The sequence below is a fragment of the Callospermophilus lateralis genome, unplaced genomic scaffold, assembly GCF_048772815.1.
Source record: "Callospermophilus lateralis isolate mCalLat2 unplaced genomic scaffold, mCalLat2.hap1 Scaffold_105, whole genome shotgun sequence".
Classification (NCBI taxonomy): domain Eukaryota; kingdom Metazoa; phylum Chordata; class Mammalia; order Rodentia; family Sciuridae; genus Callospermophilus; species Callospermophilus lateralis.
The window spans coordinates 883,443-1,023,870 of record NW_027510702.1 but is presented as its reverse complement, the minus strand read 5'-3'; the positions used below and the strand labels follow the sequence as shown (position 1 = coordinate 1,023,870).

The window sequence follows — 140,428 nt, the reverse complement described above, 5'->3', positions numbered from 1 at the left end:
TTTGTCCTTGGGATCATCCTGCTTAATCCTCGAAAGTCACTGGAATTATAGGTGTGTACCACCATGGCTGGCAGATATTAGCAATCTTACGAATAATACTTTTGATCTTTGTTTTATAACAATCTATGATTATTTTGTACAAAAAATTATACAGTATATTTTGGGATGTATAATAGGTAGAAAATCAGTAGTTGCACAAAGGATACAAGAAAAGGATACAGTCTATAATAAGATTTTTATTTTGTATTTAGTAATATCATATAATACTGATTTTAATTGAAATGATAATATAGAAATTGTAATCCTCATAGTAACCAGTAAAAATAAAATGCAGTGTCATTGAAATACAAATAATTATTTGTTTAAAAATATTGATGAACCCACTACTCCTAATGGTCGAAAATAAGAAATAACTCAGATTTTCTTGAATGTTGAAATAAAAAAAAATATAGTGCACATATAAAATACAAGAGCAGTCATCAATACAAATGAAGACATTACTTAAGCACACATGCTTGTTGACTCTCACAGGTACTGTACAGATCAGAAGTTGTATTTAAATTATATTGCATGATGTCAGGCAAAATAAAATTATGGTTAAATATCCACTATAGTAACATCCTTCTGGGAACACAAAGTTGCATGAATAAGAAAATATTTTTTTGGAATGATGTAAATATTTTCTGCTTAAAAACAGTGAAAGATTTATCATTCTATTTTTCAAAACTGTATAATTAATATCTATGGATTCAAGACCAGTACATATGACTTCACAACAAAAAAAATATAAGGAGGGGGGGGCTGGTCTATTTAGGAAATAAGTACAAGCATAGAAAAACTTAAAATGGCATGTAATAAGCAGGTATTAATTCTGGGTAACAGATATAATATTCACTTTATTTATATACATTTTACATTTATGTAATAAAACATTTTCATCTAGTTATTAAGAACCTCTTTGCTCTTTAGGATCATAGATGAAGAAAATGATTTAGTCTGTCTTGAGCAAGCCTGATTCAAAATGTGTTTACTTTTGTAAAATATCTGAATCTTCATATACATTTTTGTGTGTTTGTATACATGCATAATACTTCAATGGAAATTTTTTAAAGTTATGTCTGTGAAATTATTCAGTATATCAGAATACTAGCACAGAATACTAACAACTATTTTTTATTTTATTCAAATTTCAAATTGATTCACTTTAGATTTTTATATTTTATTATTCTCGGGCATTTCTCCATGTTCTAACACTTGAAGTTCTCCATGTTCTAACACGTGAAGTCGTATGTATGTGTGTGTGTGTGTGTGTGTGTGTGTGTGTGTGTATTTACTTATTTATTTTGTAGTGAAGTTGTATTCAGCAACAATTTGGAAAATATAATATTTTATTCATTTATTTTTCTTCTGAGTACAGGGGATGGAATTAAATATCACTTTACCATTGAGCTTTATATATATATATAATTTTGATATGGCACCTTACTATGTTGCCAATCCTGTCATTGTACTTGCAATCCAGCTTTATAAGATTCCTTCATTGCAAGAAATACTGGCATGAACCACAACAAATTACTTAACACATTTTCTGTAATAATATTTTCCAATTAAATTTTTTTAAATTGATATGGTTCATGAACAAGGCACTTAGAACTGTGTCCTGTATCTTGTGTATTCTAAATAATTTTTAACTGTATTGAGTGGACAAAAGTGACTATCATAGATCAATGTCTGAAAAGGACATCAATAATACAATGCAGGGGCTCTAGTTTGAATTAACTGCCCTATAAAATTTCATGTACTAAAGGCTTGGTCCCCAGGGTGTTGTATTTAGTGGAAGCTTTACAAGGTAAAGCATAGTGGGAATCATTTAGTTCATTGTAGAGTATGTACTTGAAAGGTATTTTTTTTTTTTAGTTTTCTGTTTCCATGTGCTCCTGCCATAATGTACTCACTCACCTCAAACATAAAGCTGTAATACCAAATACACTTATCATTTATCAAGAAGAATCTCCAAAACTTTTACTCAAAATAAAGATTTTTCTTTAATGTGATTATCACAGGTATTTTTCATAGTTAGAAAAACCTGACTGACAAATTGGGTGAGTCTGAAAGGCCAAAGTCATGAGCATATATCTTATGTGTCTTTGCAACTCATTCAACAAAATATGTTAATTTAAAGCACTAGCTTTTAGTTTTGCTACAAATAATAATTCCTTTCAAATTTTTCAAAAACACTGATGACTGAGTTCATATCCAGGGATATGGATTCCATTGTTTTAATGCAATTTGGTTTTTGAAAATTAAAGAGCACTTTAAGTGACAGTACACTTTAGCCAGAACTAAGAACCATTGTTTCACAATTGAAAATGCATTAGCTCTGTGTGGTTTCCATGTATGCTGTGTTGATTTGTCCACTTCAGCCTTTCATGTGGGGGTTTATAAAAAACAAATTTGTCCATGTTAAAAAAATAAAAGAATGATTTTCTTGTATCCTCAAGTGTTTAGTCAAACTGTTGGTGAAAAAAAATATGTTTTCTCAGTAGACCTGTCTTGTTCTCTTGCTTTCATATCAAGAAATTCTTTCATTAGAACAATGTCTAGGTTTAATCTATGTTAAAACTCATAAGTAAACTAGAAGGAATAAAGAAAAAGAATGAACTCAGTTGCAGACATAGTGTGTGTTATTCACATTTTTACTATTATCTCATGATGAGAAATAAAAATGGATAATTTGACTTTCATTTTCAAAACATAGCCCAAATCTGTTTACCCAAATTATTCCCTATTTAGAAAATAAAACAAAAGAAAACAAAAATAAAGAATGAAATATTTGAGTGTTCTCTTGAAAATGTTTGAATACTAAAAATGTAGTAAGGGATATGAAGCTAAAAAAATTTTTGCTTCTCTAGCAGAGAAGTTCCTGAATTCCTAAAAAAGTTGCAGTGTGTGTGTGTGTGTGTGTGTGTGTGTGTGTGTGTTGTGTGGTGTTAGAGACTGAACCCAGGGTCTTGTGAATTCAAGGCAAGCACTCTACCAATTGAACTAAATCAACAGCCTTAGAAAAGTTGCATAGTTACTTTGGCCTAGAAAAATCTTTGAGTTAATGAGGCAGGCAATTGTGATTCTGAGTTCAAAACCTTACGAGCCTCTTAGTACCTGTGGTATTGTACAATTTTATTAATTTAGAATAGGAATACAATTGTGTTCTAAAAGAAAAGGAAAATAAAAAGGTATGAAATGCAAAAACATCTCCAGTTTCATATCCTTTCCTGCATCAAGGCCCTTGACAATATTTTTTATAGCTGTCTTTTTCAACAGGCAGAATCTGTTTGTCAAGATGTAAATAAAATTGGTTATTACATTAGAGCCAGTAGAAGACAGACAATATGGAAGTTTACTGGTATGGTGCCTAGACTTAAGTGTCTTAAATTCTTCCTGTTATTATCTTTTTAAACCTCACCATCTCAAGAAGGAGAAGTTCATATTAGGCTTATGAAGGAGAAGAAGCTATATAAATGAGAGTGAAAAGATCACAGAGGACAGCTATTTCTCTTCAAGGCACAGGGTAACAAAGTCAAATAAGAGATCATGTGCTTGAAAAAATCCTGGTGAATTCAGAATAGCTCAGATTAACACAGCCTAATTGGTCTTACTCACAAAATGTTCATTTGAATCATGAATTAGTTTGCAGGTTGTTTGTAATACTTTATAGCTCATCAACAAAATGCATTCAATACAAACAGGAAACCAGAATTTAAAACATGCTGATTTCAAGTAAACTGAATAGAATTAGGCATGCATGAAGCACTCAATTCATTTTTTTAACTTGATATTTTGCTCTCAGCTTATTAAAAGTTACATGAAAGGGAATGCATGGATGGTTTTAATGCCACTGAACACTATACAGTAAAAAGTGCAGAAAGCCATTAATATCCCTGGTGACAACTCTCAGACAAGTTGAAGATGGAAAACAGTCCTATGTTAACATAGTCAAGTTAAGTCTTGGCTCTCAATTTTTTTTATCTACACATATGAAAACTCATTAAAAATTCAAGAAAAAGTCACCACCTTATTCATACTGATCACAAGCCCAAAATATAAGCTCTATTAATTTATACATTTCTTCTCATTTTTCCAACTTTTGAACATTTCATTTTGGATGACCTTGAAAGTGTCCAGTTTGCAAACTATGGTATTTCTCATTTGAAGAAAGAATAAAACAAAGATAGCAAAAGACACAAGGAAGATACAATATTTTTTACTTGGACAGGAATAAAAATGTTATATTTTTATTATTATAACACAAGATTAATTTCAAAGGGTTAGCAAAGCCACACTCTCTCTAGAGGTTCTAGGAAAAAATTCATTCTAGCTCCTGGTGACTTCTAGAATTTTTTGACTTGTTGTCAAAAATGTTTATGGAACATGATAATATCCCAACAGATATCAAGAAAAGCAAATAACACTAGCATAATTGAGAGTCAAGGATCAGAGAAGAAGAAGGTGGAAGAATAGGCAAACTAAAAAGAGCAGAAAAAAAAATAGTACTGAAGAAGGAGAATCGATCTGAGAAGAAACAAGAAACTACTTAAGATGTATAAGATGCAGGGATAAATAGGTTGCTCTCAGTTGAAAAAAAAAGAAAATATTGTGAAAGCATAATACTTATTCCAGTGGGCTCATATTTAGAAATTCCTATAAACCAGGAGTTAATGGTCCAATCAAACAAGTGTGCCACATACCTGGCTCCCTGCTCTTACAGCTCTACAAGAAATTCCACAATTTTTTTCCTCTCAAGTTTTTTAAATTTTTTTTCCTCCAGCCACTGCTCATCCAACTTATATCTGCTGTTGCTCCTTGCTCCACTTCCTGACCTATTCCCTCTGATCTCCCCGAGCTTGTCTTTAGTAATGCTTACCCATTCTTGTTTTTCTTCAACCCATCCCACCAAATTGTATTCTCTGGTAACCTCTCATAAAATCACTATTAATGCCCCAACCCCTTTTTATTCTGGTTTCTGTATCACCCTTAGATTTTCTGTAGTAACAAAGCATCAAGAATGATTATCAGATTTGGTTTTCTACACAATGAGCTACCTTTTTTGTATAATTCAATAAATATATGGTCACAATTATTATTTTTTGTTTGTTTTTTGTTTCATTTTCAAAAATAATAGTTCTTTAAAAGAACTAGTTGTACAAAACTAATGTGTTGCCTTAGTGAGACCCGATGGTATAGTGAAAGGAAGAGTACCTGTAGGTATTATCTGTAGCATAATTAATGTTCTATTTATTGATATAAATATTAGTTCCATTGTATTTTACCTTTTAATAATTCATTATAGTTTTTATGCTGGTTCATTATTTGAGTTGGTTAATAATATTGAATTCATTAAATAAAAGGTAAGTGGGGAAGAGCAGAAAAGATTTAGAAAAATACCAGAACATACATTGGGATGTTGGTTATATTAATTATGTTGATTATTGAGCTGGTGTTATGGATGTGTTCAAATGTCAAAAGATAATACATAAACCTTAAATATGTTTGGTAATCATATCAATAACACTGAAAAATGTGTAATGTGTCTAGGTTGAGGTTAAAAATAAATCACACATATAAATAATAAATTTAAAAGAAAACAGAATTCATTCACTAAATATCTGTCTCAATATTTTGATAAAGGAAATGATTATAAAAAGGCAAGTAGAGAAAAAATACACAGAAAATGAGCAACATTTAAAATAATAACAATGAACATACCATTGAAAGTATCAGGAATGACAGGTGTTTCATATAGACAATAAATAAATTGAAAGAGTTCTGGTAAATTTTACAAGTAAACATTGCATACTATTTATATTTTGTGATTCAACATGTATGGTTATATATAATGATGCCTAAATTAATGATGGGGATACATTCTAAAAAATGCATCATAAGTATATTCTTTTATTTAGCAAAAGATACAGGTTATTGACACATTACTTGATGGCATAAACCCCTACATACCTAGATTATATTGTAACCATCAGTGCAATGAATTCTAGTACCGATATAAAATATTATGCCATATATAACTATAAGATTTAACATTATAGCAATCTGTATAGACCTCTAATGAGATAAAAAAATTCTCCTTTGGAAATAAAGAGAGAATACTTAAAAAAACACACAGCCATTTGGACAATGAAATATAAAAACTGCATTGAAATATATTACAATGGCTGGGGATGTGGCTCAAGTGGTAGTGCACTTGCCTGGCATGCGTGCGGCCCGGGTTTGATCCTCAGCACCACATACAAAACAAAGATGTTCTGTCCGCCAAAAAATAAAAAATAAATATTAAAATTCTCTCTCTCTCTCTCTCTCTCTCTCTCTCTCTCTCTCTCTCTCTCTCTCCTCTCTCTCTCTCTCTTTTTTTAAAAAAAGAAATTTAATACAAAAATTGATATATTTTCCACAAAATCTATTGGGACAATACTGTATTTTTGTGACAAATATGTCATTATAAATTTTCCTGATATGAGCTACTTAGAATGAAAAAGCAGAATTGCAAGATCAAGGTAAGTAATGGCATATATGCACAAATATCTGTATATACATACATATATATGTTTATATATAAATATATATATTCTTAGTTATACATATCTATATAATTATATAGATATTTATATATATATATGATGCATATAATAAATGTATATATACATACATATATTTAAAGGCATATATATATGCCTTTAAATATATATATATAAGCTGGGATATTGTTTATTTGGTAGAGTGCTTGCCACAAATGCACTAAGCCTTGGATTCAATCCCCAGCACCAAATAATAATAATCATAATAATAATAATAATAATAATAATAATAATAAAGAAGTTTGCTGAAGCAAGAGGCTCTCAGTTTTAAACCCAATCTTAGCAACTTTTCCAGGCCATAAGCAGCTTTGTGAGTCATTGTCTCAAAATTTAAAAAGTAAACAGACCAGAGGATGTTGCACAGTTGGAAGCATCCCAGAGTACATAACCTGATGTCACAGAAGTAAATGAAAAATGAAATTTAAAAAAAAAGAGACTCCAAAAAAGAGAAGTCAAGAGTCAGGGGTGGCAGCATATGCCTATACTTTCAATACTCAAGAAGCTGAGAAAGTAGAATCACAAATTCAAAGGAAGCCAAAATAATTTAGCAAGGCCCTAAGCAAGTTACTGAGACCCTGTCTATATATATATATATCTCAGTGATGGTTAAGTGCCTCTGGTTTCATCTCCAGTACCAAATACCAAAACAATAACAACATCAACACAAAAGACAAACAAACAAAAAGAGAAAAAAGTACTTAAAAAGTCACTTCATAAATGAAACATAAGTGCTCACTAATTATAAAATAGCTCAATAGTGTTAGAAATTAGAGAAATGGAAAAATAAAATCGCACCTGTGAGACAAAATTAAATAGTATCTAGGAAACATATAGAGCAAATAAATTCTTATGAACTGAAGATGGAGTTAAAATTGTTATTTCTTTGAATAAAATAGCTATTAAAAAAACATGATCATGCAGAACTTAGTGACATATGACTGTAATCCCAACAGCTCTGGAGGCTGAGACAGGGGGATCAGGAATTCAAAGCCAGCCTAAACAATTTAGTCAAATACTAAGCAACTCCTGAGACCTTGTCTCTAAATAAAATACAAAATAGGACAGAGAATGTTGCTCAGTGGTTCAGTGTCCCTGAGTTAAATTTTGTATACCAAAAAAAAAAAAAAAAATACTCATTCCCCAGCAAAACCATATGCTTATAAAATCATCACACATGTGTACCATGGTAACATGTGAGGATACGGCAGCTTTTGTACAAACAGATAAAACCTAGAGCATGGATATAAAACAAAGTATATTGGGAAAGACATAAGTAGTAAAGACTGGAGAAAATTATTTCCTAAACCCATTTTCATCACACTGTATCTATTTGGAAAAATATTCTGAAACACCAGAGTTTTAGTATAAATCATTTACATGTGATATTTTACATGCATCTATATTTTTAAAATAAATATTTAGAATTTGAGAAAATAAAAATATACAAAAGAACATAAAAGACTCAATTATGCACATCATATGTATACAATAAAACTGATTATTACCAATCTGTAAAATTCCCATGATATCTATTTTTTTTTCAAAATACCAGCATATTTTAGTTATAACTGAAGAGGGGCCAGAGCAAAAATTCTAAAATTTATCTGAAATGTTACATGTATATATTTGAAATTAGCCTCTAAAAATTTGAATTAAAAAAATAAAATTATTGCAAACAGCCACCCCACCCGCCTGGTTCTTAGCCACGCGGCTGCAGCCACCCGGCTTTACAAGCGGCCCCCGGTGGCCCCGCTTGGCGAGAAGGGTCCCCGCCCGGCCGGCAGACAGCTCCCGCCATTCCCCTCTGGCTCTGCTAAGATAACAATGCAAAGATACAGCGCTACGGATTCTGCAGGCTCCCGCCAGCTGTGCAAATACTGTACTCAGAGCTGAATTCTGGACTTGAGATGGGGAAGGAAGCCATCCAATTCGGTTCTCCACATCGGTCAGACCACAGAGGAAGCCAGCGGCCACCATCTTGGAGAGCTGACGTCATTATCTCTGTTTTTTTTTTTTTTTTGACTGATCACAGCTCTTTCAGCTATAGATCAGCGGGGAAAACTTAAGGGCCCCTCCCAGCTCTCCTGTGAGCACAATAGCCAGACCAAGGGCGGCACGGGAGCCGGCGGCAGCCGCGGCTGCGGCGAGGGAGCCGGCGGCAGCCGGGGCAGCAGAACGGGAGCCGGCCGGAACCGGCGGGAGCCGCAGCAACGGTGCGGGAGCCGGTGGGAGCCGCGGCGGCGCTGGCACAGGAGCCGGCAGGAACCGAGCGGCACGGGACTCCCAGCTACCGCTCCCACCAGTGCTGACAACTGAGGTCTCTTGCACCGACTCGCCTTGGCGTGGGACTCACGGCTACCGCTCCCACCAGTGCTGACAACTGAGGTCTCTTGCATCAAATACGGGGGCGTGGCTACCAGAAGGTAAGCAAATTTGCTGGGGGTTCTCAGCCCCAAGCTCTACAAACTTAGGGCCTGAGGGAGGCAAACAAGGAGAGTGTGCCCAGGCACTAATGAAACAGCTGCTCCACGCATGTGCAAGGTAGGCGGAACTGTGACCACCGACAAAACAGGCCCAGTGGACTGCCAGACACATCGCTCAGATTGGGGGAGGGGCAGAGCCGCCGGGCGCCTGCAAGTTACACAGACCTGCGAATCACCAGCAGATCAGGCCCAGCAACCGCGGAGCGGCAGAGCCACCCCCCGGCCTGCAAGGTAGTCGCACTTGCCACACACCAGCAGGTCAGGCCCAACAAACTGCGGAGGGGCACAGCTGCCCCACGATCCTGCTAGGTAGGCAGTACCCTGACCACCAACAGAACAGGCTCAGAGGACGGCCAGACACATCGCCCGCCCCGGTTGGGGGAGGGGCAGAGCCGCCAGGCGCCTGCAAGGTAGGCAAACCTGCGTTTCACCAGCATATCAGGCCCAGCAACCCGCGGAGCAGCAGAGCCACCCCCGGGCCTGCAAGGCAGGCGCACTTGCCACCCACCGGCAGGTTAGGCCCAGCAACTCTCGGAGGGACACAGCTGCTCCACGCACGTGCAAGGTAGGCGGAACCGTGACCACTGACAAAACAGGCCCAGTGGCCCGCCAGATACATCGCCCCGGTTGGGGGAGGGGCAGAGCCGCCACCAGCACCTTTTAGGTAGACAGACCTGCAACCGACAGACAGAACAGGCCTAGTGGCCAGCGGAGGGACAAAGCCGCTGCTCACGCCTGCAAGATAGGCGGACATGTGACCACCGAAAGAACAGGCCCATCGAAAGTACAGGCACAGCGGCCTCCCGGCGTGATAGACACATTGCCTCAATTGGAGGAGGGGCAGAACCACCGCCAAAGCCTGCGAGGGAGACTTTGCAGCTATACAAGAGCAATATAAATATATAGGGGGAAAAATCAATAACACAACAGTTTCACCAAGCAGAAAGAAACGTGATCAATATGAAAAGACAAGGAAAGAAAGGACCACAAGCAATGCAGGTCAACTCAACTTTAGAAGAGGTAATATCTGCAGCAGATGGAATGTCAGATAAAGAATTCAGGATATACATGCTTCAGATGATCTGGAGTCTCAAGGAAGACATTAGACAGCAAAATCAGACAATGAAAGACCACTTCGACCACTTTGACAATCAATTACATAAACAAATCCAAGAAGCAAAAGATCAATTATACAGGGAGATAGAGGTTATAAAAAACAAACAAACAGAAATCCTGGAAATGCAGGAAACAATAAACCAACTTAAAAACTCAATTGAGAATACTACCAGCAGAGTAGAATACTTAGAAGATAGAACATCAGACAATGAAGACAAAGTATTTCAACTGGAGAAGAACATAGACAGCTCAGCAAAGCTGTTAAGAAACCATGAGCAGAACATTCAAGAAATATGGGATAACATAAAGAGACCAAACTTAAGAGTCATTGGGATACAGGAAGGTACTGAGGTCCAAACCAAAGGAATGAGCAATCTATTCAAAGAAATAATACGAGAAAACTTCCCAGACTTGAAGAATGAGACAGAATCCCAAATCCTAGAAGCCTACAGGACGCCGAATGTGCAAAATCATAAGAGATCCACACCTAGACACATTATAATGAAGATGCCCAACATACAGAATAAGGAGAGAATTTTAAAAGCTACAAGAGAAAGGAAGCAGATTACATTTAGGGGTAAACCAATCAGGATAACAGCTGATCTTTCAACACAGACTCTCAAAGCTAGAAGATCCTGGAATAACATATTTCAAACACTGAAAGAAAATGGGTTCCAACCAAGAATCGTGTATCCCACGAAATTAAGCTTCAGGATGGAAGATGAAATTAAAACCTTCCATGATAAACAAAAGTTAAAAGAATTTGCAGCTAGAAAACCATCTCTTCAAAACATCCTCGGCAAAATATTACAGGAAGAGGAAATGGAAAATATCAATGAAAACCAACAGCGGGAGGTAGTACAGTAAAGGGGGGGGAATAATCAAAGAGGAAAACAAACCATGTTTAGTAACATAAATAAACAAATATGGCTGGAAGAACAACCCATATCTCAATAATAACCCTAAATGTTAATGGCTTAAACTCACCAATTAAGAGACACAGGCTAGTAGAATGGATCACAAAACAAGACCCAACAATATGCTGCCTTCAGGAGACGCATTTGTTAGGAAAAGACATACATAGACTGAAGGTGAAAGGTTGGGAAAAATCATATCACTCATATGGACTTCGGAAACAAGCAGGAGTGTCCATACTCATATCAAATAAAATAGATTTCAAGCCAAAGTTAATCAAAAGGGATGAAGAGGGACACTACATACTTCTCAAGGGAACCATACACCAACAAGACATAACAATTATAAATATATATGCCCCAAACAATGGTGCAGCTATGTTCATCAAACAAACTCTTCTCAAGTTCAAGAGTCTAATAGACCACCATACAATAATCATGGGAGACTTCAACACACCTCTCTCACCACTGGACAGATCTTCCAAACAAAAGTTGAATAAGGAAACTATAGAGCTCAATAACACAATTAATAACCTAGACTTAATTGACATATATAGAATATACCACCCAACATCAAGCAGTTACACTTTTTTCTCAGCAGCACATGGATCCTTCTCAAAAATAGATCATATATTATGTCACAGGGCAACTCTTAGACAATACAAAGGAGTAGAGATAATACCATGTATCTTATCTGACCATAATGGAATGCAATTGAAAATTAACGATAAAAGAAGTAAGGAAAAATCATGCATCACTTGGAGAATGAACAATAGGTTACTGAATGATCAATGGGTTATAGAAGACATCAAGGAGAAAATTAAAAAATTCTTAGAGATAAATGAAAACACAGACACAACATATCGGAATCTATGGGACACATTGAAAGCAGTTCTAAGAGGAAAATTTATTGCTTGGAGTTCATTCCTTAGAAAAAGAAAAAAACAACAAATAAATGATCTAATACTTCAACTCAAAATCCTAGAAAAAGAAGAGCAAAACAACAGCAAAAGAAGTAGAAGACAAGAAATAATTAAAATCAGAGCTGAAATTAATGAAATCGAAATGAAAGAAACAATTGAAAAAATTGACAAAACTAAAAGTTGGTTCTTTGAAAAAATAAATAAAATCGACAGACCCTTAGCCACGCTAATGAAGAGAAGAAGAGAGAGAACTCAAATTACCAGCATACGGGATGAAAAAGGCAATATCACAACAGACACTTCAGAAATACAGAAGATTATCAGAAACTATTTTGAATCCTTATACTCCAATAAAATAGAAGATAGTGAAGGCATCGATAAATTTCTTAAGTCATATGATTTGCCCAGATTGAGTCAGGAGGATATTGACAACCTAAACAGACCAATATCAATTGAGGAAATAGAAGATACCATCAAAACATTACCAACTAAGAAAAGCCCAGGACCGGATGGGTATACAGCAGAGTTTTACAAAACCTTTAAAGAGGAACTAATACCAATACTTTTCAAGCTATTTCAGGAAATAGAAAAAGACGGAGAACTTCCAAATTCATTCTATGAGGCCAACATCACCCTGATTCCTAAACCAGACAAAGACACTTCAAAGAAAGAAAACTACAGACCAATATCTCTAATGAACCTAGATGCAAAAATCCTCAATAAACTTCTGGCGAACCAGATACAAAAACATATCAAAAAAAATTGTGCACCATGATCAGGTAGGATTTATCCCTGGGATGCAAGGCTGGTTCAATATACGGAAATCAATAAATGTTATTCACCACATCAATAGGCTTAAAAATAAGAACCATATGATCATCTCGATAGATGCGGAAAAAGCATTCGACAAAGTACAGCATCCCTTTATGTTCAAAACTCTAGAAAAAATAGGGATAACAGGAACATACCTCAATATTGTAAAAGCAATCTATGCCAAGCCTCAGGCTAGCATCATTCTGAATGGAGAAAAACTGAAGGCATTCCCTCTAAAATCTGGAACAAGACAGGGATGCCCTCTCTCACCACTTCTGTTCAACATAGTTCTCGAATCACTGGCCAGAGCAATTAGACAGACGAAAGAAATTAAAGGCATAAAAATAGGAAAAGAAGAACTCAAATTATCACTATTTGCAGATGACATGATTCTATACCTAGCAGACCCAAAAGGGTCTACAAAGAAACTGTTAGAGCTAATAAATGAATTCAGCAAAGTGGCAGGCTATAAAATCAACACGCATAAATCAAAGGCATTCCTGTATATCAGCGACAAATCCTCTGAAATGGAAATGAGGACAACCACCCCATTCACAATATCCTCAAAAAAAATAAAATACTTGGGAATCAACCTAACAAAAGAGGTGAAAGACTTATACAATGAAAACTACAGAACCCTAAAGAGAGAAATAGAGGAAGATCTTAGAAGATGGAAAAATATACCCTGTTCATGGATAGGTAGAAGTAACATCATCAAAATGGCGATATTACCAAAAGTTCTCTATAGGTTTAATGCAATGCCAATCAAAATCCCAACAGCATTTCTTATAGAAATAGAGAAAGCAATCATGAAATTCATATGGAAAAATAAAAGACCCAGAATAGCAAAAACAATGCTAAGCAGGAAGTGTGAATCAGGCGGTATAGCTATACCAGACTTCAAACTATACTACAGAGCAATAGTAACAAAAACAGCATGGTACTGGTACCAAAACAGGAGGGTGGACCAATGGTACAGAATAGAGGACACAGAAACCAATCCACAAAACTACAACTATCTTATATTCGATAAAGGGGCTAAAAGCATGCAATGGAAGAAGGATAGCATCTTCAACAAATGGTGTTGGGAAAACTGGAAATCCATTTGCAACAAAATGAAACTGAATCCCTTTCTCTCGCCATGCACAAAAGTTAACTCAAAGTGGATCAAGGAACTTGATATCAAATCAGAGACATGGCGTCTGATAGAAGAAAAAGTTGGCTATGATCTACATACTGTGGGGTCGGGCTCCAAATTCCTCAATAGGACACCCATAGCACAACAGTTAATAACTAGAATCAACAAATGGGACTTACTCAAACTAAAAAGTTTTTTCTCAGCAAAAGAAACAATAAGAGAGGTAAATAGGGAGCCTACGTCCTGGGAACAAATCTTTACTCCTCACACTTCAGACAGAGCCCTAATATCCAGAATATACAAAGAACTAAAAAAATTAGACAATGAGATAATGAATAACCCAATCAACAAATGGGCCAAGGACCTGAACAGAAATTTCTCAGAGGAGGACATACAATCAATCAACAAGTATATGAAAAAATGCTCACCATCTCTAGCAGTCAGAGAAATGCAAATCAAAACCACCCTAAGATACCATCTCACTCCAGTAAGATTGCAGCCATTAGGAAGTCAGACAGCAACAAGTGCTGGCGAGGATGTGGGGAAAAGGGTACTCTTGTACATTGCTGGTGGGACTGCAAATTGGTGCGGCCAATTTGGAAAGCAGTATGGAGATTTCTTGGAAAGCTCGGAATGGAACCACCATTTGATCCAGCTATTCCCCTACTCGGTCTATTCCCTAAAGACCTAAAAAGAGCACACTATAGGGACACTGCTACATCCATGTTCATAGCAGCACAATTCACAATAGCAAGACTGTGGAACCAACCTAGATGCCCTTCAATAGACGAATGGATAAAAAAATGTGGCATTTATACACAATGGAGTATTACTCTGCATTAAGAAATGACAAAATCATAGAATTTGGAGGGAAATGGATGGTATTAGAGCAGATTATGCTAAGTGAAGCTAGCCAATCCCTTAAAAACAAATGCCAAATGTCTTCTTTGATATAAGGAGAGTAACTAAGAACAGAGTAGGGACAAAGAGCATGAGAAGAAGATTAACATTAAACAGGGATGAGAGGTGGGAGGGAAAGGGAGAGAGAAGGGAAATTGCATGTAAATGGAAGGAGACCCTCAGGGGTATACAAAATTACATACAAGAGGAAGTGAGGGGAAAGGAGGAAAAATATAAGGGGGAGAAATGAATTACAGTAGAGGGGGTAGAGAGAGAAGAGGGGAGGGGAGGGGGGAGGGGGGATAGTAGAGGATAGGAAAGGCAGCAGAATACAACAGACACCAGAATGGCAATATGTAAATCAATGGTTGTGCAACTGATGTGATTCTGCAATCTGTATGTGGGGTAAAAATGGGAGCGCATATCCCACTTGAATCAAAGTGTGAAATATGATATATCAAGAACTATGTAATGTTTTGAATAACCTACAATAAAAATTAATTAAAAAAAATAAAATTATTTTGCAAAAATAAAAACCAAGAAATTATAACTCAAAGTACATGTATAGGTGCATTAATATTCATGTAAAAATTTTATGCATTTTCATAGCAATTGAAAGGCCTACATAAATAAGCACATCACAAACAACATTTCGTGTGAATGGATGATAGAGCCAAATCTAAAGGAAAATTGACTTGGAGGCACAATTCACTTGCATAATGTGTTTATAAAATCTGCAAGGCACTGGGTCAAATCTCAGCACAACAATAAAAGGCATATCTTACCTGAGGGTGATATTAGGAATATAGGAAAATAGGAGGCTCTTGACTATCCCTCCAATGTATTGAATATATTGATATATTTTTCTTAGAAAAAGTAAAAAATAATGAGTTGAGAGATATGTATAATACTCAGAACTGGGAAAATGCCTGCCAAAAGATGATTAAGAAACCCTAGGGTAGACTTGGGTCTTATTCCAGCATTAGGCAATGTGCCACATAATTGGGAAAAAATGCCCAATCACCAGTGTCTTCCTGAGAAAAGGAAGATTGAAATATATATATCATCCTAACTCTAAAAATATTTATATAGATTATATCTTAGTCTGTGCTGAAGAAAAATCTACACATTCATAAGTAACAAGTACACACAAAAAAGTGATGGTTGTTTATGTTCATGCAAGTTCATCCATGGCTTCAACCCCTCAGATAGGGAGAGATAAGCTAAAGATCAGCTGGCATGAAATATGCCTAAAAAGATTTGCTAGGGTATTCTTCTAACTAATGTTGGTGACAGTTGAGGTACTCCATAGCCTGCATCAGAGTTACAAATGATAAAAATATATAGGACAAATTATACTCTTTATTGGTGTTTAGCACAGTGAGGTTCAATCTCTAGCCTCCCTCATAAAAATTACACAACTGCCAATTTTCCCTGGAACAAAAATTTTTCTCTACTATGTGTCTCATCGCAAATATGTTTCATTCAGTGGAAGAAAATAATTGACTCACATATAGCAAAATATTTAGAAATATAAAGAAAGAAGGCTTAAGAGGAGGAACCCAAGTTCAAAATTCTTCTAGGCCAAGTGTAGTTGCACCCGCCTGTAATCCCAGTAAATCTGAGGCTCAGAAAGGAGGATCATGAGTTAAAAGATATCCTCAGTAAAAGTGAGGTGCTGAGCAATTCACTGACATTCTGTCTATAAATAATATACAAAATTAGGGGATGGGGCAGTATCTCAGCTGTAGAGTGCTCACTTAGCACATGTCAGGCACTTTGTTAGATCCTCAGCACCACATAAAAATAAATACATAAAATAAAGGTACTGTGTCCAACTACAACTAAAAAAATACAAACTTTTGCTGGATATGTGGTTCAGTAGCCATGTGCCCTTGAGTTCAATACCCAATACCAAAAACAAAACAAAACAAAAAACAGAAAATGTTCTAAACCCTCAAGCTCTGGGAATAAAGTTTATTAAGCATTTGCAAATGTCCTCAGGATCACAATTCAGTGGTTTTCCTTTTGTGTGCAAATGTCTCCATGGGCTGCTACACTCATGAGCAGTAGTTCAAAAAAGGGATTAAAAAGCACATGTCTGATAATTCCCAGAAAATAATTAGAGCACACTCTCTGTGGCTACTTGAGTAACTGAACTCTCCAATTTTTCTATCAGGGATTTAGTGCACAAGTCAAAATGTGGACTCTTGTTTAATGAGCAGAGCTTTTAGAATAGTTTAGTCAATAATCTCAAAGATTACAAAGAGTCAAGAATCTATAGATATGGAAAAAAATGTGTTTACACTGTTGGTGAAAATGTATGTTTAGTAAAGTAATTTTTAAAAATAGTACAAAGAAAGAACAATTAAAAAAAGAATGAACATATAATACAGCAAAATTAATTCCGTTTATAAATTTAAGGAATAAGAATCAGTGTCAAAAAACTACTACATGCCCATTTTCTGTGTAACCATATTGTCAATAGTCAAGGAAAAAGAAATAAATTTTTCTATGTCTGTGGAAAACAAAGAGAGAACAGGAACAAGCACTGTTACAAAGAGTCAATGATTTTTCTCATTTTTTTCTCATATAAAATGTTCCAAACAAGAATAAAAAGTCATAAACAGTGCCATCTCGTGCTGGAGAAACAAAGTTACAAAATACTGTGTGTATTTGAAGTATGAGAAATAAATCATTATGTTTTTGAGAAATAAAGTTGGCATTTTGAATGTGGACAAAGATATGAAAATATAGGAACACATTCTAAGACCTCAGGGGAAAACATTTTTTAAAAAAGAGTATAGCATTCTGAATTTGAGGTCCTGCTTCTCAAGCATCTAGAAAGCTCAGAGGAAAATTCAATTTAGTCTTGTATATATCAGCACTACTTTTATGCAGAAAATCACTCATGGATTTGGGATTCTCCCCTGATGATCATGCCAAACATCATAACACAATCTGGGAAGATGCCAGCCTGACAGCACAAACCTGTCCACATAGGCTTCTGTCCATGACTGGAGACACCATGAATAGATAGGACAGAATGTCAAGCATTCCAGCTAGTAACAAAATTTATACCAATATAAGCCATCACACTCAAGTTTTCAGTCACAATTTTTGTTTTCAAATCTAAAGCATTCATCCAACTAATTTTTTAAGAACCACATCACAGATGATCAACTCTTACATAAGTAATAAAAGAGTCACCCTCCAATGATTTAATTGAGCATTAAAAACATATAATGTAGTCTCCAACCAGAAGCTGGATGTGCAGCTCAGTGGTACAGTGTGTGCCTAGCATGGACCAGGCCCTTGCACCATAAATAAACAAATAAATAAATAAATAAAAGTCCCAATCACTTTGTTGGCTCTCACTCTTTTTCCTATATTTTTACAAATTCCTCATATTTGTATTTATGATTACATTGAAAATATCCTCATAAAATACAATTTTACCACATGGTAGGTATGAAGAGAAAAAAACAGAATTAAGACTGCAAAAGACCCAAGAAAATTTAATCACCCTTTTCTTGATAAAGTCCAAAGTTCAAAGATTTTGATGGTAACCTTAGAAGACACACATATCTACAAGCTAGAAAAGTAGAAAATGTTACCCTAATCTTGACCGAGTCACATTCACTCAATGCCACAGATGATAGAAAAAGAAGCCAACAAAAGGTGAAAAAAATCTAAAACAGTAAGCTCTGGGAGTAAAACTTGCTGATCATATGCAAATTTCCCCTAGATCACAAACCACTGGTTTGTGATATCAGCCAATCTCAAAAATTTAAAAAAAGAGTTGTCAGAAAAATTGTCTCAGTAGAAAAGCTATTTTCATACAAATTACTGTTCTTAGTTTCCAATAATAAAAATGTATCCCCATTCAATTCATAAAAAATAGTTTTTTTACAGCAGAACTTACCAGAATTAACTCTCAGCAAAGAAAGCATCTCAGTATGCAGCATGAAGGGAATAATTCCTAAAAGAACAGCACATAGTTCACATCACAGAGGCTCTGGTATTAATAGAAGAATCACAATTCACTTATATATAATCAGAATTTAAAATCAGCCTGATCAAGTTGTTGCTGACACTCAAAATGTCAGTGAATCGTGACTTTCAGTAGCTTCGTTCAATGCTTTAGTAACTATCATTTAATACTGACCACAAAATCATGATGGGAATTTTATCCAAAACAACTTGCTTTACATTGATAAATTGTATTAAATTTAAGTTGCAATGAAATATAAGTTTCTACTTCTCTACTTGTTGGAATAAAATAATTAGAAATTTTACAATTACAATTATGCATAAACTTAAGTACAAGATTTTCAGTGTCAGTTACTGTGTATGGACTCATATACAAGTGATGGATGGATCATGCTACATTTAAAGGCTCTAAGAAAGAATAATTCTTCATATTTTCTCAAATATGATGGCTTCTGATATTCCTTAGCATGTGGCCACAAATGTTTCTATTCTGTGTTGATGGAGCCATCAAAGCAAAAATGACAGAGAAGTCCCTCTCATATAAAAGCTCATGAGCTGTCTTCAAAAGCAACAGGATCTAGGACCAATATAAAAGGATATTAAGGACCCTACAATAAGCTTGTTTTTCCAAACATTATTTGAAATATTGATAAAAATCATTGCACAGAAGAAGTGAGGTCAGTCTTTGCAGAACAGAACAGACAGTAAAACAGCCACAAAAGTGACTTGGGGACACGATATTAAAGGATATAACAGATAGAATCCTGAAAAAAAATTAGAGAGCACCAAATGCACATAATTATAAAATCTTCATAAACCAAGGATGTAGGTTCATCTGAGAGAATCAAATTCAGATAAAGAACACAGGACTGAGGCACATACAGAGGGATTTAGCTGTGTTTTTTTTTTTTTTTACTAAAATTTGTTAATATTTTATACAACTGCAGAGTGCTGAATCACCCCAATTTCTACTTTTTTATCTTCTAAATATTATCACAACCTTTCATCTACAATGCATGTGGCATACTGAATTTATCCTCACACTTCTGCAATTCAAATTTATCTTTTTTCTATATAAATGTATATTTATGGGCACATACTTTTGCCCACATTCCCAAGATTATACTCTGGAAATTTGTCTGATATCACCTCCCTGAAATGCATTTTTGTAATTTAGATCAATAAATTTAAATATTCCAGTCTGTATATTTGGGAAAAATAGGACATTGCAATCACCTATCGATTTTACTAATTATGCACTACTATTAAAGACAAATCTTAATGCCTCCAGAAAATTAATTCTCATTTACCTGCTCATACATGGTGCTTTAGAGAGTCTCAAAACCTACCCTGGTAATTTGACTCAACCTCACCACTGAAGCTTCTAGATTACATTCCAGGTTGGACACTGGTGCTATACTTTCACTGGAAGTGATTCTTTGGTCATGGCTATTGTCCTTTCACTGCCTCCTACATGCTTGGAAATATGCAAATTGAATGGAATGTTTAGAATCATAATTTTCAACACATTTAGCATAGATCTATGCTATAACAGGTTACACCCACGCTCTTTAAGCAAAGAATAAGACACTTCACCAAGCCCTACACACACACATAATAATAATAATAATAATAATAATAATAATAATAATAAATAATCCCCAGGAAGGAAAAGAGTAATCATTCATTAAATTGACTTTAAAAAATATTTTAGTTAGTCATACATAACTTTAATAAAAAACAGTGATAAAAATGCAATTTCAATTTCTACACTTGTGTCTGATTACTTTAAAGACAACATAAAATGCTGGCTGCAGGGCTGGGTTTGTGGCTCAGTCATAGATGACCTGCCTAGCACATATGAGGCACTAGGTTGTATCCTTAGCACCACATAAATAAATAAATAAATAGTTTTAAAAAACTTGGGTGCAGTGCAGTATGCCTGTAATCCCAGTGGCTTGAGAGTCAGAGGCAGGAGGATCACAAGTTGAAAGCCATGCTTAGCAACTTAGTGAGGTTCTAAGAAATTCATCCAACCCTAGCTCTAAATAAAATTATTCATAAAGGGCTTGAGATGTGGCAAATCATTACTGGGTTTGATGATGTGTGATACCAAAAATTCAATCAATGAATAAATACAAATCAGAGAGAGATAAAGAAAGAGAGAGCATAAAACAACAGAGAAATTAAACAGCATCACTATTAGTGACACTGTCAATGTCAAGGATGTAAACAATTTAAAAGCAGTAGTGGACAAGTGTATGGAAAACTTATCTAGGTTTATTAACTTATGCTTTGGACAGTTACTCTCCTGCTCTTGAACATATAAATGGAAAACAAAAGTCCTATTTTGAGATATGTATGACACTAAACATGCATTTCTATATAGCTTTTTGTTGACAAGGATGTCCACTTTTTGCAGGAATGAGTTAAGCCCAGATGACAGATTCTTGAGCTGTTTGAAATGATGTGTTTTTATCAAATCTTTATAAACCAAGATTAAACACATAAACTAATGTTATAGAAGTTAACATTCAGTATATATAATACACACACACACACACACACACACACACACACACACCACAATAACAGTAAAGCAAAAGTGAATAAAAAAATGGAACAAATAAAAAATAAAAAAAAAACAGATGAAAGGGTACAAAGATTTTATGTGACTAGAATTTTCAAATGTTGATTGTGACCACACAAATTTGTAAAACTACTTGGAAATGGTTTTATACTACCTAGTGAAAAATACTCTGTGAATTATCAATTCCACACCAAGGTGGGAAGAAAAAAACACATAACCCATTCACCTTACTCTTTCTCTTGGGAACTGTGCCAGAGTTACCTTCTTCTTTCTCCCCTACCTTATTTCTCCCCCCAAAGAAACTACCCCTTACACTCATGCTACCATTGATCCACCATTAGACTTTTTTTTAATTTTTTTTAGAAATTTATTGGTTGCTCAAAACATTACATTGATCTTGACACATCATACATCATACATTTGTTTTAAATAAGGTATGAATTCTTATTATTCCCCCATGTACAGATTGCAGAATCACCTTGATTATACAGTCACGTTTATACATACTGCCAAACAAATGTCTGTTGTATTCTGCTACCCTTCCTATACCCTTCCTATCCCCCCTCCCTTTCCCTCCCCTCCCCTCCCTCTACCCCAACCACCACAAGAGCCTGTCCAGTGACACCTCAGCAGCATCCTCACATAGAAAATGAGAGCAGAAAGCATGCCTGCCATCCAGTAGGACGAGAGTGCCATGGATCTATGAGAGGCTTCAGGCTGAGTGGCCTGCAGCAGGAGGCCAGAGGCATCTTGGTGCTGGTTACTAAGTCCTTTTCCTACTGGTAAATGGGTCCTGGGAGAGTGTGGCCATGGTCTTGGACTGTGGCCCATGCCATCTGAGACCCACAGTCCATCCTGAGCTGTGTGCCTCCTTATTTCCTTGGGCTTCATGCACAGCACTTAATCCCAAGCAGTTCTTAAGTGTCAGGGGACATTGGAAACAGTGAGTGGGAGAAGGTGCTTGGCAGCTTTGAGGATCTCTGAGTCCTGGTCACAGGCTTCCTTAATAGTCCCTACCCATGGCACCCAGGGACCACTGTACTCACCCACTGGGAAATTTAGAGTTCTTTCCACCTGTGCACATTATTAAAAAACCACCAGGATTCAGAAAAAGGGACAGCAGAGTCAGGGAGAGACTTGTGAGGGTCTCCAGTGGACGTCATCTCTCCTGCCCGAGGTTTCTCAGGAAATGCCAAGAACCATTAGACTTTTTAAATCTGAACTCTTGAGCTGGTCATGCTTTCCCTCTTTCCTTCACAGCACGTTTTTTTCCTACCCCTATCTATTCCACCATTACTTTTTCATGAATACTCACTACTACATACTCAGCATCCACCAATCTCACATCCTGACCCATCCCTGTTCTGCCTTGTCCATGGATCATTTTAAGATCCCCTCCACTCAGATATCAATAGTCCAGAGTAAAGTCAGTTTAGGGTGTAATATATGCAGGTTTTTAGAAGTCATTTACATAACAATAAGCCTATAAAAAGTGGGAAGTATTTAAAGCTGAGGTTAAAATAAAATCTACAGAATGCACTGTTAAACTGAAGTGTCTAAAATTCATTAATCTCAATAATTTGGAAAAGAAATTATATAAAAAGGAGAGTAAAAAAAGAACATAATATATAAAAGTGACAAATTTGAAGACACACAAAGTGTATATATCCAGAGTGTCATATATTGCTGCTTTCAAAAGACAAATTAGTTTGAAACAAATGTGGTTGATGTGAGATATAGTAATCATTTATTAATTATATATAATGGTAATATATATGTATATGTAAAAAATGCATTTCATATAATTATACATTGCAAGAAATGAACTCTACAGTGATTTTTTTTTAATTTTGCTGAAAACAGTATAAATACCTACATTTAGGTTTTTTTATTACCAAATGTTCAGGATACATTTTATACTTTATAAAGTTTATCACTGAACAACAGACCTTTTTTTTCAGTTTTTAAAAGGAGTAGTATTTAATTTTTAATTATTTTTAAATTATATATGACAGCAGAATGCATTACAATTCTTATTGCACATATAGAGCATAATTTTTCATCTCTCTGGTTTTATAAAAACTATATTCACATCAGTTCACTTCTTTATACATGTACTTTGGATAATAATGTCCATCATATTCCACCATCATTTCTAACCCCATGAAACCTCCCATCTCCTCCCAACTTCCGACAGGTCATTTTCATACACATTGTTGTATGTTATGAAGTTATAGAAAAGAGTATATACCTTATAATAATATGAACAAATAAATTTTTGCAACTAAGACATAGCTTAATAATAATACTAATAATACTACTACTACTAATAATAATAATAAACAACTTGCCATTTAGACAACAATAAAGTATATATCTGGCACTACTGTGTGGAAATAGAAAAATTATAGCTTTTCCAAAAACAAAACAAAAGCAAAAACAAAAACAAAAAAACCCCACAAAGCGGTATTTGTGGGGGAAAATGGTATTCTATGCTTTCTTAATATCAAGTATAAATTACTTTTAGAAGTAATATATATTTCAATATAAAAATAAAATAGAAGAAGGTGCCATGGCACACACCTCTAATCCCATTGGATTGGGAGGCTAAGACAAGATAATTTTGAGTTTAAAATCAGCCTCAGAAACTTAGCAAGGCCCTAAGCAACTATGTGTGACCTAGTCTCTGTGTGTCCCTGATTTAAATTTCCAGTAAGAAATTACGACAACAACAAAAACAATACATAGTATTGATGAGGACACAAAACAAATTCTCATGAACTAAAGATGGAGTAGAAATTGCTGTTATTTATTTGTGAAAACTGTTTATACATATATCTAAACATATATTTGTATGTTTTCACAGTATGTACATATATATGTGTATGTACATGTAAATGTATACATGTTTAAACGAATAAGTTTTTTTTTCTTATTCATAGTCATAAGCAGAATAAATACCCATCAAAGATCCTTCTAATCTGCAGAACCTGTAAATAGTTATGTGATAATGCAAGCAGACATATTGTTTGAAATAGAATTAAAGTTGTTCTTAAGCATATTTTTATATTTTGAGGTAGAGATGATGTGGTGATTATCTGAGGGGTGACTATCTGATTTAGTAATATGGAAGAGAGTCACAGAAGAGTAAGTTGCAAAGTGACACAATATGTGAGTCTACTGGCCATTGCAGACTTATCTTTTAGTGATTCAAAAGGAACACAATCCTGTCAACACCTCAAATTTACCCCACTAAGACCCATTTTAAATGTCTCACCTTTAAAGCATCCAAATAATAAATATGCATTTTTACCGAATTTGTGTTATTCTATTTAACATCAATAGACAAATAATGCACAAATAAATTTAATCCTGTTGAAATGTATGCAAATATACACTTGGGTAAAATAAAATTTTGAATATGTAGATTATATAAATATAAATAAATACAAAATACTTGATCACCATTCTGCTAAATGAAACAAAAAAGATGTTTAACATCTTCAAAGGGAATAGGAATACTGCACTAAAGTTTAAATAAGTGAGTTAAATTGGGTAAAATCTATAGAGCTCCTAAATATAAGTTTTTTGATATAAGTTTTTGGATATTTTCTATTATTCTTTTTGGGGAGAATTATATAACTTCCAACTGTGATAAGATGATAACTTGATGTTAAGATAATGCTCAAAAAGAATTAGCACTTACAAGCATGATGATTTTTATCATAAATGAGGGAATGAGAAGAAAAGGGGGGGTAAAAAACAAAGAATTCCAGAAAGACTGAAAGAGACAATGGGTTCTGGAACCATCTGTCAGAATACAAATAGTTGCTTCTATGGCAGCAGCAGTTTAAATCAAGGGAATCAGGCATTTGGATGATTCACTGCTGCATCAGCTCCTGTCATTTGCATTTTACTTTTGCTCATTGCCTTTATTAGGTAAAGACACTGAAAATCATGTAATTTATGCAAAGCAATTATCAAGAGAAAAATACAAAAGCTGCACATAATATTTTAGAGACCAGTAAACGACAAAGACAAAAATATACAAATATAACAACATTTTAATTTTGGCATATTTTGGAATTAAAATTTTAGAAATAATAAAAAGTGAATATGAGATTTGCAACATAGAATTGGATTGCTTTAATAACTGACTTCCTTTAAATTAACATAATATGAAATATGCTTTAAAAATGATCAAACTTTATGTCAATTATCAGCTCATTTTCTTCCATATTCATTTTTCCTCATTATACTTTCATAAGTTGATCTTTATGCTATGGGTCACATAAGCCAGTAAATACTTCTTGTTGAGCATCTTTCTGTGCCTATCTGACAAGCTCATCTCTAGAATCATCATGATTTCAAAGATAGGCTTCTTATAGGAAGAGCTTATTTAAAAATTACTGCACTAATGTGAAAGATTAGTAAGTGTTAAGTAATGATAGGTAGAAAAAAGAAAAAGATGACTAGACAATGAGATGTACAGACACTGAATACAAAAGTAAAAATTGAGTGGCCAAGAGACAGCCAAATAGATGAATACAATATTATATGGTATTCTAAAATTAAAAATATAATCAAATGAATTAGGGAAAAATATGCACCCTACATCAGTATACAACTTCTCTATCTATAAAATGATCCACAGTGTTGTTTTTTAATAGTATGTAGTCGTTATGCATTTGAAAATATATTCTAAATTATCTCATTTAATTTACATATCCATTTAAGTGATATTCCCTATCTTTTAACTTATGTTTCAATATTTGTTTCATACTAACTACTCCGGCACATTTTCTTTCTTGGATCCCAAAACCTAGATTTGTTCCAATACTTTTGATGGCAAAGACTGGTCTGAATTGCAAGTATCTTATCAATATGGGATATAGTACCTATGTGTATATATATATATATAGTATATATACTATATCCCATATTTATATATAATAAACATATTACTCATAATATAACTTCAAATATAGAGGATGCCACCTCTGTGACCATCAGGCCTGATCCCCAAAAGTCTAGTAAATCATATATTACCAGACTATGCCAGATATGCACAATTTTAGGAAGAGTAACCAAAGACATCTATGTATGCTTCATTTTTTGTCTATATGGTCTTGATATAAACTTACTTATACTAGAGAACAAGCTGTTTTCCAGACTTAAGACACAAAGAAATATGCATTTGTAAAATTAAAAATGAGTGCTATGTTATATAGGATGAGTGTTTTTAATGAAAAATTCTAAAATCTAAAAGGGATTTAGATCATTTTAGACTTCATATTTTTACATTAGGAATTCTCAACTAGTAAAGTCTGAAAGTATTCCAACTTGTGAAATACTTTGATAACATCATGTCCAATAAAGGATACTCTGTGTATCTTTCAGCAAACTGTTTATGCATCCTTAAATATCCATAGCAATCCAGTCTGTGATGTCCTCTTGCAGTAGCTTCCCAGAAGAGATAACAAGGTGAGTTAATTCATTTACTTTTTTAGAAATAAATGAGCACATGTTAATTAATCTCAGCATTTACAATAAGCTATATTAAGATAAAGAAATGGAAAAGCACATGCATAAGTCTATACATATATAACAGAAAAATGACCATAGTGACCAGAACAAGAACATTAAACTCACAGTAACTATTGATGATTTTATAACTCTCATCACAAAAGATAAAGATCTTTAGATTTTAGTAATCAATAATTTGCATTTTGTTTACAATAGACATAAACTTATGGTGACACAGAAAATTTGAAAATAATTCTTTAAAGGGGACAGGCAAAAGTATACACAATAAAGGCAAAAGAATCATATTGACAATATTAATATCAGACAAGGAAAATTCAAGGGAAAAATTAAGTGGAGCAAATGCTTGTTTATTACAATGTTAAAAAAAAAAACGGTTTGTTGAAAAGGCTAAGACGTGCCTTGGGGCATATCTGGAGGTCAAATGCTGCCATCAAAGTGTAATTATCTGTTGTGCACTCGCTAGAGGAAACTTAAGAAGTTATTTTATGACATTCTAAATACTGAGCAAACGTCAAAACCTCTATGTAGAGGCTGTTAGAAATATAGGGAAGAACTAAAATTTTTATTAGAATCTGTTTCATATTTTCTAGTCAGCTATAAATATATTCAGAAAAAAACAAAATAAAATAATTAATGGGTAAAATAGTTACTTCACTGTATAAACAAATGAGTTACACAAATTTGCCAACATTATTTCCTAATAAGATACAATGGGGGCCTTCTCATTCAAAATATTCTGACAATCTTTTACTGGAGATGTTCTGACCCTAAGGCAATCAAAAATAAGCCCCAAAACTAATATTTTTACTTTCCTTCAAAAATTATTTTAACATTTCCATGTAATCATTAATGTATATACATAGAAGCAAATATGTATACACATGCATATGTATATATGCAAAGGCAGGCATATACAAATATTTATGTATATATGTTATACACATACATATATATTATTTTTGAGTTGTAATTTTATTTATTTATTTTTATTGATTTAAAAAATACATGACAGCAGAATGCATTACAATTCTTATTACACATATACAGCACAAATTTTCATATCTGTGGTTGCATATAAAGTATGTTGACACCAATTTGTGTCTTTATACATGTACTTTTGATAATGATGTCTATCACATTCCACCTACCTTACTAATCCCCTGCCACCTCTCTTTCCTTATACCTCTTCTGCCCTAACTAGAATTGATATATATTAACCATATATTGTATGTACACAAAATAAATACAAATGCCAAAATCTTCAAATTTGTAATTACTACATCCATTCATTCTAAGAGGAAAAGCAATTAGCCTCTCAGGAACATAATATAGATGCTTAAAGGATGCAATTGCCCAATTACTATGACATTCTACTGACATTTTAGATTCTTTTATTTTGCATTTTGGGGATGTTAAATACCATTTCTTTTAGAATGACACAATTATCTCCTACAAGCAAATAGTATGCTATCCCAAGACCTAAATGTAAATCCTTAAATTTGTAAAAATAGAGTCAAGCAAACATATAGTCTTTTAAAATATGAAAAATAACTTGTTGGCCTCATGGAAAAAGATAAAACAAAGTAATTTATTCCATTACAGTAACATTATGATTGATGCATCCTGTGTTTTTCTAAGGCTGCAAAATCTCTTGGACTCCAATATAAGCAATATTCTACCTAGTCATTTGTCTTTTCCAGTTACACCCCTGAGTGAAAGTGAAGTTCTTCAGTCTACCTCACAATATTCATTTCCTTTCCACTGAACTGGGGGTTCAGTAATATTCCTGAAATTTTACTTAAGAGTTCATCAAAATAACAAAATTTCATTTCAGCATAATTTTCTGAGTTAAGCCAAAACCATATTATTATTTAATGAGAGTTCACTGTATCATAAATTCACTAAATCCATTTTCTCAATTATTCCTGCCACAGAATTTTTCAAGTGGCTATATGTTCTAGAGTAAAGATTTTTGTAAAAGATCATTAAAATATTAACTAACTGCTTAAGTTGTTTTTATAAGTCCAAAATTTAGGATTAAAAACCAAATTAGTGTTTTCTGTTTGTTTAAATCAAGCTAGAAATGTTCACCTTTCCTCTTCTTCCTACTTTCAGCAAATTTGAAAAAGTTTTTCTTTTGGAGACCTAAAACATATCAGAAGCAGAAGTGTTATGTCTAGACATTAGTGCTATTTCTTTCCTTTAGGATGATTTTGAAAATCCTTCTCTAAATCACACCAATATGGGGTTGATCAGATACCAAAAGAACCCTGAGCCCCAAACCAGTGGATTAGAATTTCCAAATTATGTCCTGAAAAGTAGATATCTCCTATTATCTAGTATTTTATACATTTCATAAGATGCCTTGAAATCGGTCCACTGGAATAGTGATAACTGTGATATAGGGTTATATTCAGTCATTTTAGACATGGGCCAGAACCATTCTCTGATTTAGAGTCCATAAATCAACTTGGATTAACAGTTCCTAATTCTTGCCCTTATTTTTTCCTTACATTCCAGTGTACAGGGATTCTAACACAATGTATTGTGACAGTATCATTGTTATTATGGGTCCACACCAGTGGCATGCATGATAGTCAGTTTACCTGTTTTTGAGGTTCCCTGCCATATGTCAAGTAGTCCTGTGAAAGAGGGCATATCTGTCACTTCTTATGGTTTATAAGATCTTTGCTTCTCACTACCTATAGACCCTTATGATTAATGTCATATTTTTCTCTGAACCATGGGGAAATATCATGATCTGTAGGTTGGACTTTGGCATGCCAGTTGAGGAAAGAGTATTTCCTGCAGAAATAGGAGTGGTGCATAAATGTCAGAGTTGTGGTCAGTATTGAAAAAGATTACATTCTAGAAGGCAGCATTTATTGCCTAAAGAATTGAAGAATGTGTTGTCCTCTACTTTTAAAAATTCCAATTATTAATATAGCATTGCATTAAAAATAAACCATTGTTCACACTTTTCTTCATATTGCAGGCAATATTTGCACTTGCACACTTCACAACTACAGCCAAGTAAGGTCATTTGGGAGTGTCATTGCAAGCCAGGAGTTTTGGTGACTTAATGTATCGTGATGCAGCATGATATTAGTAATGACATATAACTACCCAAAATGTACTTACATAAGTAGGAACATTTTTTTTGCTTCAATACAAACTAGTTTCAAAGAAGTGTTTTTGTGATTAATAATAGCGCTGTGATCATTACTCTAATAAGAGAGATGAAATTAGACAGGAATTATAAAATTGACACATGAATTTGTGATTAACAATAGTGCTGACATTATTTCTTATAATGAGAGATGTGGAATTAGCTAGGAATTGTGAATGCAACTACAACACACAGAAGGAATGGGTTTCTGGGCCCAGGATCAGGAAGAATTGGTATTGTGGCACTTTAACTGATCAGACTAAAACAATTATCTCTTCTGGACCTATTATTCTAAATCTTCATTGAGAAATCATATCCCTCACAGAATTTTATAAATTCTCATATTTTTTTAAAGAGAGAGAGAGAGAGAGAGAGAGAGAGAGAGAGAGAGAGAGAATTTTTTTAATATTTATTTTTTAGTTTTCGGCAGACACAACATCTTTGTTTGTATGTGGTGCTGAGGATTGAACCCAGGCCACACGCATGCCAGGCTAGCGTGCTACCGCTTGAGCCACATCCCCAGCCCTAAATTCTCATATTTTATTGAAATTGTTTATATCAGCTGAGGAGACATGAAAAATTCTTTGCCAAAGGTGATGCATGCCTTACTGGAAGCTTTTTCCCAGGGTGTTTATTAGTTCTATAGCCTCCTCTGTCTTGTGGCTCACATATTTGCTCCTCCATGAATACTACTCGTAACTGTAGTTATTTACTCTTTTGTACACAAATCAGTGTTACTTAAGTGACAAAATTGTTGCAAAGTTCATTTATGTTATACTTTAGTCTATGGGTTGAAAACCACTCAGACATATTTTTTATCACTAATATTCTGAAGATGATTTAATGTATAAGCTACCCTTTAAGAATCCTTCCCTTTAAGACCCTGTCAAGGTCTCTGTTTTATGCCTGTTACCTTGTACCTTGGCCAGAAAAACAAACAAACTAACTAACTAACTAACCAACTAACTAAGCAGCACATATATTGTTTTGCAATTGCCTGGGATATATTATAAAATGAAAGTTTCAAGTTTTAAAGTCACACTATTCTCCACCTATGTTCTGAATCAATAAAGAGATAAAATAAGACAGATAAAAATAACCATTTCATAGGCCTTACTGGCATAAATCATTGTTCCTAGTTTAAAAGTTACTAACTTTTACCTCAGAATTAGAAAAAAAAAATATTGATCCAGTCTCTGGTAAATAACTGTGGACAATCATCCAAAATGGCAGAATGTCTTGCATGACATTACACAGCATGTCTGTGCCCTGAAGGCAAGCTGTGTTCCAAGCATAAAAAGCATAAGGATGAATTACACATATTTAGCAACATAATACACTTCATCCCTCAGGCACCTCATGCTTTCCCTTGTTGAGGAAGACCAGTGAGTGTAAGGAGGGGTCGGCAGTAAAACTATGTGATATACCTTTGAGGGATTTCACAATTTCCATTCACAGAATAACAAATATTTTATTAGAAAAACTAATAACTAAGGTCATATATACTCAAAAGTGATAAAAGCATACACATCTTTCTTTTTCCACAGCAAAAGGGTAAAGTACTTCAATAATTATTTGAAGTTTCCTTTTAGGGCAAATTCCATCTGGGATAGCTCCATCATATATGTATGTGAAGTTGTAAAATGAGAGAATATATGTTGAAAAACATTCTAAAACTGATGGACAAATAATTTTATTGTGATAAAAGAAGGTCTCAATCAGAAAATTTTGAGGAATAAAAAAATGTGAAATATTACTTTAAATTTCACACTAAAAATAAAGATGTGTTCATAAAGTATGCAGAAACATATGCCAGGAAAGAAAAAAATAAATGTGATTGAGGAAGGGAGAAGAAGAAGAAGAAGAAAAGTTAAATTATAGGTACTGTCATTCAAAAAATACTTGTATTGACTGATTCATCTACCATAAACCTATAAATATTACATCAAATTTAATGTCTGCATCTTGTAGAGCTATGTGAAAAACTAATTAATAGACTATAGGAAGTCTTAAAACAGAAAACTTACAAATATATCACCAGCCAGTTCTAAACAATTAAATCTCCCAGAAACCCTAAAATGCAGGTAAAGTTTTATCAACTATGATCAAATCTGCAAAGAGGAAAAAAAGGACTTAGTCAAAATAATGCATTTTTCTGAATGCCTGTGTACTTTCTATCAAAACTTGCTAGTGAAAACAATCATCAACATTGTAATTGTGACTCAACAAAGAATAATTACCTATAAAATACATTAAATAGTTTTGTTCTCCTGGAAATTCTTTTCTGTTCCAGGCAAGTTATTTTTTCATCATGGATTGAGAATTTTACTGAATATTTTTGCAAGCTTTGCAATCCTAACAGTACTATTGAAATAAATCATTGTGCATTGGAGTATGATCTGTTGATTCCTTTACAATAATTCCAAGTCTAATATTCTTATGGTTGCATTACAGGATATAATTCTACAAGAATACACAGTGCAATGCTGTCATCAAATGAAACACAAAATGATTGATCATGAATCATTGATATTGGTTAAGAAGTTATAATTCATTTTTTACTTTTCTACATAGAATTTAAAAAATACAATATCATACATCAGAGAAAACACAACAGCTGAGAAGTCCTACACTGGAAAATTACATCATCAAATGAAAATATGTGATATCTGTATGATTATAATATTACCATAATGAAGAGGTTGCCCAGTTGCTTATATTTCTCAGTTCTGGTCACTTAATTGATATTTTGAACATATCCTGAATGCAGAACATTATGTAATTATTTTAATTAAATATAAATTAACACTGGTTGATATTGCCATAGAAAGACATTGCATGTATAAACTCAAACTGCATTTAAAAAATTCTTCTAGCATATTCATCTAAGTGAGATTTCTTTGAGAGAATAAACATTAAATAAAATATTGTGGCTTGTTAAATACAGACAAATTAGACATAAAATACAATTACAGGTGTTCTTCCTTGCAAAATAAATTTAGAAAATTCTCAGGAGACCTAGCCAATCTTTACTTTTTATATTACTAATTGTAAGAAATATTAATAATTTTAGAACACAAGTAAAACCTATTTTAGACATGCAGTTATACTCTTTTATAAAATTCTTTCAGTACATTGATAAATATACATTGATGATTTCTCCTAGTTCTTGTTATTTTGTTATTCTTAATCTTAAATAACAATTTCTATTTTATTACACAGAACAATTGATACTTGACTTGTAAAAATAACTGTACCACTACTCCTTCTTTGGGGCATGAAGTTAACTATGTAGATCTGTCCTAACATGAAACTCTTTTGACTTATCTCCTTTCACTTTATGTTTTCAAATGTCTACTCTTACTTCTGAGCAAGATGGGTGGAGGAGGAAAGATCATAAGATAACACACCTACTCTCTAAACCATTCTTATTCTTATAAAAAAGACAATTTTTTAGAACTTTTACAAGTCATCTACATTCCCTTCAAGGTTAATAGGGAAGGCAGATCATAAAAAGGCTGGACCACCTACCTCCAACCCTATCGCTATGACTTATATCCTCCTATATCCATCCCTTGCTCTTCTGCCATTTTATAGAAACCACTTTACCAAAACTTCCTGCCAAAAATGCTATATGGGTTTTTATCTTGTTTTTGTTTCTCTCATTGACATACAACATAATATTCAAAGTGTTTTCTTTCTAAGTCTTTACCATTCATAGAATCTTTTTATTTCCTTCCATTGGACTAGTTAAAAAGTTAAGGAAGACTTTATTGAAGACTATTTTAGTAGGGAAGACAGTCTGAACTCAATTCTATTGAACCAAAAGAAGGGAGAGTGTTAAGTGTCAAGGTAACCCAGCACCTAAAGTACTAGAAAGCACTCAGGGTAAGGGAGATTAGTCAATGGAATTAGACCATTTTTACTTGCTAGTTGATGTTTTTCTGAGTTAAGACTCCTCTACCATAGTCACTAGAAAACAATATATATATATATATATTTTTTACGCTCTGCACAGGTTCACTTTATTGAGTGGAAGGCTTACAGGTCCACTGGCCCCTCCCTCCCCACGGGGACACTTATTCCTTCCAATGCAAGCAGGCATCTATAAGCAATTCTGAGTCACTGTCCCCGACAGGCACAAAGGGTAGGTGCTTCCAAAGGATCCCTTGTCTGTAGCAGCAGATGGTGTCTTATGCAACAGTGGCAGAAAGCAGGACTCGCAGTTTCTCAGACACTGGGGTCTTCCTTGCTCCTGAAGAGGGGCAGTACTCGTTGTAGATGAGCTTGAAGAGGAAGAGGTGGAAGAGGGTGATGAAGGAGGCCACGCTGAACCAGAAGAGGAAGGGCAGCCCTGGGTCCTGCTGGGCCATGTGCTCATTGAGGGCCAGAATGGCCTTGAGGTGCAGCGTGTGCCGCAGGTCCTGCAGGTGTGTGAGGTCAGTGGAGATGAGGAGCAGCGGCCTGATGGGCTATGTTACCATGACTGAGAAGGTGTGGCTCCCGCAGGCCGAGGTCAGCTCCACTGGGTTGTCCAGGCAGCGCGCCTCATAGGCGAAGATCTTGACGGGCTGGCTGCGGGACTTCACAGACACGTGCAGGTAGGGCTTGCCCTCGGCGTCGGTCAGGTCGATGTGATAGTTCTTGTAGCGGATGCCGTGCTGTTGTGCAGCACGTCCGGGTCACCCTGGAACTGCAGGTGGTTCTCCATGAACTGCAGCCCCCCCAAAGCTGAGCATCATGCCCTGAAGGATGCCCTGAGCGCCCACCTTCATCAGGCCCTTGCAGCCTGCTTCTGGGGGATCAGCCTCCACAGGTCAGAGTGCTGCAGGATCTGCTGCACCAAGGACAGCTGGGCGGGCCACAGGTTCTTGGTGTGCATGGTGGTGTGGTTGCTGAAGCAGTGGTCTTCATAGTTGAGTTTGGCTTCCAGCTGGTCTCGATTCTGTGGCTCAAGGAGGGACTGAGCAGAGGGGCTGGCGAACAGGAGAGCATGTATTAGAGTCTCAGGTGCAGGGTCAAGCCTGATGGCCTGTGGGCGTCTGGTGATCTTCATTTCCACCACTGGGCAAAACAGCTGCACCCAGAGGCGCTGGTAGTCCGGAAGCAGCTCAACGGCGGGCATCTCGAAGAGCTCCAGCATCTCCTTCGGGGCCAAGTCCTGGAGTGCCTTCAGCTCCTTAGCGGCTTTGCTTTTGAGAATTTAGGGGTTGATGGGGTCTGAGACATACACCACCCAGAGGACCATCTCACCCAATTGCGTCTTGGGAGCCACCTGGAGCTGGTTTACTAGCTTTTTGGCAGCCACCACTACCAGGTGCCCCTGCTGAGAGGGCATTGATGTGGATCTGCCCGAGTAGAGGAGGAACTGATGATCTCCGACCTTCTCCAGGATGCTGGTGAAGGCTTTCAGAACCTTCCTGCAGTGAGCCCCATAGTCTGCAGCGCGGCCACGTGCTGCGTTGGGTTGTTGAGCTGAATGCACTGCAGATAGACGTGGAGTCTGCCCCGTGAGACAGAAAGTCCTCCTGCAGCAACACACAGTCACAGCCAGACCCCTCGGCAAGACAGGAGGCTGAGGCCTACATTTGCCTCTAGTGTTTAAGTGACAGTTGTTTGCATTTTAAAAAGCATATTAATACCTGCAAAATTCATGGGTGGCTAGTGCAAGTACCAAACCAAAGAGAATGACACAGCTTACTGTTGTGTCAGATATACCTGTGGTTGAAAAGAGCAGGATGACCCCATTTTTTGTGAAATGCACATATTTTTTCCATTACGTATGCATAGGGAAATAAGTCATTTGCCAGAAGCAATAGTTACTTCCAAATTGTGGAATTACTGTGGTCAAACATCCTTAGTCTTCTGTTATAGCATGGGTCACAGATGCCCTTTTGGTTTTACAGAATTCTTTTCCCTATCTGGCAGTATGCCTCTTGAAAACAAAGCATCTGCTTGTCAAACAAGTTAGATTTTTCAATTGACCTGTGAACATTTGTCTCACCTGCTCTAAAAGGCAAGCAAGCCTACCTTTGGCTACTTTCTCCTAGTTCCCTGTGCCTTTGGGAATAAATCCTGAGCTGTACTTTGTATTGCCCCCATTTCTTCTCACTTGCACTGAGAAGAAAAGGGTATTTTTTTTATTCTACTTAACTGTACATGGCAATGCATTTTGACAAATCATACATAAATGGAGTATACTTTCCCATTCGTCTGGTTGTACATAATGCAGAGTTCTACAGGCCATGTAAACATATATGCACATAGGGTGGTAATAGCCAATTCATTCTATTATTATTACCCCCATACCCCCTACCCGCTTTTAACTTCCCTCTAATTCAAAGTATCTGTTCTTCCCTACCCACCCTCCTCCTCGAATTGGGAATTAGTATCTGCATGTCAGAGAAAACATTGGCCTTTGGTTTGGGGGAATTGGCTTATTTGACTTAGCATAATATTCTCCAGTTCCATCCATTTACTGGCAAGTGCCATGATTTCATTCTTCTACCAATGTGTATATACCAAAATTTCTTTATCCATTCATCTGTTGAAGGGCACCTAGGTGACATGCTGTGACATGCTGATTTTATTTAATATGCTGATTTTAATATGCTGGGTGTAAAATGAGAAGTGGGATAGCTGAGTCAAATAGTGGTTCCATTCCAAGTTTTTCTGAGCAATCTCCATACTGTTTTCCAGAGTGGTTGTTCCAATTTGCAGTCCCGTCAGCAAAGTTTGAGTGTGCCTTTAAAAGGTGCATTTTCGTCTAGGCACAGTAATAGTAACCCCAATGCTGGTAAAACAACTTTTTTTGGAAGTTTAGAAAACCTTCCTTTCCTTAGATGGCTCTCAGAGTAACAGCACCTCCCATTGGTTGTGTGCTTCTATATATCACCCCCTAGATTACACACAGGTCCAAGTCCAGTTCTGTGGCTTGAATAATAAGACTAGTATTCAACTGGGGACAATCTGTTTCTTTTAGAAATTATATTTCTTGTTACAAATTTGAAAAGTGTTTCTGAACCACTGTCATTTTCTGTCCATGTTGATGTTCATGAGGTATATCCTGTATCCAGCGGAGAAAGCAATAGAATTAATTTAATGCTTTGAGCCAAGCTAATATCTGTCAGTACTTCTAAATACTCTTCTTTGCAAACTCCTCCAAGCCTGGTCTTGCATTTCCTTATCTCCAACAGTACCTCATACTGTGTATCAACCAAAGGAGTGCCTAAAATATGTGTGTTGTTCCTCCTGTTCAACCTACAGTCTTCATTTCCTTCATTTCTTTCTTCCTTCCTCTCCCTCCCTTTCTTTCTTTGTTGCCAGTACTGGGGGTTGAATCCAAGGGTATTCTACAACCTACATTCTCAACCCTCGTAATTTTGAGACAGAGTCTTACACTAAGTTGTCCAGGCTGGCCTCAAACATGTATCCTCCTCCCTCTGCCTCCTGAATCACTGAGATTACAGGTTTGTGCTGCAATGCCCAGCATTTACAGGCTTTTTATTTTGTCACACCATCCTTTTTTTTTTAATCTCCACTCATCCACATTCAGCCATATTTTTTAATATATTTTATCTGATAAGATATCTTAATGTGGTAAACAAAACCGCTAAACATAGTAAAATAAGGATGATACCTGCCAGGCCAGTATCACATAGCTTTTAAGACTATGAGATCACACAGAGGAAATCTCTTGTCCCTGTGAGCACTGGATAAAGGTAATAGGACAGGTCTACAGTCTCTTATCCAAAACTCCTGTGACCAAAAATTTTATAGAGAAGAATTTTTTTAAAATAACGACAGCAAGATGTCTGAAATAGAACCCTATGGTCAAACACGCTTAGGTCCACACTAAAATATATTTATACAAATTTCAGATCAGACTTTGATGTCAAACATAGGCAACAACCCAAGAAGGCAACTTGGTTTTCAGAGCCCTGTGTATTTTCATAATTGCAAACTTTTAGTAGCTGTTTTAGTCAGCTTTCTATTGCTGTGATCAAAATACCTAATAACGATTTACAGGAGGAAAAGCTTATTTGGGGTTCATGCTTTCAGAGGTGCAATTCATGGTCAGCTGACTCCATTGTTCTGGGCCAGAGAGAGGCAGAAGAGCGAAAGTTGCTCAGTTCATGGCCATCAGAAGCAGAGACAGAGCAAGGAGCCAGGGACAAAATATATTCCCCAAGAGCAATGCCCCAATGACCTACTTCCTCTAGCCATGCCCCATCTGCCTACAGCTACCACCCAGTAGTCCATTCAAATTATCAATCCATTTTATTGACTAAATCCACATATTTACAGCTCTCATAATCTCATCATTTCACCTCTGAACATTTACTTGCATTGTCACATGAGCTGTCTGTTTTGGAACAGCTCATACCCAAACCATAAAAGTAGCCTCCAGATTTCTGCTAGCATTCAGTTGGCAATTTCTTGGAACTGTCTTTACTTTCTATGTGAGTGACAAAGATGCAAAGAAACTAGCAGGTGTGCTTTGACATGTACAGCAGCTACAACAGAATCTTGCACTCTCTGACCCTTCTGCAGGGCCAACAGGAATCCTGTAAACAGCCTGTGAAGTCAAGATGTGGCCCTCTGGAGCCCCATAGCAGTCCTTTCATTGTATAGAAGAGAAAAATCTAAGGCCTAAAATGGAAAAAAAAAAACAGCCTTGTCCAAGGTTCAATAACCTTAGACTCAGCTTCTTGGACACTCAAATCCCCCTATCGTTTTCCTTCCCAGCACTTAATAGTTTACATGTATTCATGGCTAGGGACATGTGCTCAGCCCTTGCCTAATAAGTACCTATGGCAAGGGAACGGGGTACCATTAGCAGCTCTGTCACTGTGGCTATGCAATTCAGTCTTCATCCTAAAATGGCAGCTCTCTTGAGTCATTTGGCTAGATGAGCTGTGGAAAGTCATTTCCTCAAAAGGAACATGTTCTAGTTAGAGAAGGATAATTACAGAGATAAAAAATGGCAAAGGTCTACATTATTAAGTGGTCGTTGTTACAAGCACTGCGCTGAACACGTGTATCTAAACCAATCTTCACAACAGTGTTTCCAAATGAGGAAAACTGAGCTATGAGGAGAAGTTGAAAAATTCTTTCCAGTGATCTGAATTTTGTTCACCTATTTTCCTAAGTCTTTGTGTTCACATAAGTGTATTGTAGGATAGAAAACCTGCTGCTTGCAATCAAACCACTCTCCTAGCTCTTTCCCCACAAGTCTGAGTCCTAGAGAAAGGAAATTCCCTGATAGTGAAGATGCATTCAACTGTATGACCAAAATGAATTTAACATAATATTCAATGATGACCAAGCTGAAGAACTTTTAAATGTTTAAAATAGATCATTTGATTTATTTTTAAACATTGTAAATGCTCTGATTTTTTTAAAGATAGAATATTGTTTATATTTTTTTCAGGCACATTTGTATGTTTTACTTTGTTTCCAGCCATTACAATAAAATCCATTTAATTAAATGAATAAAGTGAAAAAAATGGGTGCAGGGGAAGAGAAACATAAATCAGTATGCTCTGAGAACAGGAGGGATGTGAACCTCGCTCTATTGAGATATAAGAGGAATGGAGTGTAAGACAGGCTGGACTCCAGGCACTGAACTTCAGTTACAGAAACTACTACTCAGGCCAAAATTAAGGATCTGCAGTGCTGTATGTCTTCAAAGGACACCTCAGGGTCCATTGCTATGGAGTTCAACAGTGACTACGATGGAATGAAGACAACAAAGTCCCTCTTGTATTTTCCAGGGACCAGACTATTTCCCTGGATCTTGTATAACTTCAGGGAAGGACTGAATTTGAACCCCCTGTTAGGTGGCCCACATTGGGGACTCAGATTTAATTTGATTTATAAAAAACAAAATTTAATTTGATTTATAACAAAAATTTATGACTTTTTTTTCATAAACATTACATTTCCCTGCTTGTTTTAAGAAGCTTCATCATCACTTAAAAACAACAACAACAACAAAAACAGACTTCATTGTCACCTGTTTCTACCTCAGAAAATAATTTAAATCCTTTTTGTCTTCTGTGCTTTCACGACTACACTTTAGGACCTCTCACTTGGAAAGCAGCCTTTTCTATCTGGGACACTTAGTTCCAGTCCTGCCCTTCCATGCTCCCCAGCCCCACCCAGCAGCACAGGGCATTCCTGGTGATTCTGTTACAATGCAGATCTGATCTGGAACAGTTCCTCAACTTAGTCACACAGGTAGCCAGAGAGCCAAATCTTCCTGGCAGATTTTTTGTTGTTGTTGTTGTTTTATTTCAATTCCTTTGAACAGATGTGCAACCATAAATCCTACCACTCACTCACTATTGTATTTATTGACTGCACTCATTTGGATCCACACTTCTGCCTGCCCCTGTGAGGCATTTAACCTTGCCAATCTCTGACTTCAGTGTACAACCCAAATACTGTGTCTGGTTTAATCTTTCTAAAATGCAAGTGAGGATCTGTTTCTTTCTTGCTGTGCTCAAAAAAATGTAGCTTTTAATCAAATACTGTTTAGAATTTTCATTAAGCAAATATTTATAGTGTATCAGCATGCTAAGCACTGTTCTAGGTGTTGGGGGTAACTCAAAGAACAACCAGACTCAAATCTCTGCCTTCATAAAGCTTAAATTTGGTTAGAGACAAGTGCTATGGAGATAATGCAAGGGATGGAGGAGAACAGGGATTGTGGCAAAAGAAGGTTGCCATTTCACTTGGGGTGTGTGTGTGTGTGTGTGTGTGTGTGTGTGTGTGTGTGTGATGAAACCCAGGCCAAGGGCAACTGTTTTTCTGCCAGTGCTGGGGATGGAACTTGGTCTCATGAATGCTAGGCAAGTGTTCTACACTAAGCTAAACTTACCAGGCTGGTCAGGGAAGACCCGCAGCAAGGAGAGCGTGCACCCTAAAGATACCAAGGGAGGATGCATTCCAGACAGGGAAAAGAAGGTAGTGGAGGCCTCAGAAAATTGGTCTGTCTCCTCCAAAACCTTCTCAAGTTTTAGTTTTGCTTCAGAATTTATCCCAAATGCCATTTCCATAGGAAAGAATGAAATTCTCCCATATGTTCTTAGATATATCTCAGATACATGTTCATGATTTTTGCATCATTTGTAAACACCATCCTCAAAAATATTCACTGAAAAAATAAATAAGGATAAGCTAAAATAAGACATTCTTAAATAAATCCTACTATTGAATTGTTTTAACATAGGAATGTAATCTGGAATGTACTCTAAGGAAAGGGTTTTGGACTCAAAGTCCGGATTTAAATTTCTCGGGTGAAGCTGAACAAATCTCTTAACCTTGTTTAATCCCTCTGTATTTCAGTAAACTAGAGTAAGGACCAAGTACCACAAAAAGCATGTTTCAGGGCTAACCCAGTGAAAGAACATAGTTGGCCCTCCTTCCCTCTAAGCAAACTATTTATGCCCTAAGGACAACTATTGTCACAAGAGGGCGCCATTAAAACATCTGGAAAGGAATGGCTGCCTTCTCCGATTCAACCAATTGCCAGTTTATGCTTAAGCTTTACATCTATGGGGTATGAACACTAAATGAATGGCGTCTGATAAGCATGTAGCAGTGAAGAGCTTGGTACCATTAAGCCTACTAAAGGTGCACTAGAAGAATTAAGAATCTGGCATGATTTGTGAAGAACAAAGATGTATGAAGTCAGTGAAGTCAGACTGATGAGGTTTGAGTTTCACAACCACAAAGACAACTGTACCTCCCTGAACTTTATCTATGAAATGTGGTTGTGACTTAATGGATGGATGGACAAATGGATAAACTTCCCACTCACGCCCTCCCAAACTATGGGTACTTGGCAACTGCCCACCTCTGGTGGGTACATAACATTACCAGCTCTGTTCTGCTCTTCTCAGCAGTGCTTTGTCTAGTGTTCCCCCATAAATTGCTTTACAAGAAACCAGCAAAGGCTAAATGGAAAAAAATGTATCTTTAACAAATTAGAAACAAAAGCCAAACTAGATTTTAAAAGTTGATTGAAATGCATGCCTTTAGAACAATCTCTTCAACAAAAGTGAGTATATCCACATGCAAAAGCATGAAGTATGGCCCCTACTTGACACCACATACAAAACTTAAAATGTGTCCAAGACCTAAACATAAGACCTAAAGTTACAAAAATCTTAGAACAAAACATGAAAAGCTTCATGACACAGGGTTTAACAATGATTTCTTGGTTACGCTACCAAAAGCACAAACAAGTAAAAGTAGATAAAATGGACTACATCAAAATCTGTGCATCAAAGAATATAATCAACAGTGAAAAGGCAACTTATGGAATGGGAGGCGCTTGCAAATAATATACCTGATTAGGGGTTTAATTGTAGAATATTTATAGATCTACTACTCAACAAAGAATCAGTCTGATCAAAAAATAGGAAAAGGCTTTGAATAGACATCTCTTCAAAGAAGATATATAAATATCAACAAACATATCAAAAGATGATCAACATCACTAATCCTCTGGGAAATGCAACCAAAATCATTATGAGATTATCATCTCACACCCATAAGGATCAGTACTGTCTAAAAAGCAGGAAGTAACAAGTGTTAAAATGTGGAGAAGTCAGAACCCTATGCAATTGGTGAGAATGCAAAATGGTTGTTTCTCAAAGAAATAAAAATAAAATTACTACATGATCCAGCAATTCCAGTTCTAGGAACATATCCAAAAGAACTGAAAGCGGGATCTTGAAAAGATTTTTGAAGACCCACGTTCATAGAAATATTATTCACAATAGCCAAAAGGTAACACAACCCAAGTATCCATCAACAGGTAAACAAAATATGGAATATACATACAATGGAATATTATTCAGCTTTAAAAGAGAAGGAAAATTTGACGTGTGCTTTGTGGATAACTACTAAGTACACTATACTAAGGGAAACAAACCAGTCACAAAAAATACTGTTAAATGAGTTCACGTACATATGGTACAGAGTGGTCAAATTCAGAGAAATAGTGTTAGTTATCAAGTCTGGGGGAAGGAGAAAATGGGAAGTTTTTGTTTAATGGATATAGTTTCAGTTTAGCAAGTGAAAAAATTCTGGAGACTAGTTGCACAACAATGTGCATAATACTTAACATTGGTGAATTACAAACTTGAAGTGGTTAAGATAGTTTTTCAATTGCTTTTATGTGCTCCTCCTTCTGACAGGCCTTAATGTACGTCTGCTCTTTTGAGTCCACCTGTGCCAAAATGATTCTCCTTGCAGAGCATTGTAGAGAATCAGATGTGACTGTGTTACTATTACTGTCCTTGATGGAGTCTGCCTGCAAACGGGATATTTTGTCAAGGTATAGATAGGTAACAGCGGACATGCCTGCTCGCAAAGGAGAGGCTCCTTCAAGGTTTAGATAAGGTAACAGCGGACATGCTTGAAAACGAGATGTTTGCTGTCCTTGGGAGGACTTGCCTGCAAACGGGATGTTCTGCCAAGTGGGCTAGGAGGGCGCTGAGAAAATTTTTATTATCTGTTCTTAACAAAGAGCAGAGCTCAACATACTCCAGGCCAAAAGTAGATTAGCCATGAGAAGCGGGTCACTTCTGATTAGAAAGTAAAACTTCTGTATGCTATGTTTAATTAGCTGAAAGACCTGATTTATTGATGTTGGAAGGCTGCCTTCTGTGTTCACAATACTATAAAAAGATTGCTTGTACACAATAAAGGACTTTTTTTCTGCTCCTGCTTTGCTTGCTATGCTTCTTCTTCTTCTTTCTTTTCCCATGCTGACCTGCAAGTGAATTACTGCTACATTTGGCGTAGTCGGCAGGATCCAGCACCGAAAGGGTAAGCACCCCGGGTTAATAAAACGAAAGGGGGACTTTCGGGATTAAAAAATATATTGAAAGGTATCGCCCCAAGTTGAAAGAAACTTTAGGGGGACTTTCAGAACTAACAAATATCGAAAGGTTTCGCCCCAAGTTGAAAGAAACTTTAGGGCGACTCTCAGAACTAACAAATATCGAAAGGTATCGCCCCAGGTTGAAAGAAACTTTAGGGGGACTTTCAGAACTAACAAATATCGAAAGGTATCGCCCCAGGTTGAAAAAAACTTTAGGGGGACTTTCAGAACTAACAAATATCGAAAGGTATCGCCCCAGGTTGAAAGAAACTTTAGGGGGACTTTCAGAACTAACAAATATCGAAAGGTATCGCCCCAAGTTGAAAGAAACTTTAGGGGGACTTTCAGAACTAACAAATATCGAAAGGTATCGCCCCAAGTTGAAAGAAACTTTAGGGGGACTTTCAGAACTAACAAATATCGAAAGGTATCGCCCCAAGTTGAAAAAAACTTTAGGGGGACTTTCAGAACTAACATGGAAAACTCCCAGTCCTTAAAGGAACAATATGTGGAGTTACTACAGGGATTATTATATTCCATAGGTGTGAAAACATCTCATAAGAGACTCAAGGAGTTATTTAAAATTATAAAATGTCATTGTCACTGGTTCCAGTATCAAACTAAGGTCCAGTTAAATTTAGGGGAATGAAAATTGGTTCAGAAAGAGCTCTGTAAACAACATCAGGCTGGAAATGTTATTTCTTTAAAGATTTGGACATTGTGTAACGCTATTACTCAGGCATTACAATTATTAGAGAGCAATAATAAAAAGGGTTCTCTATGTGAAAGTCAAGTTTATACATCAAAATCTGATAATAAGGTTAATAAAACGGAACCCAAGAAAGATATTTGTGATACTATAGATGACTCTCCTAAATCAGATCTGGGTGATAAGGAAGATTTAAAAGGTTCAGATAGTGACTCCAATATGAAAGAAATTATGGAGGTCTTTGTGGATAAAATGAAATTAAAAACAAAGGTCTTTTCTTAAACCTACTACTCCTTCTAATGCTTCTCTCTTTCCAACGACAGAGTATAGAATTGATAAGGGTAGACAACAACAATGTTTTTCATTTCCTCTTACTATGATACATGATGATGATGATCTTGCAGCTCCTTCTGGTTGTTTTGTTGATCCACCACAACAAAACCTTCAAAATCCCCCAATGATTGATGTTCACTATACTGCAGTGGAATACAAGTTTATATAGGATTTAAAAGCTACAGCCTTTCAATATGGCCCTCAGTCTCCTTTTGTGTTAGTTATGTTAGAATATTTGGGAACTTCTAAATTACTTATTCCTTTGGATTGGGAGACATTAGCCAAAACAGTTTTGGAGGGATCTCAGAGGTTACAATTGAGAAGTTGATGGGAAGATGAGGCACAAAAACAAGCTGGAGAGAATGAAGCTCAAAATCCCCCAGGACCTATGGAGGATAAGTTTATGAGGGAGGGTAATTACCGTGCCTATAGAGAGCAGGCTCAATATACAGATCCAGATCTTCAACAAGTTTGACAGGTTTTCTTAAGAGCTTAGAGATGTGTGATACCCACTGGTCAGGCACAACCTTCCTTTACTAAAACTATACAAGGGGCTACTGAACCTTACACTGATTTTCTTGCAAGACCGTGTACTTTTGTAATGAGGGCAATGAGTCAAGATCAAATAACAAAGGTATTATTGGAAACATTAGCATTTGAAAATGCAAATCCTGAATGTAAGCATATTTTGGGGCCATTAAAAGGGCAAAACACTTCATTGAGTAAATATGTGAAAGCTTGTGCTGGAATGGGAGGAATTGAACATCAAAGTTTCTGCTTTTGCTGCAGCCATGGCTGGAGCCCTTAAACCCAATAAATCAGGAACTTGTTTCAATTGTGGAAAAGCAGGTCATTTTAAAAGGGATTGTAAAAAAAAATTATTAATTAATTAATTAAATAAATACATAAATAAATCAATTTTATGATACTTTCTAATTACCGGCCGATTATTTTTTCTAGGACTCTTGCTTTTTCCTAGATTCTGTATTTTTTGAGCTCATAATTTTGATCCTACAGACCTCAGTTAATGTTTTTCTGATCAGTTCTATTTTTGATCAACTGTGGAATATTTAAACAGTACAATGGAAATTTCACCTAAAACAGCTACAAGGCCTTTATTGTGTTATGTGTGCACCTTTGTATTATATGTTGTATGTCTATTTGTGCGTATGTCCATATATCATGTACATGATATAAAGATTGATATATATGTAAAGAGCGCTCATAAAATATTTTTAATTCACTGATTTTAATGGTTCAATTTAAACTGGGTAAACAGATAAAAAATAAGATGTCTTTAACATGTTAATGACTGATGTGCTTTGGTTCTAGGACTTTTCTTCTTCAACAACAACAACAACAACAAAATGGCTAACACTGTTCATTATACTTGTCTAATGTTTTGATAAAATTAGTAAATTAATTAGATATAAGATTACTTGTTTATGAGTACTTTTGTTAAATATATGATTGATTTACAAGGTTAATATGCTAAATGTTAAATATACCATTAAATGCTTTTAACTCCTTAAATTACATTAAATTACATTATTAATAATTTTTTAAGTTGGTAAATAATATAAATAAATAAATAAATAAATAAGTAAATAAATGGTTCTTTATCATCCCTAATATTTAGACACTATATTTTCATAATATAAACAAATGTGATTAATTGTGTACTACAAATAACAAAATATCTCTTATTAAAATAAAATAATTTACATAATTCAAAAATTTACAAGGATCATTTCAAAGTGTAAATAAAGAAGGGGTTAACAAAAAAAAATTAATAGGTTCTAGGTATGGATTTAATAAAAAAAATGTGTTTCTAAAAGTGAGTAAATAAAAGGATTTAAACAAGTGATAAGGAAGGACTATGTATGTTCCCTATATAGTTTTAAGTAAGTGATAAAAAAGGTCTGTGTACATTGGCTATATATATAAATTTTTGAACAAATAATCTTAAAAAAATTAAAGATTATACAAATATTGTTAAGCAACAACTGTTATTTTGCAATATTCTAATATGTTATTTCTTTCAAAGCTAAACTTAATTAATATAAAAACATCAATAGTAATTATGGTACTATTACTCTTCTTTGTATATAAATGTGTTCATATTTTCCAGGTATATAAGTCATTAAGATAAAAGTTTAAAATAAAAAAAAAATTATATCAAGCTGTTGTTCTCCAAAAGGTTGCATGGTAATTTTAGGCTTAAAAAAATAACATATTGGAGATGTATTTATATCATTTAATGTTCTATAACTGGGCCTATTATCAATAAGATATATAAAGTTTTATGTTACTTTTTACACTGAGATACAATTTAAATGTATTTTTTTAAGTTAATGAGAGCCTTATCTACATAAAGGTTAATATTATACAACACAAAAACATTTTTCTATTTTTCTAAAAAAAGGCTAAAAGCTTTCAGCCTTTCTTTATTTCATGTTTTAGATGTGTTATCATATTGTGTTAGTTTTTACTCAAATAAACTTAAACAATTTTTTATATAAAATTTATAATATAATAATAAAAAAAAACAAAAATAAACTTTAAAACTACAACACTTTACTTAAAATTTATAAAGAGCCCTACTTACCTAAAATAAGACTCTATGTCCTATCTGAGTACATGTATAAATAACAACAAAAAAGTAGGCCAAATTTCAGTATATTTTACTCATATTAGAACACATTCTAAACTGCCAGGACCATAAAAATAAATAAATAAATAAAAATATTGATCAACTATTATTCCCCTTACAAAAGGCTCATCTAGAACATGCTTTACATCATACAAACACTAAAGGACTTTATAAAAAATACAAAATAACTGTTCATATGTGCTCCTTTTAATATTCCTTACTGTCCTCCTGGTGTTAATCCAAGGGGACTCCATCCTAATGCCCTTTGACAAATGGATGTTGTTATAATTCAGCCATTTGGAAGACTAAGATATGTACATCATACTATTGATACTCATACTCATTTTCAATGGGCCACAGCATTATCTTCAAAAAAAAGCCAATGCAGTCATTTCTCATTTATTATCTTGTTTTGCTATCATGGGAATTCCTAGAGAAATTAAAACTGACAATGCACCTGCATATACATCACAAAAATTACATTCATTTTTACAAAAGTATGACATTACACATACATTTGACATTTCTTACTATAGTCAGGGTCAAGCTATTATAGAAAGGGCTAATCGTACGTTAAGAATATATTTATTAAAAATAAAAAGGGGGGATATGGCTATGGCTTATTCACCTCAAAATATAATTCATAAAACTTTATTAACTTTAATTTTTTTAAATGTCTAGTCAGCTTCCAAGGTTCCTGCAGCTCAGCAACATTTCTCAACATTTAAATCTCAGCCATTATTTCTAAAATCGGAAATACCTATATGGTACAGGGATGATAATAAAGAATGGATTTCTGGGTTGTTGCACCACATGGGAAGGGGGTTTGCTCTTATTTCTACAGGTAAAACACCTTTCTGGGTACCTTCAAGACTTATCAAATTACAGAATGATCGACCCATTTGTCAGACAATTTCAGGATCTGGCAGAGAACTGAATGCAGAGAACTCCTATGATGGCAACAAAAACAGCAGACCCCCAACATGGGCACTGATAAAAAAGTTGACTCAAGAAGCTGAAAAAACCCTTCAAAAGGCAAATCAGCCTTTAAATCCTGTTAATCTTTTTTTAGCTCTGCTTGCCATTATTAATTGCCAGGTAAGTATAGTTTCTGCTCATTCTTTTGCTTATTGGGCCTATGTTCCTAACCCTCCTTTGGTGCGCAGTGTTTCCTGGGGAGAACCTGAAGTTCGTGTGTGTACTAATAATGCTAATTTTTTCCCCGCTCCTATATGTGGGGGAATTGAAGATATTCCATTCCATAAAAATTTGTATAATATTTCAAATATAACTGTAGCTGTTGAAGGAGTCCCATTGTGCATAGGGGCTCATTCTTTCTGTTTGCCTCTTATAGCACATAATGACACTCATTCCTATAATACTTGGGGAGTTAATTATCGTAGTTATTCTACTGCTGTTTTTACTGTCATGATATCTTCCCGAGGATTTAATACCTCTGATGTATATGTTAATCAATCATCCCTATCATCTAAAGAATGCTTTGTCAGAGCTCATCTTCCTTTATGTTCAGCTAAATATTTTGAAACCTTTTTAACTCATTTAGAGTGGGAAAAATGCCATGATCATCACCCTAAAACAGTAGTCAAATATCAAAATATCACTATAGTTGATTGGAGTCCTGATCATTCTGAATTTATAGAAAGTTGGTCAAATCGTACTTTAAGATGGCATCGACATAATGGGACAATAAATGCTTGGGGTAATGAGACAATTAAAATGCAACATTATGCTTTGGTCCCTCCAATGTTACAGCATATAAAGTTTTCCAATATTCAAGGAGATATATGGAAATTATGGGCAGTATCTGGGAAACTCACTGTATGGACTGAAAAATTCATGTTAGATGTGTCCCGTTCCTCTCCTATTGAAGTACATCTACATAATAATCTGACTTATTTTGCTTCTATGTGTGTTAAATTCCCTTATTCTCTTATGATTGGAAACTGGGAATGAAATGTAACTTGGGGAACAATATCATATATAGACTGTTATCTTACTCAATGTGTATATAAAACTAATTGGGAATTAATAGAAATTAATAATTATTCTTTAGTTATTGTTAAAGCTCGCACAGAATTGTGGCTGCCTGTTAATTTGACTTGTCCTTGGTCTGATTCATTGTCTGTTACCCATTTGTACAATGCTTTTCAAGTTTTGTTACATCGCTCTCGACGATTAAGAGAAATAGTTATAGCTTCAATCTTTGCAGTTGCTTCTGTAACTGCCACTGCTGCAGTAGCTGGCATTGCTTTACATCAAGGCATTCAAACTGCGAATTTCGTGAAAACATGGTATCAAGATGCTCATTTATTGTGTCAACAACAAAAGGACTTAGACTCTCAATTGGCTACAGATGTGATCAATTTACAACATAATGTTTCCTGGCTTGGCGATCAAGTGACTATCTTGGCTACCAGAAGTGTACTGAAGTGTGACTGGAATTCTTCTCGTATTTGTGTGACTCCTGTGCCATATAATACCAGTGATTCCTGGAAAACTGTTAAAAGACGGTTAAATGGACATCAAAATTTAACTTTAGAAATTATAAATTTAGAAAAAACTATTATGGACACCTTTAGTAAGACATTACCTGAATTAACAGGATCTGACATTTTACAAAAATTGTCTTCAAGTATTGCTAATTTAAATCCTTTCAGTCATTTTTCTACCTTGTTGTCAGCTTCTTTAGTTAACACTGTAATAATTCTTGTTTTGTGTTTTGTTTTGTACATAGTCTTCCAACGCTGAAAAAAGCGAAGGCAACTGAAACATGAAACCTCTCTTTTCGCTTCTGATATGGCTCTTTTACAAAACCAAAAGGAGGGAGATGTAGAGAATCAGATGTGACTGTGTTACTATTACTGTCCTTGATGGAGTCTGCCTGCAAACGGGATATTCTGTCAAGGTATAGATAGGTAACAGCGGACATGCCTGCTCGCAAAGGAGACATGCTTGAAAACGAGATGTTTGCTGTCCTTGGGAGGACTTGCCTGCAAACGGGATGTTCTGCCAAGTGGGCTAGGAGGGCGCTGAGAAAATTTTTATTATCTGTTCTTAACAAAGAGCAGAGCTCAACATACTCCAGGCCAAAAGTAGATTAGCCATGAGAAGCGGGTCACTTCTGATTAGAAAGTAAAACTTCTGTATGCTATGTTTAATTAGCTGAAAGACCTGATTTATTGATGTTGGAAGGCTGCCTTCTTTGTTCACAATACTGTAAAAAGATTGCTTGTACACAATAAAGGACTTTTTTTCTGCTGCTGCTTTGCTTGCTATGCTTCTTCTTCTTCTTTCTTTTCCCATGCTGACCTGCAAGTGAATTACTGCTACAGAGCATATTTTATTTGAGTTATTAATTAATAAAGCTGCTCAGAGGCTAAGAAACCTGATTATGTAAATGAAATATCCTGAAAGCAGGTTATCATTTCTTCAAATTCACCACAGTTATGTCAAAGACACTGGATATTTAATAATATGTACTATTTTTCAAAGCATTAGTAGGGGGAAAATTATTTTTCCTGTTTCTTGTCTCAATCAACTAACTGGATGCTATCCTCTTAAATATGAGTAGACTTCTGGCTCTTGATTATCCTCTGTACACATTTAGAAAGAAATCTTAATACATGTTTTCAGGAAAAAGTATTTATTTGACACCATTACAAAAATATTTAGGTACATAATTTTCATGTTTATGTCACCTGATTTACATAACTCAATCCTCAGTACCTTTTAAAAACACTAAGTAAATCAGTCAATAGAATCTATATTGAAAAAATATTATGAAAGGCTAACATTTGTAGACAAAAATCAGTTGATCATCGCATGAGAAAGAAAATATTTGCGAACAAAATAATTTCTAAAAACAGTTTTCTGAAACAATAAATCTAGCCAGTAGATTTCTTTTTAAAAAGTATTTTTAATTATAAACAAAGCTAAAAAACAAAACACACAAACAATAACATCAAAACAAACACCAAAGCATCCTGACACTAAAAACTGGAAGACGGGTTTAGAAAACAGAGGTACGAGCGCCAGAAACACACATATGCCAACAGCTCATGCCTGGGAGCAGAGGCAGCACAGAGTCAGGGGCATTCATTCTGAGAAGGGAAGGAATTCGGTCTGGCCCGTAGAGTTAAGTGACAAACTGAGGAAGTTTTAACTAAATTACCATTATGAAATGTAATGATCTTCCTCTGATATAGAAAATAGGTTTCCTTTTTTGAAATTTACCATCATAATATGAAAGTAACTGCTTCACACAATGGTTACAATTATATCAAGCAGCTATTTAAAAAAAAAGACAGTGAACAGAAATAGGTAACTAAACATTCCAAGGTCAGGAAATACATTGTCTAGGCCTCTTTCATTTAAGGAGCACAAATTAAGAACCTTGTTTTGCCTACAATCCCACCATGAAATAGGGACAGTAGCCACATTTTCTATGTGCCTAATAGGTACTAGACATTGCATTAAGTTATTTCATATTTATTATTTCATTTATTATAAATATTTTTCTTCAGGGAGGGAAAAATCAATTACAGCCTTTTTCATTAGGAGGATAAACAGTACTACATAATTATGGGGAAGCAAGAACATTAGCAGCTGAGGCGGAAGAACCCAGGCTATGCACAGAATTCTCAAAGTTGTGTCTTATCTCAAATTTAGAAGACTGATTTGAGTTACAAAAGACCTCTCAGATTAAAAAGCTGCTTTCCTCTATGGGAAGGGCACCATAGTACAGTGACCTGGTAACTGTGCATGCAGCTCTAGTTCACAAATCATTGACTGCTTTTATCTGTTTCCCCTCTCAATTTGGGTCCAGGCCACCACCTTCAGCTAAAGAATTGTATTCTCCTTGACAGCAAGACCCAAGTCCTATACATCCATTCCCCCACGCTTAGCAAAATGCTTGATATACAACAGCTGTTCATCAAATATTCACCCACTGAACAAGCCCATGATAAAAAAAAAAAAAAAGCAAAGGCAGTCCCAAAGCCCTAGGTACTCTTCCAAGCCAATCAAATGTGAAATTCCATTATTTGGGTGAAGAACCTACCTCAGCTTTATTGACTGAAATCTCCCATGGATTTCTGATATGATAGGATTACAGAAAATTTGCCAATGCATTTTTTTTAATCTAAATGCAAGTTGGATGTTACAAACGACTAACTCATAGTTGACAGCCACATGCAGCACTTAAAATTAAGTGACATGGTAGCACTGTGCAGTCTAGACAACCAGGATTATTCTAATCTATGTCAAATTTACTACAAGCAGATTGGCCAGAGGATTTTGCCTTCATTAATTCAAGGAGAGGAGCCATTAGCTCCTTTCAGAATTCTCAAAATAGTTCATCTGTCTTAGTGGGCAACCTAAGGATTTAACTCTATACTGCCTCTTTTCCTTTCAGATGGGAGTTAATAGATCAAAGCATTTTTGCCCATCAACCTTGGAGCAAAATCCAGACATTCTGAGAGACACCAGATTATTGAGCAAATGTCTACACTGTATTATACCAGAAAACCACAAGCTCCAAAAAGTGACCAGCCACTCTATTCAATCTCAAATTTATCATGTCACTCTCTCTTATCTTGAAATGGTGGCAATAGCTGAAGGAGGCCTCTCAGAATCAGAACACAGAGCAGAAGCTGTAAGATGCTGTACCTGCTCCTGTCAGTCAGAATGTTCAACACAGACAGGGGCTCTGAGGTATAGTGCATTCCGTGAGCTCTACCTATTCATGATTTTCTCAAATTAACCTGGAAGAGAGACAGACTTCTAAGGAAACTTGATCCTCAAGAAGCGGTTCAATCCCTGGATGAGTTCTAGTCTTGACATATCCAAAGGGCTTTCTAATAACAAAGTTACCTCCTTCATGTGGCTGACAGAAGAAAGAGAATTATTCAAATTATCTCTAGCTAAGCTATTGCATCCAAGCAAAACTAGGCAGTTACAGGCAACATTCATAGCCTAAACTACACATTAACTGAGATCAGCCTGGAGGTTGAATACCCTGTCACTCTCCCTAATTTGCAAAGTCCATTTCTTTCTGACACAAAATTCAGTCAAGCACTTGCCTCTTTGAAAGAATTCAACCTAACTCAGTTGGCATCCCTGTTTCCTTAGGGAAAGGCAGTTAATCAAATGGAGCATGGTTCAATAGAAAAAAATGTGGAGTTTGATTTATAAACAAGTCACCTATTTTCTCTGATTCCTGTTTGTCTAATTAGTAAAATAGAGATAAATAAGACACAATATTCTTTTACTAGAATTTTTTTAGTTCAGATGATCCTGGAAAAAAGTGAGCCTATGTTCTGGGTTTAATGAAATTTTACAAATAGAAAAAAATCAAAATTTTCCTAATTTCCTGTTGAGACACCAAAATACTAATAGTTTTAGGTCAACAGAGCCCAGTAGTTTCCAAATTCAAACGGAAACTAGTGTGTACAGTAGGGCAAAGGTACCAGCTTCTGGTACAGACTGCACAACCAGCCTGAAAAACACACTCATCTCCAGTCAATGGATGTCTCTGAGCCAAGCCATGGAACTGTGTTTAACACTTCCCCAAGAGGCAATTCAGGCAATGTCCCTTCACAGGCCCTGCCCCAGGATGCAGCACTGGACTTGAGAGAAGCTGGCAAGCTCATTAAGTGAAGCAGCAGACACAGCATCTAGGTGGGTATGTCCCAAGGAGAGGTACGATCATGCCATTTAAAAAGGAAGGAACGCTGACACTGCCAAAGAAAGGTCCAGCCCTGACAATACAAAAATCCCAACCAGCTTTTCCTCTCAAATCAATCATTCACAAATGTGGGACCTCATCATACTGATCTGAGAAGTAAAAAGAGAAACCAAACCCAGAGGCGGCAGGCATAGGGAAAGAGGTGGTGATCACCTTGCCCATCTGCCATCCTTGTAGACAAGGGGTCAGTTTACAAAATGCAGCTTTTCACCTCAATGTCACTCTGCAGCATTTGGACTCACACTGTGGGGATAGGTAGGGCAGGTGTTTTAACCCCACTTACACATCTGCAGTTTCTGAGAGCTGAAACAAGTTACTCATAGTCCCAAAATCTTCCGAATGATCTAAGAACTAAATTCTCCATCTTACCCTTTAGTCACTATGGCAGGAAGGAGATCTTCCAATTACTTCCCCAAACGGTCTCCAGCACTTAGCACAATGCCTGACACATACACTCAGTACATTGTAGTTGGATGAATGAATGAGTCAAATAGATGAATAAAGAGTACAGTGCCTACTCCCTCCATCCCTTCATTATCTCCGTTCTACATAACAGAGAGGGAACAATATTTTTAAGGAATCACTCTGCTCATCCCATCATTTCTCAGGAAAGTGAACATGGAAAGCAATACATTCCAAAACACCATGTATTTTTTTTAGTACCAAAGTTGCTATCTTTGGCAAATGTGATATTTATGAAGACAATGCAATCAATAAGAAAATTCAAAGAAATTTCAGATTGGCCGCATTTCTGGCAAAAGAAAGATCAAACTACTCCAGACACAGCAATGATTTGAATGATAAGGCTCCAGTAGGAGCACATTATATATGCAGCTCTCAGGGACCCCTGGATATCAAACTATGGAATAAAATATTTTCAAAACACTGATGTTTCACTGTCAGAACAGAAGAAAAATAAATTAAAAATCCCAGTACATTTTCCAGTTTGATATAAATTAATTCAAACAATATATTTAAAATAGAGTCAATTATAAGTTTCTCTCATAAAATTTCAAAAGGCAGCAATCAATCCTTAGATTGTACAAGTGCAAAAGGAATGGCATTTTCTTGTAATCATCTTGGCATCTGCCAGAGTTCTGAGTTGATCAGAAACTTGGGCACATGCAGTTGGAGCAGTCCTCTGGTCACACTGCTCCTTTCCCCTTCATGTCCAGCTTGTTACTGGCCTCTGACTGTTTGCTCAGCTGCTCCTCAGTGAAAGTGATGTACGAGTACACCAGGCTCCCAGCAATACTGCAAAATAGAAAACCACCATGAGGCAAGGAGGAAGGGGAAAAAAGATGAAGGAAAGAATATTTATAACAGCAAAATAAAAAAAAAAAACGATAAAAAATAAGTGTTCCACAGTGGGAAATTACATAAATTCATATAATTAAACACTATGCTATTAAAATTACCTAAAATAAAAACAGGCAATGACATCTTAAGTGAGAAAGAATTCTATAAAACATCGATCCTATTTTATTTCAATGAGCATGAATATATGCACAATCTGCATCAGAGCAGAAAGTCTGGAAGTAACACATCAAGAATAGTGGTGATGGGGGATCCAACATGGCGGCGGGCGGAGAGGCAATGCTTTCAATACACCCCCAGTGATGGGGTCATAAAGATGCATAGATAACGCTTGGATTCTACCAACGGAGAATCTCCTAGCAAAATTCTACTGAAGAGAGACTGGCTGGGAGCTACTAGGATTTTTTGAAGTTTCAGTGTGACCCAGATGAGCAAAACCCTGCCACGAGATGCGGAGGTCCAGATCCACCAGCTGCAGTCCACATGCTGCGGGCGCGGCTGCCGGTCCGTCCGCCCGCCCGCAGCCAAAGTGACTGGGTCCCGCTAGCCTCCGAGAGGCAGCTTGGCAGGAAGAAGTCTCTAGCCAAGACTTCATGAAGTAGCGAGCCAGGATCTGAGGCCAACTGGGACGGACCAGTCCCACCCCTCCCTTCGGACACCCCGGCAAGGAGCCTGGGGCCCGCCATAGCAGAGAGGTGACATCATTGAAATTCGGCCGATGGAATTCCTTCCCAGCAGAATCCACTTAAGCAGGTGTGTGACTCCCTCCCCATTCTGATACAAGCAGCCAGGAAACTTCATTGACCTCTTAGGGGTCGTGTCCGCAGGGAAGCAGAGGGGATCCCCGACACCCAGCCCCCCATATCACCAGCGGTGACTCCCAAGGTCTTAGCCGCCAGTTTACCACAGCACTGGGGCTTAAAAGGGACACGCGGTGGGATTGCAAGTGTAACTAGATCTCTGGGGAGTCACTTCTGGGGAACAGGACCTGGCTGGCTGGCTGACAGGAGGAAGGGGGGTAAGGGCCGGAGAAGTGAAACGGCTCTAGACTGACAAGTCTGAGAGACTCCCAGGAGACGCCTTACAGGGATTGCTATCGGCAGGTAGAGAGCAGAAGCTCCGCTCAGAGGGCACAGCTCTGCCTACTGGAAGAGAAGAAAGTGGATCTCTAAGACTTCAATTTTTTTTTCGTTGTTGTTGCTGCTGTTATTTTTTTCTTCTTCTTCTTCTCTCTCTGTTCCTTTCTCCCCTTTTCCTTCTCTCTTTCTTTCCCATTTCAAGTTTTATTGTTCTTTTTATTCTCCTCTAATCTATCTATCTCTCTATCCTTATTTCTTTTTAAGAGCACCTTCATTCCCCTACCCCCCAACTTTCATCCCAAGCATTACATCTTTCATTTCGTGTAATTGTCTAAATGAACATAGGTGAATGTCTCGAGGCTCTCTATAAGACTCCTAAATACCTAGCTACTACCAACACCCTGATCCAATTGCTGGGTAGTATCCAACTTCAGTGGAGCAATCTTCTAAAGTAACCAAGACATACTAACCATCATACCACCATAGCACCTAACCTAAACATATAGTCCTAAGAACAAATAACAAATCACTATATGCATACAGAACCTAGAAGCCTTTTATGAATTGAATGAATCAGCTTTAAAGTACAACAAAGCCCAACATTTCTAGGCATAATCTCCCACCACAAAGGAGAGACAACAGAGATATACAAAGCCAAAACAAATGTATAGGAGAAAGCAGTTACAAAGCAGTCAAACAGAGCTGGAAAGTAACGTGAACAACATGAGAAAACAAGGAAAAATAGGATTACAAACAATGCAGGACAACTTAAATATACAGGAGGACCTAGAAGAATCAGAATCATGGACAGGGAAAGAAATCAAGGCATACCTAACTCAGATGGAACGGAATATTAGAGAAGACATGAGACAGCAAGTCCAAGCAATGAAAGTATATTTTGAAAAGGAACTAAACACACAAATTCAATCTGCAAAGAACGAGCTTTACCAGGAGATAGAGATTTAAAAAACAAACAAACAGTAGTCCTAGAAATGCAAGAAACCATAAACCAGATTAAAAGTGCTAACGAGAATATTACAAATAGACTAGATCAAGTAGAAGTCAGAACATCAGATAATGAAGACAAAGTTTATCAACTTGAAAAGAATATAGTCAACACAGAAAAGATGCTTAAATCTCACGAGCAATCTATCCAAGAGATATGGGATCTCATCAAAAAACCAAATTTGAGAGTCATTGGGATAGAAGAAGGCACAGAGGTTCAGACCAAAGGAATGGATAACTTATTAAATGAAATAATCCTAGAAAACTTCCCAGAGATGAAAGATGGAATGGATTGCCAAATCCTGGAAGCTTACAGGACCCCAAACATCCAAAACCATAATAGACCAACTCCAAGACACATAATCATGAAGATAGCTAACATACAGGACAAGGAGAGAATATTAAAAGCTACGAGAGAAAGGAGGCAGATTACATTCAGGGGTAAACCAATTAGGTTAACGACTGATTTTTCCTCACAGACTTTGAAAGCGAGAAGATCCTGGAGCAACGTATTTCTAACTCTGAAAAATAATGGATTCCAACCAAGAATACTGTATAGAGCAAAACAAAACTAAGCTTCAGATTTGACAATGAAATTAAAATATTTCACAATAAACAAACCTAAAAGAATTCGCAGCCAGAAAACCAGCACTGCAAAGCATTTTGAGCAAAATACTACAAGAAGAGGAATTGAAAATTAGCGCCCAAAACTAACAGTGGGAGGTATCTCAGTAAAGGGGGAGAAAAATAACCAAAGAGGGAAAACTAGCCAAACTAAAATAAATAAATAAATAAACATGACTGGAAGTACAAACCATATTTCAATTGTAACCTTAAATGTTAATGGCTTAAATTCACCAATCAAGAGACATAGGCTAGTAACCTGAATTAAAAAAAAAATCCAACAATATGCTGCCTTCAGGAGACTCATATGATAGGAAAAGACATACACAGGCTGAAGGTGAAAGGTTGGGAAAAATCATACCACTCACATGGCCCGTGGAAACAAGCAGGAGTGGCCATACTCATATCAAATAAAATCAACTTCAAACCTAAGGTAATCAAAAGGGATAAAGAAGGACACTATATACGGTTAAAAGGAACCATCCACCATCAAGACATAACAATTATCAATTTGTATGCACCAAACAATGGTGCTGCAACGTTCATAAAACAAACTCTCCTCAAGTTCAAGAGTCAAATAGACCACACCACAATAATTATGGGGAACTTCAACACACCGCTCTCGCCATTGGACAGATACTCTAGACAAAAGCTGAACAAAGAAACTATAAAACTCAATAACGCAATCAATAACCTAGACTTAACCGACATATATAGAATATATCAACCATCATCAAGTGGATACACATTCTTCTCAGCAGCACATGGATCCTAATCAAAGCTAGACCATATATTATGCCATAGGGCGACTCTCAGTAAATATAAAGGTGTGGAGATAATACCATGCACCATATCTGACCATAATGGAATGAAACTAGAAATCAATGATAAAAGAAGAAAGGAAAAATCCTGCATCACCTGGAAAATGAACAATATGTTACTGAATGATCAATGGGTTACAGAAGATATAAAGGAGGAAATCAAAAAATTCTTAGAGATAAATGACAATACAGACACAACATACCGGAATCTATGGGACACAATGAAAGCAGTTTTAAGAGGGAAATTCATTTCCTGGAGTTCATTCCTCAAAAAAAGAAAAAAAAAACAACAAATAAATGAACTCACACTACATCTTAAAACCCTAGAAAAGGAAGAGCAAAACAACAGCATATGTAGTAGAAGACAAGAAATAATTAAAATCAGAGCGGAAATCAACGAAATTGAAACAAACAAACAAAAAAAAAAACATTGAAAAAATTGATAAAACTAAAAGTTGGTTCTTTGAAAAAATAAATAAGATCAACAGACCCTTAGCCATGCTAACGAAGAGAAGAAGAGAGAGAACTCAAATTACTAACATACGGGATGAAAAAGGCAATATCACAACAGACACTACAGAAATACAGAAGATAATTAGAAAGTATTTTGAAACTCTATATTCCAATAAAATAGAAGATAGTGAAGATATCGATAAATTTCTTAAGTCATATGATCTGCCCAGATTGAGTCAGGAAGACACACACAATTTAAACAGACCAATAACAAAGGAAGAAATAGAAGAGGCCATCAAAAGACTACCAACCAAGAAAAGCCCTGGACTGGATGGGTATACAGCAGAGTTTTACAAAACCTTCAAAGAAGAATTAATACCAATACTTTTCAAGCTATTTCAAGAAATAGAAAAAGAAGGAGCTCTTCCAAATTCATTCTATGAGGCCAACATCACCCTGATCCTGAAACCAGACAAAGACATTTCAAAGAAAGAAAACTACAGACCAATATCTCTAATGAACTTAGATGCAAAAATTCTCAATAAAATCCTGGCGAATCGAATACAAAAGCATATCAAAAAAAATTGTGCACCATGATCAAATAGGATTCATCCCTGGGATGCAAGGCTGGTTCAATATACGGAAATCAATAAATGTTATTCACCACATCAATAGACTTAAAGATAAGAACCATATGATCATCTCAATCGATGCAGAAAAAGCATTCAACAAAGTACCGCATCCTTTATGTTCAAAACACTAGAAAAACTAGGGATAACAGGAACTTACCTCAACATTGTAAAAGCTATATATGCTAAGCCTCAGGCTAGCATCATTCTAAATGGAGAAAAACTGAAGGCATTCCCTCTAAAATCTGGAACAAGACAGGGATGCCCTCTCTCACCACTTCTATTCAATTTACTTCTTGAAATACTAGCCAGAGCAATTAGACAGACAAAAGAAATTAAAGGCATAAAAATAGGAATAGAAGAACTTAAATTATCGCTATTTGTGGATGACATTATAATATATTTAACAGACCCAGAAGGTCTACAAAGAAACTGCTAGAGTTAATAAATGAATCCAACAAAGTGGCAGGATATTAATTCAACACGCATAAATCAAAGGCATTCCTGTATATCAGCAACAAATCCTCTGAAATGGAAATGAGGACAACCACTCCATTCACAATATCCTCAAAAAAAATAAAATACTTGGGAATCAACCTAACAAAAGAGGTGAAAGATTTATACAATGAAAACTACAGAACCCTATGTGAGAGATAGAAGAAGATCTTAGAAGATGGAAAAATGTACCCTGTTCATGGATAGGCAGGACTAACATCATCAAAATGGCGATATTACTCAAAGTTCTCTATAGGTTTAATGCGATGCCAATCAAAATCCCAACAGCATTTCTTGTAGAAATAGATAAAGCAATCATGAAATTCATATGGAATAACAAAAAACCCAGAATAGCAAAAGCAATTCTAAGCAGGAAGTGTGAATCTGGAGGTATAGCGATACCAGAGTTCAAACTGTACTACAAAGCAATAGTAACAGAAACAGCATGGTACTGGTACCAAAACAGGCAGGTGGATCAATGGTACAGAATAGAGGACACAGAAACCAATCCACAAAATTACAACTTTCTTATATTTGATAAAGGGGCTAAAAACATGCAATGGAGGAAGGATAGCATCTTCAACAAATGGTGCTGGGAAAATTGGAAATCCATATGCAACAAAATGAAACTGAATCCCTTTCTCTTGCCATGCACAAAAGTTAACTCAAAATGGATCAAAGAGCTTGACATCAAATCAGAGACCCTGCACCTGATAGAAGAAAAAGTTGGCTCTGATCTACATATTGTGGGGTCGGGCTCCAAATTCCTTAATAGGACGCCAATAGCCCAAGAGTTAATAACAAGAATAAACAAATGGAACTTACTTAAACTAAAAAGTTTTTTCTCAGCAAGAGAAACAATAAGAGAAGTAAATAGGGAGCCTACATCCTGGGAACAAATCTTTACTCCTCACACTTCAGATAGAGCCCTAATTTCCAGAATATATAAAGAACTCAAAAAAATTAAACAACAAGATAACAAATAACCCAATCAACAAATGGGCCAAGGACCTGCACAGACACTTCTCAGAGGAGGACATACAATCAATCAATAAGTACATGAAAAAATGCTCACTGTCTCTAGCAGTCAGAGAAATGCAAATCAAAACCACCCTAAGATACCATCTCACGCCAGTAAGATTGGCAGCCATTATGAAGTCAAACAACAACAAGTGCTGGCGAGGATGTGGGGAAAAGGGTACACTTGTACATTGCTGGTGGGACTGCAAATTTGTGTGGCCAATATGGAAAGCAGTATGGAGATTCCTGGGAAAGCTGAGAATGGAACCACCATTTGCCCCAGCTATCGTCCTCCTTAGACTATTCCCTGAGGACCTTAAAAGAGCATACTATAGGGATACTGCCACATCAATGATCATAGCAGCACAATTAACAATAGCTAGACTGTGGAACCAACCTAGATGCCCTTCAATAGATGAATGGATAAAAAAATGTGGCATCTATACACAATGGAGTATTATGCAGCACTAAAAATGACAAAATCATGGAATTTGCAGGGAAATGGATGGCATTAGAGCAGATTTTGCTAAGTGAAGCTAGCCAATCCTTAAAAAACAAATGCCAAATGTCTTCTTTGATTTAAGGAGAGCAACTAAGAACTGAGCAGGGGGGAAGAGCATGAGGAAAAGATTAAAATTAAACCGAGATGAGTGGTGGGAGGGTAAGGAAAAGAGAAGGGAAATTGCATGGAAACGGAAGGAAACCCTCCTCGGTATACGAAATCACATACAAGAGATTGTGAGGGGAAAGGGGGGGCAGGGAGAGAACTGAACAACAACAGATGAGGTAGAGAGGGAAGATGGGAGGGGAGGGTAGGGGGGATAGTAGGGGATAGGAAAGGCAGCAGAATACAACAGTCACTAATATGGCATTATGTAAACATTGTGAATGTGTAACTGATGTGATTCTGCAATTTGTATTTGGGGTAAAAATGAAAGTTCATAACTCACTTGAATCAAATGTATGAAAGATGAAAAAAAAATGAAAAAAAAAGAATAGTGGTTACATCTGGATGGTGAAATTAGAGTGATTTTTCTTTTTTTCCTGCTAAAACAATTTCACAGTAGCAAACTTATCACCTTAGCCCTTAGCCTGTGACAGTTCCTGGTACACTGGTCTGTCCATCAGAAGGGTTTATTCTTTGATTCATCTAACCTAGGGCCTTGCATATGCTAGGCAAATACTCTATCACTGAGCTATACCCCCCACTCCAGGTTCACTCTTTGAGGACAGTAATTATTCTATAATTTTTCTGTGAGGACCTCAAATCCACTCAGGATCTATAACCTCCTATACCAATCACTAAGCTAAAAGCTAGCAGAAAGAGCCCAAAGATCAGCATTTCCAGCCTGCCCTGTCCTGCTCTTCAATGTTACCCAGGGCTCTATTGGATCTCCAGCCAGCTGGGTGTCTGGGCTGGGATCTGCTTTCAGATTTTTCTGCCATGGGTTTGGCCCTCATCTTCTGCCTGACCACAAGGCTCATAAACATGCTACTGATTTGAAAATTATTCTCTTTTCCTCTGAGCTTTGACATCCCAGCCCCAGGTCAGCTACTCACAGTGAGAGAGCCTGTCTCCTGCTCCCATAGGAAGGAAATGAGGCACTGGCATTTTACTGCACATGTTTACATAAAACTATCCATTCTCTGAAAAACGTCAACCAGTCATACACAAAGTTTTCTCCAAGCCATCCTTCCCAATCAGTTTCTCACTGTTTCTCATCTGAGCCTAACAGCACACAATAATAAATCAAATTGTTACTAATTATTAAAGTCTATTATGTGTCACACATTTTACATTCATTCCCTGCTGTTTCAATATTCCTCCAAGGTATAATATCCCTGCAAAGTACCTATTATATAGATGAGGAAACTGAATCCTAGAGTCATAAGAAGCTTGCTCAGCATCACAAACCATCTAATGATGGACCAGAATAAAGCCCAGGTCAATCCTTCTCCACTGCAGTCGCTGCCTACTTGATGGCTCCTATCCATTACTATTGCACTTACTTGTTCTTAATTGTCCTCATCATCCTGTAAACTTCTCACGGCCTTATTCCTTAAGCTCTACAGAATTTCTTACACAGGGCCTGGCACTTTGAAGTGACACAGTAAGTAATTGCTGAACTGAATGTCCTTTATCAGTCAAAAACTGGCCTGGTGGGCCCAATCCTGAGAGTGCCAGTGTTCACAGCGCTTCCTCTTTTCCTTCATATGGTAACTTTTTTTTTCCATTTTATTGTTTCCAAATTTGATCTAACTCTTCTGAAAACCATTTGTTTTTCTAGTGTATCAAGTTGATGATTTGCCTGGCAGCTGGGCTGGGACTCAAGGAGATGGCTTACTGAAGTTTTTACCACTAAAGGTAAATATTCTTGGAGGGCCATACTGGTATCCACATGACAGTCAATTCTCCATTGCCTCCAAACAAAGAAGAAGGGCTGCTCCTTTATTCCTTCATTCCTTCCCACAATAACCTAAAAATAATACTCTGTTATTTTTTCCTTTCAAGACAATCTTTGATGTTCATATTGAGCCCAATTCACCTGACTAAAAACACTGGGAAATACAGAGCAGAAGAAGACAAAAGAATGTCCTGAAATTTATTCCAGCCCAGTCCTATTCATGCTCCCACACCCTATTCTAGTAGCATAGTCAGTATAATGAGAAAAAAAAACGTGGACTCTAGGGTTAGGTCTTAGTTCAAATCCTACTAGCTCTGGGACCCTGGAAAAATTAATCTGAGATTCCATTCCTGTATTAATCTAGTAAGAAAATGCTATTATCTATCTAGGCTAGTCTGAGTATTAAATAGGATTAAACCCATAAAGAATCTAAACCTACTTCTGACACAGTAAGCAATCAGGAAATAGCATCTTCTTATCTTCTTTTTCTCCCACCTTCCCTGCCAGCCCTAACACAGACCAGAGAGGAAATGTATTGTTAACAAAAGATAGTTCATCCCAGCGGCTCCCAGTGGCTCGGGAGGCAGAGGTAGGAATATCATGAGTTCCCTAGCCCCAGAAACTTAGCCAGGCACTTAGCAATTAAGTGAGATCCTATCTTTAAATAAAATTTTTAAAAGTGCTGGGGATGTGGCTCAGAGGTTAAGCTTCCCTGGGTTCAATTCTCACTACCAAAAAAAAAAAAAAAAAAAAAGATAGTCCATTCAAGCTCTTATTAAACAAATAAATGGCCGGGGCATGTCGCTCAGTGGTAGAGTGTGTCTGGCACATGCAAGGACCTGATCTCCAGCACGGTGGGAGGTGTGTGTGTATAGTACAGGGAAGCACAACTATAAACTAAACTAGATGGCTTACAAGGAAATTTGCTTAGCATAATTCTAGAGGCTAGAAAAAACCAACATCAAGGCAAATTCTGTATTGGTGAGGAACATCTTCCTGGGTCAGATGGTGCCTTCTTACCTTGTCCTTGAATATAGGAAGTGGAGTGGGTCTTTAAGGAATCTCATTTAAGAGAGCTCCAACTCCATAACCCAATCACCCCAAGGCTTCACTCCTAATACCATCACCTTGAGAGTTACAACTTAAACATGAATTTTGAAGGAACACAAACATTCAGTCCATATCAAGGAGACTTGGCAAGATGCAAAAGGAGAGTCACATTGTGCCATATAGTTATTCAAATAACCAGAGCAAAATCAAAGCACAGAGCCTACTGGTCCTAACTCTGAAGCTCAAAGAACAAAGAACTGTTGTCTATTCAATTTTCACAAATTCCAAGTTGAGGCAACAACAATAGATTTTTTTTTTTTTTAGTGCCAGGAATTTAACCGAGGGGTGCTTAACCACTGAGCCACATCCCCAGCTCTAATTTTTTTGAGACAGGGTCTCACTTAAATTGCTGAAGCTGGCTTTGAACTTGCAATCCTACTGTCTCTGCCTCCCAAAAGCACTGGGAGTGTGCCACTATGCCCGCAACAAAAGATTTTTTATTTCATCTTTATTCCTGACTTGATTATTACCAAATATTTACATTTACAGAAACATAAATTCATGAATCACTTGAAGAGGACTAAATACTCATCAATAAGTACATTATGTGTCAAGCAGCAATGAATTAATATTTTGCAACGGAATTTTAAACTGCTCTCCAGTAGCACTGGGGAGAAAGAGATGGAAGAAGAGGCAAAAGAAGATAGGGAAAAACCTAGATATTAGGTGGGGTGGGAACCTGTATCTGAATTGCTACCAAAGTCTAAATTACAATCTTCTACTATTACCAATTCATTTTTTATTGGATCCTTAAATATTCACTTCATGTTGAGAACTATCAGTAGAATTTGTATGTTAGACCTTCTTAAATATTCATTAAATTAAAAAACACTCAGAACTGATCAACAAGATTTTTAAAAAATGCATGTTAAAAATAAGGTACAATCACTACAAATCTTTTTTGAAATCCAAGCCATTTTCCACCTGCATAATATTCAAACCACAGACCTACCAAGCTGCTGTGGCAGAAACAGCTGGGAGATGCTTGGAAGAAAAAAGACAAAGCTACAATTTCCTATAAACAGGGGTCCAGTCAGAACACTGTGAGTTTGACTGCATAGTGCCGAGTTGTCTTTATCTGTTCTGAATCTATTAAATATGATGACTCTACATCATTTATTCTAATCTACTTCTGATCTTTCAAAGCAATGCAAACAGCCTACCTCTTCTAGACTGAGTCATGAAAATACTAGCTTTCAATAGTTAAGATGTCTGTTATACAAATAATGTATAGTAAAAATGTCTTCAATGGACCGACCCCATAGCCAGATAACAAGACTCCTGAAGTCCAAGCTTGTCTTCATCTCATCTTAACCACTAACATGCTTGTTAACGTGTCTAGGCAGATGGCTCTGCCTCCTAGATTAAGCCTTGCCTTCTACATATAAAACATGCCAAGCCACATCAAAACCTAGGAACCAAAAGGTTTGATTCCCGCTATTTTTAAGAAACACAGTTTCTGCCATATAAATGAAACTGGGTGTCTAGAAATCACATTCCTACAGTGACAGGGATCCCATCTCAATGTCCATACAGCACTGTGAGGAGCCCCTTCCTATCTTCCTTCTCATCAGCTAAACAAATCAGAGCTGCTTTGTTGCACTCTTCTATCACCATTCAGAGCTTTCAAAACTGAACAGAAACAGAAGAGACACAAAAGTTGAGTAAAAAGCATCTAACTATGGACTCTGCTTCTATAAAGCTGTAACATTCTGCAAATTATTTAACTCTTCAGAGCCTTACTTCCTTCATCTGTGAAATGAAGATTATAATAACACTCTTGTAGGCCAGGTACAGTGAGCATGCCTGTAATCCCAGCAGCTCAGGAGACTGAAGGCAGGAGAATTCAAAGCCAGCCTCAGCAACTTGGCGAAGCCCTAAGCAACTTAGCGAGAACAAAAATAAGAAATAAAAGGGGCTGGAGATGCAACTCAGTGTTTAAGTGCCTCTGGGGTCAATCCCTAGTACCAAAAAATTAAAAAAAAAAAAATAAAAATAAAAAACATCTTTGTAGGACTAACATCAAATTGTTAATATAATTATTAATAGAATTAGTATTTTACTTACTATATAATATGCAATTAATCAGTTAATACATAATTAATGCATTAAATTTTACACTTAAATTATATATGGGACAATAAATCATTTCAAAAGGCATACAGTAGCCATCCAACAGGGATAAAAGACAAATGCTAGGCCTGGTGCAGTGGCGCACACCTTTTAATCCCAGCAGCTTGGGAGGCTGAGGCAGGAAGATCGCAAGTTCAAAAACTGCCTCAGCCACAGTGAGGCGCTAAGCAACTCAGTGAGACCCTGTCTCTAAATAAAATACAAAATAGGAGTATGGATGTGGTCAAGTGCCCCTGAGTTCAATACCCGGTTCCCACCCCGCCACACACACAAAAAATGTCAAATGCCAACATATATCAGGGGCCAACACTACCAAAGGTCAAAAAGAAGATAGAAGTTCTGATATCTGCTGCTTCTCTGTACAGCTTGGCACTCACCCACTCACAACATCAGGGAGGAGTCCCAGTATAACAGGGGCTTCCTCTTTTGGGCCATCCTGACAAGGCCTTAACTGTACTACAAACAGCCAAGCCTCAACCATCTATTATCCACAGTTTATTATAAATAACTCTCAGAATGTCTTCCTATATAGGAGCTCATTCTTCCTGTTAGGAGACATTTGTGGTCTCTCATACTTGGGTGCCAATCTACTTTTACAAAAATTACCTTTTGGAAACCAGTCTCAGTCAAGCCACACTGGTATGCCTACTGCCCACCCTACCCCACACCTGCTTTTCCAGCTCCATGCTTTTTTTTGTTCAGCCAGTATTTAAAATGGAATACCCATTCTTCTCTTTCCATATCTCTTAATCCTGCCTTCTCATCAAATATCCTTTCTTCTATGACATTTTCCAAGCAGCTTCGTATGATTTTATTTTCTGAGACCACACAATCTGTATTACTGATGCCAGCTATTTTGTGACATTTAATGTGATGATAGTTATGAAAGTTCTTTGGAGAGATTGTACAAAAAGTGGTTACTGCTGTCAATGGCACATAAGTGCTTAATGTTACCATAAATGCAGTATGATCCCTATATAAATGAAAGTTATTGCCAATTAACATAATTATTCCACATTTCTCCTACTCCTTCAGGGTAATCTCAACATAGTGGCTAAAACTAAGTCAGATCATATCAGTTGTTCAAACTTCTCCAACATCTATCTATCAAAAATCATTTTGTAATGACTAAAAAGGTCTGCCCTAATCTACTAGTCTAACGCATGGTTCTCATGGTCCCATCTCCTTTTACTCATTCCACGCCAGCCACATTAGTCTCCTTGTTTCTAGAATATTCCAGGAACATTCCCACTTCAGGTTCTTTCACTTACTCTTCCATCCAGAATCAGCATGGTTCATTACCTCAACTCCTTTAGATCTTTACATGAAATCTAGTTTTCTCAGTAGGTGCTCCCCACTCCCAAAAATTTCCTTAACCCACTTCCTTTCTTTATTTTTCTTTATTATTATTTATCTCCAACTAACCAAACATATATTTCACTCATTTATCTTTATTTTGTCTCCACCTTTAGAAGGAAAAATTTTAATTTGTTTTTAGTGTAGTGCTATTCTCATTACCTAAAAGAATGTCTGGTTGTGTGGGAGGCATCTACCAAGCATGTGCTGATAAACAGTGGGTTCCTGAGTAGATTACAAACTCCCAAAACAACATTCATCTTTGGTTTTTCCATGCACTAAGCAATCACTTCCTTTAACATATGTACAGAATGGGTTCACAGCTGACTTTTACCCTGCCTGCCAAGGGAGAGAGAAAAGAGCAGTAGTAAGGCAGGAGGTAAGCAAGACTTCAGAAATGTCTGAAATCCAGTTTTGGGTCTTTATAAACCCTCATCTTGTGTCCCCTCTGCTTCTTACTATAGTAGCTCCATGACCTCAGGCAAGTTATTACACCTCTTTGAGCCCCAGTTTCATTCTGATGTGAAGTAGGGGATGAGTTCATGAAATTAAAAGGGGGCTGTCATATACCAGGTGCTCAACAAACAGTAATAACTCCCTGTTGTCTTCCCAGGTGCCTAGTAATATCATTTCTATACTAAAATAACTGTTGATCTTTGCACAAACTTTAAAAATAAAAGTGCTTTAATTACAGAAGTCTGGCTATAATAGGAACCATTCCATCTGCCTAGGAGTTTTTGAAGTTTGCCCAGGAATAAATTTTTTAAAAGCCAAAAAGTTTTGCAAAACCTGTTGTGATGTTTCACAGCCCTTGACAAGGATATTATTTTCTTTATTAACTGGTAAGAGTCAGGTGAATGCTCTCTTTCAGATCAGAACTCTATTAAGGTTCTATGTGTATACACAAATTCGTGGAAGACTGCACTACAGAAAAGTCAAGGAAAGAAATATGTCTGAATACTTGTTTCCTATCAATTCCTTCTGTTTGGGTGTTTTGGAAGAAGTTTTCTTAGACTTTCAGGAACAGTCCTTTTTTTGCTCTTTAGACATCTTGAGACAAAAGTATTTCCATTATTTTCTTCCTTGCTTCTGTGTTCTTCTTTCTTTACTCTCAAAAACCCATAAATATGGGTGAAAGACCCACATCAGAACTACAAGAATACATGCTATGTGTTTTCCACATGTAGACAAACTTCCTTCAAATTCTTGAATCTCTTACAAAAGAACCTCAGACCTCCTGACCACCTAACACACCTCCCTCAGAATATCCTGGGGACTCACTCAAAGAAGCTGAGTGGCAGAACTAAGAAAGACAAGTCTAGCTCAAGCCCCACATTTTAGAGATGGGAAAACTGACATTATGAAAACTGAATCATAGAGAGGTAGTGGCAGTATGAGCAACAAAGCACAAGATTTTTTTTTTTGCTACATTTCAGTTCAACTCTATTCTGTTATGAACTTTAACATTAACTAAGGAGTTAGCTTTCCTCCCTATCACCTACTCAAAAGTACAAGGTCTTCCAGTGAGAAGACTGGTTAAGTGTTACATCAGCAGCAACTAACTGATGACACAAAACAAATCCTTTTCTATTTCCAAATGAGCAAGACACTGAGGAAAGAAGAACTTATGAAGAAGCTCTTCAGGAAAAGGCAGAAACCAGAACAAACTATAAGGATGGAATTATTCAAGAAGAGAAGCAACCTAGCACTAAGAAGCCACAGAGACTTCTAAAGAAATAGGCAAAAGAGTCCAAAATGAGAACGCTAAGCTCAGTAGCTAGACCAAAGTCCTGGGAAGCAACTCTACAGCTGTATTCTGAGCTGCACCATGTCCCATCCAGAGACTGTGTAGACAGTAAATTGGTTTTTGTTACTCAAAAGGTACCTGGTTTAAGAGCACATAAACTAATGTGGTTCACATTATGAAGGGATATGAAAATAATATTAATTCATTCATCTATGTACTATTTACTAACAATATTGAGGTTAACAATGAAGACTCAGAAGACTCATGGACAAATCTCTTAACAGCTGGGTAATATAGGGTAAATTTCCTAGTTTCTCTGTGAAATGGAAGTTACAGTACCTATCTCACAGGGCCATTGACAAATTGGGACTTTATCTACATTCTGTAATTTTGTTTGTCAAAAAAGACTGTTAATGAAAAGCCCCAAACTGGGAAAAAAATCTTTGCAAATCATATATTTGATAAAGGATTTGTAACTACAATATACATAGAATTCTAAAAACTTAAGAAGAAAAAATATATACCAAATTTTGGAAATGGGGAAAATATCATTTTACCAAAGAATATATACAAACTGCAAATTAGCACATGAAATGATACTCAGCAACATCAGTCATTAGGGAAATAATTAAAATCATAAAGAGATACCTTTACAGGCCTATTATAATTGTTAAAATTAAAAGACTGAACAACAACAACAAAACCCTTCGGATAATCTCAAAGGTCAAGAGATGGAGCAGCTGGGACTCTAATACATTGCTGGAGGCTGTGCAAAATGGCCCTGCCACTTGGAAAACAGTTTGGGAATTTCTTATAAAGTTAAACATATTTACACTACAACCCTGAAATTTTGCTCCTAAGCATTTATCCCATTAAAATTAAAACTTATATACACACCTTTCTAAGTAAATGTCTATAGCAACTAACATATAATAGCTAAAAACTGCAAACAGCCCAATGTCTTTCAAATGTTGGAAGGATACAGTAGAATTTCCATTCAATAGGACAGTACTCAGCAATAAAAATGATACATGCAAAAACATAGATGGAGGGCTGGAGCAGTAGCCCAGTGGTAAAGTGCTGGGCTCACACATTTGGGACCCTGGGTTCTATCCTCAGCACCACATAAAAATAAATAAATAAAAATAAAGTTATTGTGCCCATCTACAACTTAAAAAGAAAAAAAAAGAAAACTTGTGTGCAGTACACTAGCTAAAAGAGCAATACATGTGAAAGAGTAGCTTAGGAGTTCAAAAGCCAGCATCAGCAAAAGCTAGGCTCTAAGCAATTCAGTGTGACCATGTCTCTAAATAAAAACAAAAAACAGGACTGGGGATGTGGCTCAGTAGCCAAACATCCCTGAGTTCAATCTCTGGTATTTAAAATTTAAAAAAAAAAGCTACAAACATCATTTACATAACATTGTGGAAATCATACAGACAGAAAACACCTTCACTGGGATCTCAGGGGAGTGGGAGGGGCTAAATGAAAAAGGGCAAGAGGAGATATTAGAGGGCAATAGATTGTTTTGTTTCTTGATTGTGGTGGTGGTTATAGGAGTGTATACATTTGTCAAAACCCAGTACAGTACACTTTTGCTATATTTAATCATACATTATAGCTCAGATCAGGAAAAAAAAAAACACCACCACAACTACCCATAACAAAAACCCTCCCTAAATCACAGAATCAACATTGGATTAAGCCTGAAAAGATACTAAGCCTCCTATCTCTAGCACCTGAATCATACCAGAGAGGGCTTTTCAAAAACTTTTCTTAAAACAGCAAAAATACTAGGAAGAATGCAGGGGAGCAAGATATGTCCAAGTGTAATCATAGGTTATTTTAAGAATACAGTTCTATTAGTGATTTTCTTCAAAGCACAGTCTGTCAAGTATTAACTGACATCATTTTCAAACAAAGAGAAATCTAATAAGTAGCTCCTGTAAATATGGGATTTGTTTGTTTATGTTGGGCACTGAAGATTGAGCCCTGGGGCACTTAACCACTGAACCACATCCACAGCTCCTTTTTGGGGGGATGAGAGGGATAGGGTCTCACTAAATTACAGAGGCTGGCTTTGAACTTGCAATTCTCCTGTCTCAGCCTCCTGAGTTGTTGAGATTACAAGTGTGCCCCACTATGCCTGGCTGTTAAGTTTGGTTTATATATTATATATTTAAAAATATCTACAATCTCTGATTCTGCTTACTGACTAGTGGAAGAAAACTAAAAGAAAGGTAGGCAATGAAGTCATAATTTTCATTTTGAAGAGAAAAAGTGGGGATATATAAGATAATATACTTTCCTTGCCAAAAGCTAATGAACACATTATAATGGAAATATTTAAATAGGAGTCAGGATACCTAAATTAAAATCCCAACTCTGCAAAGAATTTGAGTCCTAATTGGCTGAATAAAGCATATTATATATCTCCCTAGCCTTGTAATAAAATGGGGGGATTAAAGAGAAATATGAAACTTTAAAATTTATTACAAATGAAATGTGAAAGCAATTAGAAATTACTAAAAATGTCAAGAATACCATCGACATCATTGTCATATAGTCTAATAAAATGGTACCACTTAAAAAACTTGAACCAAGACTATATAATTAACCAGAACTACCTGTTACAATAACTCCACTAGAACAATTTTCAAGATGTTCCTTTTGATACATATTAGAAGATTCATGTTATAATATTTCAACACATTAGATACCTAGGAGGTTTTCTTTAAATAACCTGAAATGTGAAAAAAGATAACCTAACTTTTATTTATTTACTTCTTTATTTTATAGCTTTATTGAGATATGATTAATACATTAAAAAACTATATTATTTATTTATTTAATAGTTTTACAGAGGTGTGAGTGATACGTAAACGCCTACATCTTTCAATTATTTATTTTGTAGCTTTATATATATAAAACTTACATACATTTAATGAATACAAATTTATGGTATACATACACCTCTGATACTATCACCAAAATCAAGGTAGTGAACATCTCCATCAGTTCTAAAAGTGCCCTGTGTCCCTTTGCCTTTTTATTTTCTTTTTGTAGTAAGAATACTGAACATGAGATCTTCCCTCTTAATAAAATTTTAAGTGTCCAACACTACATTAATATAGGTGCTACAATGTCAATACATATCTATGATTTATATATTGTGATAACTTCATACCCACTGAACATCTCCTCCTCATTCTCCCTCCTCCCTTTTCCTGACAACCATCATCCTATTTTCTGTTTCTGTAAAAACAGTCAAACAAGTGGAGTCATGCATTATTTGTCCTTCCATGACTGACTTATTTCACTGAGTATGATGTCTTTCAGGTCCATCCAGGATAATGGAAATGATAGGATTTTCTTGGTTTAAGGCTGAATACTATTTCATTTCACATTTTTAAAATCTATGTATCAGTGAAAATTTGGGTTGTTTCCATATCTTAGCTACTATGAATAATGCTGGAATGAACACGAGTACAGATTTTTCTATGAGATCCTGATATCAATTCTTGTGGATGTATGCCCAGGAGGGGAAGTGCTAGGTCATATGGCATTTCTACTTTTAATGTTTTGAGGATCCTCCATACTGTTTTACATGGCAACTGAACATTTCCACCCATAATCTATGGATTCCAATTTCTCCACACCACTGCTAACACTAGTTTTTGTTTTTTGATAGTAGCCATTCTTAAAGGTATGAGATGGTACTACATGTAGTTTTGATCTGTGTTTCTCTGATATTGGTGATGTTAAGCACTTTTTCCTATACCTGCCAGTCATTTGTATGTCTTCTTTGAAGAATGTCTTTGCCCAAGTTTTAATCAGGTTATGTTTTTGCTATTGAGTTATGTGGATTTCTTAAGTATTTTGGAAATTAACCCTTTATCAGCTACATGGTTTGCTAAGTCTTTTGTCCCATTCTGTGGCTAGCTTTATCCCTCTGCTGTCTCCTTTACTGTGCCAAAGCTTTTTCATTTAATGTAGTCCCAATTATCTATTTTTGCCTGTGCTTTTAATGCCAGATCCATGAACTCAAGACCAAGGTAATGAAGTACTGTCCTCATTCTCTTAGGGATTTTAGAGTTCCAGGTCTTATGCTTAAGTCTTTAAACCAATTTGAGTTGATTTCTGTATATAGTGAAAGATAAGAAAGTGATTTCATTATTTTGCATGTGGATATCCATTTTGCCAACACCATTTATTGAAAACATTATCCTCTCCCCACTGTATGCTCTTAGCATCTTTGTCAAAAATCAATTGATCACAAATATGTGGGTTAATTTCTGGGTTCTCTATTTTGTTCGCCCAGAAGGCTTTATGCCAGAACTCTATTTATTAAATTACTTCAGTTTAGTAATAAATTCTGAAATCAGAAAATGTGGTACCTCTATCTTCTTTCTCAAGACAGCTTTGGCTGTTCTTGGGTCTTTTGATACTCTGTATGAATTTTAGGACTTTTTTCTATTCTGTAAGAAATACCATTTGGATTTGATGGGAATATCACTTAAATCTGTGCACTGCTTTGAGTAGTATGGGCATTTTAACAATATTAAGTCTTGAAGAAAGAATATACAATATCTTTCTAATAGCGCATGGGGGGCGGGGGGTCTTTTTTTTAATCAATGTATCATAGTTTTCAGTGTGTAATAAATATTTTGCTTTCTTGGTTAACTTTATTTATAAATATTTTATTCTTAATGCTATTGTAAATAAAATTGTTTTCTTAATTTCTTTTTCAGATGGTTTAATATACAGAAATACAATAGTTTTTTGTATATTGATATCTAACTTTTCAATCTTACAGTAGATTTGAGTGGCAGAGATCTGAAACAGAAGTTCTTACTTCATTTTGGCCATTATATCATTTATTTCAAGGAAGACAAAAAGAAAACCAATTCATCCCTGAGTTGGGTCTATATTTGTGTCACATGATCCTTTAATTCAGATTTTTAAAAATGAAATTCAGGGCACACTCAGAACAGATTCTCCATTTTACCCCATCTTGACCCTTCTTCATATATATTCATGAAATATTAAGACTGATATTAAGGAATGAATGGGTACTTTACATTTATCATTGTTTCACTCTAACATCTCTAAAGAAATAGTTATTTTCATTCCCAACACATAAGAAAACAAACTCAGAAGGGATAAACAATTTACTCAAAGTCACAAAGAAGGGAAGCATCAATGCAACTCCAATCAAGGTCTCAAACTCAACCTCTTAAAATATTCATTCTTCAGTTATCTATATACTATACCAATCCTCCTACCAACCCCTGATCCCTCAAATAACAAATGACTTTTCCTCTAAAAGACAGACAACAACAGTGGCAAATACATGTCAGGGAAAGGCCAAAAATGATTTGTTAACCTGTTAGTAATATTAATACTAATTTTCATATTGATTCATCAGGAAGATAGAATAGTTATTATCATTGGTTTACATTTTAAGAACTAAAAGATAAGAGAAGTTAAACAATTTGCTGCATGTTAAAAAGATATTACCTATACTACTAGAGATCCTTACAGTTCCCAAAGTGCTTATTTACTAATCCATCTGAATTCAGAAAGCAATTATTCATTAAGCAACTATCAGGACTCATCCTAGAAGCTTGAAAAACATCAGTGAACAATAAAAGCAGAGATTTCTATACTCATGGAACTTACATTCTAGCTGGGGAGACAGAAATAGTAAATACAAGTAAGCAAATTATACATGATATTAGATGGTGATGTCTGGAAAAGATAAGTAGAAGAGGCAGGGTAAAGGATGTTAAAAGAAAGAAAGGAGTGTTAAAAGAAAGAACATTGCACTTTAAAATAAGGTGGTCAGTGTGGATTTGCTTGAGAAGGTAACATTTGGGCAAAAATTTACAGATATAAAGGAATAAGGCACGCAAATGTTCCAGGCAGAAGAAAAATCTAATCCAGCAGCCATAAAGAGAGAGCATGCTCAACATTCTAGAGAACAACAAGAGGTTTAAGTGGATGAAGTGGAGTAAGAGAGAAGGTAAGAGCTCAAGTTAGAGAGGTAAAGGGGTCAGATCTTACAGGATCTAGCAAGGACTTAGAAAGCTAAGGTAGTTATTGGGAGAATTGAAAGAATGATCTAATTACCTTTGATATGCCTACACTGACTATTCTGTTGAGAATTGACTGGGAAGAGGAAAGTTCATTGGTCAAACCATGCATACAAGTATTTAACACTAGGGTAAAAATCAAGACCAGAGATGCTGAGGTTAAATGATGATGAAAATAATGCAGAAGGTGAGAAGTGATCCTTTGCTGGATATTTTCTGAAGATAAAGCCAACAAAATTTGCTAACACACTGGACATTGGATACAAGATAGGAAAGTCAAGGGTAACTCCAAAGTTTTTGAATTGAGCATCTAGAAGGATAGCATCTCCAACAACCAAGATGATAGAGACAGTGGGTGGAGGAGAAGTGGAGGAAATAAAAGGAGCTCAGTTTTGGACAGGTCAGCTAGATATGTCAAGTAGGCTGTTAAACAAATTTAATTTTAGAACAGGAGTCTATCCCAAATATAAACGTGATAATTTTTAGGCATATAACTAACATTTAAAACCATGAAATTCAAATTGCCAAAACTAGAAATGATTTTTCATAAATATCTGAACTGATAAAGATTAAGTAAGATCTAAAGAAAGTTACTGATATATACAAATCAATTGTAACAGGGCTGGTATTCTTTTCTTTTTTTTTTTTTTTTTTTTTTAGTTACAGATAGACACAATATCGTTATTTATTTATATGTGGTGCTGAGGATCCAATCCAGTGCCTCACACATGCAAGGCAAATCTCTACCACTGATCCACAACCCTAGCCCAAGAGGTGGAATTCTTTAGCTCTTAATTTTTGAGAATGCTTCACTGCCAGCTAGTATAATTAAGCAACTGTCCTTTGAAAGCTAAATAAAGGGAGTTTACCTACCAGAAAAGATTTCCTAAATACTGTGCACAGAATATGGAATTATTTTCTCCCTTTTTCTCAAGAAGCATTATGTGGAGACATTAAATATCTAGCACAATGTAAGCATTCCATAAATATTATTTAATAAGTAAATAAATTTGCCATTAAATAATGCAAGCTTACTGTGACATTATTTTGAGTATCTAAACCCTATTTGTCAGACCGGAGCAGGAAGCCGCGACAGCCGCCCGGCCAGACCAGAGCAGGAAGGCGCCAGCCGCTCAGCCAGACCAGAGGAGGAAGTCCGGTCCCGCCCCGAGGGCTAGTCTCCAGGAAGCCCATCAACCCTTAAAACCCATCAAAGTGGGTGTGGCTACCAGCACAGTTGCGGCTGATCCAGGTACCCGGTTTCCAACTCCCCCACCCTTAGCTGCGATAACTCAAAATATTTCCCACAAGCTTTTGGGGATTGTAGCTATCAACACAAAACAACAACTGTAGAGGCACCTGGTTTCTACCTCAGAGACTAGAGTAGGGAAGATACAGGTGGAAGCTCATTTCCCTTCACACTGGCTATACCCACCACCCTGAATACAGAGGCTCAAACTAGGAATAGACAATGCCACCTACTGGAAGCAAGGAAAACAGTGTTCTGAGAGACTTTTTTTTCCCTCTCTTTCTCTTTTCTTTTCTCTCTTCCACAACCAAGAACTGAGCATGAACAACAGAATTACCAAAGTAATATAATATAGAGGAATTGCATATACCCCACCTCCCCCCTATTTTTTTTCTGTATTTCTATCTTACTTCCCTTTCCCTTCTCTTATTTCTCTTTTCTTCCTTGTTATTTCTTTTCTTTTCTCTCTTTTTTTTAATTCATATTCTCTCTATACCACTTTCAATCTCCTAACTTTTGCTATCTATACATAGGGTAACTATCTAAATAGGAGGTTGAGTCTATACATTCTTCTATAAATTACCAGTCGAATGGTTAGAGTTCTCCAAAGGTGCTAAGTTAGTTTAACCTCATTCCCTCACTTCTTTCTCTTTAAGTATAACATCCTTCGTCTGAAATTAAGTTTTCTATATGCCACCAGATATGGTACGCCTTTTATGAAACTAAGGAATATATTCTTAAGTAATAATTAAATCCAATATGTATAGTCTTAGAATCTAACTATAAATGTATTAATAATGAAAACTTGTCCTTAGATAATGTACTGTTGATATTGGGATCTGTTAACATTGTCTTTCTCCGAAAAAGAGGGATATTGGAGCTATTCAAGAACAATACAAATATATAAGGGGAAAAACATTAGCTCAACAGTTTCACAAAGCTAAAAAGAATCATGAGCAGTATGAAAAGACAAGGAAAGAAAGGACCACAAACAATACAGGTCAATTCAACATTAGATGAGGTAATATCTGCAGCTGATGGAATGTCAGACAAAGAGTTCAGGATATACATGCTTCAGATGATCTGGAGTCTCAAGGAAGACATTATTCATCAAATTCAGACAATGAAAAATCACTTTGACAATGAATTACATAAACAAATCCAAGAAGCAAAAGATCAATTCTATAGGGAGATAGAGGATATAAAAAACAAACAAACAGAAATCCTGGAAATGCAGGAAACAATAAACCAAATTAAAAACTCAAATGAGAGTATTACCAGCAGAGTAGAACACTTGGAAGATAGAACTTCAGACAACGAAGACAAAGTTTTTCAACTTGAAAAGAACATAGACAGCTCAGCGAGAATGTTAAGAAATCATGAGCAGAACATCCAAGAATTATGGGATAACATCAAGAAACCAAACCTAAGAGTTATTGGGATACAAGAGGGTACAGAGGTCCAAACCAAGGGAATGAGTAATCTATTCAATGAACTAATACTAGGAAACTTCCCACACTTAAAGAATGAAAAAGAAATCCAAATACTAGAAGCCTACAGGACACCGAATATACAAAATCATAAGAGATCCACACCAAGACATATAATAATGAAGATGCCCAACATACAGAATAAGGAGAGAATCTTAAAAGCCACAAGAGAGAGGAAGCAGATTACATTTAAGGGTAAACCAATCAGGATAACTGCTGATCTTTCAACACAGACTCTGAAAGCTAGAAGATCCTGGAACAACATATTTCAAACGCTGAAAAAAAAGGGTTCCAACCAAGAATCATGTATCCAGCGAAATTAAGCTTCAGGATTGAAGATGAAATAAAAATCTTCCACGATAAGCAAAAGTTAAAAGAATTTGCAGCTAGAAAACCAGCTCTTCAAAACATCCTTGGCAAAACATTACAGGAAGAGGAAATGAAAAATAACAATGAAAACCAACAACGGGAGATAGTACAATAAAGGAAAAACTAAGCATAGAGGAAAAACTAATCATGTTAAGTATCATACATAACCACATATGGCTGGAAATACAAACCATATCTCAATAGTAACCCTAAATGTTAATGGCTTAAATGCACCAATCAAAAGACATAGGCTAGTAGAATGGATTAAAAATAAAGATCCAACAATATGCTGCCTACAGGAGACTCATCTGATAGGAAAAGACATACACAGACTGAAGGTGAAAGGTTGGGAAAAATCATATCACTCATACGGACCCCAGAAGCAAGCAGGGGTGTCCATACTTGTATCAAATAAAATAGACTTCAAGCCAAAGTTAATCAAAAGGGATAAACAAGGACATTACATACTGCTCAAGGGAACCATACACCAACAAGACTTGACGATCATTAATATATATGCCCCAAACAATGGTGCAGCTACGTTCATCAAACAAACTCTTCTCAAGTTCAAGAGTCTAATAGACCACAACACAATAATCATGGGAGATTTTAATACACCTCTCTCACCAATGGACAGATCTTCCAAACAAAAATTGAATAAAGAAACCATAGAGCTCAATAATACAATAAATAACTTAGACTTAATTGATATATACAGAATATACCACCCAACATCAAGCGGATACACTTTCTTCTCAGCAGCACATGGATCCTTCTCAAAAATAGACCATATATTATGTCACAGGGCAAAGCTTAGCAATTACAAAGGAGTTGAGATACTACCATGCATTTTATCTGATCATAATGGAATGAAATTGGAAATCAATAATAAAATGAGAAAGGAAAAACCCTACATCACATGGAGATTAAACAATATGCTACTGAATGAACAAAGGGTTACAGAAGACATCAAAGAGAAAATTTAAAAATTCTTAGAGGTAAATGAAAACTCAGAAACAACATATCGAAATCTTTGGGACACTATGAAAGCAGTACTAAGAGGAAAATTCATTTCACGGAGTTCATTCCTTAAAAGAAGGAAAAGCCAACAAATAAATGACCTCATACTACACCTCAAAGCCTTAGAAAAAGAAGAACAAATCAGCAGCAAATACAGTAGAAGGCAAGAAATAATTAAAATTAGAGCAGAAATCAATGAAATCGAAACAAAAGAAACAATCGAAAAAATTGACAAAACTAAAAGTTGGTTCTTTGAAAAAATAAATAAGATTGATAGACCACTAGCCACACTAACAAGAAGAAGAGAGAGAACCCAAATCACTAGCTTATGGGATGAAAAAGGCAACATCACAACAGACAATTCAGAAATACAGACGATAATTAGAAATTATTTTGAAACCCTATACTCTAATAAAATAGAAGATAGTGAAGGCATAGATAAATTCCTTGAGACATATTTACTACCCAGATTGAATCAGGAAGATATAAACAACCTAAACAGATCAATATCAAGGGAGGAAATAGAAGAAGGCATCAAAAGACTACCAACCAAGAAAAGCCCAGGACCGGATGGATATACAGCAGAGATTTACAAAACATTTAAAGAGGAACTAATACCAATACTCCATAATCTATTTCAGGAGATAGAAAAAGAGGGAGAACTCCCAAATTCATTCTATGAGGCCAATATCACCCTGATTCCCAAACCAGAGAAGGACACCTCAAAGAAAGAAAACTACAGACCAATATCCCTAATGAATTTAGATGCAAAAATCCTCAAGAAAATTCTGGCAAATCGTATACAAAAACATATCAAAAAGATTGTGCACCATGATCAAGTAGGATTCATCCATGGGATGCAAGGCTGGTTCAATATACGGAAATCAATAAACGTTATTCACCACATCAATAGACTTAAAGATAAGAACCATATGATCATCTCGGTGGATGCAGAAAAAGCATTCGACAAAGTACAGCATCCCTTTATGTTCAAAACATTAGAAAAACTAGGGATAACAGGAACTTACCTCAAAATTATAAAAGCTATATATGCTAAGCCTCAGGCTAGCATCATTCTAAATGGAAAAAAACTGAAGGCATTCCCTCTAAAATCTGGAACAAGACAGGGATGCCCTCTCTCACCACTTCTATTCAATATAGTTCTCGAAACACTGGCCAGAGCAATTAGACAGACGAAAGAAATTAAAGGCATAAAAATAGGAAAAGAAGAACTTAAATTATCACTATTTGCGGATGATATGATCCTATACCTAGAAGACACAAAAGGGTCTACAAAGAAACTACTGGAGCTAATAAATGAATTCAGCAAAGTGGCTGGATATAAAATCAACACGCATAAATCAAAGGCATTCCTGTATATCAGCGACAAATCTTCTGAACTGGAAATGAGGACATCTACCCCATTCACAATATCCTCAAAAAAAATAAAATACTTGGGAATCAACCTAACAAAAGAGGTGAAAGATTTATACAATGAAAACTACAGAATCCTAAAGAGAGAAATAGAAGAAGATCTCAGAAGATGGAAAAATATACCCTGTTCATGGATAGGCAGAACTAACATCATCAAAATGGCAATATTACCAAAAGTTCTCTATAGGTTCAATGCAATGCCAATCAAAATCCCAACGGCATTTCTTGAAGAAATAGATAAAGCAATCATGAAATTCATATGGAAAAATAAAAGACCCAGAATAGCAAAAGCAATTCTAAGCAGGAAGTGTGAATCAGGAGGTGTAGCGATACCAGATTTCAAACTGTACTACAAAGCAATAGTAACAAAAACAGCATGGTACTAGTACCAAAACAGGCGGGTGGACCAATGGTATAGAATAGAGGACACAGAAACCAATCCACAAAATTACAACTATCTTATATTCGATAAAGGGGCTAAAAGCATGCAATGGAGGAAGGATAGCATCTTCAACAAATGGTGCTGGGAAAACTGGAAATCCATATGCAATAAAATGAAACTGAATCCCCACCTCTCGCCATGCACAAAAGTTAACTCAAAATGGATCAAGGACCTTGATATCAAATCAGAGACTATGCGTCTGATAGATGAAAAGGTTGGCTCCCATCTACATATTGTGGGGTCGGGCTCCAAATTCCTTAATAGGACACCCATAGCACAAGAGTTAAAAACAAGAATCAACAAATGGGACTTACTTAAACTAAAAAGTTTTTTTCTCAGCAAGAGAAACAATAAGAGAGGTAAATAGGGAGCCTACATCATGGGAACAAATTTTTACTCCTCACACTTCAGATAGAGCCCTAATATCCAGAGTATACAAAGAACTCAAAAAATTAAACAATAAGAAAACAAATAACCCAATCAACAAATGGGCCAAAGACCTGAACAGACACTTCTCAGAGGAGGACATACAATCAATCAACAAGTACATGAAAAAATGCTCACCATCTCTAGCAGTCAGAGAAATGCAAATCAAAACCACCCTAAGATACCATCTCACTCCAGTAAGATTGGCAGCCATTATGAAGTCGAACAATAACAAGTGCTGGCGAGGATGTGGGGAAAAGGGTACTCTTATACATTGCTGGTGGGACTGCAAAATGGTGAGGCCAATATGGAAAGCAGTATGGAGATTCCTGGGAAAGCTGGGAATGGAACCACCATTTGACCCAGCTATTGCCCTTCTCGGACTATTCCCTGAAGACCTCAAAAGAGCATACTACAGGGATACTGACACATCGATGTTCATAGCAGCACAATTCACAATAGCTAGACTGTGGAACCAACCCCGATGCCCCTCAATAGATGAATGGATAAAAAAAAATGTGGCATTTATACACAATGGAGTACTACGCAGCACTAAGAAATGACAAAATCATGGAATTTGCAGGGAAATGGATGGCACTAGAGCAGATTATGCTAAGTGAAGCTAGCCAATCCCTAAAAAACAAATGCCAAATGTCTTTTTTGATATAATGAGAGCAACCAAGAACAGAGCAGGGAGGAAGAGCAGGAGGAAAAGATTAACATTAAGCAGAGTCATGAAGTGGGAGGGAAAGGGAGAGAAAAGGGAAATTGCTTGGAAATGGAAGGAGACCCTCATTGTTATACAAAATTACATATAAGAGTTTGTGAGGGGAATGGGAAAAAAATAAGGAGAGAAATGAATTACAGTAGATGGGGTAGAGAGAGAAGATGGGAGGGGAGGGGAGGGGGGATAGTAGAGGATAGGAAAGGTAGCAGAATACAACAGTTACTATTATGGTATTATGTAAAAATGTGGATGTGTAACCTATGTGATTCTGAAATCTTTGTAATGTTTTGAATAACCAATAAAAAAATAAAATTAAAAAAAATAATAAATAAACCCTATTTGTCAATGAGGTTATATTTAATTAAACATTTTTACTTACCTGATATTTAAGCCAATGAAATTTGTCCATGTGAAAATATAATCTCCACCAAAGACCATTCCAATGTAAGTTATTAATATATTCTAAAAAGAAAAGAAGTGATATATTGTTACATAGGTTTAACCAAGTTTTTTAAATGTACATATAAACTCATCCATGCTGTGACCTTAAATACCCTTAAAATACAAAAAAAAAAAAAAAAAACCAGTAACAACATATACCCATTAACCCTAAAGTGAGTGTAGTATGAACAAGGACACCAGTAAGAAGTCAATGACATTAGCCTGTTCCCAAATAATTTCTCCAGAAGTAAATGCTTGTAAATCATTAACAAGATTATCAAACTTTCCCTGTCTTTTGGGATGGCTGACAGATGGCTTTTTACTCTGATTGGGATAACTACTGATTATGAGAGAAAAAATAAAGGATGAAAGAATGCTAACATGCAAACATCTTTCCTCTTCTTTTAAAAAAGAAAAAGGGGATGATGGGAACTTTGCCAACATGAAGACTATTATTAGAGAAATTTTCCTTGCTATCTTCAATAACACATAGGAAGTCATTTTGAAGTATTATATCTAAAATCACTTCTGACACTCCTATGTATAAACATCCAGCTCTCTTTAGTTATCTTCAGATTAAAAAAGCAGAAAACAACTTTCTAAAGTTTAAACTATAATTCAATTCCTTTCAAATATTCCTTCTTTTTTATTCATAAGTTACTGCTTCCCTCTCTTTTGAAACTACCATAAACTGTCAATGTAGCAACATTCCTGGATCAGACCTAAAGGCCAGGACTTGGTTATAGCTTAGTGGTAGACTGCTTGCCTAGATAAGGCCATTGGTGCAATCTTCAGTAGTGAAAAAAACAAAAACTAAAAACAAAACTTCAAAATAACTCTCATAAGAGTGCTCTTTCAGAGAGCATTCAAAATTACACCAGCTTCTTCTAGGTCTAAGGACAGTGACAGCAAGTTACCTTACATCAGGGTTTTTTTTTTCTTCTTGTATTTGTAGATAGACATCAGGACTTTATTTTATTTGTTTATTTTTATGTATGCTAAGAATCAAACCCAGTACATCAGACCAAGCGCTATGCCACTGATCTACAGCCCTAGCCCTAGAGCAGATTTTCTTACTGAAGGATAAAAATATATGTATTTTGTAATAGTAAACAAAGCCAATAGGTATGCTGGAAAAGTAAATAACAGGACCTCTCTTTGAATACAAAGATACAGGGAGAAAGTGAATTAATTTGCATAAACTGTGCAGGAAACTTCAGAAAGGAGGGGGGCCTACTGAGAGCACAACTTGCTTTTCAAAATCAGAAAAATTGTAGGTATATATTAGGGTATCTTAAGCAACATTTGCTATCAGGAGGACACCAACCTCCCCCAGACAGAATGTTACAGGAAGCACAGAAGATTATACTGTGAGCTCAAAACTAAGACTGTAATTCTCCAACTTTAGTGTATCTGAGAATTACCTGGAAACCTTGTTAAAAATGAATATTTCCAGGTTATACTCTACAGATTGTGATTTAGTTTATCTGGAGTATTCCTGGGGATTCCTTTTTTAATCAGAAATACTAATTGATTTTCCTATCACACCTCACCAAAGAGAAATGAGGAATCTGACAGAGGGTTTGTGAAGTTGGGATCCTTAAGAACAGAAAGAAGCTTAAAGCCTCCTAAAAGAACAGCTGAGCAGAAAAGCTAGTAAAAGAAAAGCAGAAAAGTTAATGAAAGAAGTACCACTGTAGCTTTGGTAGATTCTAACTCCCATCTATTAGCTCTCCTTCAACAGTGAGACCATGCAGCAGTGAGGAGCAAAAGCAATTAATCCGGCAATACAGTTTTTCCCTCAAAGGTCTGAAATAAATCTGCTCCCTTGGGACTGAGTAAATCCTTGGTTACTTAATTATATCAACAGAATATATCAAAATTATATCAAAAGTATAACAAAAGAAAAGTATGGACGCACATTAGATATCACTGTGTGTGTATCCCAGGTTCACAACAATAAAGTACACACTGATAAATTTCAAGCAAGTCATTTAATTATTTAAACCAAACATAGGCTTTTCTACCCCATCCTTCTCCTTAGCTAAAACATGGTACCAAATGCCCTATCTCCTATGTTCTAACTGCTCTTATTCTAAAGATACAAGCCGTCCACTTTGCTCTTGAAGCATCAACTATGCAAAACCAAAACACAGCAGAGAGCTACTTTGAGGGGCTAAAACTATCTCAGTCAGCCCAGTCCCTTGTCTTTAGCTTTTTGGGAGAATTCACACAGTTGACTTGTTATAGCTTAATTTAGAATTCTATTCATGTCAAACACTCTAATTTCATGATTTGAAGCTACAGACTTTGGGAAATTATAACCCAATCTGATTTCTAACAGGAGATTGGGCAGGCCTCATTCCACTGGGGGTTCAGAACACCAGGGATGGGCCCCACTCCACTGGGGGCATGTTTTACTTAGTAGTCAGTAAAAATGTTACCTCTACTGATGACTATTGAAGCATCAGAAAGGAAGCCACCAAAGTAACCATCCTCTTCTTCCCAAATGATCATGGACCTACCTCTCTGTCTTGTCTTTTTTAGAAAGTAAACCCACTTGGCTAATTCAAATATGCCATGACCTCCTTGATCTTAGAGAGCTAGAATGACAAAATCAGATGAAAGAGGTCTCAGGCTTCAGTGAACTTTAGCTCAATACTCAAATCAACTTGGCTCTCTTGGCTGAAGACAAATGAGTCTCCCTCAAATAAAACAGTTCAGGAGGAAGCAACATTACTGAAAATGTCAGACACATTTTTTAAAAGTGGGTCATATAAGGTCTGGCTCAGTCATAAGAAAAGCACCCTTGATTAGCTTGTGGCCAGCACCTCTTCACATAGAATACCAGAACTCAGTGAAACAGAGCAGTTCTTGCTTCCATTAATGGGATGGGCCTATCACTACTAAGCTATTCATCTGCCCTGTCACAAATAGGCCTAAATTTTCTTTCTTCCTCTACTCTAAGATAATACATTTTCCTTTTCCTGCACTCCTCAGAGCTAAGTTGCCTGCAAGCAGAGCAGGCCCTTCCTGAATTCTTAAAGACTTTCAGAAATGCAACACAACCCATCAAAACTAATAAGATAGAATAGGAAATGAGGATTATGGGACGTAAAAACATAAAAAGATTATTATTTTAGAGGATCAATAGTCAAAAAAGCACATACCAAAAAGATATTAGTATTTTTTTTCCAACTTACCTTAATACAGCCAACTATTGTAGTTGTAAGAGCAGAATTATACTGAGTGCAGAGCACTGTGGCATATATCAAGATGAACCTAGGGTGAAGAAGGAAAAGGTACATCATAATGAAGACCCAGTGCTTAACTTTAAAATAATCTCTAGCCAAGAGAAACAGCCAGTATTGGCCATGCTAGCTCATTCTAGTCATCGAGCAACTGTGAGCTTTCTTCACCTCACTGTTGTTACATTGAAGCTTCAGATTTTTTAAGACTTCTAAAGAGAAACACACATCCATTTCCTGTCCTGGTGTTTTTCTGATCCCCTCAACAAAACCATGAAACCATTACTTATAATGATGAGTATTCTTTAGCAATCATGCTTCCTACTATCTCACCTAAGCTAGACAGAAAGCTCAGATCTCACAACCCTAGCTCACTTGTATACCTCTCATGAGGACAATGTGACCTCTGGACAGGATGAAGGCAAGAGGGATTCTTAAGGATGGAAGAAAATCAAACTGGAACTACTTTAAGAGGGGATACAGGCTCCCTCAATTACTAAGTAGCAGCATTTGGAAATCCTAGGTTTCCACTGAGGTTTTTGAGCTGACTTAATCCTAGGGAAGCATGTCATTATATTCTAAAGCATCTGCTCACTACGCCAGGTCCAGTCACAGATGAGCTGACTGGCTAAGGGAAGGACACATTTTAGAAACATGAAAGTGAGGAGAGAAGCATGTTTGCAGATATTCTTTGCCTTTTACATCTTCTCTTCTAGACAGAAGACAACATGGTAGAGATAAATCAATTAGCCCCAAAGTCAAATGCAGCCTTGCCATCTACTGCTTGTGTAAACTTTGATAATTAATTTTTGAACCTGCTTTCTCATAGGTTAGAGAACAACAACATGTGTCAAACTGTCAATGTATAGATAAAATAATGCATACTGAAATAAAATGATGCTTATTATAGACAAGGCCAATGGATAAATATCAGCTCTTTTCTTCCTCTAACATGACTTTGGGATCAATTCAGCAGCCTTAAGAGCACACTCCCAGGTGGTACTATGAAACCACTTGAGTCTGGAATTGATTATCCTAAGCTGACAACTCAGGAGCCCAAACATATACTGGGAAATGAGGCAAATGAACTCCTGAACAAATTTCTCTTATCTATGTCTCTAGGAAAACTATCGGCTAACAAGGTGATAAACACTCACCCCATCACACAGGAGAGGGTGAACTGTAGAAGAAAGAGGGTGTCAGCCCAGCCTTCAAACTCCATTGCCTATAATATGCAAGGAAGCATTAGATTTTAGAGCAGGCCCTCAGAAGGAGCTCATTCATTCATTAATGAAAATCCTTTTATGTTTGTTTCTCCAACATGCACACACATGCACGCGCACGCACGCGCGCGCACACACACACACACACACACACACACACACAGGCATGCATTTCCCTGAATCACTCCCAGGATAGAGTGATGTTCAAGTTTCAAATATATCAAACTGAACCAACAAAAATTTTCAAAAGACACCCTACTTTCTAAAATGTAATGTGGGGAGATTTTTTACTTCTCCCTACTAGTGCAAAGAAATATCTATTTCCTTAAGGCACACATCCACATCTGGCTAAACTCAGCTATTCTCCCAGATGGCTGTTAGTGTACTAGTGTTAAAGGTTTTCTCCAACATTAAAACACATTTCTAGCCAGGTGCAGTGGCACACACCTGTAATCCCAGCAGCTAGGGAGGCAAAGGCAGGAGGATTGTGAAGTCAAAGCCAGCCTCAGGAATTTAGTCAAGCACTAAGCAACTCAGTGAGACCTTGTCTCTAATAAAATACAAAACCAGGTTATGGATGTGGCTCAGTGGTCAAGTACCCCTGAATTCAATCCCAGGTACCTCCTCCCCCCCTCAAAAAATTTCCTCCTTGGCAATATGTGAGAATTCAAGTATAGAAGTAATTATACAAATACAACTAAGATCTACTCCAGGAGAATTATTGTTCATATATATATGACATGATATAATATCATATATATTATATATCACTTATATATATCATCTCACACACACACACACACCCCACACACATATATACACACACCACAATTTGTTTAGTCAAGAGTCAATGGACTTTTATTTGGGTTGTTTCTACAATTATGTTATTATAAATAAAGCTGCAATTAACCTTGGAGTAAAAGCCTATTGACACATTATTATTTGCCTTTGGTAAATATCTAGGACATTAGATTGCTAGTTTTTTTGGTAAATTTATCCTTAATTTTATAAGATAAACCTTTTTCTTGTAAACTGTATACTTTTTTCCAAAGTGGCTACATAATTATATATTCTACCCAGCACTGTATGAGAGCTCTCACCGCTGTACATGTTCATCAATATTTAGAATTCCCAGAGACTATTCTGGTGAGTGGCATGTGGCATTTCAGAATTCTAACTTGTTTCCCTAATGACTAACAAGGGTTGGGTATCTTTTAATGTGCTTATCTGACATCAGTATTTCTTTTTTTTATAGTCTACCCAAATCTTCTGCCAAATTTTAATTAAAAGTCTTCTGATGACTGAGTTTTAAGGTTTTTTTATACATTCTTGATGAATATCTTTAATCATGTACATGTGGTACACACACACATGCATGGATGACTTCAGAGTAAAAAATAATCAGAATTATATAGCAAAAACCTTAAATAAATCTCTCTATACTCTATATACAGGAGTTCCTTCCCTCCTTAATCTCCTATGCTAATGGGGCAGGATTCTGACATGTATTAACTTAGGCCTTGGGGCACTATGCTAAAGAGGATTTAATTAGGTCTGCTCATAATGAAATAGAAAACTACAGCAATAAATAATACTGCCTAATATTTGTGGAGTGCTTCTGAATAGATCATGTCATTTGAGTCCCATGATAACCCTCTAAGATGAAAAAGCCAAGTCATATTATCCCCAGAAGACATCAAATGACTAACTAACTTTAGGTCACATAACTAATATATTAGACTCAAATCTACACATTGCAAGTCCATGGCTCTTTACAATGAACATTAAATTTTATTCAGGAAAAATGCCCCAAATATATACTGCATAGGCCCCCTTTGGGGATACAGTAACTATTCTGTAGAATATTAAAATAAATCTTATGGCCATTATTCTATTTACACAATTCAAAAACAGAAAAATAATTGTCAGAGGATTTATTTTCGCCATTTTCCTAAGTATTTGGCCTATGTCTAAAGAAAGCCAGTCTATGGCACAAGTAGCCTGCTGCATTCCTCTACTTCACCACAAGAATAGATCTTTGACAGCAACAAAATCAGCAGCAGCCATTTGAAAGTACAGCTGAAGGACAAATATGACCCATTCAGTCACCTCAAGAGCCCACCCTCCCTGCTATCTGCCATAAGAACAGCATTAAGAAAGCAATAAAAGCTACCACTTATTACAAGCTTCCTATGTGCCAGACTCAGAAATATTCAGTAACTTTTCCAAAATTATTCAGCTAGTAAGAGCTTGTTCAGTTCCACAGCCTACAGTCCTTTTATCTATACTTCTGGGAAACAACACAAGTTTTTCTACTCGATGGCTGCTCTTATCAGATCAGTGAGTCAAAAGCAGGAGTTCTACTTGTAACTCTGCATTAACTTTCTGTGAGGTCATAATAAAGTCATATAACCTCTATGAGCCCTTGTCTATATTACAAAGGTAGAAAACAATCTGCTCCTTCTGCTTTTTGTTAGAAACAATTTGGAGAATAAAATAAGATATATAAATTATATAAATATATACTGAATTTATAAAGAGAAGAGATTATTTACTTAAGCTTCCACCACTACCATTATTAACTCATGATGGTAGATTTGCAGGGAAGAAAAATTTTGTTTTTAAGGTTCTGGGTATTGAACGCAGGGCCATACACATGCTAGGCAAGTGCTCTACCATTAAGCGACACCCACAGCCCCAACAGGCAAACCTTTTTATTTTCCCTATGACAGGAGATACAGAAGGCACAACAATCATGTACTTTTTTAATCAGGAAAAATAAAATGTTTAAACAAAACAAAACTTCTGCCTCTAGAGAAAACTCTGATAAAGAGTCACTGTGACGAGAATGACCTGACTGGTCATTCTGTGTGTAACACAGAACTAAATAGGACTCTGCCACAAGCTCCATGATCTGCAGTCTTGGCTAAGTGGTGGCTGTGGTTACAGACTGAACATACAAAGATGCTTTCTTAGGCTTCCTTCTGTTTTGAATGAAGTCTCCACCTCTACAGGTGCTGGTGGTATTCTGTAATTCCATGGGTCAAAATCTCCAGGAGTGAAAACAGTGTCATACAATCAAAGGGCAAAGGTTATATGGACCTACCATGTTCTGTGTAAGATTTTTAGTCAAATAAAAATATTTGAAACAGAAAAGTTTAACTATAAAATTTATTCTTTACTAGCTTAGATAAAGGAAATTAAAAGATTTAGGGAGTATCTGAGTAAGATTAAGCACTAAAATGACATACAATAATAAAACTAAAATCTAGTCCAGGAATACAATCAGATTTTGTCTTTTTTTTTCCTTTGGTACCAGGGATTGATCTGAGGGGGCACTCAACCACTGAGCCACATCCCCAACCCTATTTTGTATTTTATTTAGAGACAGGGTCTTATTAATTTGCTTAGCACCTTGCTTTTGCTGAGGCTAGCTTTGAACTCACCATCCTCCTGTTTCAGTCTCCAGAGACACTGGGATAATAGGCATGAACCACTGTGCCATCAAGATTTTTTCTTTTGTACCAGCTCTGATTGATTAATTCTGGCTGTCTGAAACACTGTAGTGGGAAACATTATGAGGCTATGTCCAGGCTCAAAAAGGAAAGTACTGTGACTATTTGTCCTTGTCCATAAGAGCACAGGATAATATCTGCACTGATTCACCACTCCTGATCTAAAGAGAAACGTGGAATAATTTCATTGTGCATTTCAGTCTCAAGTGCAACCATTTCCACTTCCAGGGAAACTTGCTAAACAAAAAGTAAATAACTTATTTTATATGCAAACTAAAATCTGAAGTATAAATGAGACATTTTCTGTGTTTTGATTCTCCCTGCTTACCTTGAAAAATCTTAACAAACACTTTAGGCTTTCTATACTCTATATAGAACATCATGGTAAAAAGGTTGTAAATGATGTAAATCTATTTTGAAATTTCTTTCTCTTAAAAAAAACTATTGAGAAAAAAATGTGGCCTTTTCTAAAAGTAAACTGCTAGGAAACTTGCTAAGGCAGAACAAAGATAATGTTAGTGGTGCAAATGATCTGCCATAGTTCTCTCCCTGCCTTGGGAAAGTCAGGTGAGTTCCTAGAATCAGTGGTGCTGGGTTACCCACCTTGACATTATTATAACCATTTTCTACCTCTCCTGCTCTGCCCCTTATGCTAGCTTAAATGAGAATATGAGCCCAGATATTTTCACTATCTCACTGCTCACTACGCTCTGCCACCAATATAAAACCTATGTATGATGGCAAAACTACACTTACTAAACTTACTAACCAAGTTTCTTGCTCCTGTTGAAAAAGTCACATCCTCAAAAATGACTAATAACAAGAGTAGTCACCCTGGACAGTAGCCTAAAACTTTTTTATAATTTAAACAGCAGTGCTTCATAAGAGACACTTCCAGACAGATGATTTGTGTGGCAACTTTTCTTGTCATTCCCCTAAGTCATGTAATATAACCAGTGATATAATGAAGACATTATACAATGTCCCAGTGCCTACAGTACTAGCCTTGTGAGATTCACAGCAAGAGGTCTGTTGTTCCATTCCTACGTGAGAATACCTAGCAGAATGTGCTGCCAGAAAGCAGAGCTCCAACTCCTGTGACTCTGAATCACTGGCTTTATGCTGCATACATTCCCTTTTGGAGGCAGCAACTAATGAATTTAAACACAATCTGTCCTGACACTTTGGAAAGTCATTAGTGAAGTGATGTCCACTCCACCTCTACCTATATTAATTAGATATCTTTTATTAACAGGAAGCTGGTTTTCATATAATATGTACAAACTTTTTAAAATATTTTAGAAGATATGTATTTTAAAAACATTAAGTGCTAAAATATTGGTTCTTTGGTTCAAGGTAAATGCAAGACTTGCAAACCTTGAATAAACTTTTAAAACACAAACATACACACACACATACACACATACAACCAGACTAGTTTCTGAGAATGCTTTCCCAAGGCTTTCCCTTGTATTATGTGCTCACTGAGATGCATTGTTCAATTGGAACTTGCCTTTTAGTCTTTAAGGTAATTTAGTTCTTTCATCCTTAACCTCTAATTCTTTCTTAAAGATTGTATCAATCCTGTCAAATACCTCTCTGGACCTTTCAGAGCCTCTTGTTGGATTCTTGCCCTAGCAGAGGAAAATTTTTCTTCCTTTGCCTACTTAGGTTAATAGTGAGACTTTGAGAAAAATAATTCAAATTTTGCTTTAGTTTGCATCCAGGTCAAGAATCTGCAAATCTAAAAATGCAAACAAATAAATTTGTTCTATCTTTCCCAGTTATTTTTGAAGTTAGGATTCATCACAGAATACTCATCATTTATTCCAAAAAAATAATATTTTTCTTATTGTTCACTTTATAAAGTACAGTTTTTAAATACCTTCACATGATTCTACAATAAAAACAATTCAGAAAAATGAAGAGTTTGGAAGTGTCCCTTCATTCTTTTCTATATACCTATTCCCACACACAAATGCAAAATTTGATGGTTACTTTATTAGTTTCATATATAATTTTTCCAGTTCCTTTATTGAAATAAGTGAATAAACTATGTGTGTCTTATTTTTTGTTTCATTTTACTCAAAGAAAGCCTACCCTTTGCACCATGCTTTTACATTTAACCACTCATCACGGAGATCTTTTCATTCAATACAAAGAGAGCTTCCATGCAATAAGTGGCCTAAGCTCAGGAGAGCCAGGAGTTCCACGGATGAAAGCAGTTGGTAAGCATTGATTATCTGGGAGCACTAGATTCAGGCCAGCTGGGAGGACAGCAGCCTAGTAGTGTCCACACCAATATGACTTTTACTGCTCATAAATTCTGTCTCTTCCCAGAAAAGGAACTACTTTGAGAATATTTTATCCCAACCTCCCCATTTTATACATGACAAAGTAGAGTGGGAGAGCAGAAGGACTTATCCAAAATCAGCTAGTGCATGGGGACAGACCTAGAAGATGCTGGTTTTTTGCACGTAGGCCCAAATTTCTCTTCATTGTACCATTTATATCACTAGCTTTTAAGGACTTGTTATTACTTGGAGAGTAAATTTCAAATTCCAATATCTAGCACTGGTTCTAATTTAGAAGGAAACAGGGTGTGGTATAATGAGAAGAGTGACAGAACCAGTCTTACAATCAGGAAATCTGGGAAATCTAGACCTGGGTCCTCTCTGGCGCCTATTTCCTCACTTATGAAATAAAAGGTTTGAACCAGATGCTCTCCAAGGCCTCTCCGAGTCTTACACTTCTATCTTCTAACAACACTTGCATCTATGCCGGTGTTCATACTTAGTTCTGCCTGGAACACACCTTTCATTTCTCCTCCTCCACCTTTCTCAAGGTCCACCTTGGCTTTCCCTGATATGTACCCATTCAGAAAATGCTAAGAGTTCATTTCTCAGGATTCAGAACATTCTTTTTCCTCAACCTAGATCTAGATTACTTCCACTCCAAAAAGCCACACAAATTGGTTTCTCAATCCATTCAGTTCATGTCTGCTTAAATGAATCTTGTAAAGACACCTTTCTTAGCTAACTTACTAAAAACAGTACTTCCCTTCATTCTCCTCATGCTCTACTTCTCTTCATTGCTCTTAGTATATAATTTATGTGTAGTCTATCTCACCCCACTGGAATCCAAGCACAATTAAAGCAAAGACCTTGGTCTTCTTTTTTTTTTTTACTTTTCAATTCTTAGAAGAGCATCTGGCATCTGACACATAATAAGCACTTAATATGGTCTTTGAAAGAACAGTGATTGTTCGTAAATAATTAATGACAAGGACAAGTTGCTGACTACTCCTAGTACTACTCTTTTAACCATCATTGAGTTATTTCTCACATTTGAGGGCTTGTCCTACAAGAAGTCCCTGCATGAAGTCCCAAATGGAGAATGTAAGTCAGGGACAGCAGATAGTTTGGGGAGATACATATACACAGGCAAAAAGCAAGGGTTCTGGAGTCAGACCGGTTCTAGTTTTGAACCTTGCCAACTGGGCTTGAGCATGTTTCTAGCATCTGAAAAACAGATATCAACCTACTACAGAGGTATGTAACAAAGATCAGCGGAAATTATTTATGTTGAAGTATCTTGTCAGGTAGAAGGCATCATACCAAATAGGTAAAGTATTCTAATGGCCAGAAACAGTCTTAAATTGTTTTTTGGCAACAGCCTCATTTAAAAATGTATGCATAAACACTCATGTTTGTCCAAATATACATATGCACATGTAGGAAGAAAAGCACACTGACAATCTGACAATGAATCGGACTCTTAGAAGAAAATCTGACACATAATAAGCACTTAATATGGTCTTTGAAAGAACAGAGAAAACTCTTACCTTACCATATATCCCATTCTTTAATGCAAACCCTTTTAGATAAGGCTTTAGACAAACAAACCACTATCTACTGTGAAAATCAATCTTCCAGTGGAAAAACTAAACCTCAGACCTCTTGTAGAACACTATGAGCCTCCTTGACACCCTGGGTTATGTAGGCTTTCACCTACGACATACAGACTGTTTTAAATAAAAAAATAATCACTCAACCACCTTTGTAAGTCTTCTCTCTAAAACAAGCCCCAAAACAGGCTAACTGCTTATTGCATTTGGTGGTTAAGAAAACAAGAACTGGGCTGGGATTGTGGCTCAGTGGTAGAGTACCTGCCAGCAGGTACTCATACATACATGGCCAGTTCATACATGGCCAGTTCCATGGTTCTGGGCCGGAGGTGAGGCAGAACTTCATGGCAGAAGAGTGCAGTGGAGGGAAACAGCTCAGGAGTGGTCAAGAGGAAAAGGTCCTACACAAGGACAAAAGAAAAGCCCCCAAGGCAAGACACACCCCCAGTGACCCACCCCCTCCAGTCACACCCTACCTGCCTACAGTTACAGAATCACTGCTATTTCAAAGAATATATATTAAGTGCTTATTATGTCACAGATGCTCTTCTAAGAATTGAAAAGGGAAAAAAAAAGATGAAACCCAGTGTGAGGCACTGGGTTCGATTCTCAGCACCACATAATAAATAAATAAAAAAACAAATAAATAAATAAAGGCATTGTGTCCATCTACAACTAAAAAAAAATAAAAATAAACAAAAAAGAAAACAAGAACTACCTCACTAAACAACAATTGTTGATATGTAACTCACACCACTTTCTTCCTAACCTGAATACTCATAGTACTTACTAATAGGCATGCACTTTGATATTGTCTCATACCTAGGCTTTTGGGGGATACCTTATATCTAAACCATAAGGAGTATGTTGCTCTTAGAATGGCAAGTCTGCTCCCTAATAAGATGGTATGGTCTTTAAAGACGATACCATTTTATTGCAGCTTCTTTTTTCTTATTTTCTGAGTCTAACACAGTGAGATATACAATAGTCTTTAACTATATGAGAATGTTGAGATGGAGAAGATGTTAAGGAAAGAATGTTTAGAAAAAGAGCATGGGACTGTAAGAAAGCCAATATCCATTTGTACCACAATAAATGTTTTATTAGTAATAAGAATGAGAATAAACATTTATACAAAATCCAAAATAATGATGGAGTTTTACTATAAAACAATGAGTTTAATTTCTAAAATTAGTTTATGATTCTAACTGGAAAATATTTAAATGAACTGACATTCTTCAAAATCATTATTCTTCTAAAATAAACCTTTCTTGACTTTGCCTGATACTTTTATTGGAAAAACAAAAGACTATTATTCAAAATTCTACTCTTCTGCTTAGAGATAGAAGAATTGAATAAGAGGAAATCTAGATCTAACATAGGTGACAAAGCAAATTTTCACACTATGAATAAATATTCTTAACTACACTAAAGCATTTCAAAATGAATGTGAGTTACTGAATTTCAAAATGTGCGAATTATAACTTTTTACATAAATTGTCATCATTCTGGAATGAAGAAATGGCTCCTTTGGTCAATTTTTTCAAGTAGCTACAAGCAATAGGTCAAAGTTTTAATATAATGAAAATTCTGTCTTTGCTAGGTCCTTAAAATACCTAACCATATTAATTCTTCCAACTTTCTCATATACAAATTGGCCTAGAGAATTGTAATCTTGCCATTAGGGGATGGTCATTTTACATCACATTCTTACTCCAAAGAGTAAAGGGTGCTTCAGTCAGGGTCTTGCTAGGAGGAAGCAGACCACTGTGGAAAGACCCTAGTCTTTGCTATAAGGCTTGGGTTTAAATTCTGATCCTATTACCCCCCATCCCCCACCCGATACCCCCTACCCCTTAGTATGGCTTTGGGCAAGTTATTTACTTTCTCTGAACCTCTACTCTCACATTAGTAAACTAGAGATAATGTAAACTTTCTAAGCTATCATGTTATATATAGAAAGCAACTAGCAGATAATACAGATTCAAAAAATGCTAGTTTTTCCTACCATTTTCTTCACAGTCACAGAAATTTACTCATCACAACTGGTCAGAGCAGTTAGCTCTGTTTCCTACTTGAGGGCCATTTCTAGATCTTCTAGTACGCAGGTCACATCATTAGAACTTTACACATCTATTCAAAATGATATGTGCAAATTATTTAAAATACAGAGGTCTTATGTAACTATATTTCATAAATTATCAGTATCCTTTGTTTCAAGAACAAGTTTTCAATAGTCTAACTGCTCTCAAAAACCTTTTATTTCAGCCTTCACTGATCTGTGGGCATCATCACTGTCTTAAGAATGAATAAGTAATAAGTATTTGATGAAGTACTAGCCAGGGGGATTATCAGAAAGAATCTGGGACAGAAATCCTTGGTAGGATTCTGAATTTCAATTTGATTTGCAAAATGTTATAAATTCTAACAATATGGAATTAACTTTTTCCCTAGGAATACAGGTTTATTTTAGAGAAAAATTCTTCTCTAGATTTACTTTAGTACTCTATTTTGGATTTACTTAACTAAACATTTGCAGAAAATTAGTTACCAACATTAGTTTCTATTTATATGGTCATAGCACCACACAGTAATAAGTATCTCCTAAGGAAAAAAAAAAAACAACTTGGAATTTAAGCCAGGATGACAATTATCAGAGAAACAAAATTCTAGTGATGCCTAGAATCTTGCTTAGGGTTTTGAAGTTTTTACTATTTCAAGATTCTTGTGCTTCTCAAGGATAGTTTGCTAAGATTCCTATTTTATAGTTTAATCAAAAATGTAAAAATTCCCTTCCTCTATTCTGGCATATATGAAAAGGACACTAGTTAGCATGTACTATTTTTATGTTGACAAGAGCTATTTTGAGGCACCTTAGTACTCTCCAGCACTTATGCCAAGAAGGAAGTTAGCATGACATTAGTAAACTAAAGAGTAAATTCTCAGTGTGTATTACTTAATAAGCACATTTCTTTTTAACAACCCCACAGTTTATTTTTTTTCGGTCAAAAACAATATAGTAATTTATCAACATAAGCCATTTAACCATAATTAGAAAGTCCTACCTTTTGTGCATCTCCTGTGAAATATGCAATGGCCATGGTGGGCAGAATCATGAACAGTGTGTTGTAATAGAGAAGACCATATTTCCCCAGATCCTAGGATAATAATAATAATAATAATAATAATAATAATAATAATAATAATAATGTATGATTTCGTGTGACTTTCTTAAGTTAAAAAGGCTTTAATTTCAACAGATGCATTCAAGTCTGAAATGCAGCACTAAGCTTTATGCTGTATGATTCATGTTCACAGGACCAGGATTATAAGTAGTCCTGAAATTATAGACAATAAAATTTATGATTTATTTAAAGTATCTCCGTGTTGGCCATACTAGGATAAACCAAATTATTAATTGTTTATGGTCACAAGTATCACTGAAAAGTGTGCCTCATTTTGCATGGCAGCAAGCAAAAAGCCATAGAGAAACAAAGCAATCTTTAAGAATAGGTGCCCAGTCAGCCAGAGACATGTGCTATCCAGGAATGGAGGATGTATATAGAAGCAAACAAATGATCCACATCATTCACATAACTGATAAATAACAAAAATAGAAATGCCAAAACTGTTTTCTTTTCACATTTTAACTGTTTTGAGTACTTTTTAAAATATTTTTTAGATGTCGATGGACACAATGCTTTTATTTATTTATTTATTTTTATGCAGTGCTGAGGATCAAACCCAGTGTCTCACACGTACTAGCCAAATGCTCTACCACTGAGCCACAACCTCAGCCCTGTTTGAGTCTCTTTCTTCCCAACTCCTGAATTTTTTTAAGTTATTGGGGATTGAATCCAGAGGTGCTTTACCATTGAGCTACACCCTCATAGTTTATTATTATTTTTTTTAATTTTAAGACCAGGTCTCACTAAGTTGCTGAGGCTAGCCTTAAACCTGTGATTCTCCTCCTCAGACTCCTGAGCTGCTGGGATTACAGGCATGTACTACCATGCCTAACTCTCCCAAACTTCTTAAACACAGTACACCAACTAAATTTTACTTAGGGCATCATCATAAACACACATTACTATAGCATGTTCTCATACAGTGCTGCCCTTAATGCTGTTTAATAGCCCCTATGCTATTTTTTTCATCAGCATTTGTGTCTGTTTCAGAGTTTTTCTGTTTCTCTTGTTGCAGATTATCTTTTACACTGCTAGCAAGCCTTTGCCTCTAAACAGAACACCACTTCTAGTTTGCTGATTGTAATCCATGAAATGAAAAGCAGATCAATGAGCTTAAAAGTTCTAATGTAAATAAGTTCTAAGTCATTTCTAAGTGAAGAACTAAATGTCTCTCCTAGGAGTAAAATACTCTGAACTTTTTTTTTCCCCCCTAGGTTCTAGGATGTATTCTAGACTGCACTGTTCAAAAATAGTAGCCACTAGCCACATGTAGCTATTTAAAGTTAATTATAATTACATAAAGCTTCCAATTCAGTTCCTCAATTATATCTGTCACTTTTTAAATGCTCAATATCCACATATGTCTCGTGGCTATTAGTAACAAACAGCAGAGAGAGATAAAGAAGACTTCCAACATCAAAAGAAATTCTTTTGGACAGCATTGCTTCAGACAATTGAAGCTGCTGGATAAATGTTTTAATTAGTATTTATTATCCAAAGCAGTAAATGGATTAAAAGGAAACACACACACACACACACACACACACACACACACACACACACACACACCAGAGTAAGACCAAACTTCTATCTGCTCACTTTACTTAAAAAAGGCAAAAATGTTTACTAGCATCTTCCTTTGAAATGCAATCATCATACAGTCATCAGGCAAATAAATGAAGGATGAGACATAAAAGGCATACTTAGAGAAAATGTATAGGAAAAAAAATCTATACTGTCCCTAGTTCTTCAAGGATATATTTTTTAAAAATTCTCTGAGAAAATGAATAGGGTAATCACACAATCTGTAATACTCTGGAGGAGAAGGCAAAGCCCTGGCCAAAAGGATTCCAATTCAATACTATTATAATTATTGAACAGGATATTTATATTTATTTATCATCTGAATTTCAAAAAAAAAGACCTAAAGTAATTTCAGAAATATTGTAAGTATAATATAGCAGAGTAAGAACTAAGCAGAACAGGGGATTGTGGCTCAGCAGTAGAACACTCGCCTAGCATGTGCAAGGCCCTGGGTTCAATCCTCAGCACCACATAAAAATAAATAAATAAAATAAAGATATTGTATCCAACTACAACTAAAAAAATAAATATTAAAAAAAAAAGAACTAAGCAGAAAAGTTCATCTGACTGAAGATAAAACACGGGTAGAAAGTAAGATAAAACCATCATCAGTTATAAGACTAAATTATGAGATAAAAACATACCAGCTGCTCAGGAAAAACTATGGTGACATCTAAGATAAATATCTCATTTGGGTACTCACGTAGGGTACATTATGAAATCAAGAACAAGTCCTTCAAAAACAACCCTATGATGCAGCAAGCTGAGTTCTATATACCTGTTTTTTACTGTAATACAACCTCACAAAGTATCAAAAGAATTGTGGGTCAAATACTCAGCTTTCTGATGGTCTGGCTTGATCTGAAAATAAATTTAATGTCTGCATACTCAAAGTATATAGCAAACAAACCAAAAATATTCTGAAATGCCTTCATGTCCACGCCACCAATAGAAGGCAAAGAGCTGGATGTACAAAGGTCACGTATGAGATCCAAGCCAGGAAACTCGGCAGTACCCTTGAGGGAGCGAAACTAATGCTTCCTCAAGATTCCTACCATTTGTCGGGCAAGTACACAAAGGTCATCCTGTTCTGCAAGCGCCTTCCAACACTCACTTCCCTTCAAGATTGCCCAAAGGCTTCAGGATATTTCTCTTGTTCCAGATCCCTCACTAAGTATCTTCAGAACAGAGCCATGAGCATTTATGACATTTTTCTCTATGAACTTTGTAACCTTCCTACCCCACTCTAAGTCAATATTCCCATAATCCCTTCCCAAAAGCCATCAATAAAACCTAATTGCTAATTAAAGAACTTTCTTATGTGAACACCAGAATATAGGCATTTACCCTCAGAGAACCTCCATGTCTCTCCCATCTCTTCTAAGTACTTTTCTTTATTCCATACTTTTTACCCTGATGAATTGCTATTACCATTCCCAACATCAGTAAATATCTAATAAAGAAGTTTTAGATAGCTACCTACTTTTGAATCTAATTTTTGTTTTATGTATGCACCATTTGCTGCTGTCAGTATATCGTTTATCAGAATAAAAACATATCCTTCCAGATCAAATGCCAAGTCAGAGCTGCAAAACATAAGCAAAAGTTTAAGAATAAGTTAGATTTAAAGAACATTCATTTAATTTTTAATAGGTCTGAACTACAATATTTGCAAGAACATTTCTTTTCCAGCTAAATGAACATTAGGTTATTATATCAGCTACTAGTGTTTCTTGAGTCCTGGTCACAGTTGGCAATTCCATACTCAATAGGGATTATTTTAGAAACAAAAACACTAATGCTTAAACACATCATAAGGAATAAACAATCATGCCAGTTAATAGTAAACTGTTCTGAATTCAAAGTCAGACCAAATCAGGCAGAAGGCATCAATTTCACAAATAAGGAAATCAAAAGTTCTTAACATATCATTTTTCAAAAAGTTCACGAAAAAGATGGGACTAACTTCCACAGGCAGTTGGGCAGAATTTCTGAAGTATGGATCACAGTAAGCTGTGAGAGGGCACATAGTAGGAACTCAAATACTTACTCAATGAGGTAAAACTAGTGAGACTGGGGAAATTGAAAATCTCTGCTACTTAATAGGGTAGTAAGCACAAGATAAGAAATCAGTAAATTTAATGGAATAAATGAATAATCTGAGCAAAGTAAGCCTTCAGTGTACTTTAACACCTCAGCCAAAATGGTGTCCTCACATTCTATGACTTTGCAGAGACACTACAATGCTTGTAGCTGAACCTCTAAATGGAACCAAAAGCTGAGGAGCTGCATACTGCTGCAGTTTCAGACAGGATTAGCCTAATGCACACCCCCTAATCCAAGCATATGGCAACACTCTAACTTCAGGTTCTCTTCTTCTCCATCTTTTTCACAAGCCAAAGGTTCTAATTAAGCAGGGCTAGTTAGAAACACTCCTCAAAGCTTTCTGCAGGCCAAAGTGAGTCCTGAATAAACCTGTTGTACAATTTTGGATCTCACTGGCTTCAAGAAAGTGCTTCAAAATGTTCAGAGGTTAACAGGACACCTTTTAAAAGAAAGGCAGATACCTGGTGTAGAATTTTTCTCCAAGGAGACAAATACAACATTTGGCTATAAAACCAAATTCTGGTAACAAATTTTGCCACCCTCTCTTTTTTAGAATGAAATTTCACTTGGAGATCTAAGATAAAATAGAATTTAAATTATACTTCCCCCCAGTTACACCACAAGGATATGATGAAAGTAAATGAGCCATCCATTGGAATACCCAGATGTAAATGTATGTCAGGTAGAATCTGTGACATCAGTAAATCCATCTATGCATGACCAGGGCTGAGTAAAATGTATCAGGCTTCTAGTGATCATTTTCATTTTCTGTCTTTGGGTATACATTTTCCCCATGTAATTTTTTTTCTTTATTTATTTTTAAACTGCATCAAAATAATCATGTATATTTTGGGTGTATAGTGTGATAATTCTATACATACACAATGTATAATGATCAAATCAGAACAATTAGCATAGTCATCTCCTTTTATCATTGCTTTGTATTTTCCTCATACACTTTAAAACTAGAACTTTTATAAAAAGGGGAAATGTTCCAGTAATCTAATAAGACTAAGTAATGACATCTGTAATGTATCTTAAGTGAGGCCAAATAAAGCAATGATATTATTCATTATTCCATAAGTCAAGGTATTCATTGTCATTTGCCTCACCTCACAAAAGAGCAGACACCATTTTCTTTAAAAATTTGCAAAGTAAAAGAATGCCACATGGTTTATGAAATTGCATAGACTCTGAATTCAGGCACGCATTCAAATTCCAGCATTTATTAGCAGTGCAACCTTGAGAAAGTATAGAACTTTAAATTTCCTTTAACTATAAAGTAGGAAAATTATACCCATACCATTCAGCACTATGAAGAATACATAAATAATGTGCTCAATGCTGAAAATATTTTGTGGCACACAGTATGTGCTCAGTAAGTAAAGGAGAGTAACAAATCCTAAATTACATGAATTTAAGAATCCCCAAAATTTTAATTTTGCCAGCCTTGACCTTAACACAGCCAAAGATTTAACTTCTGAAGAAGACACGACTTTTACTTAGGCTACAAAAAAATTATTCTGATTGGTAACTGATCATTTATTATCAAAATGTATTGACAATTTTTCATGTGCTATCTGTAGGCCCTCATCTTACCTGGCAGCTACAAAGGCTCCAATAATCATTGCAAATACAGTCATCTGAATACCCCAAGAAAAAGTCTTCCTACAAAATAAGATAATTAAAAAATACATATATGTGACTTTATTATTTGTACAGACACATTTCATAACAGGCAAAAAAACACAAACAATTGTATTTTAAATATTTCCAAGGAACTGGATATTTAAAAGAATCTCATTGATGAAGCAAAAACTCAATTTGCTATGTAAATAATTGCAGTCATTTTTCTTATTCTTACCATTTGTTATTGAGTTGGCATTTTTGTAAGTCAGGATTTTTTTAAGTAGGAAACACACATTTTCAGTGAAAGATATAAATGCTATTTAAAACCTAGAACTGTGATTCTGACCCAGCTTCACTCAGTGGCAGCAGCAGACACAGAAACTGTAGAAAATTAAAACTCAAGTTCAGATAGGTTTCCAACTTGTTTAACCTTCCCAACTACTGCTCCCACAAACTATCAATTTGATGGCAAGGAAAGAATTTAAACTTTTCAAAAGCTGAAGTAGAACCAAGACAAATAATTTGAATATCTCACATATGCTGGGCACCTATTCAAGGTGCTTTAAGTTGTTTAAAGAAAAGATGTATTAGAAATTTTGCTCACTTGAGTAAAACTCCTTCAGCAAACATTGTAAACAGGATGGAGAACCTTCTTAAAACTGTAAACATTAGTAAGCTGCAAAAACAAAGATAATTAGGTAAAATAAAGTTCAATTTATTTTTTAAACCAAGATTTTTCAAATTGGTAATTTAAAATAATGCTAATCATTTCCTTTCCTATGGAAATTCCATGCTGATTAACTTCTTATTAAATTAAATCCTTACTTGTCTCTTTAAAAAGAGACAAGTAAGGATTTAATTTAAAAAGCTAAAAAAGTTGCTTTTAAAAAAACTACTAAAAGTGAGAAACATTAACTATACAATGGTAAAAATCATACATCATAAATAATACATATATTTTTAAATTTTACTTTGCTAATTATGCAAACATCCTGACATACAGATGTTAGTCTTTAATGTAAAAGGGCCTATATCACCTTTCTTCACTAGACCACCCCAAAACACCTAGGAAAATCTTACCCCATAAAGCATTCCTTGCTTGTCCTTTTGTGAAAGTCCTCCATTAAATTCCTAGAGCATTTTGCTTGCACTAATAAACATATAGTTATTTCTGAATATGTCTTATCTCACTATAAAGTGCCTTATATTTAGCTGGCAAACAAAGGTAGGGGATGAATGGATGGATGGATGGATGGCAGGCAATGGATGAAAAAAAAAGCAAACTATAAGCAGCATTTCACAGCAGACCTTCATTTCTTTCCAAGTGGGTAATGAGATGGAAAAGAATGCCCCACCCATGATAATAAATCTGTCTCACTTGGAACTCTCCCCAGAGATACCCCTGGCCATCCTGTCAGGTTACTTGCTTTAAAAAAAGGAAATGAAAAATGATATGCCACTGATTCTCAAGACATCTCACTATTCATGATTATCCAAAATGCCAGAGCTTCAGCTCATGTAGAAGTAGTGGAGCCATGGGTTTCTGTCAAACTATTTTCCTATGGGTGTCTTTGGAACATCACAAACCACAAAGGGGAGAAGCCAGGAACTGGAAGGTTAGAGGATAACAGTCAATGTAGTCAGAGAGAGCTACTGCTTCTTTCTAAAAGTAAAGATGCTGCCTCTATAATTACATGGCAGTGGGTAAGATATTAATCATATTTGTTATCAGGGTTCCATCTCATTTTAACTATTTCATGTGAGAAGAAAAACTGAAAGTTCTCATTTCCATCCTTTTTTGCTGTGTGGAATGTGCCTAAAATATAGTACTAATTAACTATATTAATGAATAGAAATCCCCGAAGCCTTTTATCTCTCACTACTGCATATCTGAGAAAATAATGAAAATCCCCTATCATAGCATTTTATAACATTTTAAATGCCTCTAACATCAAAATGAAACAGGATAAAGCAACTATTCTTTCTCTTCAAAAGAAATGGGCTTACACTAAAGCCTTTAGTGCAACCTTCATTATTTAGTAACAAAAACTTTCTAGTCCTTCCGTTTTTTTCTAGAATCAGTAACAATGCATTAAATATTTGACATTTATGTACAACTTTAAGAACACATTATATTAACCTCACTAGTAAAATAAAATTATCCATACTTCAGTTTCTTTGTGCTGAACAGTCCCGTGATTTGGTTCCCAAAATATAGTAGAGGTAGTGGAAACGTCTAGAAAATTTAAAAAGGGATAACAAAACTCAATAATAAAGATAGCTAAAACAAGGTCCTTTCAAACAGAAACAGTTTTGCTTTTATGATCAAATTATTTCCACTTGAAACTTAAGATTAGTTCTCATAAACAATTCTGAGCCCAAGGAAACACCCAAACAATATTAACTATTCTCTGAGACACAACACTAAACTAGCAGAAAGCGAGGGAGGAAGACAGGGAAGAAAAGAAATATGAATATGATCGACCAATGTAGGATAGAAACACTATTTGCTTTAAAATATGATAATGTATTAGCACATGGCTCTAATATCAGCAGAAAAAGGCAGGCATTTTATCTTGATGTGGAGTCAAGCAGAGGCAGACAGAAGAACATAAAAATAAACCCAAGAATAATGAATGCAGGATACACTGGCTAGATTAGACGGATATAGAAACTGCAGAACTGTTGCTCTCCCAACAAGTGAGCATTAATTAAAACAAAAAAGATTCCTGGGGTTTTTTCCTTCCTTAATTTTACAGAGACTGTGAACTTCTCTAACACACATTACTGCATTTATTCTTTAACTTCATAACATGTGCTCTATCTAGATGTGGATTTTGTTAGAGCTACAATTTTTAAATATGCAAGGCTCTGATAAAAAAAATACAGTGACTCCTTCACATAAAACAAAGTACTACTTTTTTTTAATCTTTTACCTTTCGAGGTACATTTCTGTCAAATTCAGGAAACTTGACTACTCTGAATGCCTTTCCCACCCAGAGAACTGCCACTGTGGCCACCATCTGTAAACAGAGAACACCAATGCACTGTTCTACACATAAAGACACACAGAGAAGTTCTGACAACATAAAACCATGTAACGCTGAAGATTCCAACTAACCTGGCCAAGTCCAACACATAGCGATGAGGGAAATCTATAAAAAGGGCAAAGAAAGAAAGAAAAGAAAAAAGTCAGAAAACCCAAACATAGCTCTGTGAATTCAACTTTTGCACCGACAATCTTAAAATGTCTTTTGATACAAATCCACACCAACTGTCTGTCCTTTATTCAAATTAAAATCTTGTGGGGAAAAAAAAATCCTGCCGGTTATGAGGCCAAATCACTGATTTTATAGCCTCGGGTGGCCACTTGTCTCATCTTGTCCGATTCCACAAACTTTATTTCAGAACTCCTGCAAATGCCACACATGCGGCCTTCTCCTGGGACACACCACACACCAACTGGAAATCCCTCCTCCGGCACTTCCCAGGAATCCCCACCAGAACTCAAAAGTAGCAGGTGGAGGTGGACAGCAGGGGTCTAATATACAATTGAATACACAGCTTAACATAACCATCATCATCTCGATGGCTTGCAGGAGTTCTGAAATAAAGTTTGTTCCTGCTTGAGTGGCTCATGATTTTGCCCAGCCAGACTGCAGCACATCTTTATCAGAATTGTTATCTCTCCTTCATGCCCCTCCTGTTCCATCTTTGTATACCCCATTTATATATTGCCTCACTCTGTCCATGCTGCTATAACAAAAGGCCTGCAACAGGGTAATTTATAAAGAACAAAACTGTTTCTCACAATTCTAGAAGCAAGTCCAAGACACTGGCAGGTTGGGTGTGTCTGGTGAGAGCTGACCTCTTCTTCTGAGATGGTGCATCCTCAGCAGCTGAAGAACACCATGCCCTCAGATGGCAGGGAGGTCAAGGTCAAAAATTAAGTTAAATGTTGTGTGAAGACTCTTCTAATGCATCATCACATTGAGGGCAAAGCCCTCATGACTCAATCCCCTCCTAAAAGTTTCTTAAGACTATCACATAGGCAGTTAAGGCTTGACTGTATAAATTCTGGAACAGATGTTCAGAATGTAACATAGAGGCTTTGGATTGCATGTTTATGTGTCATTCTCTTCCACTAGACAGAGAACTGCTTGAGAACAGCAGCTGGCCAGGGCACCTACCATGGTTCAGATGTTTTAGTTGGATGAATCAATGGATGGTAGCTTTATAACTAGGAATAAGGAAAAAGACCAAATCTCTTCCTTGAATTCTAGCAGCAGCAGAAAAATGACTAGAATGTTATATTTTGAATCTATATATTTTGTAAAAAGGATAAGTAACTGCTCATAATAAGAGTAAATATGTCTACATATATGTATATATGTTTACACACATATTCTTGTACATTTGTTAATGTAGAACTAAGGCAGAACACTGATTCTCAAGCCAGGCTTTGCTTCTGATACTAGTTTTGTGACCTTGGGAAAGTTATTAGACATCACTGTGCTTCAGTTTCCTCCTCCATAAAGTGATGATAACAATAATATCCACTGTTAGGATTATGGTGAGAATTAAATGAGTTAATAAATGTAAAGTGTCTAAAACACACTAAAATACTTTACAAGTGTTTATTATAATAACAATGATTACTGTTATTATTATCATCATTGCTATCATGCATACCTTTCTCTTGTCACTTATGATTCCTTGAGGAACAGGCAAACATGACTCTCTACATTATTCTCTTCTAAAAACTTCAAAGTATCCCATTACCTAGATGATCATAATTTATATAACCTTTCTTGTGGATATTTAAGTTATTGCCAATTTCTCAGTTTATAAACCATCCTTGTCCATTCAACTTTGTGCAGTAGAAGTTTCTAGATGTAGAATTGCTTAATCAAAGTCTACCTTTTTAAAAAATTAATAAAATCAAGAAATCAATCTCCAAAGAAGTTGTACTAATTCTATAGTACCAGTAACACTACATAAAAATAAAACTTGTTTTTAAAGTCATATGGCAACAACAGTGGGGAAAAAATATGAAAGAGGCCAGATAATAGTTCTTCAAGTTCTACCCTATGGAGATAAAAAATCACATAACAAATTTGTGCAATAAATCAATTGCGATTATACAAAATAAAAAAATCTCCTAAGAGCACTGATCCAGGTAACACCTATTGTTTTTCTCATGTGACTACATTATTTATTGACAAATATTTGTTAAGACCTACCACAGGCAAAGAACTACATTTGATTTTCTCAACGCCAATAATGACTGGGTTGCAGTGAGCCCTCTGTAAAATACTGTGTCATCTAACAGAGTCAAACATTCTTGGTAGGTGCCCAGGAAGATAAGGTGGGTTGCCATATTCTAACAGGATTTTGTCCCTTTTGCACATTATAGGTACTTACACTATTGGGTAATTTTTGGTATTTTAAGCACTCAGACCTGTTTACTAACCTGAGTAACTATAAATGGAGATCCACACATTATTTAGAAACTGCCTTAGATGTTCTCACTGAGCTAAATCTTCTCTATTTGGAAAGGCCAACTTTATGGATTGATCAATTTTAGATCTAGCTAGATAGAATTACTTGCAGAAAATCTTTGTAATTCAATCATGTATTTTTTTAAAAAATAAAAATCCATCATGTTTCTTCATCAGGGAAAATTGATTCTCTACACTGTTTTTTTAAACATAACTCATATTATTTCTTTTTCTCTGCCCCTCTTCCTTTTAGTTATAAACATGGAGTTTGAAATGTCCTTGTATTTCGTGCCTGTCTTGGTGCCTGGTATGGCATTTGTGATGAGTCATCATTGACTGTGGCTTCAACAGATTGGGCCACTTGCTCTTGTCCTGGCATTCTCATAGGCCATTTAAGGTTCACTTTCATTCACCAGCTTTATATTTCGCTGCCAGCCTAGATCAATGACCTGCTGTGCTGTACTACTGGTGACTTTATAGTCAGAAAGCAAAGGTCATATAGGTTCTCTATTTAAATTATGCTGTTAAAATTCTGAGACCCAAAAAACGTGGGAAAAGTGTGAAGCTTCTCTGCACTGCCTCATACTTCTCTAGTTGGGCTGGGAGAAATGAACCTGTTGATCACTTATGGTTGGCCTGGCGATGTATGACTCTTATAATTCATTTTCACATCTTGTCCTTACTGTCACAATGGGCAAAGTTGTGACTTATGAAGTTCTGGGGAGAAATAAAAAATATCCACATGCTTCTTCCCTTTTCAATGCTTTATTCACTCAAATCACTCAATACGATCTCACTCCATAGATTCTTAATCAAGAAAATGGCAATTCTTAATGCTAGGCACCACAATAAACATAGTCAGTTCACAGCAAACAATTCTAGATTAATTTTAAGCACTGCAAACACTTAGTCATGACAGGCTCATGACAGACATTCCCTCTGCATGCTAAGCTCAAGTGTCAGATCAAAAGTCTCAAATCTTAGGCTCTAAGTCCAGCAGATGCACTCACTCAGACCGTGGTGATCAGATAAGGAACCAAGGCAGGCTTCTCCTGGGGTGAAGCTGACAGCTGGCTGAGGAAGCAGGCATAGGGAGAAGTCTTTTACTCACCAGAGTCAAGAGGCTGCTGTAGAGTTTGAGAGCAGTGAGAACAATGCAGAAGATCAGGAAGATGAGAAGAGTTGGAATATCAGTCTAGACCCTCATCAGACTCTCAGCCTTATGTGCATTAGTGTTAGCTGAATGTCTGTTCATTTGCTCCATCATTTATACTAAATTTGGGGGCTTCTGACCATCCCTTCAATCCCTATAAGCTGCTACCAGATTTTTCATTGACAACATTCATCCTGAGGTTAAAGCATCTAGTCTGGTGGTCCCCACACTGATTTTTCTTGCTTCTCGCTCTTATCAGGGATAGGGCAACAAGCCAGAGACTTCACTCTGAGTTTATGGGGGGGAGGGGAAGAAGTGAATTATTTGTGCCTGAGGGCCATATTGGAAGGCTCCATAGGTGTGCCTGGTGAGACTGCAGGTTTCAAACTGAAGTTTTAAAATGGAGTTGCTTAGGCTCAGGCCTAAGGCCATCCTTATATTTACCCCTCTAGGAAGTAGGCATGATAAAAAATGTATAAACATGAAAATAAGGACTGAGAAGCATATACTAGATCTCTCAGCTCTAAGTGACTGGGTACAGATTTGGCCTGAGGTCTATTCAGCACATGATCTGTACTCTTTTCCTAAACAATCCTGCATCATTTGGGGCAGGTGGAAAGAGCTGCTTTTTAATGTTTTGGCAATGTCGATACTTCCTTTGATTGTGGTTAGTGGTTTTCAACACTATGAAGAAAAATAACTAGGATAAAAGAATAGCAGTCTATGGAAGACATGGTCTGTAATGACTCATTCACAAATATACCAGATACTAAGTTAGGCATTGGCAATATGAAGATACGTCAAACTCAGTATGTTTATATCTGACCTTTAAACAAATCTCTTCCCAGTCAGCTGCTTTTTCTATCTCCAGTCTTGGTAAACTGACCTCACTGTCTACCTATGTGCCAGGGCAAGCTATTAAACATCACTGGGCTTCAGTTTCCTATAACTACTTCACAATAAGTCTTCAATCCCCACCAAACTAGTTTTGCCCTTCCCACTGCACTGAAGCTGCTCACCTCTAAGTCAACCAGGACTATTGTGGAGCTAAAAACCCAGTGGTCACTCTTGGTCTCTTGCTTGACTCCTCTATGACACTACAAACCCTTCCCTTAACTTCTGGGCCACTCTGCTGCCAGGAAGACCTCCTGGTTCTTGGGCTGCTCCTTTTCATTCTGCTTTAGTGTCCCCTCCTTTTTGACCAGATCTTTTAAGTTTCACATTCCTCAAACTCGAGTATTTTCATTCTATTGTATTTCATTCCATGGTTTCAATTATGATTTGTTGTTTTGCCAGTGCTTCCCAGATCCACGTCATTTGTGTTCTTTTGAACTCCAAATTAATAAATCCACCTGTCTCCTGAATATCTTCAACATGTCTAAAACTAAGCTCATCATTATCCCTTTAAACCCAGCACCCTGCTTCTCCTCTATTGATCTGTATTATGCTCAGATAATATCAGCTGAAATCCTGGCTAGCTTAGCCAACCAAAATACTTCCCTTTTATCAGATCTAAACAAAATGTAATCCAAGTGTTAAATCAGTTGATTCCCATTTATATGGGAACATTAATATGATCAAGATCTCTATGACCTGTATTATGGTAGAGAGAGGAGACTTGGTATAATCTTAAATAAGACTATGATAATATCCTGCTGGCCCTCATATATAAGAGGTAAACTGCTTTTAGTTGGTCATACAAATCAATATATAGAGAAAGCATTTTCCATGTTAAAGTGTCTGAGTATTTCTATGACTAAGTATCAGGAAATGTAATTTTGATTTGCCCCAGTAAAAATACAAGTTGATAGTCACTTATCAAAAATGTGTGGGACCAGCAGTGTTTCATATTTCAGATTTTTTTCCAGATTAGGGATCCTCAACCTATAGTACATTTGAAACCTCAACTACAATTGGAGTTACCTTCTGGTTAAGTTTAGAATCGTGCTCAACTATTTGCTCAGGTTTGCCTTCAGCATTGGACAGACAAGGTTACTTAAATGGGAATGTGAAAGCCATTACCACTCATGCATCTTTCAATGCTTTCATGATGGCATTAATCCACAGTTGCTCTATACACATGATAATTCTTTCTGTTTACTTTCCTGGTAAGGAAGAAGTTTCAGAGGCTTCCTCTTTCTATGATCATGATCTTTATTTCATGAGTGAAAGAGTCGATGTCAGGATTTTGTCACTTGTCAAGTGTACCTATTACGTCAAATTTATCAACATATCTCTCTTCTAATTATACATTTAAAAATGGGAGCTGGGTGTGGTGGCACACACTTGTAATCCCAGCTACTTGGGGGGCTGAGGCAGAAGGATCAAAAACTCAAGCCCAGCCTGGAAAATGTGGCCAGATCCTGTCAAAAAAAAAGAAGAAGAAGAAGAAGAAGAAGAAAAAAGTGCAGGAAGGGGGCATGGAGAAATAATCACATGGACCCGCTGAACACATCATTTCAAATTAATCTAAGATTCTAATTATCACCTAACCCATCTAACCCATTTCTATAGTCTGAATGTTTATGTCTCCCACTCCAAAATTCCTATGTTGAAATCCAGTCTCCAAAGTGATAATATTAGGAGGTACTTCTAAGAGCATCCTTTGCAAGTGATTAGATCATGGGAGCAAGACCCCCATGAATGAGATTAGTGCCATTATAAAAAAGGTCAGAGAGACATCCTCACCCCTTCTATCATCTGATGATACAGCCAGAAGGCACCAACTATTAACCAGACACCACATCTCCTGTGTGTTGATTTTGAACTCATTACTCCAGAGCTGTAAGAAATAAGTTTTTGTTGTTTATAAGCTACCCAGTTAATAGTATTTTGTTATAACGGCCAGAACAGACTAAGATATCCAAGTAAACCCCCAATTAGACCCCAGGACTCTAGTTGTCCAGTAAATAGTATCAGTTGGCCAGTGTTTGAAAATCCCCAATAAGCCATTTCCTTTTCCTCAGTACTATACACAGTTACTCTGGTAAATGACTACAAATTCCTTTGGGAAGGGCTTGGAGGAAGATATACAGTATACATTTGTGGCTATTATCCTCACAGATAGTTGAACTCCCCTTAAATCCATGGGATTCTGTTCTGTAAGTAGGCTGAGTTCTGAAAATTGAGGAAAACACCATGACTCTCAATTTCAGAGATTCAGGTCAGGTATTTTTGCTATCAGGCCTGTTTTTTTTTTCCTATTATGTAGATTAAGCACCATTTTAGTAGGCTGCCTGTCTTTTTCATTCTAAGAGAAATTATAATTGATTAACTACTGCCAAGAGTTCTGTGGGCCAAACCACTATGTTACTGCTTTCCTTTTATGGTAAATATGCCCTACAGTACCTTTAATGGTTAAAGTACTGCTACTTGCACCAGAACTTCTTTATTAAATTTGAGAGCCCATCTCAATGTTGAAATTTCCCATCACAATTGACAGCTACAATAGAACTTCTAAATGATTTACATGTTCCATACAGAAACATGCTTCTTGATATGGTAGAAATGGGAGGATCCTCTGGATTCTTTTAAGGATGTGGTTGAAGAATGCATATGGAGATGACTCATGACAGATATATTCCAACATCCTGTCTCTTTAAATCTTGAGATTTCTTCCTCTACATTAAAATAGGAAATTCTCTTATCTGAGCCTCATTAAACACAGGCCACTGTGGCCCAAATCTCAGTCAACCAAAAATTAAATTGTTAGAATATTTCCATCTGGAAGAACTAACACATTAAATTTCAAACCTCTGATAAGTACAGTCTTGTCAATATATTTGACCCAATTCAGTGACATATTTCATCTTCCTTAAATTCCTATACATATTCCCCAAGTTTACACTGATGTAAATTAGGAAAATTATATAATTTTTTGTCTCATGAACTACTTTCCCTGGATTAGACTTTGTACTTATTCCCTGGTATATGCTGACATCTGATTCTAGTTATGGGTATAGTGGATACAGTTTTGAAGTAAAAGAAGGTTAATTTTCTCAGACACAGGAACATAAGTTGCTGCACTGTCAGAAGCTCAAAGTAACTTGAGAATTCAAAATTCTCAACTCTTTCAAAGTCTAAACACATGTGCTCCTACTCCAAGTTTTAAGATCCTTTTTCTTCCAATTTTCCTAACTTCTACAAGAGAGATCTGGCAAAGTTGTCAATCAGCTGATGTTATGAATTCTGTAAACTAGACAATTAAAGTATTGTTCATTTCTTTACAATTCTAACCCTGTGGCTATAAGAAGAGGGAGATTCTTTAGGGCTACCATAAAGTCTCTCTGGTTCTCTGATGAGATTTTACAGACAGTGTAAGGGCCTGAACTTGTTACTTTCTTTCTGTATATATTTTATTGCACTCAAAATTCTATCCCACTTCACAGTCCCATAGTAATTATAATTGCTAATGGCCAGATGCAGTAGGCACATGTTCCTGAGGCATTTAATTCAGTGGGCACTTCAACACAGTCAATTGCAGGTGATAATTTAATTAATCATGATACTTCTACATAACATGGATTACCAGCATTCATTTCCCTTTAGCAAGGAGCTCAGCATGACACTCAAGTTCAAGGACAAAAACAAAGTAATTCTAAGTCCGATTTCTAAGGTATGTTTCCCTGGACAAATATGTATATGAATCAGGGTCCAGTTGAGATACAAAATCCACACAGGTTTTTGCATTGTAGAGAGTTTAACAGAGAAGTTAACAGGTGTTAACTAGGTAAATGAAAGGTTGAAAAGAAACTCTCCAAAATAGAAAACCCTAATACATCATAGAGGGAGCAACTGCCAGAAGAGAAGAGAGAGCAAAAGGAAGAGGCTGGAATTTTTAAATCTTAGAAACTTAAAGGAGGAAGCCCAATATCTAAAACTCAGACCTCAGAGGAAGTCATGCAATTCAACTGATACTGGAGTCTTTGAGTTAAGGTCTGGGTGACAGACCTTTGAAGAGAGCATCATATGACTGGTCCTGTTGTTCAGGTGGGGGAAGAGTGTGATGAGGCTGTTTGGAAAATGCAAAAGAAAAAAAAACGGCTGCAAACTGCATTCAGCTACAGCTATAGGAAGGACTTTGCTCAACTTAAGTGAAGAATCATAGCTGTCAGGAAGCAGATAAGAGCCTTTCCTTCTTTCTCCTCCAGCTTTTCAGCCTCTTTCTACTGTCACCTATGACAGAATGTAACATAGATCCAGCCAGCCAAGCAGGCATATGATTTTCAAAAAGGCAAACAGCAGCTTCACAAAACAGGATATATAAGATGAGGTTTGTAACTGAGAGACAATAACTTAATATCTGTTTTAATAATAATTACCTCCATCTGCCAATCTGCTTACCTTAGAAACCTAGTAGTCATTTTCAGGGCCTCTCTCTTCTCACCTATCTATATAAGCTCCTAAATATCTCTCAAGTCTGAATGCAGTGACCTCACCATCACCCTTCATCGAGACTACCACAATGGCATTCCAACTAGCCTCCAGTCTAGATGACTGTTTTCCCTCCAAATTTTCCTTTATATAGCAGCCACACTGACAGTGAGTGATTCTGCAAAAATGCAGATCTGATTAGGATAAAATCTATCTCCTGATTTATTTCACTACACTCTCATTTTGGCTCCCCCTTCTCTGCTTATCCTTGACATTCTTTAGTTTTTCAAACACATCCTCTCATTTCTGTAGGTTTGCCCCTGCTTAATACTTGACTTATTGATTAAACTCCCATTCCTACAAACTCTATCTCCCACCTCTGGCTAACCATTTCTGGGCCTCAATAAGATAAATAATACTCAGTAAGCATTGTCACTAATCCTAGACACTATTTCTACATGCCCTTACGAGGCATAACAACTTGAGTCACTAACATGTTCTTTTTCTCCCTTTTGCTTTCCCCCCATTCACATTCAGACCACAATGCACAGGTAACTGTTATCCCAGATGGTTGCTATTAGAATGTATTTATGCTATTCACAGTATTTATGCTGCACTTAAAGTCCAATTGTCAACCACCATTCTACTTTATGCTCTTCTGAGTTTGATTACTTTAGATATCTCATGTAAGTAGAATCATACAATATTTGTCCTTCTGTGACTGACTTATTCCATTTACTATAATGTTCTCAGGATTCATCTATGTTGTAGCTTAGGACAAGATTTCCTTCTTTTTTAAGGCCAGATAATATTCCATTCCATTTATAGTAAGCACATACCACATTTTTTGCCATTCACTGACATATAGTCAGTAACTGATTACTCCTCTTGACTGTTGTAAATAATGATGCCAGGGAATATTGGAGTGCATATATCTCATTAAGAGCCTATGTGAGGGGAAAAAAAAGAAAAAAAAGAAATGTGTCACATTAGGTTGGGTAGAGAGAAGTGATGGGAGGGGAGGGGAGGGGAATGGGGGATAGGAAGGGCAGCAGAATAAAATAGATACTAGTATTGCTCTATGTATATACATGTCTGTGTAACCAATATGATTTTGCAACCTGTACACTCAGAAAGATGAGAAATTATACCCCATTTGATTCAAATGTATGATATGTCAAGATCATTGTATTGTCATGCACAACTAATAAAAAAATCCTTTCTTCTAGCTATTTTGAGATTGTATTGAGATTTCTTTCATTGCTTCTAAAATTAGAAAATTATACTTCATAATAAATGAAATAAATATGTACTTCTATTTTACTATAAAAAAGAGCCTATGTTCAATTCTTTTGGGATTTCTGGATGATATGTTGGTTCTAATTTTAGTTCTTTGAGGAAATGCTATACTTTTCTACAGTAGCTGCACCATTTTAATCCTCACCAATGATAGAGCACAACGGTTCCAATTTTCTATATTCTTTTAAAAAATGTATATTTTAGTTGTCGATGAACACAATACCTTGATTTTATTTATTTATTTATGTATGTGGTGCTGAGGATCAAAACCAGGGCCTCACATGTGCTAGGCAAGTGTACTACCACTGAGCCACAACCCCAGTCCCCAATTTTTCATATTCTTGTCAACAATTGCTATTTTCTGCTTCATTGATAGTAGTTATCCTAACAAATGTGAGATTACATTTTTTTATTGTGGTTTCAGCTTATATTTCCCTGATGATTGGTGATGTTGAGTATGTTTGCATATACCTGTGGACCATTTGTATGTCTTCTTTGGAGAAATGTCTATTCAATCCTTTTGTCCATATTTTAAATTGGGTTGTTGGTGTTATTGTTATTATTTTGCTATTAAATTATGAGAGTTCCAAATATCTTTTGGATATTAACCCCTTATCAAATTTATTTAGCTTGTAAAAATTTTCTCCCTTTCCATAGTTTGCCTTTCACTGAGCTACTTGTCTTCTTTGCTACGTAAAAGCCTTTTTTTTAAATCTATTTTTGTTTTTAAACCTGTTTTTGGCATCAGAACCAAGAAATTTTTATCAAGAGCACTCGTGGGAGAGGCTGGGTTGTGGCTCAGTGGTAGAGCACTTGCCTCTCATGCATGAGACCTGGGTTCGATCCTCAGCACCACATAAAAATAAATAAATAAAAATAAATATTTAAAAACAACAACAACAAAAAAGAGCACTCGTGGGGATTTTTCTTTATGTTTTCTTTTTAGGATTTTTATGGTTTGGGGACTTAACTAATCCATTTTGAGTTGATTTTTGTGCATGGTCTAAGATAAGGGTTTAGTTTCATTTTTTTCCACATATATATCCAGTTTTCCTAGCATCATCTGTTGAAGAAACTATCCAAGTTTTGGACCCTTATCAAAGACCATTTGATCATACACATGGATTTATTTCTGTTGTCTCTATTGTGTTCTCTTGGTCTCTGTCTTTATGCCAGTATCACACTGTTTTGATTATCATAAGTTTGTAATGTGCTTTGAAATCAAGATGCATGGGGCCTCTCCAGCTTTCTCTTCTCTCTCATGACTCTTTTGGGTTTTTCAGGATCCTTTGTAGCTCCATATGAATTTTATGATTGTCCTTTCCATTTCTAAAAAAAATAAAAAATAAAAATGTCAGTGAGATTTTCATAAGAATGGCACTGAATCTGTGGATTGTTTTAGGTAGTATGGACATCGTAACAACATTAAGTCTTCCAATCCATGAATGTTAGATGTCTCTCCATTTATTTATGTCTTCTTCCAGTTTTCTCAGTGACATTTGTAGTTTTCAGTGCTAAGTCTTTTGCCTTCTTGCCTAAGTTTATTCCTATCTTTTTCATTCTTTCTTGGTGGGGAGAGGCATGATGGAAATTTAACCCAGGGCCTCATGCAACCTAAGGATGAATACTACCATGGAGCAAAACACACTAGCCCCCCTTTTTTGGTGCTAATATAAGTGAATTTGGAAGTTCTCCCTTTTTTTCTATCTCCTGAAATAGATTGTGGAGTGTTGGTATTAGTTCTTCTTTAAAGTTCTTGTAAAACTCCGCTGTATATACATCCGGTCCTGGGCTTTTCTTGGTTGGTAGTCTTTTGACGGCTTCTTCTATTTCCTCACTTGATATTGGTCTGTTTAGGTTGTTTATATCTTCCTGACTCAATCTGGGTAGTTCATATGTCTCAAGGAATTTATTGATGCCTTCACTATCTTCTATTTTATTAGAGTATAGGGTTTCAAAATAATTTCTAATTATCTTCTGTATTTCTGAATTGTCTGTTGTGATGTTGCCTTTTTCATCCCATAAGCTAGTAATTTGGGTTCTCTCTCTTCTTCTCTTTGTTAGTGTGGCTAGTGGTCTATCAATCTTATTTATTTTTTCAAAGAACCAACTTTTAGTTTTGTCAATTTTTTCGATTGTTTCTTTTGTTTCAATTTCATTGATTTCAGCTCTAATTTTAATTATTTCTTGCCTTCTACTGTATTTGCTGCTGATTTGTTCTTCTTTTTCTAAGGCTTTGAGGTGCAGTATGAGGTCATTTATTTGTTGGCTTTTACTTCTTTTAAGGAATGAACTCCAGGAAATGAATTTTCCTCTTAGTACTGCTTTCATGGTGTCCCAAAGATTTCGATATGTTGTGTCTGAGTTTTCGTTTACCTCTAAGAATTTTTTAATTTCCTCTTTGATGTCTTCTGTAACCCTTTGTTCATTCAGTAGCATATTGTTTAATCTCCATGTGATGTAGGGTTTTTCCTTTCTCATTTTATTATTGATTTCCAATTCCATTCCATTATGATCAGATAAAATGCATGGTAGTATCTCAACTCCTTTGTAATTGCTAAGATTTGCCCTGTGACATAATATATGGTCTATTTTTGAGAAGGATCCATGTGCTGCTGAGAAGAAAGTGTATCCACTTGATGTTGGGTGGTATATTCTGTATATATCAATTAAGTCTAAGTTATTAATTGTATTATTGAGCTCTATGGTTTCTTTATTCAACTTTTGTTTGGAAGATCTGTCCATTGGTGAAAGAGGTGTGTTAAAATCTCCCATGATTATTGTGTTGTGGTCTATTAGACTCTTGAACTTGAGAAGAGTTTGTTTGATGAACGTAGCTGCACCATTGTTTGGGGCATATACATTAATGATCGTCAAGTCTTGTTGGTGTATGGTTCCCTTGAGCAGTATGTAATGTCCTTGTTTATCCCTTTTGATTAACTTTGGCTTGAAGTCTATTTTATTTGATACAAGTATGGACACCCCTGCTTGCTTCTGGGGTCCGTATGAGTGATATGATTTTTCCCAACCTTTCACCTTCAGTCTGTGTATGTCTTTTCCTATCAGATGAGTCTCCTGTAGGCAGCATATTGTTGGATCTTTTTTTTAATCCATTCTACTAGCCTATGTCTTTTGATTGGTGCATTTAAGCCATTAACATTTAGGGTTACTATTGAGATATGGTTTGTATTTCCAGCCATATTTGGTTTTGTACGATACTTAACATGATTTGTTTTTCCTCTATGCTTAGATTTTCCTTTACTGTACTACCTCCCGTTGTTGGTTTTCATTGTTATTTTTCGTTTCCTCTTCCTGTAATGTTTTGCCAAGGATGTTTTGAAGAGTTGGTTTTCTAGCTGCAAATTCTTTTAATTTTTGTTTATCTTGGAAGATATTTATTTCATCTTTAATCCTGAAGCTTAATTTCACTGGATACATGATTCTTGGTTGGAACCCTTTTTCTTTCAGCGTTTGAAATATGTTGTTCCAGGATCTTCTAGCTTTCAGAGTCTGTGTTGAAAGATCAGCAGTTATCCTGATTGGTTTACCCCTAAATGTAATCTGCTTCCTCTCTCTTGTGGCTTTTAAGATTCTCGCCTTATTCTGTATGTTGGGCATCTTCATTATTATGTGTCTTGGTATGGATCTCTTATGATTTTTTACATTCGGTGTCCTGTAGGCTTCTAGTATTTGGATTTCTTTTTCATTCTTTAAGTCTGGGAGGTTTCCTAGTATTAGTTCATTGAATAGATTACTCATTCCCTTGGTTTGGACCTCTGTACCCTCTTGTATCCCAATAACTCTTAGGTTTGGTTTCTTGATGTTATCCCATAATTCTTGGATGTTCTGCTCATGATTTCTTAACATTCTCGCTGAGCTGTCTATGGTCTTTTCAAGTTGAAAAACTTTGTCTTCGTTGTCTGAAGTTCTATCTTCCAAGTGTTCTACTCTGCTGGTAATACTCTCATTTGAGTTTTTAATTTGGTTTATTGTTTTCTGCATTTCCAGGATTTCTGTTTGTTTGTTTTTTATATCCTCTATTTCCCTATAGAGTTGATCTTTTGCTTCTTGGATTTGTTTATGTAATTCATTGTCAAAGTGATTTTTCATTGTCTGAATTTGATGAATAATGTCTTCCTTGAGACTCCAGATCATCTGAAGCATGTATATCCTGAACTCTTTGTCTGACATTCCATCAGCTGCAGATATTACCTCATCTAATGTTAAATTGACCTGTATTGTTTGTGGTCCTTTCTTTCCTTGTCTTTTCATACTGCTCATGATTCTTTCTAGCTTTGTGAAACTGTTGTGCAAATGTTTTTCCCCTTATATATTTGCATTGTTCTTGTATAGCTCCAAAATCCCTCTTTTGCGGAGAAATACAATGTTAACAGATCCCAATATCAACAGTACATTATCTAAGCACAAGTTTTCATTATTAATACATTTATAGTTAGATTCTAAGACTATAGATATTGGTTTTAATTATTACTTAAGAATATATTTGTTAGTTTCATAAAAGGCGTACCATATCTGTTGGCATATAGAAAACTTAATTTCAGACGAAGGATGTTATACTTAGAGGGAAAGGAGTGAGGGTATGAGGTTAAACTAACTTAGAAACTTTGGAGAACTCTAACCATTAGACTGGTAATTTATGGAAGAATGTGTAGACTCAACCTCCTATTTAGATAGTTACCCTATGTATAGATAGCAAAAGTTAGGAGATTGAAAGTGGGATAGAGAGAATACGAATTAAAAAAAAAGGAAAAAAAATAACAATGAAGAAAAGAGAAATAATAGAAGGGAAAGGGAAGTAAGATAGAAATAAAGAAAAAAAATGGGGGGGAGGTGGGGTATATGCAGTTCCTCTATATTATATTACTTTGGTAATTCAGTTGTTCATGCACAGTTCTTGGTTTCACATATGCTGAAGTTGTGGAAGACAGAGAAGAAAAGAGAAAGAGAGAGGAAAAAAAAGACTCTCAGAACACTGTTTTCCTTGCTTCCAATAGGTGGCGTTGTCTATTCCTAGCTTGAGCCTCTGTATTCAGGGTGGTGGGTATAGCCAGTGAGAAAGTAAATGAGCTTCCACCTGTATCTTCCCTACTCTAGTCTCTGAGGTAGAAACCAGGTGCCTGTACAGTTGTTGTTTTGCCTTGATAGCTACAACCCCCAAAACTTGTGGGAAATATTTTGAGTTATCGTGGCTAAGGGTGGGGGAGTTGGAAACCAGGTACCTGGATCAGCCGTGGAACCATGCTGGTATCCACACCCCCTTTGATGGATTTTAAGGGTTGATGGGCTTCCTCCAGATTAGCACTAGGGGCGGGGCCGGACCTCTGTGCCTGGCGTCTTCCTCCTCCCGTGTGGCTGGGCGGCTGGCGTCTTCCTGCTCCGGTGTGGCTGGGCGGCTGGCATCTTCCTGCTCTGGTGTGGCAGGGCGGCTGGCGCGTCTTCCTGCTCAGATTTGATTTTCTTATGCCAAGGACCAATTACTTATTTTAACTGGAAGAAAAATTTTCAGCTGTGCATATAATTTGACAAAGACGGTAAAATGTCATATCACATTGAACTATGTGATGTTCTCATAGAAAGCGTTCTTTGTGAGTAGATAACACATACTAAATGTCCATTATTCATGCAGGAACAAGTAGGGATTTAGACTGAACCAAGCTGGAGCAGGCATGGAAATGGGTGAAGATGGGCCAGGGCACTAGAATCCGAGTTCCATGAGAGTGTGGCTCAGAACGCAAGGCAAGATTGATGACTTGCAAACAGTTTGAGTTGCTGTAGCAGTTTCCCCTGCCACCCTATACACATTCATTCTGGGCCTGTACCTGTGCCAGGTGCAAAGAATCCAAAGGTTCTAAAATATAAATCTGCCCTATGAGTCTTTCCCAGTCCTGGCAGCATTGATTTATTTTTTAAATCTTAAATGCTATGTGTAGAATCAGAGAAAGTAAATTGAACGAAATATATTGGGATTTGTTATGACTAATTTTGGTTGTCAGCTTGACTAAATTTGAGGAATACCTAGAAAAGTAGTAAAGCATTTGTCAGTGTGTATCTGTGAGGGTATTTGCAGAGAAGACTGGCATGTGGGTCAGCAAACTGAGTGGGGAAAACTGGCCCTATATGCAGGTGGCATTGTCCAGTAGGTTGGAGGTCCAGACAGAATGAAAATGTGGAAGAAGAAAGCTCAATTATGCAACCGAGGTTGAACTTTCTTGAGTGGGTGCATTTTTTTTCCTGCTGCTATCATCCATGGACATCAAAGTTAGATTCTTTAGCCTTTGAATACAGATTTGCTCAGTGGCAGATTTGCTCCAATATCTCTTCAAAGGGCTTTCCAGACCATCATTCTGACTGGGGCTGCCTTATTGGCCCATTTGTGCTGAGGCTCCCAGCTTCTTGGACTAAGCTGCTAGTGGGTTTCCCTGGCTCTCCAGCCTGCAGAGGGCTATTGGGGGACTACTCAGCCTCTGATCATGTAAGTGAATCCAACAAATCCACCCTTATAACTACATATATTCTATCAGTTCTGTTCTTCTGAAGAACCCTAACAGAGAGTCTGAGGAGACTTAAGAAAATAATGCCTGTCTTCCCTGCTCAAATTTGAAGGCAACTGAGAGATAGATGTAGCAGGTAGGTTGATGGCAATCATAACAGAGTTTAAGCTGTTTGACAGCATGGCTTAGGTTTGAGAGAAAAATGGACTCAAGTAGGACTGTTCTGCTTCTCAATCACCAATCGCGAGATGGCTCAACCGACGTACATGTGAGTCTCCAGAATGCACACGTTTACCAAGGATTGCTACTTCTTTTGAATTAGAGCAAAAAGAGAAAAGAATCAATTCCCAACTCTTATATTCTTTTAATGGATGAGTCTTATCCAATCAAGAAACTCGGGCAGACTGCTACCACCTCTAATCAGGTTTTACACTCCTCAATGAGGAGAAGTAATGGTTGAGGTAGGAAATCATTGGGGCTATTATAAGGAAGGCTCTACACAGGAAAACTAGAGAGGTAGGGAATAAGTGATCTTTATTCATTTTTCCTTACTTACTATGCATAATTATTAATCTTATGGTAAATCAGATGAGTTCCTATCATTTTCTTAAATATTAGGAAAGTTATGCTCCCACTTTCATGAGACTGTTGCAGTACCTTAGTGACCATAGACCTGTGCATGGTAGAAGATAGTCGTCTTGCCTACTGTGGGCTGGGGCTATAGAAATGTTAAAGGAAAAACTTTAGACATTATAGATTTAGCACAGTTTGAGAAAGAATGATTGATGAATCAGGCAGCACTTTAGAATCAGACGTTCAGAGAACTCTGCCCAGCAGTGTGAGCAGTGAGCTTTTATAGGCTGAATATAGAAGCAAAGTAGAGAAATCACATGAGTAGTTACATCTAGCCATCTATTTGGGCTTGGTGTGATGAGGCATTTGCCTTATTGGGTATGGGGTGATGCATTGGCTGCCTGTGTTGCTGAAACCCTCTCCTGTGATTGGCTGAAACTCAGCTATTTGTCATATTCCTAAATTGGGTTCCAGTTTATTTATATACTGAGTTAGGCTGCCATTAGTTACTGCCATTAGTTAGGCTGCCATTACTCAAAGCATGGAAACAACCTCAGGCTAATGGCCTCTGCTTATTTAACAGAAATAAGCAGACCACAGTCCCCTAGTGAGGCATCTGGGAGAAAACTCATGGATCCCTGACAGCTTTTCATGGGTTTAGTGGTTTCTTTTTGGCCTCCAGAACACTTACACAGAATCCAAGGCAACCTTCCAGTGGGGTGATCCACAGATCCAAACTGGCCAGCCAAGCAATGTAAAATACCATCTGCATCACTGCCTGTGACTCAGACTGGCCTTTGAGGATCTGTTCAGATGTCATTGTAGAAGAGAATCCAAGTCTGATTTTGACCCCATTGCTTGATAGCCCCAGCAGCTACGGAAGAGAAGTTAGATTCAAGCTGAAGGTAGAAGAGAAAGGTGCCGAAGTTAGGTTGCCACCTTCTCAGAATCCCCTGCTCCCAGTTATGAAGTTGCTTTAATGAAGAATCTTCAGCCAAATGTAATTTTAAGTTACTGCAATACTTTCTTAAAGGATGAAGCTCAGAAGCACCTGCCGAAACATCCAGAACAGTTTAACTAATACTGTGGGCTAAAGTCTGAATACTATAGATACGTGTAACATTTAATTTAGAAAAAAAATTGGACACTTCTGAGACACTTCTGAGAATATCTTTTAAGAAGTTATACTTACATTAAGAGCAGCCTAAGGGGGAAAGGCGGGAAAAGGAAGGGAATTTTTATTGAATGCTGCAATGCTCAAAATACTATGTATTATTTAATCCTGAAAATACTCAAATTGTAATAAAGTACTGTTGTCCCCATCTTAAGATGGAGATAAAATAAATTGAGACTGATGATCATTTTATTTCGTTTGTCCAAATTCACTCCTGTCTGCCCTATCCCAAGGCTCACTCACACTTCTCTCTGTTGCTGTCTCGGAAAAACTGCCATCATCCCTTGTACCATTAACTCTGTGTTCTCCTCCCTGTTGTTTTTATGGTTACTTACGAAGAGTTTGTGACCCGGCAAGGGACTTGGGAAACTGTTCTGCTTTGTCCTGACTCCAAAGAAGGGAAGTCAGGGGGAGAATGGATGACAATTAGAACAGAACAGAGGGAAAAAAGAAAAGTGACTCATGACTGAGCTGCAGCCACTCTCCCACCTCCGCAGCCAGAAACAGGAAGAAAGGAAGTAGCGATAGCTCCGCCCCACCTCCTCCTACTCCCGCGACCTCCTCCCCCGGGAAATTCTCAAAGGCTCCCAAAACCTTCCCCTAAATGCTTCTAACCCAACCAGCTTCTCTCCTCAAGTACTAAAAGTGAAGATTTTTTTTAAAGTCTTTTCTTACTCAGTTTTCTCTTTTTAATTATTGGAATTATATGATTATTGCTTTTTACCATTTTTACTTAAACTCTCTGGGATAAAATGATAAATTAAGAAGTCTTTTGTGGGGTGATCTTGGAATTTATCACTTACAAGATTTTGGGTCTTTTTCCATGTTGGGGATTGAACCCACGTCTTTGCACATGCTAGGCAAGTGCTCTACTGCCCGGCCCCCCAAGATTATTTTTATGTAAAATATATTCTGAATTCCAAAGAAATGGATTACAAATGAACTTTTGAAATGCAAGTTGTTTCTAAGATGAATTCTGCCTTTATATTGTTTGATATAAAGAGAAGTTAATGAGAAATAAATAAAATGTAATGTCAAAATATATTTTATAGGCTTTGCTATCAAGATTATTTAACTTCAACTAAGAATAAGTTGTTCTTTTAAAGTATTTAACAATTCATTTTTAAAAAATCAAATTTACACTTGGAAAAAGCACTTTATATAGTGAAGTTCCAATATCTCTAACAAAAAAAGTTACTCAGAATTTTACAAAAACTTTTTTAATTGTATACATTGTTAATGTGATACTATTTATCCATGGTTCCCTAAAATGCTGATAATGATTAATTCCACAGTGATAAATTAAAGGTATGTTTGTCTCATTTGATATTCAACAATGGAACAAGCTTATTAGCTTCCAACGGCAAATACCTGGTTAGTGCATACCATTCTTGGTCTTGAATCAGAGTTTACTGTAGGAATGCTAATGACTGATCAATCTAATTGAGATAGTAAAAAGTCATGGACTAGTCCCTCTAATTGATAATTATTTCCCAGTTCCTATTATTTACTAAAAAAATGTTGATTTTTCTCCATTGGACCACTGTCGATTTGTAACTCCAGTTTCTATGCCTTGCTTTCTTAAGTCATTCATTAGAATATTACAATTTGGATTTCTTTTATCATCTTGAAACTTGGTTATTTGCTTCTTGTTACCAAAATACTACTGTACAAATGACATCTTTGGAGGCCTTTAATCATCTTTTGACAACTTTAACAAATCATCCAACGGTGTTACGTCACTTATTTTATGAACTTCCAGTATTTTTTTTGAAGGTTTTGAGTAGTCTTTAATAGGTGAGGCAGTGAATTTGTGTGTGTGCACCAGCTTCACTGTAGAAAGCATTCTTTCAAATTTGTGAGTTTTATCACTCTTTTTTCGAATAACAGGTTTATCAAGATAGCCCACACATTTTTTTTTTTGTGAAATGGGAAAAAGTCTGTGAGATAGTATAACTTCTACTCCAAACTCTGTCTTTTGATGGCTGATCACAAGTATTCTTCACTGTTTTTTGGTCCACTCTCAAAGGTGTGGCTTGTTTATCTTTTTCAAATGTTATATGTGTAGTTCTTTGGGGTTCAGAAAAGGTAATCACTTCATTGCCAATAAAAGATTTGAGCATTGCACAGTTTCTTTCCAAAACAAAATTTGTTCTTTTATGAGGGTAAAGTTTTTCATTTTGCCAAAGATGGGCAGAAAGACCATTTTTTGAGAAAAGTAACATTTGAATATATTTTTTATCATGGAAAATTATGGGATTTGTGTCCTTTTGTTCCTGAGAATTAAAGGAAAGAATACTTAGTCATAAGTCTATGGAGGTAAAAAGCTACAAATATTTTAAATATGAAAATAAAATTTTTATATAGGATAGAACATTGGGATGGTATTTTTTAAGTTTCTATCTTCTGTAATTTAAAAGGCATACCAAAAAATGATTATGTAAAAAAAAATCATAAGAGACATAACTAATTGTAAACCAAAATTACAAACACCGGGTTATTCTAGTACAAATTCAAAAAATTTAAAATTATCTGATAATGGTTATATCTATTGTAAACCAATACTTAGCATAATACTTAGCATACAAAAATATGTAACATATATTTGTGGAATAAAATAGCCAAAATAATAGGTTGACTTAAAGACAGACTTTTTACCACAATAATGGTGAAATCTGTTTGTATGATGTGCAATTTTAAATTTTCCCCTCATTTCCTTTTTTAGTTTTCATATTCTCTTGTCCTAAGTAAAAAGTTTTAACTCCAAAGAAATTGGTCAAATACATATATTATCAGTATTTATTTGGCAAATGTAAGTCAATGATTGTTACTTTTTCTTTAAGGCTGTAATTAGTGAAATAAGAAATTAAATTCAAGACTGTCTCAAGAGACTAAGACAGGAAGATCATGAGTTCAGAGCCAGCCTCAGCAAAAGCAAGGTACTAAGCAACTCAGTGAGACCCTGTCTCTAAATAAGATATAAAAAAAGGGCTGGGAATATGGCTCAATAGTTAAGTGTCCCTGAGTTCAATTCCTGGTCTACCCCGCCCAAAAAAAGTGAAATTAAATTCATCTTTTATGAGTGCTTTTAGTATGAAAGATACATTGATGTCTATGATTACTAGAAAAACTATTTAGTTTTGTGATCACAAGATTTCCTATTTAGCCACAGTAGTGAAAGTCTCTTATATTTTTGGTCTGCCCAACACCTTAGGAAATTTCCTACCTTTCAGGTCTATGTGTCCTTAGGTGAGGCAGAAACTATCTTAGGCAGCCTTTCTGGGGCTTAAGCGCAGGCATTTGATATAGGCTCTGCCAATCAGATATACCTAGGAGAGTCTTCAGTTCAGAAAAAGGAGGCAGTATGAAAAACTGCAGACTGTGGAAACTACTCTAGTGAGGGTGGTAGAGACCATATCTAGCTTTGAGAGGCATCAAGAGCAAAGGCCTTAGAAAGTGTAATCCCTTCAGTATCAGTTGTGAACTGATCTGTACAATAGCAAGGGCCCCAGTGGAGCAGTCTAGAGCTATACTTCATTGATTTCTGACTAGATAACTTTTATGACAGGTTTTCTTTTTAGCTTTCTCTGAAGTTCATAGTATTAGTATTTATTAAATAATAGTAGATATTACCATTTGAGAAGTTTCTGTCTTTGCTGGACATTTGGATTTTTCAGTTCATCCTCAAAACACAAGGAGAGCAAGGTGTTCTTTCTTACTGAACAGTGGTCACTCAGTGGATCACTTGTGATTGGCTTCTTTTCTTTTGTACTGAAATCATTCGTTGGTGGAAGATACTTCCTTCTGAAAATGAACACAAGTTCAAGGAATGGTTTATTGGATTGATTTCAGGTTTTCAGTTCTTGTCTGCCTCTGCTTATCCCTATACAAGTCGCTGACGACATCTCCAATTCCTGTTCCATAGACTTTAAACCAGATAAGATCCAGTCTGGTTTGTAGGAGAAAACAGCAAAGCAGAGGTGGCAGCAAGACAGTCTTTTGTGGGACTTTGAGGTGGGAACGGAATGTATTATGTAGGTTGAGGAGAGCATACAAGTAGAGAATTCTTAGCCATGCCCTTTAGTGAGAATATGAGAGAAGCTTTGCAGATTCATGTCAACATAAGGTGACTTAAGTTTTGTTAGGAGGATAAAATAAGCATAAAGAGGATTCCAGGTCTTCCTTGGTTCACTCAGGGTGTGGATAGTGATTTTAGCCTAGTCACAAGGGCTTATTATTACAGGATGGAGGTGACCTGCAGCAAAGGTTTGACAATGGTGAAGTATAGATAGCCTCATGGAAAGAGAACCAGCCTGGAGGGCATGACAGAGACTCAGAGGGCCTTCCACACTAGTGAGAATCAAAAATGGGCCATAGCCAAGCTCAGAGAGAACACGCCATGGGTTTTATGAATCCTGGGATTGCCAATCCTGATAGCAGCACAGGTACATTGGTCAGGTACATTTTTCTCATTCTCAGAATTCATTGAGCCCCTCACCTGTATACTCCTCAGATACTATCTTGGAAAGAAACAGAAGAATGAGTTAGACCTCAGGAGACTATTCATCATTGCTCTAAACAGAGTTTAAATACCTTGGGTTAATAGGACTTTTTTAAATTATGGAGGTTTAGAGGCTCCTGAGAAAGATCAGAACTTGACAGAAAAAATAAAGAAGCTACTTTTTTTCACATCCATGTTATAGAGTGATTAAATTCACCTCTCTACTACAAAAACATAACTCTGTTCCCTCTGCTCATTTTTTTTTCTGGGCTTCCTTGCCAGCTAACTTTGCTCCAAGTCTGGATGTAATGCCTATTAGCTGAATAGCCTTGTACCATTCACTGGATGGCACTATATGGAACTAAATGTTGAAAATAAGCTAGAATAAATTCATTGTGATCAATTATAAAATTAAAGGAAAAACTCATATCCTACTAGAAACATCACTGAACTGAACAGAATGTTAAAAGCTTTAAAGTGAATTACCTCTTATTTACATCATCTTCTAAGAGACCAATTGACTCCAATGGTTTTCTAGTATTTTTTTTCCGATTTGAGCTGAAATTATAAAAGATTTTCATAGAAGACACACATATATTATGGCATTTAGAAAATATTTGTATAAAATATTTTACAACTTAAAATAACACGAGAGCACTTGATCTGAAGTAGCTACTCGGTAAGTAAGTTCTATCTTGAGTGAACAAGATAGAACTGGGAAAGACAGATGGAGGCTTTAATGTTTAATTAAGGCAGATGGAACACACATGTGTTGATGTCCAAAGAGAGATGTCTTGCAGAAGGACACTTTCCTCAATTTTCAGACCTGGCTTGTGTGTCAAGTCATTATTAACCAGTAAGAAGCCTCATATGGTTAAACACTGTTGCTGTGGAGGGAAGTCATTTAGCAGCTATTGAACAGATCTTACCACCTGGCATGAAGGAAGTGCCCAAGGCTGAACCTTCCAAATATGCCAGATGACCACCACAGCATTTTTCTGTTTTCTCAAGTGTTCTCTGATACACATGTTGTTAGCAACATATTAAGCATTTTCCTGACCTCTGGTAGTTGATATTCTAGTGCAGTGCTTCCTAAACTTTCCACATCATGGAAAACATTCTGATGACTACTATTTTTATAGTACACTGGGATATACACTTGAGTAGACCTATGTGGCAGGCTGTCATAGGGCCAACTGAACAGCCTGAGGGCTGAAGAATCAATATTTTAACCTATACATTTTAGAACTCCCCCTACAGGATTACCCCTCTGTTCTAGCAATACAGTGGGCAGAGCATCACACTCCAGAAGACGCCACCTGAGAAGAGAAGAGAGAATATTGCTGCTGAGAAGAGAAGCTGAGAATATTTTCAACACCAACAGAAAAAATTCTATAACTTTTCATCAAAAAAGTTTCTTCCCTAGTTCTTTAATTGTGACCTTAATGGCACATGAACATTTATACAGTTTCAATTTTTTTTTCTACTTCTCATTTCTAGCATTTTTGAGGTCAGTTATTTTACATGGATTAGTTTTTGTGAACTAGGATTTTTGACTAGCATATTTTAGTTTTGTTTTGTATTCCTTATTTTTATTTTTAATTAAAAATTTTTCTCCTACTGTTTTGCTTGATTTTCTCTTTTCTTCTGCTAACAGCCAATCTCTATTTTTCTCTTTCACTCTTCCTTTAATATGGACTTCTATCTTCTGTCTTCCTCCTTCATAATCATCACATCCTATATCATTTCTGTTTTCTCTTTGTCTATTATTTGAAAATGTAAACCCTTTTGCAAACTTGCTGTTTTTATTATGGGCAATAACTGATCATATTTTTTCTGTTTATTGTGATAATAAACATTGTAGACATCATAGCAGAAACTATTTGGTTTAACACTGTAAATTATTTGCATTGGTTGTTATTATTACTTGTCTCCCCCTAAACAGTGAGATACTGGAAAGCTTCAGAGATACTATAAGTCCACAGGGTAAAAACTCTACGGCCTCAGATCCATACTGTTATATAGGTAGACATACAAACAACATGAAAAAGCAAGCGAACAAATCACCCCAAGAAAACAAAGAAACTCCAATAACAGAATCCATTGACACCACAGTGAAAGAAATGTCAGAGTAGGAGTTTAGAATGCACTTGGTTAAACTGATCTGCAAAGTAAAGGATGATGTAAGAGAGCAAATACAGAGAGCAAAAGATCAGTTCAATAAAGAGGTAGAGAGAGTGAAAAAATAAACAGAAATCCTTGAAATGAAGGAAACAAATTAAATATTCAATAGAAATCATCACTTACAGACTAGGCAACTTGAAAGACAGAACCTCAGGCAATGAAGCAAAATATATAATCTTGAACATAGAGTTGACCACAGAGAGAAGATGTTAAGAAACAATGAAAAGAACTTCCAAGAATTATGGGATAATATGAAAAGACCAAATTTAAGATCTATCAGGATAGGTGAAGGCATAGAAATATAAACCAAAGGAATGCACAATCTTTTCAATGAAATAATACCAGAAAATTTCCCAAATCTAAAGAATAAAATAGAATATCAAATATAAGAGGCTTACAGGACCCCAAATGTGCAAAATTACAACAGACTCACATCAAAGCACAGTATAATGAGAATGCCTAGCATACAGAGTAAGTATAGAATTTTAAAGGCTGTTAAGGAAAAAAAAAATATCAGATTACAGATAGGTAGAAACCATTACAGATCTCAGCTGATTTCTCAAACCAGACCCTCAAATCTAGGAGGTCCTGGAATAACATATACCATGCTCTGAAAGAAAATGGATACCAATGAAGAATCCTATATCCAGCAAAATTAAGCTTCAGATTTGAAGATGAAATAAAAACCTTCCATGATAAACAAAAATTAACAGAATTTTCAACCAGAGAGCCTGAAGTTCATAATATACTCAACAAAACACTCCATGAAGATGAAATGAGAAAAAAAAGTGAAAACCAGCAAAAGGAGGAACAATACTAAAAGAATAGTCAATCAAAGGAGAAACTAAGTCAAATTAAAAGCTAGAAATAATCCAAAATGACTGGGAATACAAATCATATCTTAATAATAACATTGAACATTAATGACCTAAGCTCATCAATCACAGACTAGCAGATTGGATTAAAAAAATAAGACCCAACAATATGCTGTCTCCAAGAGACTTACCTAATAGGCAAAGACATCTGCAGACCGAAGGTCACAGGATGGGAAAAAAACATATCACTCACATGGAGTCATTTCTTTCTCTGGATCATATTATTTCAGCTGTATTCAGACTCAGAGACAAAATCCTCCTAACTTAGAGAAGCAAGGTGTTGAAAGGAAAATTGACAACAGAAGAGACAGGAGGCTAGTTCCTAGGAACCATAAAAATAATCATAGGGAAATTTATTTATATGAACTGTGTATTTAGTGAAACCTTTACTGACTCTAAGGTGATGGTGGCAACGGGTACTCTGTCCATTTGCATGTGAGGTGTCATTTGGATTTCATTTTTTAACCTCTTTTTTTGGATAAGCAATTTAGTTTCAGGAGGAATTTAGTCAAAGAAAGGTCTCACAGCCCATGGGCCGTTTGATGGAATCATTTCGACATTGCATACATCCAAAAATGATTCCTGGGAAATAGTTTCCTGTCTCTTCTTGTTGGCAACTTTCCTTTCAATACCTTGCTTCTCTATGTTAGGAGGATTTTGCCTCTGAGTCTGAATACATTTGGAGTAATATTCATGATTCAGAGAAAAAAATGACTAGTCATGGCCATCACATTTCTCTCAAAATGCTGCCAACATAGACTTGGAATACTGTTTGACTTGCAATGAGGAAAGAAATCCCACAGGAAGGATTTCTGTCCTTCTGCAGCCTGTTGTTGACAGACCCAAGGTGAGTGTGTGCATGTAGTCTTTGTGATGATGCTGGAAGACAATTAATGGGAATGTTTTCTACTGGTTCTTTTAGTGTTGTTCCTTTGTCTCATGAAAAGGAATTGCTCACTGACATAGGAATATTCCTTTGGTTTGCTTCGTATTGTAATATGTGGCAGATTTTCTTTGTGTCTAAAATAAACCGCCCTAGAGTACTTTCAATCTAATAAACTTTCCTTCTTTTTGTGATTCATTTTGGCCAGGATAAACTTGTATTTATTTTTGTCCCCAGAAGTCTTAATTTTGAACTTCGATTTTAAAAAAAGGTTTTTAAAAATGCTTTTATACAATGATTTGAGAAATTTTTTAGACATCTGCTTCCTAAAAGAGTAGAACATCCTATCACTGCTCTTAGAGACAACAATTTTCTTCAGGGGAGAATAGAGTCTTTTCCAGCTTGAAGGAGTAAATCTTGAATGATCTTAGCTTGTGTTTTTCAAACTGTGATGTGAGTCACCCATTTATGTTTTGTGAAGTCAACTTAGTGTTGGCTAATTAGCCTTTGAAAAACATGAAAGTGAATAAAGTATAATAGAATGTCTCACATAAATCCTTAGCAATAACCATACAAAACACAGAAATATTGCAATCAAGTTCAACTAACAGAAAGAAAGAGAGATAATTTGGACTCCATAAACCTGAATCTTCTAGCATATAGCAGAATATCTAGATCTATATTTATATATCTCTATATGAGTGTAATATTAAAAGATATTTTTTTGTCAGGCTTACCGGTTACATTCATGTAATCCCAGAGATTCTGGAGGCTGAGGCAGGAGGTTAATCATAAGTTAGATGACATTCTCAGAAATTTAGCAAGACCTTGTTTCAAAATAAAAAAAATAAAAGGGCCAGGGCTGTAGCTCAGTGGTAGAGCACTTTGCTTAGCACATGTGAGGTATTGGGTTCAATATGTAAACACTACATAAAATTAAAATGAAAGTTATTTTAAAAAGATAGGCATTTCTATAAAAATAAAAATAAATTAAAAATAAAAAGAGCTGGGGTGTTGCTCAGTGATAGAGTATCCCTGGGGTCAATCTCCATTACTGAAAAAATAAAATAATTCTTTACTCTGAGTCATTTTAAAAGCTGGAAAAAAATGATTTAAGCAAATGGTTACTTGTTGGTTTAGTTATGGATACATGAGGCTATTGTAGCCAAGGAGACATAATGGAAAGTCTTCTTTGGGGGAACATTTTTTTTTGTTTCATTCTTACAAAGGGATACAAAAAGCTTTTCTCTTTTTCAATGGACATTATTATCCACACAGTTATCTAGAATATTAACTTTATCAACTTTAAGAAGATCTAAGCAATTTAGTGAAACCCTGTCTCAAAATAAAAAATAAAAAGTGCTGGGCATTTGGCTCAGTGGTTAATGGCCCTGATTTCAACCCCTGTACAAAAAAACAAAAACAAAACAGAATGGTCTCTGAGCAGTGGTTCACACCTGGAGGACAATTAACGAGAATATTTTTTTACTGGTTCTTTTAGTATTGTTCCTTTCTCCTAGGAAAAGAAATTGCTGACATTTGGAATATTCTTTTGACTTGCTTCATATGTGGCAGCCTCCCAGTGGCTCAGGAGGCTGAGACAGGAGGATGGCAAATTCAAAGCCAGACTTAGCAAAAGTGAGGCTTCGAGCAACTTGGTGACTCCCTGTATCTAAATAAAATATAAAATAGGGCTGAGGATGTGGCTCAGTAGTCAAGTGCCCCTGAGTTCAATCCCTGATACCCCCATAAAAAGAAACAAACAAAACCCAGAATGAATCAATGAATAATGAATCAAATCACATGGTAGTTAGAAGACTAGAAGGCTAGAAAGATTCCATATGTTATATGTCATACCAAGTAATCTGGACTTTATCATTTTTGTATTAGAAAGTCTTGAGATGTTCTTAAAGTCATGACATATATGGTAGTATGATCAAAGATTGATATTCTTTAGTAAAGGATTTTCTTAATGACTGTATTCTAAATTTAAATGCATTTAACTTTTGGTTATTTCAATAGTAGCATGCAATTTGTATACCTTTGAAAGTAAGTCTCTTCCCTTTGTATAAGCATTAGATTGATTGCTGGATATAGGAGAAAAGATTGAAGAATTCAATGATCTTCTACATCGTTGTCTATTCTGTGAATGTGGAATATGCAAGGGCTCTTCATTTTCTGCCTAAATATTGGGAAAATTAAAAGCTATCTTAGAAATTATTTCTTCCCATGTGTCTATTGATACATAGTTTCATTTGATTATTCATTTATTCATTCACATTCCAAGTCTCTAATTATAACAGCTATCTGGTTCTTTAAATATTTTCAAATATAATATTTTTTCAGTTTCAAAAACTCCTCTGAGATGGACATTATCACATTATCATTTTTTAGTAACTTTTATTTCCTTTGTCTTAAAACTTAGCCTTTATATTAACACAAATTTATTTCTACAAATGTAAGCAAACATCTAAAGTTCAAATACTAAAGAAAAAACACTTGTCTGCTTTAATAGAAATGTACTCTCACCACATAGAATAGGTACATCAGAAGAGTTCTGAATAGCGAAAAAACAACTAGAAAAAAAATGATCCAGCTTTTCCTGAATTAGTTTCAAAGATTAGATCATTTATATATATTAAATTACAGATACCTTGTCAGGCATAGTGGTGCATGCCTATTATTCCAAAAATTTGTGAGGCTGAGGCATGAGAATTGCAAGTTTGAGGTCAGCCTCAGCAACTTAGTAAGGCTCTCGGTAACTTAGTGAGACCCTCTCTCAAAATTAAAAATAAAAAAGGGCTAAGGGGTATAGCTGCGTGGTAGAGGGACCCTGGGGTTAAGTCTGCAGTACCAAAAACAAAAATAAAACAACAGGTATCCAAGATAGACATATGCATATATAATACAAAGTGCATAATTTGTGATTCTCATAGATAAACTAATCAATTATTTGGGAACTACATTTTTTTTCATACTAGGCATAGAAAGTGTTTAGTTCTGATTAATATGAAATAAAAATAAGGTATATGACAGAAATTGAGGCCATAAAGAGGTCACGTTTTTATTAGATAAATATGATTATTATACACAAATTAATAGTAAATGATGTAATGGAGTAATATCATCAAGAACTAAACCAATGAATAAAATCTGTAGCTGAGAAACAGTTAAAAAGAGAGGGATATCAATAAAGGCTGGAACAGACAGAAAAGATTTATAGAAAAGGGAGAATTTAATGCTAAGATTTGAAAATGATGGCATTTCAGGAGAGGTCAACAACATAAGCCTGGATGGTTAGGAAAACACCATATTCAGAGCAGAAGGTATTTATTATTGATTGGGTGTAAAGGTAAGTTTGAGTAGGTAAGAAGGAGGATTATGAGATGGATAGAATATATGTCTTGAAAGACAAATTAAACAACTGTATTATAAAAAAAAATTACCAAAATTGTCTTTAGAAGTAGAAAATTTGAGCATACCAATAATTCTTAAAAGAAATGCAAAGAAATTTCAAATAATTATCTCTACAAAGTAGTTTAAAAGAACAACCAGACCTTCCAAAAACCAAGGGAATTTCTTTACCATTAGACCCACCTTATAACAAATGCTAAGGGAGTCCTACATCTGAAAGTTCCCAAATGATAAACTACCATCACTAAAAACAGACAATGGTATAAAACGCAGAGGGGTACAGAAAATACACAAATAAAAAATAGAAGTAGTGGGCAAGTATGTGTAAGGCATTGAGTTCAATCCTCAGCACCACTTAAAAATAAATAAAATAAAGTTATTGTGTCCATCTAAAACTAAAAATATTTTTTTTAAAAAAATAGAGGTAGTAATACCTTGTTACCACAGAAAGCCACCAAACCACAATGATAAGAGAAAATAAGGAGCAAAGGAGACACAATATAATCCAATAACAATTAATGTAATGTTGGGAGTGCGTTCTTACTTATCAATAACCACCATGAATTAAATGCATTAAATTTCCCATCAAAAGATATATACTGATTCAACTATATGCTGTCTAGAAGAAATTCACTTCACTGGGCTGGGGATGTGGCTCAAGTGGTAACGCGCTCGCCTGGCATGCATGGGGCCTGGGTTTGATCCTCAGCACCACATACAAACAAAGAAGTTGTGTCCACCAAAAACTAAAAAATAAATATTAAAAAGTTCCCTCTCTCTCTCTCTCTCTCTCTCTCTCTCTCTCTCTCTCTCTCTCTCTCTCCTCTCTCTCCTTAAAAAAACAAGAAAAGAAATTTACTTCACTGGTAAAAAGACACATATAGACTAAAATGAATGGATGGACAATGATGTTCTATACAAATGGAAACCCACAGTGATCAGGAGTAGCTATACTTTTATATCAGAAAAAAAAATTTAAGTCAAAAACCATAAAGAGAGACAAAAAAGAAAATTACATAGTGATAAACAGAGTAATTTATGAAGAGATATAACAATTACATATGCATTCAATACCAGGACATCCAAATACATGAAGCAAATACTATCAGATCTAAAGGGAAACATGGACTCCAATACAGTAAATACAGTAACAGTTTGGGACTTCAACACTTCACTTTCAAAAACAGACAGATGTAGAAAATCACAAAGAATGATCAGGGATAAAATATACAGTAGAACAAATGACTTGACAGATATCTACAGAATATCCATTCAATAGCTGCAGAATACATTCTTCTCATCACCATATGAAACATTCTCCAGGATAGATCATATGTTAGACCACAAAATAAGTCTCAATAAATTTAGGAAAATCCAAATTATCTCACCTATCTTCTCTGACCACAATAAAATAAAACCAGGAATCAACAGCAAAAGAAACTTTGGAAACTACAAATGTACAGAAATTAAATAACATGCTACTGAATGACCCAATGATCAATGAAGAAATTTAAAATGTAAATTAAAAAAAAATTCTTCTTGAAACAAATGAAAATAAAAACACAACATATTAGAACTTATGGAATATATCAGAGCAGTACTAAGAAGGAAGTTTAAAGAAAAAAAAGGCTTACATCAAAAAAGTAGAGAGTCTGGGTGCTAGCTCAGTTGTAAAAACACATTATACCCCCCAAAAAATTAGTCAAAGGAAAGAATATACTAAAAATCAACAAAATTATAAGTTTATTCTTTTGAAATTCACAAATCTCAAGATAGGCTAAGGGCAAAATACTCAAATAAATACAATCAGGGATGAAAAAAGAAACTTTACAATTATATAACTTACAGAAATACAGAGGATCATAAGGACCTACTATGAGCAATGTATATAAGCAAATGGAAAGCCTTAAAGAAGTGGATAAATTCCTGGTCACATACAATGTACCAAGGCCGAGAGAAGAAATGGAAAATCTAAGCAGACAAATAATGAGTAACAGGATTGTAAGTAGTAATAAAAAGTCTTCATCCAAAAAAAAGTCCAGTACCTGATGGCTTCACTGCTGAATTCTACCAAACATTTAAATGTTTGGAGAGGGAACTCCTCC

At 36.0% G+C, this 140,428-nt stretch overlaps 2 pseudogenes; both read right to left on the bottom strand.

The window, feature by feature from the left end:
• Positions 1-34,398: 34,398 nt before the first annotated feature.
• On the bottom strand, positions 34,399-50,095 carry LOC143388447 (uncharacterized protein KIAA2013 pseudogene; annotated as a pseudogene).
• A 5,435-nt stretch (positions 50,096-55,530) lies between these two features.
• On the bottom strand, positions 55,531-116,986 carry LOC143639999 (nucleotide sugar transporter SLC35D1-like; annotated as a pseudogene).
• Positions 116,987-140,428: the final 23,442 nt, after the last annotated feature.